This window comes from Leptonotus elevatus, chromosome 1 (genome assembly GCF_054856555.1).
Source record: "Leptonotus elevatus isolate MCC_2025b chromosome 1, RoL_Lele_1.0, whole genome shotgun sequence".
Lineage (NCBI taxonomy): Eukaryota > Metazoa > Chordata > Actinopteri > Syngnathiformes > Syngnathidae > Leptonotus > Leptonotus elevatus.
The window spans coordinates 38,651,649-38,795,827 of record NC_141239.1 but is presented as its reverse complement, the minus strand read 5'-3'; the positions used below and the strand labels follow the sequence as shown (position 1 = coordinate 38,795,827).

The 144,179-nt window shown below is 40.2% G+C and overlaps 3 protein-coding genes across 10 annotated transcripts; all 3 read right to left on the bottom strand.

Moving 5' to 3' along the window:
• Positions 1-49,207: 49,207 nt before the first annotated feature.
• Positions 49,208-106,413, bottom strand: LOC147182003 (activated CDC42 kinase 1-like). Of its 8 annotated transcripts, none has more exons than XM_086098110.1 (19): positions 106,200-106,413; positions 97,185-97,356; positions 68,961-69,138; positions 68,544-68,614; positions 64,507-64,776; positions 64,267-64,419; positions 63,687-63,850; positions 62,988-63,107; positions 62,750-62,876; positions 62,438-62,584; positions 61,664-61,758; positions 61,189-61,383; positions 60,870-60,961; positions 59,301-59,423; positions 58,668-59,101; positions 56,177-57,301; positions 55,062-55,157; positions 53,732-53,862; positions 49,208-53,097 (listed from the first exon to the last, which is right to left on the bottom strand). In XM_086098110.1, the coding sequence occupies exons 3-19, from the start codon at positions 69,121-69,123 to the stop codon at positions 53,091-53,093; spliced, it is 3,513 nt and encodes a 1,170-aa protein (XP_085954236.1). In that variant the 5' UTR covers positions 69,124-69,138; positions 97,185-97,356; positions 106,200-106,413; the 3' UTR covers positions 49,208-53,090. The 8 variants fall into 8 exon arrangements, with proteins under 8 accessions (XP_085954236.1, XP_085954252.1, XP_085954246.1 ...); XM_086098126.1 differs by lacking the exon at positions 106,200-106,413 and adding an exon at positions 98,012-98,037; XM_086098120.1 differs by lacking the exon at positions 106,200-106,413 and adding an exon at positions 97,440-97,806.
• An 895-nt stretch (positions 106,414-107,308) lies between these two features.
• LOC147182002 (transferrin receptor protein 1-like) lies at positions 107,309-129,366 on the bottom strand. The gene is made up of 18 exons (XM_086098048.1): positions 129,225-129,366; positions 123,778-123,827; positions 119,467-119,704; positions 117,814-117,997; positions 117,341-117,566; positions 117,076-117,198; positions 116,875-116,970; positions 114,852-114,991; positions 113,211-113,362; positions 112,975-113,094; positions 112,801-112,886; positions 112,634-112,697; positions 112,462-112,529; positions 112,311-112,372; positions 112,108-112,201; positions 111,775-111,996; positions 109,600-109,752; positions 107,309-109,516 (listed from the first exon to the last, which is right to left on the bottom strand). The coding sequence occupies exons 2-18, from the start codon at positions 123,808-123,810 to the stop codon at positions 109,274-109,276; spliced, it is 2,304 nt and encodes a 767-aa protein (XP_085954174.1). The 5' UTR covers positions 123,811-123,827; positions 129,225-129,366; the 3' UTR covers positions 107,309-109,273.
• Positions 129,367-136,580: 7,214 nt separating this feature from the next.
• Positions 136,581-143,700, bottom strand: ints15 (integrator complex subunit 15). The gene is made up of 8 exons (XM_086081801.1): positions 143,618-143,700; positions 142,936-143,136; positions 142,636-142,857; positions 141,010-141,175; positions 140,458-140,735; positions 140,117-140,354; positions 139,884-139,923; positions 136,581-137,008 (listed from the first exon to the last, which is right to left on the bottom strand). The coding sequence occupies exons 2-8, from the start codon at positions 143,128-143,130 to the stop codon at positions 136,771-136,773; spliced, it is 1,377 nt and encodes a 458-aa protein (XP_085937927.1). The 5' UTR covers positions 143,131-143,136; positions 143,618-143,700; the 3' UTR covers positions 136,581-136,770.
• Between the last annotated feature and the right edge of the window lie 479 nt (positions 143,701-144,179).

Here is a 144,179-nt window from a genome sequence, read left to right as displayed (position 1 = left end):
ATTACCCACACGCAGGACAAATTTTCAGCCCTGGAGTTTCAGGGCTCAGACCTTTAGTTCACGTTTTCATGAACATACACAATTTTACAGTTAGTGTATCAATGTAAAATAGATGAGCATTCCCTCCAATGATATTCATATTGCATTTGATCAAAAATGCAATTTACAATTGAATGCTCTTACAAGCACACAATTTGTGTTTATTTAATATAAAATTGGCACACAAGAAAAGGCAAAAAGGAACCAATAAGCAAATGTACATTAAATGGGATAAGACATTTTACATTAAAAAGGGGTTTTCCTGGCTCAAATTGAGGCAGAGGTGGTATCATCCTGACTATGATGGGTGACTACCGATACCAGATATCGGTATCAGTGCCAATACCCCTCTTATTTTAAGGTATCGGTGCTAACGGCGGTAAACGGTGATCGGTCGCCCTCCTGCAGCCGTTTTATGATCAGGGACAAGAAATTAGAAATTATATGAATACAAAGTTGCCATTGACTTCATGCAATTTTAAGGAAAGATAATATATTGGGATGAATAAGTATTTCTTTAAAATCATCTGTCCTTTATATTGGTGGTTACTTTTATTTACTAATAGCATCAGTATTTGGTATTGTGACTACTCGAGAGTTGAGTATTGGTCAGGAAAAAAGTGGTATCGAACATCCCTAATCCTGGCCCTGCACCATGACGTGCATGTATTTTGTAAATTCAACTGACTTGCTTTAATTTTTTACAGGCAACATATAATAATTCCATATGTCCATATGTGCACTTGGCACCAGGACACCCTAGGCCGCAGTTCGATGATCGACTTTGTAGTCGTGTCATCGGATTTGCGGCCGTATGTGTTGGACACTCGGGTTAAGAGAGGGGCGGAGCTGTCAACTGATCACCACCTGGTGGTGTGTTGGCTCCGATGGCGGGGTAAGATGCTCTCCGACCAGGCAGGCCCAAACGTATTGTGAGGGTCTGCTGGGAACGTCTGGCAGAATCCCCTGTCAGAAAGAGTTTCAACGCCCACCTCCGGCAGAGCTTCTCCATTGTCCCGGGGGAGGCGGGGGACGTTGAGTCCGAATGGACCATGTTCCGTGCTTCCATTGTTGAAGCTGCCGATCGGAGCTGTGGCCGTAAGGTGGTTGGTGCCTGTCGGGGCGGCAATCCTCAAACCCGCTGGTGTACACCAGCGGTAAGGGATGTCGTCAAGCTGAAGAAAGAGTCCTATTGGGCCTCTTTGGCCTATGGGACTCCGGAGGCTGCTGACAGGTACCGGCTGGCCAAGCGGAATGCGGCTTCGGTGGTCGCTGAGGCAAAAACTCGGACATGGGAGGAGTTCGGTGAGGCCATGGAGAACGACTTCCGGACGGCTTCGAGGAAATTCTGGTCCACCATCCGGCGTCTCAGGAGGGGAAAGCAGTGCGCCATTAACACTGTGTATAGTGGAGATGGGGTGCTGTTGACCTCGACTTGGGACGTCGTGAATCGGTGGGGAGAATACTTCGAAGACCTCCTCAATTCCACCAACACACCTTCCTTTGAGGAAGCAGGGTCTGGGGACTCTGAGGTGGGCCCCCCTATCTCTGGGGTCGAAGTCACTGAAGTGGTTGAAAAGCTTCTCGGTGGCAGGGCCTCGGGGGTGGATGAGGTTTGACCGGAGTTCCTAAAGGCTCTGGATGTAGTGGGGCTGTCGTGGTTGACACGTCTCTACAACATCGCGTGGACATCAGGGACAGTGCCTCTGGATTGGCAGACCGGGGTGGTGGTTCTTCTTTTTAAGAAGGGGGACCGGAGGGTGTGTTCCAACTTTAGAGGGATCACACTCCTCAGCCTCCCAGGTAAGGTATATTCGGGGGTGCTGCAGAGGAGGATCCGTCGGGAAGTTGAATCTCGGATTCAGCAGGAGCAGTGTAGTTTTCGTCCCGGCCGTGGAACAGTGGACCAGCTCTACACCCTCAGCAGGATCCTTGAGGGTGCATGGGAGTTCGCCCAACCAGTCCACATGTGCTTTGTGGACTTGGAGAAGGCGTTTGACCGTGTCCCTCGGGGAGTCCTGTGGGGGGTGCTTCGGGAGTATGGGGTACCGGGCCCCCTGATACGGGCTATTCGGTCCCTGTACGACCGATGTCAGAGTTTGGTCCGCATTGCCGGCAGTAAGTCGAATTTGTTTCCTGTGAGGGTCGGACTCCGCCAAGGTTGCCCTTTGTCACCGATTCTGTTCGTAACTTTTATGGACAGAATTTCTAGGCGCAGCCGGAGTGTCGAGGGGGTCCGGTTTGGTGGCCTCAACATTGCATCTCTGCTTTTTGCAGATGATGTGGTGCTGTTGGCTTCTTCAAGCCGTGATCTCCAGCTCTCGCTGGAGCGGTTCGCAGCCGAGTGTGAAGCGGTTGGGATGAGGATCAGCACCTCCAAATCCGAGACCATGGTCCTCAGTCGGAAAAGGGTGGAGTGCCCTCTGCGGGTCGGGGATGAGGTCCTGCCCCAAGTGGAGGAGTTCAAGTATCTTGGGGTCTTGTTCACGAGTGAGGGTAGGTTAGAGCGGGAGATCGACAGACGGATCGGTGCAGCGTCTGCAGTGATGCGGACGCTGTATCGGTCCGTTGTGGTGAAGAAGGAGCTGAGCCGAAAGGCAAAGCTCTCGATTTACCGGTCGATCTACGTTCCTGCCCTCACCTATGGTCACGAGCTGTGGGTCGTGACCGAAAGAACAAGATCCCGGATACAAGCGGCCAAAATGAGTTTCCTCCGCAGGGTAGCCAGGCTCTCCCTTAGAGATAGGGTGAGAAGCTCGGTCATTCGGGAGGGACTCAGCGTCGAGCCGCTACTCCTCCACGTTGAGAGGAACCAGTTGAGGTGGCTCGGGCATCTGGTTCGGATGCCTCCTGGGCGCCTCCCTGGGGAGGTGTTCCGGGCATGTCCTACCGGCAGGAGGCCCCGGGGACGACCCAGGACACGCTGGAGACACTACGTCTCACGGCTGGCTTGGGAACGCCTTGGGATCCCATCGGAGGAGCTGGCTGAAGTGGCTGGGGAGAGGGAAGTCTGGGCTTCCCTGCTAAAGCTGCTGCCCCCGCGACCCGACCCTGGATAAGCGGAATTGAAGACGGAACGGAACGGAATATAATAATTCCATGTTCCAATAATAAGAATAATAGTTCCAATAAGAATATGACTTATCATGTTAAAGCATTCATTCATTATCAGTCAGTCAGGCTGGAGTTGAGTAAATAAGGTGGAGGTGGCCGCCTCAGAATTTTGTACACAGGAAAAACCCTGAACAAGACACACTTGCCAAATGAAGTTAAATCAGCAAGAGCAGCTAACACTGTACTTCCTCTTAGTACTCGTATTTTGAAACATTTTCTCACCACTTCTCACCACTGAGCTCACTGACACTAATTTGAAGAGAGCAACGGTAATCATAGGAGGCTTTCCCATCATGCTTTGTTGCTGTTACTAGTAACACTTGATGTGTTTTGCCTGTTGTATGTGTTATTTTTGTACAGACAAGGTTTGATATAGTTACAGTGTTATTGTTTTTTTATTCCTGGATTAAAAGTTTTGCTACTTTTGGTATTAAATTATTGTAACTTGGTGACATCCTTAGTAACAAAGGCAGGCAGTCAGTCAGTACTATATATAATATAATGGCCTATGTAAGGAGAGCTGGAATTACAGTTGATTTACAATAAGACATTAAGTTGACATGGATGTTTTTTATTTGCGGGCTGATTTCAAAACAATTGATACGTGATTTTGAAACCCGCGGCCCACCAGGAATTGTCCCGACCCTCCAGATGACCCACACGCCCTGCAAAATGTCATGAACGGTAACATGTCTATACATGTCGTACGGCACTATGCAATACATTTCTTTTTAGTATGGCCCATTTGATTAATATTGCACTCAAATGTCTTTACTAATAAAAAAAAACAGGGTTAAACATTTTGAACGATAAATTGAGGCTATGAAGCTGTTGACAGAGGTTAGCAGTCCAAATGGGCCACTTGATTAGTTGAACATCCTACGGGGGAGGACTTCGAAATGTTGATGGCCCCGCTGTACCTGACCTGCACGTTGCGGTGTGGCAGAGAAGAACATTTCTGAGTTGACGCGTACATGATAAAGACCTCTCTCACCCTGCATGCAAAGTTCCACCCACGATACAACTTTGTTGAGTCTATTGGCATTCACTACTTCCAAAACCCAGCACACAACAGCAAACAACGACGCAGCTGGTCAAGGACCTAAGCCGCTTCAGATATCATGCCATTCCCAGGTGAGCACAGATCAGCTCAATGTCCTTCAAACAAAAACAAAACAGGCCATGAGGACTTTGGATCTTTGCAAAAGATCACCAAGTCATTTGTGTTTCCTCCGATAAGCTGCATACTAGTTTTCTTGTGTTTTGTATGCATGTCTCATGTGAAAAAGGGAGAACAAACCGAAACTGGGGTTTTTGCGATTAAGGTATGGCAATTGCACATGCTTTGAAGCAGGAGACACAAAGTGCTGTTTGAGTGTCCGGATGTGTTGGTACTGTTGGTATCCTACATTTGTAAATGGCAAGCAAACTGAGCTAAAGATAAACAGGGAAAAATGTGAATGTAGTCATGACCATCACAATTATTTTACGCATGAACAAGAAGCTGAACGAATGTCTACCCATCTTACATTAGAAAATCAATAAAGCATTTTAGAATAACAAGAAGAGATGTCACATGGCCAAAAAGAGCTTTATCATTTGACTTGAATGTTAATCAATGCGTGTGTGCGTGTGTGTATCTGTGCTTGTTTATGTCGGTGCTGCTAAGTATCTATCCACAGCATATTGATATTAATCACAGCCAGCAATTTACTATAACAAACCATTTGAAGAACTAATCTGTGAAAGAGATTGACCATAAAGAAAGTACAATTCTACTCTGGGGGGGAGATCACATTTGAGAACATTTGTGTCCAGATGGAGGTGAGGTGATGTCAGTCGGCCAGGATAGTTATTGAGGTGTTGGGGCAGCACCTTAAGCAAGGGAAGCGCAGACTTCCCTCTCCCCAGCCACTTGATCCAGTTCTTCCGGGTGGATCCCCAAGCATTCCCAGGCCAATATAGAGACATAGATTCTCCAGCATGTCCTGGGTCATCCTGGCGGGACGTGTCACCTGGGAATCTTCCAGGTGGCCTCCTGGTCAAATGCCAGTGCCACCTCAATGTGAAGGAGCAGTGGTTCTACTCTGAGCCACTCCGAGATGCAGTCGCTGTGCCATTCCCTGTCAATCTCCTGCTCATTTTTCTTTCACTTGTAAACAAGACCCCACGATATTTAAACTCCTGCACTTGGGGCTAGATCTCATGCCCTAATTGGAGAGGACACTCATCCCTTTTCCGACTGAGGACTATGGTCTCCGATTTGGAGGTGTTGATTCTCATCCCAACAGCTTCCACTGCTGCAAATCACAGTGAAAGATCATATTTCGATGAAGCCAACAGAACCACAACATCTGCAAAAAAACAAATTTAATACTGAGGTCACCAAAGCAGACACAATGCCTTGACTGCGCCGGGAAATTATGTCCATAAAAGTCCCAAACAAAATGAATGATAAAGGTCCCTTACTGTGCTTCCGTAGTGGAACAAACTCTGACATCAGTAATGCATGGACCCAACAGCTCATACGAGGGCGTCTGGTACCCCATGATCCTGGAAGAAACCCCACAGGATCCCCCATTGGAGAAAACAAACGTCATCTGTCACAAATGAACTAGAAATCCTCAGATAGCATGGCATTTACAGGTTGGATGGAAGCTCGGAAGTTCAGTGTCGTGGTAAGGCATACGGCACTCCGACCAATGTTCATTTTGCGAGTAGGTTCGAGCCTCGTTTTTGACAAAATCCATTCTGGCACTTAATATGATTAATTTTATTTTAATTTAATATTTGTACGAAAAATAATAATTTGTAAAACTAAGAGTTGTTTTAAAATTTGTGGAAAAGGTAAATAAAAAGAGAGCATTTGAATGCCAAAAGCGAGGCTCGAACTTGCAAAATGAACATTGCTCGGGAATCTGTATGGTTTACTACTGCACTGGACTTCCGCTGTCCAGCCACCCTATAAAAGCTATACCTTCTTATGATTTCTAATACATCTGCTATATTTGTTTTCTCCCCAACTATATCACTAAATTAAATGGCTAATGCTACTACAAAACTGTAATATCTATTATTTCTAAATATTTAAGCACATTTAAACTGTGCTTAACTGTGCTGTTAGTAGGTGGTACTTTCGTCCAATCACATTCCTCGGATTCCCCCCTGCCCTCCCTCCACGTGAACACCACTTCCGTTAGCGAAATGTTGTGTTTCATCATTTGTTAATGTGTTTCGGGGTTTTCTGTTTGCGTGTTTACCTTTACGTTTTTTTGTTTCATATTTTGTTTGTGTTTTTTGATTTATGTTTGCGATTACTTTCTGTTGTTTCGTTTCGTATTTTTAATTTTTTTTTATTTGTGTTTGTGATTACCTTTTCGTTGATTGTTTCATCTTTTGTGTTTGTTTTTTGATTTGTGTTTACGATTACATTTTAATTTTTTGTTTCGTTTGTTGTGTTTGTGTTTTTTGAATTTGTGTTTGCCATTACGTTTGTGTGATCGCCTTTTCGTTTTTGTGATTTTTTTTTAAATTTGCTGTCGTGTTTTGTTTTGGGTGTGTTGTATTTGGTTTGTGGTTTTTGGTTTGCAGTCGTGTTCACTTTTTTGTTTTTGTGTTTTGCACTTCAGGGCCACCGTAGTTTTCCAACCCATGCCCCTATTTTGCAAAATCTTCCATTTTAACCGGTATCTAACTTCAACGACAAAATGATCTCGGCTCTGACCAGCAAATGATATGCAGAGGTGAGTGGAGCTCATTACTCACTGTCATAGGCTGAATGACAGCAACATGAGCTGTTAAAACAGACACAGAGGACTATTTATAAATAACAGTGTAAGGAGCTTTAGCTTGACATCCCATTTCATGTCTTTCCCACCTCTCCCTCCCACTACAATTGTGTGCCTTTCCCTAAACAGCTGGCACAAATGTAGCAAAAAGATCCCGAGTGTGCACATACAAAAATATTACCTTAACCCTAATAGCTTTCATGCATAAAAATGGAACAAACATGTATGAACTACTGTACCTGTCAGGGGCTGGCGTGCATGCTCCTTCCAGGGAGCTACACATTTCAGATTTATTTTAATTGGTCACAGCTTTCCCCAGGGTGTCTGCTGTTTGGGAACAGCAGACACAGTAATGGTTTGCCTTGGGAGCTGTGCATTAAACACACAATGTTCACCCGAGAACACCTCATAAAGAATTGTCCCTTTTTGATGCACAATGTATTCATCAGCAAGGAATTACGTAGCACTCTCAGTCTGATATGTCATTAATTGTATGAATTGCATAGAGGTGACGTTCAAGAGAATGTAAACAAACTAACGAGGTGATCTAATGTTACCCTCCTGAGATCACAAGTTACAAGTTTGTATCATTAAAACGTTTTGGAGGCTGTATAACCATGCAAAGAGCTAGTGAATTTGGGTTTTTTCTTTGATTCAGGGACAATTCTCTTGTAAGCACACAACAGAAATGTATCTTGCTTTGGTTTATTCAGATGTTTGACTTTATTATTTTAATTATTAACAACAAAAGTTATAAAACGTAAAATGAAAGGTCACACTAAAATACTCAACTGATTTTGTTTTGACAAGGTTATCACTAAGCCAACAGTGAACATGTTTGTTCACTGAGGTATATGCTTCACAATGCTAATTGCTCTAAGACTGCAAGGGAAGCTCAGCTTCCCCTTAAAGCCCCTCCCCCTGAAAAATATAAAGTGAGGAAATATGCACTAAGATACCTTCATCTTTTGTTCAGAATCATCTACTTCACAAATCACAAATAAATCACCCAACTTCTTTCTAATTCAGGTGTATCCAGTTGGTGCAGAACTGCCCTACACTTTGTGAATGGTACAGTGACAAGCCCATACTACCTGAATAACATCATAAATCCAGTGATTGTGCCCCTACATGAACAACACGGCTGTTGGAGACTGGTCTACCTCAAATAAAATGGCCTTCACTTTCTCCAGACCTGAATCTTATTGAGAAGCTGTGGGATCAGCTGAGTCGCCATGTGGAGGCTCGAAACTCTGCACCCTAGAACCTCAATGACCTGAGGGCTCCCCTTCAAGAAATGTGGGATGCCATGCCTCAGCAGACAATGTGTCGACTTGTGAACAGCAAGGAGGCGTCGTTGTCAAGCTGTAATTGATGCTCGTCTCTTATTGAGACGTTGGATTTTTTTGTTGTGGTGTACACACCATTGTTGTTAACTTTTATTTCAATTCATTGTTTGAGATGAAGAAATCACCAGTGCATCCATCTACCTAAATGTCCTACTTTTATGATATGATATCACTGTAGGATCAACTTTTTGACATTTTCCATAAATTTCACCAGAAAGCCAAATATCCCTAACTTTTTGTGAGTAGTGTATATACACATGATTGAAGAGTGCCAAAATCGATTGTTCTCACAGAATAGAGAATTGCCATATAAATGAATAGTACCAGAAAAGTACAATTACTACTTGTGTAAAAGTAAAAGTAAAAGTACTAACTCAAATAATTACTCAAGTAAAAAATATTTTTTAAATGTACCGGCTCTGAAATGTACTTGCTGAGTAGAAGTAAAAAGTATTTTTACCGGATGTTTCCTCTTACGTCAACTTGAAAGATATTAGCTTAATGGAGCAAAAATGGGTATACATCGTCCAGTTGACTCTCTGACTTTCCCTTGCGTCGAGGCGACAGCGTTGGGTATCATTCGCTCATGTTGCTGGTCCATTCTTCGCTAACATGACTGAACCTGCTTTCATATTGTTGACGTGACTGGCAGCCTGCAGCGTTCTTCTTATCAAATGCAAATTCTGCAGTGGCGGACGCGCATTGGCCTCATATTTACGGGTTGTTCTAATCTAGACAATTGCACGTCATGTGATAGCGTGTCGTAGAGCCAATCACAAGCTCGGATATAGAGGACCGTGTGTAACGCTTCATATGATTGGCAGAGCCAGGAGACATTGACAGCTGATTTTTCTTCCAGGTCAAGTATGACGACCTTGTTTCGAAAATGTATCGAGTAAAAAGTACAGACAGACACTCGTGTTAAAATGCAACAGATACAAATAAAAAGTAGACTAAAAAAATTAATACTCAAAAAAGTACAAATTACTGGGAAAAAAACACTCAAGAACAAAACAATAACGAAATATTTTGTTACTTCCCATCTCTGAATAGTGCACCATACAAAAGATGTTTCTGGCTGCAAAGCAAAAATGAGTCTGTAATCAATGCCTAGAAATGACATTGCATACAAACGTGGGCATTTAAAGCAAAATAGAACTGCACACAAATTCAAGAGCACATAACTTGTCATTCTGAGATTGCATTAATGCGGAACATGGCCCTGAATATGAGGCGCTCGTCAGAATCCATAGCAAACCTTTTATTTCTCAGCCTTTTATTGTTTCTGGTCTCATGTAGAATTGGAGACAAACAAGTAAATAAATGATAGCTCGGCTGCTCTTCAAACTAGGTTTAATTATCCTCAGGCAGCTTAATGGGACAGAGGGATGTTTTTTTCTGTGCCATGAACCTTGCAGACGCACACACACGCGCATCGACAAGCACAGCAAGAACACAGTCATTCATCATGATGTCAGTGTGGAGCTGGCTAAAGGAGGAAAAAAAACTCAAATCCCCAGGTTAAGTGTTTGTGTGAGCAAGCGTGCGTGCGTGTGTAATGGATAAGCTATTCTTTGTACTGGTGGGTAAGATTGCGTTTTGAACCAATGTCGGTTCGTTACTTAAATATTTGATATATTGTAATATTATTATAACTATATAAATAATTTGTTGGTCATCACTACAATCAGAATCAAATCCAAAATAATTTAGCTTGTCCTTTTCTTAGTTTTTGCAACATGCAAATCCTAAAAAATTGGGTTTTGTCTTTCTTTGTAGCAAAACCAAAACAGACTGTGATGGATGAAGACAGAACTAATTCAATGACTGTCAATTCATTGACTGTTTAACAGCTTCTGCGGCAGGTTGTGCCACCTCAGCACTTTAGGGCCTAAAGGACTGTAATTCCAAGGAACCTGAGGGTTTCGACCTTTTCCATAGGGCACTCGGACAGCTTGAGGGGCAAGAATGTTTCTTGAAGTACCCGTTCATCTTGAGCATGTTCAGTTCCAATTTGTATTGACTGCATCGGTACACCAGTTGGATGGTAGATTAGCTGTTTTTTACAAGCGACATTCTATCCATTGGTTGTTGGGATCGACCAAACGTATGGCCCGGGGTCCGGATCATGTCCGCAAAAGGATTTAATCTGGCCCTTGAATTGATCTTGTAAAGTAAAAAAATGAGTCAAGTCGGCCCAGTTAAGATGATGGCCAAAATCAAGCAATCATCAGATGAGCAACTTGTACATGGAATTGACCTGGATGTCATTATTTTACACACAACCTAAAGTTATGGTTTGTTAAAAATAAAATTAAAAAATAACATAAACGTGCTGAATAAGACACACATGCTACTGGTAATACAAACACATGGATTAACGTCCTATAATTTAAACCTATAACACAAAGCATTCTGGGAACAATATATACAGTACAGGCCAAAAGTTTGGACACACCTCCTCATGCAAAGCATTTTCTTTATTTTCATGACTAGTTACAATGTAGATTCTAAGTGAAGGCATCAAAACTATGAATGAACACATTTGGAGTTATGTACTCTGTATTCAGACCAGAAAAGTCCTTGAGTTCGCTTGTTTGGTCCGGACCAAAAGCGGACTTTATTATTTTTTTGTTTGGTGCGGTTCATATTCACACTGTGCTTTTTGCAAGTGGACTATCTTGCGTAATCACGTCAACCCGCATGACGATCTGTGCTCCCATTGGACAAAAATGACGAGGGCTGATCGCATCACGAAACCCGGGAATAGAGGAAAACATGAAATTCCGACTTGCTGCAATACTGCTTTTGTGGCGTTATTAGCTGCAAGCTATTTGCGAGCGTCAAGAGCAGCTCATTCCGTTCCGTGACGCTGTTTCTAATTTTAGAACAGCGTTGTCGATTGCATGCAGTAACCTGAAAGAGCTGTTGCACTCCGCGGGCCCCGCCCTCGCCCCCACCACCACATGCTTAGTGTGGCTATACAGATTATGGATGATTATGAATGAATTTAGCACAATATTCACTACTAGGCAATATTCATATACAATATAGCATGGGACTTTCTGCTGTTTGCTGGGTCTTGGCCATGGCTAACTAATTGTTACTACCAGCAGACAGTGATGAAGACTTACTTTCTTCTTCCGAAACTTCCTTCCTTATATCCATCATGACTCCCTTTCTCGGCCGTGATAGACAATGGACGCTAATACCGGCAGGTTAGGAGCAAGCAAACAAGCAGGCAAACGTGGAATGGATTATCACTAATAAGGAAGTTCAAGTGGAATGGATTAGAATTGGATAACAAAACATGACAAGGGCTCTCGCTATCTACAGTAGTATTGAAGTGAAGGAAATCAATTAATTTCTGATCATATAAGTAATTAATTACAGTCCATCTATTGTTTTAAAGTTATAAACCATGATTTACTGGTGCGGCCCCTGAGCTAATATGAGTTTGACACCCCTGGTGTAGACAGACAAGAGCAGGGGAGAGAGGACACATCCTTGGGGGCCACATCACTGATGGTGTGTGTGGATGAAATGGCTTCCCCGAGCCTCACTCGAGCTGAAGCCCACAAACAGGATCATGTAGGTCCCTACGCCATCAAGGTCCAGTCCCATGTTGAATGCATAATCAACAACCTGTTTGTACCTGCTCAGTAGGCAAACTGCAGGGCGTCCTACAAAAACTGTTGATGCTCTTTGTGTGCTCCACCAAGGGGCATTCAAAAGACTTCATGACCACAGATGTCAGTCCTGAAGTTGCCGTTTTCTTGGGGACTGTGAGTTCCACAGATCTGTCGAATATCTGAGTAAAGAGTGGAGCCATCTGATCAGTGCAGACTTTCTAACAGGAGGGCGAGATGACATCCGAGCCCAGAACCTTCTTGTTGAAGAGATGATTAACAGCCTGTTCATGAATGGTTAAGGGAGTAGGGTTAGTAAGATGTGGGATGTTGGTGGCGGAGATGAGTGTGTGTGTGTGGGGTGTAAAAACGTCTTTAATTTTTTTCTTCTTCTTTTTCCTGAGAGAGCTCAGTATTGTTTTCGACAATCTTACCGATTCAACATGACATCATCATTGCTCTTTCTCTTTTTTTTTGTGAGCGTGAGTATGTGCGTGCGTGTGTGTGCATGTGTGCATATGTGCGTGTGAATTTGTACTCATTAATTCACCTGAAACCTATTAAAAATCCCATACCCTTCACCTGAACCGAATATTTCAGAATCCCGAGTCGTGAAGTTGTCAGGAGACCCGAGGAGTGATCAAAGAGAAGAGAAAAAAGTGAAATCCAGCACCGACCAGACACCACCTACTACAAACAGAGTTACAAACCAGAATCTTTCACCAACCCCAGAAGCATATTAATTCCAACAAATTAGGGAGACCTCAAGAGACCAAAGGAAAGACTAAAGAAAGGAAGGAAGGATAGATGAAGCTGAGTGAGATCCACAGACATCAATGAGCCTTCACCGATTCAGCGACCAGAGGAAGAAGCAGATTGTGTTTGAATTTCGGTAGATGCTGGTGTGGTGGCTCCGGCGTGCATGAAAAACCTCCACCAAAGAGGGGAGCCGTCGACCCCAGCCAGGACAGGGCAAGCACAACCCCCCAGGGTTCCCCAGGCCTCGGCAGCGCCAGGGCACAATCCCGGAGGCTACCAGCCGGAGAGCAAACCCAGGAGCCCAGAGCACCCACCACCCCAAGTTGCCCCCCCACACACACACACACCACCCACCGCAGCCCAGCCCCCGGCCCCCAAACCCCCAGACACCCCCACACCCAGCAACCCGTACCATTATACCCCCCCGAACCTCCAAATCATGGGGACCCCACGTACCCAGGAATTGGTGCCGGAGAGGGGCCGGACTGCGGAGTAGCGGAGGCACCCGTGCCCACCCCACCTCCAGCCGCGTGGTGGGACGGAAGGCTGGAAGGGAGCACCGGGAGACAGAAGGCGCCCCCGAACTCCAAGCCCGGCAGGGAAAGGTCCCGGTTGTCATGCCGGCGTGCCTAGTGAAAACTAACCCTGTTACTGAGTTCGCCAACTCGCTGATTGGCAAACTCTACCCCTACACCGTGGATGTGACCCCACCCAGTGTGTGCGTGTGGTGCATTAAAATTGGGAGCAGGTGAGATGGAGCAGAGGGAAATTCTATCACCCCGCTCCGATCCACCTGCTTCCCAGAGATGTGTCGGTGAGTGTATGTGGTGCATTAAAAAAAAAATAGGGGGCCCTGGTGGCGAGGCGGGGGAACAAATGGGCGACCGCAGCACTGCTTAATACTCCCCACCCCGACTCACCCGCCCCGCCTAGTTGTGGAGTGCATTAAAATTGGAGGGGTGAAAACGGTGTCTCCCCCCACAAGGAGTGTGTTATGTGCCCTATGTGTCTGTACAAAGTGTATTGTGCAAAACTAGTGGAGTGAGTAAAAAAGAGCGACCTCTCCTCTCCTAACCCGGCAGGGGCAGGAGGTGCACCCGCCCCCAGCTTTTTCAGAATGAGCATTGGTTTTCAATTATGCCTCATATGATAAGATACTGAGCCAAGTATCCGCTATACAAGTGTTAGCTAAGGAAATGTGATTCTATCATCTAGTTTCAAAGCTCTATTTTTCTTTTCTGACTAATATGTCTCAGAGAACAAGCTTCCTATTATTATTTTCTGGTCTTTCAGAAAGTCACATGCAAAATATGGCTAAAGATTCATAATTTATACTTTACCCAGAAATAGGTTCTTTCAGAGGGACTGATACATGGGAGGGGGATCTGAGAAAATAATTTCTAAACCTATTTTTGAATATCAAATAAAATGCTGGAGAATCTGAATTAGTCTAAGGCTACAAAGATTTCTGACAGGGCTGTGCCCCATTCACCCCAGGCCTGGTGAAACACCATCACTGACCACTGAGTTATGATTTTTGAAGAAGGAGAAGGAGAAGAAGAAGCTGTTCTCACAACAGCTGGTTTACATTTATACAGTGTGGTGTGGTTCTATAATTTTTACAACCATAAACGTATTCTAATAGCCCATAAACCACTCTACAACACTTTCAAAATCTACCTGAGAAGGTTGGGAATACTTAAAAAGGTAGAGAAAGGGTTGTGGTGATATTTTCCACCACGCGAGACTGCTCCATTGAGAATAAAAGTAAGTAAAGTTGTGTTTTTTATTCAGAACACCACACTTGAGCAGTGGTTTGTACAACAGCTTCACAGTTCTGAGGTAACAGATTAAAATTTGGCTCCGGCCTTCCTGTGTGGAGTTTGCTTGTTGGCTTGATTCTGAAGTTTTCGGTTTAGGTTAACGGTATGGGATTTTTTTAATAGGTTTTAGGTGAACTAATGAATACACACTCACACGCACGCACATGCACATACATATCCACATACAAAATAAAAATTAATAAAAATAAATCAATAATAAATAAAAATAAAATAATAAAAAAATAAAAAAAAGAGAGCAATGTTAATGACATGTCAAATCGGTAAAATTACCGAATGAACTGAGCTATCCAGAATTTTTTTTTATTTTTATTTTTTTTAAGAAATCAGACGAGGAGTTTGTCTCCATGACTCAAGTAAATGAACTAATGCAGCAGCAAAAATACTTGTTCATAGCCTTACTACAACAACAACAGGATAATTTAAAAATAATAATTGTGGATTCAACAAACAAAAGATTAGGTGCACTCTCACGGGAGATACAGGAGGTAAAGATAAGCTTACAATACATTCAAAAAGAAGTGGACGAGTTAAAAATGGAGATGGATAAACAGATGGAGCACAACAAAGCTACACAGTCGGATGTTTTCAATCTAAGTAGGCTGGTTGTCTCTGACAAAATTGATTATTTGGAAGGACAGTCCAAGAGAAACTATTTAATCATTGATGGAATTCCAGAGTCACCAGGAGAGTCATGGACTGAGACGGAGGGAAAGGTTATGAAAGTGATAACTGAAAACCTAAAAACAGTTGATATAGAAAGGGCACAGGAAATTTAGTGAGGACAGACAAGGAAGACCAAGGCTGGTGGTAGTGAAGCTGCAAAGATTTAAGGAAAAATCTATTATTCTACAAAAAGCTAAGAATCTTAAGGGAACCAAAAATGTCATAAATGAGGACTATACAGATGCTGTTATAAGGGAAGAAAAGAACTGCTACCTGAACTGAGAGCTGCAAGAGAGAGCGGAGAAATTGCATACTTACAACATGACAAGTTGATTACTCATGCTCGCACCAGTACACCAAAACTCAGTAAAGGCAAATAATCAACAAAAAAAGCAAGAGAAATATCCAATCTCCAGGGCATTCAATACAATAAACTCACTGTAGATGATGACAAAAATACACCACAAGTACATATCAACAGCAGCACAGTAACACAAGTAAAGCTGAACATGATGAACACAAATAATATGGACTTGAAAACATTTGAATACGCAGACTACAAAATATTTGACACTCAGAATAATTTGAACCCAGACAATCACTTCTACAAAAATGGTTACTGCAGTTTCACTTGCAACTATCATATGAGCGATCAATTCAACAAAAATATAAAAATGGAAAATGCACTTTCAAATATACATTTCAATAGTAGAAGTCTCTACAGACATTTTACAAAAAGAAAAGAATACCTGAATAAATTTAATAAATTCTAAATAATTGCCATATCAGAAACATGGCTTGACAATGAAAAAATGAGTGACATGAGACTGGAAGGATATGAATTGTTTGCAACAAATAGGGAAAATAGAAGGGAAGGGGTGTCTAACTAACGGACATTCTCAGATACACAAATGATAAAAAAAAAATTTTTTAAACGCAAATAATGTGTGGTGATTTTAACATTGATTTGTTAAATCCGAATGGGCATCAGAAAACAACTGATTTTATAAATACAATGTATAGTAATAATTTATTCCCTGTAATTATGAAAGCTGGCAGAATAACAATTGTAACAGCTACACTAATAGATATTAGATTACATATATATAAATAAAATTGACCATAAAATAGTAAGTGGACTTCTTATTAATGATATAAGTGATCATCTTCCGGTCTTTGCAATCTTCAAAGGCTATTTTGATTTAAAAAAAAAACAAAAAGAAAAAAACAACAATAACTTACACATCAGAAACAAGACTAAGAACACAACGCTCAATTGCTGCCTTTAAGTTGGATTTAGAAAAACATAATTGGTCTGAGGTTTGTTCAAACCATGATCCCAATATCGCATAAAGTGCATTTCAGTCTACCATTATTTCTCTATACAATAAACATTGTCCATTAATAAAAGTCACAAGAAAATATAAAGGTCTAAATAAGGCATGGATGACGAAGGGGATAGAGAATGCATGTAAAAAGAAAAACAAAATCAAAAGATTTATTAAATTGAGAACTATGGAAGCTGAAATAAAGTACAAGATTTGCAAAAATAAACTATTGAATATCATACGAACAAGTAAAAAAGATGAATACCCTGCATTATTAGAGCAGAATAAAAGAAACAAACAAGAAATTTGGAAAATACTAAATCATGTAATTAAAAATAGCTTTAAAAAATTAAAATTAACCAGAATATTTTATAAAAGATAAAAAATATTGTGACTGAAAAATGTTCAGACATAACTAATGATTTTAATGAGTATTTTGTTAATGTTGTCAGTAAGAAATCCCTGAGCCAAGAAACAAACATGAAATAGATAAGCACATAAAAAAATGCATCCACTATGTGGCTTAATGCTGTTAATGATACAGAAGTATTAAATGTTGTTAAAATATTAAAAAATAAAAAGTCCACTGACTGCTTCAACATTCATATGACATTAGTAAAAAGTATTATAGAATATGTTGTGCAACCTTTCACATATATAACTCAATGGCAGTCATGGAACTTGTAGAAGCGATATCTACTAACATAGATAATAAAAAAATAACTCTTGGAATTTTTATAGATAAAAAAAAAAGCATTTGATACTATAGATCATTCTATACTAATGAATAAATTAGAAAGATATTATATAAGAGGTTTTGGCATATAAATGGATGAAAAGTTATTTGGATAATAGATATAAGTACTTACAGTTTAACAATATATAATCAAAACACTTGAAGATTACTCATGGAGTCCCCCAAGGGTCTGTGCTAAGCCCCAAATTATTTATAATGTATATAAATAATATCTGTTGTGTCTCAAAGATATTCAAAAGTGTCTTATTCGCCGATGACACAACTCCATACTGTTCAGGAGAGAACCCGAAGCAGCTTCTGACTACCGTGGAGAATGAATTGAATACATTAAAAAACTGGTTTGACTTAAACAAATTATCATTAAACTTAAACAAAACTATTTTTTTTGTTTTTGGTACTAGACAAACCACACAACAGGTCAAAATTATAGTAAATTCAATTGAAATAGAAAGAGTGTATAAATATAAATTTCTTGGAGTAGTTATTGATGAAAAATTATGTTGGAAGTCACACATAGATAATGTCAAAAGGAAAATGTAAAAAATGATAGGGATACTCTCTAAAACTAAGGATGTCCTGAATAAGAAATCATTATACACATGATATTGTTCATTATTATTACCATATCTGACCTATTGTGTGGAAATCTGGGGAAACGCATATAAAACAAATACGGATACTGTTTTCAAACTGCAAAAAAGAGCCAAAAGAATTATAAATTGATCAAAATATACAGAACCAACTCATTCTCTATTTAATAAATCAAATACAATTAAATTCTACGACTTAGCTGAATATAAAACAGCACAGCACAAATAATGTATGAAGTACACAACAATCTACTCTGCCACAGTACTCAGAAGCTGTTTGAAATTAGAGAGAGTCCTTATAACATAAGGGGTGCAAGTGTCTACACAAAAAATTTAAACAAGAACAAATATTAAGCAAAGGTATGTTTCTGTAAAAGGTGTTAATTTGTGAAATGATTTTGGAACTGACCTGAAAAGATGTCAGTCACTTGCTGAATTTAAAAAAATGTTTAAAAGCAAAGTTTTAAAAAATCACTTACATCAGTCATGAGCTGTTAAAAATTTATATATGCTGTAATTTCTTTGGATGTATCGTTATGAGTATAATGAAAATTGTATATAAATGTATTATGGTATACGTCTATGAATTCCATGTGCATATGTCGCTGGCAAATGTGCGTATGATAAAGTGCATATATGATTAGGTTTATACACTTCCTTTTGTTGAAATACATTACCTTATTATTTTATTAACATAAAACGAATAAGGGGTAGGACTTCCTCCTGGGGGCTGAGAAGATAATCTTGAAAAAATAATCACATATTAAATTGCATTGACAATATTGAGGGGGGAAAATTGCAATTAGATTATTTTTCAAAATCGTTCTGGCCTAGCACTCGCTGACCTTCCCCTTAAAACTCTTCAAATAGGGCAAGTCAATTAGCTTTAGGTCATAACTATAAGTCACTCTAATTGTATCAATACTGTCATAATGTAATATTTGATTCTGTTTATCTAACTTTGCGGTAGAATAAGGGAATACTATTGGTCGAGTTAAAAAGTAGAACCAATGTTAAACTCTTGCCGCTCACGGGAATACATCCACCAAGAGAAGATATTTGTCTTCCACTTTATCTGTCCCTTTTTTTTTCTTTTGCTCCGCGGTTGCTTTTTATATTTTTCTGTCTTCCCCACAGACCCGATTGCGTCAGCATAATCGCACCTCTCTGTCACAAGGACAAATGCACTGGCGCTCCCTGTGTGGTTCAGCACATGCGCGGCTTCATAATGTGTCCCGCAACTCCTTTTTAAACCACGGGCACCCCACCCCACACAAGCTCTCCATGCAGGTGCGCATATGGGAACAGTGCTTGTGCTTGTGCTTGTGAAGGTGTGTGCTTTACTTTTAAAAGATCTATTCTGTAATTTCTGCTTCATTATTAAACACGAGAAATGCACGGAAATGATTAAATAACAGTAGATTTTTATTACTTTTGAAGTGTGACTTTTAAACAATTACAAAACGTGCATGAATTCCGATTGTTTGCCACATGACAACTTGAGGTTGTCTTCACACCCAAAGGTCAGGTTACCTGAAAGAACCATTGCTATCGTGACATTTCAAAGTTTCCCATTGGAGCAATCTGCGTTCATAAAGGCCAGATTAGGAAAGTCAAGAATTTAAAGGTTGTGCAGATAAAAGTGTTGCTTTATATGTGGGTCAGACAATGAGGACCCACAGCAGCTGACAGGTACCGGCTGGCCAAGCGGAATGCAGCTTTAGCAGTCGCTGAGGCAAAAACTCGGACAAGGGAGGAGTTCGGTGAGGCCATGGAAAACGACTTCCGGACGGCTTGGGAGGAAATTCTGGTCCACCATCCGGCGTCTCAGGAGAGGAAAGCAGTGCACCATTAACACTGTGTATAGTGGAGATGGGGTGCTGCTGACATCGACTTGGGTCGTTGTGAATCGGTGGGGAAAATACTTCGAAGACCTCCTCAATTCCACCGACACGTCTCGCTTTAAGGAAGCAGACTCTGGGGACTCTGAGGCGGGCTCTCCTAACTCTGGGGATGAAGTCACTGAGGTGGTTGGAAAGCTCCAATCCACCGGGGGTGGATGCGATCTGGCCGGAGTTCCTAAAGGCTTTGGATGTTGTGGGGCTGTCGTGGTTGACACGCCTCTACAACATCACGCGTACATTGGGGACAGTGCCCCTGGATTGGAAGACCGGGATGGTGGTCCCCTTTTTAAGAAGGGGGACCGGAGGGTTTGCTCCAACTATAGAAGGATCACACTCCTCAGCCTCTTTGGTAAGGTCTATTCAGGCATGCTGGAGAGGAGGGTCCGTCGGGATGTCGAATCTCGGATTCAGGAGGAGCAGTGTGGTTTTAGTCCCGGCCGTGGAACAGTGGACCAGCTCTACACCCTCGGCAGGGTCCTCGAGGGTGCGTGGGAGTTCGCCCAACCAGTCCACATGTGCTTTGTGGACTTGGAGAAGGCGTTTGACCGTGTCCCTCCGGGAGTCCTGTGGGGGGTGCTGGGAACGGGTCAGACTTACTGCTGACCATGCAGACCAAACTCTGACATTGTTCGTACAGGGACCGAACAGCCCGTATCAGGCTAGATGGGGGCTCTCGAGGACCGGACTTGGGCACCCCTGTTAAAACATTAAGGTCGGGAGCGAATTACTGCATTTCTACCACTAGAGCCGGGAGCGCTCGAGCGCGCTTCTACCTTTAAAGCCGGGAAAGTGGATATGCCATTTTGCAGATGAAATGCATCAGAAAATACCCGTGCATGTCTTGGAATTTCATTTGAGCATTTATGGCTGATGCAGATTTGCGGGAGTTATTAAATAAATGACGGCGCAGCAGAAGGACTTTGAATTAGTGTAACCAGTCGACAGTGACATATTGTTAAGAAATATGTTTGTAGACTAAGGATGTTTGTAACGGAATGGACGACGAATAATTACCACTCGATTTCCCGAGGTTATTACAACCGTGTTCCAGTGTTGAGGGTAAATATACCCGCAGATGCGACACTTGTTTTGATGATATTTTTTTTTTTTTAAGAAATATATTGAAGGTTTATAATAATAATCATATGTTTGTGTGAACGCCACAGGTGTAAGCTGAGATTTCAATTATTTAGTAGGCATTGACAATATTGTTGAATTTCCAGGAAAACTTTTCGGGGATGATTCTAAAGTCATCCATAGGTTTTAGAGGCCATGCGCTTTAGGCCTTAATGCGTTAAAGGAAACACCCTCATTACGTTAGAACACCCAGTGTGCTGCAAATCTCGATGGACCAAATTCTCAAACTAGTGCATCCAGGTTTGCATCCATTGTGTTTACAGTATATAATCATTATTTACATTCCTTTTATATTCAATTTGTTTTGCGTATTATTTAATGTATATATTGTAATAATATTTTCCTAACCCTTTGACTATAATTATTAAGGGCAGTCACACAATCTCTTCACAGGCAGGAAATAAATAATACATCGTTAAAAATATTATCTACAGTAAGTTCACTTCTTGGTTAGATATTACAATGTATTCCATTAGTGCAAACAGTTCAACTCATTACTTCCTAGATAGTTGTCAAAGGTGCTTCCTACAGTCCTCTTTGATGGGAAAGGTTAGCTGCCTGCACTGCATATTATGCCGTCTATGGAAAATAAGTAAAGCTATCTCTATCAAATAGCTGATCTTTCATGGGTGAAATGAAAGTCTTTCATGTAGCAAAGACGCAAAAGGCCCAACAAGACCTGTCAGACTTCATTCCCAGATAGGCTTTTTTAATGAGTTACCTTTTGCATATCTTTATCCCACCTTAAAAGTCAGTCAGACCTAAAAACCACATTTGCATTTGAATCAATATCAGTTCAAAAAAAAAAATGCAAAGGTGCAAAAGTTTGTACTGGGTGGTCCACACATCAAACATCGCTTATTAACATATGTGCACACAGAGGTGTTAATATTACGCTCTATGATCTTTTTGACTCAAAAGGATTTGGCCGCTATTGCAGACAGACAATATGCTGCAGCTCAGTTCTTCCGGAACTCACATCGGTTTTCTCCGAGCCCAAAGTCAATGTGTCAATGGTTAGCAACTAGTCTAGGGTGTACCCAACCTCGCTCAATAGCAAATCTATACAGCGGATAAGATAGAATCAAATGTGGTCTGTACATGAAGTGATTATTGACACTAAGCTGTCACAAAATGGCTACTTTCATCTAAATAATGCTCCCCAACTCACTTCAACATAGCTCCTCTATATAGCACCTCAAGATAAAGCCAAAGCAGTGCAATTATTGTTTCGACTGGAGCACACAAAAAATATGCTGAGTTTTTCTGTCAATAACGGAGGATTTACCGCCCCTATTTGTCTGGTAGAGGCAACAGCATCAGAATACGCCGGGCAGACAACACAGCATGTTTGCAAAACAAACGTGATCCAATAATGCTTCCATACACAAGCCTGCTTCGGTGCTTTAGTTCTCATCATGTGATTGAATCACCTGAGAAGGCGTGCGTTAATCAGGGCTGTGTAAAGTGAGGAAGCTTTCTTGGTCTCCTGATCAATCTGCATTCTGGTTGTCTACTCACTTTTTAATGAGCATAGCGTTTAATTTGTTCGTCTTATCATTGGCCAATAGGTCTTTATGCATCTATGTCCAAACATAAAGACAGAATATGCTCTGCTCTTGTACTTCAACACACGTAGAGAATGTGAAAATGGATATATTGTAGTATAGTATTTTATTGCCGTATTTCACTTTACAACTGTACTTGCTTCAAGTGGAAATTATAATGCTTGTTTTGCCATGCTCTGCATGTTTTGTTCCTTGTTAGCTCTTTGACTGCCAAGCATTTTCAGAAAAGAGAACATGTGGGTGCCAGCTGATTTAAGCATTTTGACTGATCTTTCAAGGTCCACAGAAAATTTTGTGTTTGGACTATGGAAACACAGATACTACCAAATGAAAGATTGAACTCTCATCTTTCATCAGAAAAAAAAGTTAGTTTCTACCTTATTCCGTTTTTCCGTAATCAACAATAGAAAATAGGTTAGTTTCACCCAAATGCTCTGTTTTGGACCAAAATACGGAGAAATTAAGCTTTTTGTGAAACGATATTATTTCATGCACTCTAGTGAATTTGACACCTTTTTTTCCATGAATGATGCCACAAACACCTAAACACTACCACCAACAATGAAAAAGTGTTTTTTGATAGCAAAATACGTTTATTTACATTCAACAGTGTAACCATTTGACAAAACAATTTGGCAAACTATTTACAAATGTGTGCAACTGTGGTACTATTTACAATTGTGTGGATGTTTCAACTACACAGTTTTTCTTTTTGTGTGGTTTATTGTGTAAAAATCCCCTGCGTGCAAGGGGACGCAGCAGGATTTGCACCACAGATTAGTTTCACTGCGATTGCCCCTTCACGGGCAGACCTTTTTTTCCGGGGAGTAGCAGGTATATACTGCAGTGTGTGTTTGGCCATGTTGTCATCAAGTCTACTCTCAGGATCATGATACGGTGACCTGGTGTTACGTCTGGCTTCCTCATGTCCTTCAGTTCCTATACCGGGTGGTAAGAGATGTTCTGATCCATCTTATCCACTCCATTCATGGTGGCATCGTAGTCCAAAACCAGTGTCTTCTCCGTGATCAGACTGTACGCACTCCTCCGATGAATATGCATTGGACTCGGGGTACTCTTCATCGTCCGATTGAACGTCCGCCTGTGCAGAAGTGCTCGGTTGTGCACCACGTTTTCCGCCGTTAGCATCGCTAGCCGGTGAGGCTTTACGAGGTGATCGAAGCCGCCGCGTCAACGCTTCCAACTTCGGCGTCAACCTCGGAGTCACCATCATCATCATCAATGTGCTCTTTAGCATTGCTCGATGCTTTTGGTCTTTGAAGAAAATGCTCAAGCGTGAGCTGCTTGCAACCGGTCGCCATTTTCGCTTCCTCAGCCATTCTCCCCTCAACACTCTAGCTCCGCCTCACGTCTTCTACTGACGCCTCCCCGATCTTGTCCAAAGAGAGTCATCGCTGCCATCTAGTGCCCAAAAATAGTCATTATACTAACTCGATCTGCTTGATACTTTCAGCACAGCTGACGAAGCCCCCCCCCCCCCAAAAAAAAACATAGTGAACGTCTTTTAACGTCTTTGGCGGCACTCATTTGGATTTTACTAAACGTTATTAAACATTGTTGGTGGTCAAAGAGTTAGGAAACTCATTGTTATCGCCTGCTCCACAAAACCAGGCTTGGGGAGTAACACATGTGCCGCTGTTACGTAATCAGATTGCAAAAAAAAAGTAACTTTATCCCATTACAGTTACAGGAATAAACATGTAATCAGATTAGTGTTGTCGATTAATTGTGTCCTGCACATGCGGGCAGTTTGAAAAAGCTCCACGGACGGGAGGAGGAAATGGCGACCGGTATTCACTGGAACTTACTTCAGTTGGAGCTGAGAATCCAGCAGCATGCTCCGCGCTGTAGCTTCTTGCTAGCTAACCCGCTAGCCTACAACCATAATGTGAGTTACACCTTCCAAACAAATCTTCCTCCCCACCAATTCACTATTTAAACATCATGCACAACATATACATGGCTAAACTTGTGACTGGGATAAAAGTTCATTTTGCAGTTGATGTCACGCATCGTCATCCTCATCGGATGACTATCTATCTATTGAAATGAATTAATTAATTATAACTGTTTGATTTATAATATTACTATTTAGAAGTGGACAAAATTGCTTTAATTTACTCAGTATGTCTCTGTGGAGGAATTTAAGGTGATGTGTTAAATAGATTCCTTTGTCTTTACAAAACCAGTTGAGCAAGAGGGGGTTTTTCTCTTCACAGTACTGAGAGCAGAGCAAATGTGTTAATTATATTTCTTTGTTTAAACTAGGCGTCACAGGTCTGCTTTGAAAAACAAACTCAAATTCTTATCTGATCTTTGCAAAACATTATTGTGGTCAGGGGGAAGGGACATCTAGGTCTGCTCTGAAAACAACATCATTGTAGGAGGGGGAAGTTTGGTGAGTGTATTGATGTATCATGTGACTGTCTGGGAAGGAGAAGAACGGCTGAGGATTGGACGAAGAAGACGGGGAGGGGTTTGAAGAATCAGGGGAGGACACTAGTGATTTGCTCGGAGGAGGAACGACACACATGCGGGGAAACGATGGCGGCGTTTGGCTGCAACTCCATGTTTCCATAAGCTTATGTAAAATAAATCCTGATTTCACCGATCTCATTGTCTGAGTTTGCTAATCGACATTGTGAACACGGGAAAACAAGAATCGTTTTCTATACCTATATATCTACAGCATATGGCCTTCAATCAATCAATCAATAGCCTACATGTTTTTTAATTACACAAGGATTTTTGCTATTTGTAGACTGCTCGGGTCCCTATCACCCGTAAATAGCAGGGGCACATTGTATAGAATATATATTGTGGTGATATTTATTTTGATTTTGTCTTCATGAGCATATTCAATATTGGAGTAATCCAAAAGTAATCCAGTTACATTACTTTAATATTATGGTACTTGGATTAAGTTACTAACTACATTTTTTAGCAGGTAATTTGTAACTGTAATGGATTACATTTTAAAAGTAACCCTCCCAACCCTGCACATAACCAGCTCATCACCACCTCAGTGCCAGGGAAATCTTAAAGTATATACAGAAGCTAGGAGAACTTATAAAAGACAAGCTACTGAGCAGTGGGAAATTGTTGCTCATGTGTAAGAACAAGGAACATAAAAAAAAAAAAAAGCAATAATAGTGCCGTCAAAGTTAAAGTGTTAACTCATTGATTTTCATCTTTAATCATGTATTAATGCAGATTAATCACACTATTAATTGTGACCGCAGATGATCCTTTAGTTTGACAGCAGATAGCTGCGTTAAAGGTAGTGCAGTAAACATACATACAAGTAAATACTACATGCAAGTAAAGCATTTAATCAATGTTTGTGTATGACGTTCAGAATATTTGTTCTAGTCAAAACATTGGGATTTTTTTTTTCATTTTAAATTATGCAAGTAATTAACTGATTAGAAAAAGAAGAGGATAAGAAAAAATGTGGAAGACATCCTCATAATATTAAATGTAGAAATAATTAACACATTATAGGTGCTCTTCAAATTTGGCGGGCACAAAATGTTGATTAAAAAAAGCCTTTTTAATTAAGTGTTTAATCATGATTAATCAAAATTCTAAGATGTGATTAATCTGATTTAAAAAATGTAATCATTTGACAGCTCTTATAAATATACACTACTCACATTAAGTTAGGGATATTTGTCTTTCTGGTAAAATGTATGGAAAATGTCAAAAGTTGACGCTACAGTGATATCATATCATGAAAGTAGGACATTTAGGTTGTGCATATTTCCGCACTTTATATTTTTCAGGGGGAGGGGCTTTAAGGGGAAGCTGAGCTTCCCTTGCAGTCTTAGAGCAATTAGTATTGTGAAGCATATACCTCAGTGAACAAACATGTTCACTGTTGGCTTAGTGATAACCTTGTCAAAACAAAATCAGTTTAGTATTTTAGTGCGACCTTTCCTTTTACGTTTTACAACTTTTGTTGTTAATAATTAAAATAATAAAGTCAAACTTCTGAATAAACCAAAGCAAGACAAATGGCTGTTGTGTGCTTACAAGAGAATTGTCCCTGAATCAAAGAAGAAACCCAAATTCACTAGCTCTTTGCATGGTTATACAGCCTCCAGAACGTTTTAATATTACAAACAGGACCTTGAATACATACATATTTCTTTCTGCCTTTTTGCCACTGATTTTGCCTGACTCATTATAAAAGTAATTGCAATACACTGCAAAAAAGATATCAGGAGTAACTTGTGATCTCAGGAGGGTAACATTAGATCGCCTCGTTTACATTCTCTTGAACGTCACCTCTATGCAATTCATACCAACCATTCATTAAAATTAATGACATATCAGACTGAGAGTGCTACGTAATTCCTTGCTGATGCCCACCGTGTGCATGAAAAAGGGACAATTCTTTATGAGGTGTTGTTGGGTGAACATTTTGTGTTTAATGCACAGCTCCCAAGGCAAACCATTACTGTGTTTTACCTTTACTGTGAAATTTGCTGTTAAACTCGTTAGAAAACAGCAACTTGTGCAAAAAGTACTAAAACATATAACAGTTGGTAATGTGCATTCAAACGCTTAGAGGAAGGTCACATTAAGTTCACCTGTAAAGGTTTGAATGCATTTTAGGCTCGTCCTGAAAGTTCACCCAAAAGCCAAATATCCTTAACTTTTTGTGAGTAGTGTGTGTGTGGGGGGGTGGGGGGGGGCGTCTGTGTGTGTGTGTGTGTGTGTGTGTGTGTGTGTGTGTGTGTGTGTGTGTGTGTGTGTGTGTGTGTGTGTGTGTGTGTACTTCTGCATACTACATTGTGAAGACCAAAATATGTCTTTAACAAACAGATTGAGGACATTTTTGTGAAGTGAGGACATTTTGGCCGGTCCTCAAGTCCTCATTTTGAGGGTCAAGACTTGGTTTTAGAGTTTAGGCTTGAATTGGGTTATGGTTGAGGTTAGGGTAAGGAATAGGGGTAGGGGTAGGCAATCCTTTTTGATGGTTGGGTTTAGGGGAAGGGGCTAGGAAATGCATTATGTCAATGAGATGTCCCCACAAACATGGTAAACCAAAGGTGTGTGTGTGTGTGTATGTATGTATGTATATGTATATATATATACCCGTATGTGTATTTATATATATATATATACTACTATATACATACTTCAAATGTGAATATATAATCACCTGAAGTGATTGAAGTAAGAAAAATTAAAGAAGTGATATATGGAATAGTTAAATGTGACAAACTTAAAAATGATTACATTTTTATGTGAGCTTGAGGCGGTCTGAGTAAAAACAGCGTTGTGCGTCTATTTTAATTGAATTGATGAAGTTTTTTTTTTTACTAGTTCTATGCATGAATTAAAATGTTAGAGAATATACTGCATACCCCCCACTACTTAGGTGCTATAATTGTCAAAAATGTGGTTACATAGCAGCTTATTGTAAAGGAAGAAAGACTTGAGGTCCGCTTAAATATGGCATTTGTACATATAAAGACAAGGTCAAATGTGCAAAGTGGGGAGGGCAACATAATGTCTGTCATCGAGAGTGTGAAGTGAAGAAAGAGTATAAGTGAAGACACAATTTAAAGTGACCAAGAGTGCAGTAATTATTTTGGACATTCCTTAACCTGCAGTCACGTCAAACTCATTTGTTCTGTCCTCCACTTGGGTCCCACTACCTAAACCTTTGTGTAAAATATATTTTTTAGAACTTCTATGCTTTTGCTCAGTCATGCTTTTGGGTCCATAATGTTATTCGGACCGCTTTGGACAAATCTGTGCTTCCAATAGCCTAAACCTTTATCGCGGTGTGTCAGGCGTAGGCTACACTAACCGTTAGTTTGAGGCAGTAGATGTACTTGCTAGCTGTAGCAAACACACCTGTTCAAGCATGATTACAAAATACACTTAGCAGACACAACGCTAGGTGCACTCGCCCATGTGATACCATTAAGAACCACATCAAATGTATCAGTTATTATTTTGGTTTACATATGCCGACCATAATAAGAAAAACATAAAAGTCCATTTATTTCCTCTTAAACAAAGAATCATAGATTAATGTCCTTCGTCCTAAATTCTTGTATTTGCTCTCAATAGATTATCCCTGTCCGATGTTTTTAAAAATAAAAAGTTGGCGTCCCTATAATATAACAATCTCGTCACAATATAATGTGACACGCATCAGTCCTCATGACTTGTGTGTGCGTGTGCGCGTGCGCGTGTGTACACACCACTTGGAGAGTTGTAATCGCCACCAACAGCCGTTTGAATCACACACATGGAAAAGGCTTTTACTCATCTGTATTGACTGATGCAGTGTATAAGCACTACATTTGGCCTGATTCCATTAAAAAAACATGTTACACAAGACTTTTGGTAAATAAATCCAATTCATATGAGTTCATCAAGTGATATTTCATATTTCCATCCCAGTTTTGATCAATTTCATTACCCAGCATCCTTTCATTGTAGAAAAACCTGTTCCTTCCTATACATTTTATTTTTGTATCCTATCTCTGAAGGGATTTTTTTTTAATTCACTCCACTATATTGGTTTATGCAACCGCATGCATGCAAAGGTGTCATGTCAACTTAATGCCGATGTGCCCCTGAGCCTTTGCTCAAGGGCAATTCAACAATGTAATAAATTAAGCAAATAATTCCAGATGCAAACATTTAAAATAAAAAAAAACACCTTCTCAGGTGTGCAACTTTAATGTAATGTTGTCCACATTAATTATTCTAATTACGCTGATTGAAGCGGGCGCGCTATGGACTATTGATTCCGGTCAGAGAATCAGGATACCAGAATGTCTTGAATGCTTTAATGGCAGCAGGTGGTATATTATTTACATGAGCATTGTGCGCGTGTGCGCGTGTGCGTGTGAAACAGAAGAAACAATATGCAGAAATTGGATACATAAAACCGCAGGAAACGCAAAAAGCCACATTACAAAATAGAATGTTATATTTATAAAGGCTACAATTAGCGTCTGTGAAGGCCACAAGCGGCACATTCTATTTTTAGCACCAAAGCTCGTGACATTAACGAGGCAATTGTGCCACGCAGTGACGCCAACGAGCCAATTAAATGCGGTGAAGTTATGTGAGTTACAAACATATATATAACACACATTGAACAGCAGATATAGGTGATGTTTATCACAGCTTTAGTACTTACTTATTTTCAGTAACGCACACTGAAATAACGCTGCCGGAAGTAATACAACGAACAAGTGCGGCATCATAAAGAGACACACGTGAAACAAAACGGAACAAAACTTTTGTTCCCCCCAGTCTTTCTGACAGCAACAATGTTTGCGCAGCATAACTTAATTCTCCCTCGCAAAAAGAATTAAGCATTGAAAACAATTATTTAGAATTACTAGATGTGAACGGTTGACTGTCTCTCACCATTTTTCGTAAGCACATACCGTCTCGGGTAACTATTATCAGGTGGCGAGAATCACACATGCAGGAGAATAAACATTGAAGGCCTTGGACGTATGTTACAACTGTGCCGGCGTGTGCACTGGCCAGTAAATGTCTTTATTACCAATGTTTTGCTTTCATTCTGTTTTGTTGGCTTTGATACATTTCACATGAAATCTTAAGTCAGCTCGAGGGAAAGATGTGACGCGAGGAGAGCAAGTCACAGGTTTGACAAAATGCCATTGCTAACTAATCATGGAAAAGGATGGGAGCCTACGCTATTAATTGTGCATTTAACATCAGGTTTCTACAAAATGGTCGCATCCGAGCAGCACCGTAATAGTTGAATGTAGCCAGAATTGCCAAATGTTAGAAATGAAATAAAGAAAATCAGATGTGTGCCGTCGTCTGCTCAAGTCAAACAAAAAAGGTTTCCAACACAAAAGGTCAGGTACTCGCGACTGGTATCGGCCCCCGCTCTTGTGGCCGTTTTTCAGTCAGGAACTAAAGGCTGGAATGATTCATTTGCATTTATTGAGCGCCACAAGGGGCTACGGTAAGAGAGCACATAAGTCTTCAGTTGTACTCAACAATTTCATTAGCTCTGAAATGCAGACAGATCTTTGTATATTCTATAGTATATCGTCATTGACTACTGCACTGCTATGAGATGAATGACGAACGGAGAACGTGAAACAAGGAACGGAAATACAGAGCAGCCTTCCAAATTAAAAGCATGGATTTCAAAATAAGATATAATTAAACATCACACACTAAACAGCTGGAGGAATTCTTAACATGGAAGATATTACTAAATTACTTGAAGCATTATTGTATGGAATGGAATTCTTTGCACTTCACTGTATTTCTTAAAAATAAGTTGTACAACCACATATTTTGATTGGGACGCGTTTTTTTTCCTGGCCACTGGATTATTTGTTCCATTTTATTCATGTTTTTTATTATTTTATATTCATGTTATTGTGTGCAATTTTAAGGAAATTTGCTATAATTGGCATATATAGGTATTTTTTTAATTTATCTGTCATTGTTGTTTTATGGAAATTTTATGTATCATAAGTACTAATGGTATTGGCACTTAGTATCGGTATCGGTGATTACTGAAGATTTGAGTATCGGTATTAAAAAAGTGGTATCAAACATCCCTAATATATTATCTATATTATTATTATTATTATTATTATTATTATTATTATTATTAAATGTGTAAAAGGGATGCAGGAAAAGAAACCTCAAAGGAAAAATAAATAAATGAATAATTTGTTTTCTGTAGTACAGTTCGGTGAAGTTCAGCAAAAAAGTCTTCCTACAATTCCTTACATGATATATTTTATCCACTAATGCTATTGGTTCAATTCCAGCCAATAAAAGGAGTCATTGTGCTGTTGCGTAATCCTACTTCCCATCGCAAATCACGGCATGCTTTTTAACTGTGGCGTCAACAGCAAGGAGCAATGCACTAAATCAAGGGCATCACTCACTTGGTCTCACGCCTGTTTGTGATTTATCAAACCTACAACATCCATGCTGTGAAGGCAGATTTATTACACAAAAAATGTGTCAAAAAAGGTGTCGCTTGAAACTTTTTCCATGAGGAGTAATTATAAAGACTGCATGGTAGGACCATAATGACACCTGCAGACAATTTAAATGTTTTTCCTCATGCAATTTTATATGCAAATGGCCGAAATGGCAATTAGAGTGCAATTGTTTTAACAAGCAGGGGAATCGTTAAATCGCTGTAAATTGTATCCTGATGGTTTACAAACATATCAATCTCACCCCTCCATTTATTTTCCGTGTGTGTCCTAATTACACGGTGACGAGCGGGTTGGAGCATACCTTTGCTAAAGTTGGGCACAAAATCGGTGTCGTCAGTCAGAGTGCACCATATCAAATTAAAGAGTGACTTGTACAAGAAATTTTCTAGGCACATGCAAGCTGACAGATTCCCTGGAAAATCTTATCTTTACCCGAGCAGCATACTTTTGTTTGTCCTGATTTATTCTTTCCAAACTTCCAAGATTCTCACTGAGAAAGGAGTTGGCCTAACTCCTCGCATGCTTCTCATCATTCTGCAAAATTTCGCTTCCTGCTCTCCGTTACCTCTCTGCTGTCAGCTGCGTTCAGTGTTGTAACCAGCAGCCCCCGGCATCCCTGACAGCTGTTCACAGGACTAATGGGGCAGGGAGACAGAGAGAGAAAGACAGCGCGCATGCAGGACAGACTGCGAGGGTTAACATGCTTGGAAAACGAAGCGCTGATCGATAGTAGACACCGAGCAGGTGGTATGTGTTAGAATTTCTTCCTGAGAGCGTGTCAAGCTCCCTGATTGACCTGCTTGTTCTTGTTGCGTCCAGCAAGATTGCAATGAAACATTTAATTCCACACATTGATCTGGTTTAAGACAGAGTGGCGAGAAGCAAATTATCCCAAACACTTGTCAGTGTTGCCCCCCCCACCCCCCCACCCCCCAAAAAAAAGATGCAAAGAAAAGCCTACTAGAACAGCTGAACTTTATTTCAGTTTAATGAGAGGCCCTTTAAATGGTGGCAGGTGTGTCCTAAATCATGTTCAAGCTGAGTTAGGATGTGAATGGCTGATTCTAAACAAAACAACAGCTCTTCTTATAAGAGGGTGTGCGCACTTATGCAACCACATAATTGTACTGTTTGAGTTGCGGCCTCTTATTTGAATGCTAGTTATTTAAACTGTTGCTAAAACTCTTAATCATTACTGTGTTTTTATCTATGATGTGTTTCTGTCCGTACTGCACGAAATAATCTTAGCCTGAGACTACCAAATTTCACAGGAAGCTCAACAAACAGCATTTCCAAACTGTTCACAGAAAGGCAATACTTGAGGGGGTACTACAAAGTATTAGGCAAAGGTCACGTGATTCCTGAATGTCTGAAATTATTCAGCGAAATGGGAGCCATTGAGCGTTGTGGGCCAAAATGAATCATCAGCATTCACTCCCTGTATAGTGCACTTTGGCAGGCATAAAGAGAGGCTGGCCAAAACGGATCGTTAAGCTTATTTGAGTGTGCTTGGATGACAGTTGTGCTCACCCAACATGTTTTTTCTTACTGTTTTGTCAATTGAACCTCACATTGCATTTGTCACAATGACAGATTTGAATAGCTTTTCAGATTTGAATAGCTTTTTTTTTGCTATTTCAGCCGCAGAGTGAAGGAGAATTGCACTGCTGTCGTTACAGCACATCCATACAATACTTTTACTTCAATAACAATAAAAAAAAGAAAAATGGAAACAATGCCCTGTGATCATACAAGTCATTTTCTACCATTGCAGATGGAACAACAGATTATTTGACTGCAGAGATGAAACATTTTTAATTAGCTTCGGGCTCATGTTGAGATTTTCCATTAGCACGATCCAATATCCAAATAAGTCATGTGGCTCTGGTGTTGTGGCATCACTTCCAGAACATATTTACCAAGAACTATTCACCACTCTTGTCAGTGTCCAAGAAAACATGACAACATGAATTACTTCAAGAATGTTGCATATACTAGTGATGGGAAAATTAAGATCTGTGAACCACTTACAATATTTTTTACTCCTCTAGACCAGTGTTTCTAAACCCCCAATCCTCAAGTAGTATCCAGCCTGTTTTCCATGTCTCCCACAGCCAACACGGGTGTTTCAAGCGATCACCTAATCAGCAAGCTCTGCACGAAGCCTGATAACGATCTTCAGCTGTGTTGGCTGAAGGGACACTCAAGGACCGGGGTTGAGAAACACTGCTCTTGACCACTGGTTCTCAACCCTGGTCCTAGAGTACCCCTATCCAGCCTGTTTTCCATGTCTCCTATAGCCAACACAGCTGAGGATCGTTATCAGGTAGGGAAGGAGAAACCCAGGCTTTCCGAAACAATGAACCACTTTCGAGACAATTGCCCTAAAACATAGGTGTCAAACTCCGGTCCTGGAGGGCCGGAGTCCTGCAGGTTTAGGATGTTTTCCTTTTCCAACACAGCTGATATATGATCAGCTCATCAGCGAGCTCTGCATAAGCCTGATAAAGATTTTACCAATTCGTCATGTCATCATCATTGCTCTCTCTCTCTGTTTTTAGATATATTTTTATTTTTATTTTGTATGTGCGTGAGTATGTGCGTGTGTGTGCATGTGTGTGAGTGTGTACTCATTAGTTCGCCTAAAACCTATTTAAAAATCCTCATGAGTCATGAGGTTGTCAGGAGACCCGAGGAAGGATCAAAGAAAACGATAACGATGATAACGAGCCTGCTGATTGGAATCAGCTTGTGTTGGAAGAGGGAAACCTCCAAAACCTGCAGGACTGCGGCCCTCCAGAACTGGAGTTTGACACCTATGCCCTAAAATGATGCACTGCTTCGAGGCAAAAGAGCTCCATCTGCTGGTCAAGCCTGCGCAGAGTCACTGTTTGCAAAGGTTCATTCCATGCTATCATATATGAGCCTCAGCAGTTCATAAATTCAATAAAGTTTCAGTGGATGTTGTCTATGTTTTCCAACTGTGGGATTGTGTCATCCTTTTAAATGTCTGAAAATCCCGCTGTTTCTTCCTTCCCCTATTTTGTCATGACTCACTTCCGTGGCTTCCATGAGAAAAATGAAATTAGTGTAATGACAGTACTTTCTCTGTAAGGCGCGAGGGCTTAGCTTTCAGACACCATTGGAATATTTTTAAGATATCACAAACGGTGCCAGAGTTACGGTAATCTAAAGTGCACCTACAGAAATGTGTCTTGGTAACAAAGCGTTCCACAGTAGCACAGGGGACATTTTCAAACTACAGAATTTAGGAAATCTAATTAGCTTTTAGCATTCTTCTTAAAAATAAAAAAGGGACAAATTGTGTTCTGGGAGAGATTTTTATTTTCCCAGGACAGCTGGTAAAACTGGCAACTCTTTTATCATATGAATCACTATGACAACTGTAAAATTGACATAAACATGGCAAAATACGGAATGCCGGGACAGGACCTGCGTAATATTAGGGCAAAACTAGGAAGTTGGCAAAATTCGCCGGGATGCGGGACACAAGGCTCAAAAAGAGGACTGTGCTGGCGAAAACGGGTCGTCTGGTAACCCTAACCCCAGCGATAAATTGTTTCTTGTGAGTTCAAGCAGAATAAACAAATACAATTTTGACCCTCTGAATCATTTTTTTATTAAACAAGATACCGCACACATGATGATGGAGTGTGTGATTACGACTCTTAAGTGTGGAAGTGAACTTGAGACGGTCAACAGAGCGCTCACACAAATTTGTAACTCCGACAACAATAAGTTTCCTCCCACAAACCAGATGTCTGTTGTAGTACCGAGACTGACCTGTGAGAGGAACCATATGGCACCACATGTAACAGACTGCCTAAAAATGAATAAACGAAATAAAATACACAAGGCTAACTGTTAGCTTGTCTGCTAGCTATATTGCCGACTTCTGTCATTGAAAGTGTGGAGAATGACTTGAATTGGTGTCTCTCACCTTCCCTTTTGGCAATAGGCTACCGTATTTTATTGGTATCAGGTCTGATGAGTTTGATAGTCAATCAATTAAACAGTTGTATCATGTTTATTGAGCCAGCTTTCGTTTTGGAACATGGGGCAGGTAAAAAAGTTAGCTGCTGCATGAAAACAACATCCCCATAAAGCTTGTCAGCAGAAGGAAACATAAAGTGCTCTAATTTTACTGGTAAGCAGCCATGTTGACTTTGGATTTTAGAAAACACAATAATAGCACCCAACCGTCACTGACTTCAAGCAATTTGGATTGTGTGACTCTCTACTCTTCCAGGTCCCTATTGAGTCTTTTTCACACTGCACTTGCTCAGTGTGCAACACAAAATGACCGGTTGCCAGTGTGCCCTCATTCAAAAGTGCTGATGTTGCAGCCTACCATGAAGAAACGGTGTTTTTGCCACCTTGACAAGTTGTATTTTTGCTCCAAAACAAAGCCCTGACTTTTAAGAAGGAGGAGAAGGACACGAGAAGCAGAGGAAAACTAATGGCTCAGCGGGAATTTAGCGCCACCGCTCTCTAAAATTCAACATTTTCCATTTTGCCGTCACGGCAGAAGTCCTCTTGCCGTGCCGCACGGCATACCCAGCAGTGCTCCATTCCGTGGTGCCGGCCCCTCACCACATAGACAATGAATGGGTTTGACGACGGCGTGGTGCACTCTGGTAAATGGTTTTAACGATGGAGGCCACTGGGCCAGACTTGACGGACAGACCATTTAAAAGGTGCGTTTCAAGTAAATGGCTGATTAGAGTGTGACTCCATGCTAATTGAACTTTTTCACAAATTCTAATTTTATGATACTGAATTTGGGGTTTTCATTAGCTTTAAACCATTAATGTATGTAATTAATTGCTTGAAATATTTCCCTATTTTTAATAACTCTCATTAACATTTTTTTAATTAAACTACTAAAATAAATTGCTGCATGTTGTGAAGTCATAACTGGTTAATCTGATGATTATTTGCTCAAATAAGTCATTTGTTTAGGCAATAATATTCAAAGTGTGAGTCACTGTATTTGTTGACTACCCAATGAACACAACCTCTCGCTAATTCGCAATAAGAAATGATAAAGATTGATTGCAATATGTAAGATTCATGCTTTGAAAGATCATGTGAAACATTGTTCAATGCTCATATTTGCTTTACTTGTAAAGGTGACTACTGTAACTATGTTGATCTTAAAAGGTTTAATATTTTGAGAGTTTGTGGAGGAGTTTAGAGTCAACCGGTAAGAAGACAGGCCAAACATTTCAGTATTTGCGCTTGATTTTAATTTAATAATTTTTTTGATAGATGAAAACTATGAAAAATTGAAGCGTGTGTTAATTTGTGAAATTAGGGAAGGTTATTATTGTTATTATTTATCTCCATGTATCTTCACATACTACTCACCTTCCAAGCTTTCCTAAACACACAAAGCCAATCATAAAGTACATTCATTACATTTCAGAGGCTGAAATGAGAGTATTAAAAAATAAAACAATTACAATACAAAATTATACCAAACATTTTTGGCTTCTTTCCAATTTATGTGTAGTAAGCTTTCTAGCATGAACCATGTTTTACTGAATGTTTGTATTCAGTATTTCCATTGTGTGTTTTATTATCTAGTTGAAGAATATGCGCCACTTACAAGTGACAGTTGAACTTTGCTGTCGGAAACACTCCGTCAAACCTAAAAGTAAGCAGTGAACTTTGTTGGGCTAACATATTAGCTTTAGCTCTTAGCTTCGGATTACCGGCACACTCTCAAATGTTCGGCATAGTTGCAGGCGTCAGTAAGTATTTTGTGTTTGACGGTGTGCGTGTCTGAATGCTGCTGATTGCTTTTTTTTTTTGTTGATGTTGACGGCACGTTTTAAAATAGACCTGAGGTCAAACTGCAAGTCAATAGCGCTTTTTGTTAAAATGTTGCCCTTAAAGAGCGAACAAGAAATGTGCGGTATTAAAGGAGGATCATAGGGATTGGGGATGTTGTAATTCCATTTTAGTGGAGTGAAGTAAAGTTTGTAGCAACACACCTCAGAGTAAATGAAACCATTTTAGCATTTAATGCCGTTTAATTTGGCAGCTCAAGCTGCTGTTTGAGAGATGCAGTTTCATTAGTGCAGGATCAGGTTTAATTACAGGACATCGTTTGAGGGCTCTTAAACGCCCTGAAGCCAATGGAAGGCACCGTGTTGATGAGGAAATAAACAACTTCCTCTATTATGTCAATAAAACGGGTGGATTTAAAGTAAGTTTTGGTAATTACGAAGTATAATTGGGAAGCTGCCACTGAGCAATCACTTTGTTAGTTTAGCAGCACTGAGGTTGTTGTTGGCTGTGGTTGCAAAATCCGGCTATCAGCAACGGTCCAGAACTCCTGGAAGTCACAGCTTCCATCCAAGAATGCTGCACGGAACCTTCTTTTAAACCTCAATATGGTACTGTTGGAGAAAAAACTAAACGGGTATTCTCCTTGTGTCAACGTGTCCAGGGGGAGGAATGATGGCGGCAGTAATACACAGCGCCTTTTGCATACTGTAGTTAAATATAAAAGTGTCAGGGCCCCTCCTTCCTCCCCATGAACCCCGCCCATTTCTTTCCCGTGTGTGTGTGTGTGTGATTGTGTACGTGTGTTCGCACCGCTGGGCCAGGTGCAGGAGACACAGCTGGAGCAGCAGCCAGGTGCAAACAATTACAATCACCTGTCTACTGGAGCCCATCCCGGACTGCACTTCAGCGCCAGATCAACTAACTGTCACACAGTCCGTTGCAGCCAGCTCATTGCCTGCCTTTGAGTCAGAACTTTATTCTAATCAGCATTCTTTACCTAGATTTCCTGCACCTGCCCAAGTCGTACCCTTGCCAGCCTGCCAAAGCCAACTCGCCTGTGGATTGCCTGCTCCCTACCTGGACTCGACCCAAACCCCCTCCCGCCCTTTTTTGGTTCATCCCCTCACATCTGTCCACTGATTAAAAGATTCACATTTGACTCTGTTTGCCTCCCGTGTCCGCACCCGGGTTCTCATCCCACGCCTTCGAAACCCTAACAAAAAGTGAGAGTCCAACAAAAGCAAATGTTTAGATCTGGGATTATTTTGTCAATACTCGTGAATCACTCGTCATAAGATTGCCAACTGTTCTCTCCTCTTTCTGACAATTTAGCTTTTTAATTTCATCTGCCATCTTCATTCGTCCCCTGGCTGAAAATAATGAAATGCATGCTGAAAAGAGGGGCTTGTAAGAACGGACAACACACTGACTGCTGCCCAAATGAATCTTTTCAGTGGCTAAAGGATTTTTCTTTACAAATTTCAAGGGTCATTTTTTTTTCTTCTTTGATCTATTATTTGAAGAAATAAAAACTCTTAATGTTTGTTGTTATCGTTATCTAGCCGCATCATGTGCCTCTAAGAAGGATTTGACAATTGACTAAATGACAAACATAATTCAGCAAAGAGGAAAAATACAATCCATGCGGTTTTACCTTGCAGCTTGCTTTTTCAGACTCCAGGCTCAACATGAAGCTACACTGAGCTCAACCCCCAGTCGTCATGGTAATGAAATTTTGATCCTTGGGCTATTTTTTTTTCTTTTCCGAAAAGCATGATTACATGTTAAGATACCGGGAGACTGATTTTAAATTGTGGAGAAATAAAATGCGCAGGTTGAACAGGTTCTGCTGCTGCTTTTGGTTAGATTCTAATTTGCGCCATGCCATTGTTATGGGAGTAACATTGAAATAGCAGTTGATAGCGAACAAAGTCTTTTGATAAGAAACACTTAAAATGAACACAAAAAAAAAGAAGAAAAAAAAAAAGAGTGCAAATCAATACTGCCCACAATATTTGGGACAGGGACCCAGCACAACAAGTACTGAGTTCCTGATGTCTACACGTGCCATTATGGTTAATAAGTTTGCAGTTAAGCAGTTCAGCGGTACAAAGCGAGAGGCATGTTTATATGAAATCACAGCCAGCCAGCTCGACAAGCAAAATACTCCCTTTTAAACCTAGTGGTAATAATTAGTGCAGCTGGTGACATTCCTCAGGCCTCTTTCCTTGGCACCGATTGGTGGGCCGAGTCAGGGACGAGGGCCGCCGGTCAGGGAGGAGCTGTGGAAATACAGGCCAGGGAATGCAATGGGGCGTAGCAGCCAACTTGAGGCTGATGTGGCCTCATTCCGCTTGCCAGAATGCACAGCAGCATGGAAGTGACGGTCTGGTCGGGTATGAATGTCACACCAGCTTCTGTGCGTCTGACAGGAACTTCTTAATGAATCCACAGTTGGAATGGTCTTCCTTTCGCTGTCATTCCATATATTTTTGAGAATGGGCTCCCAAATTAAATCGAAGACGCAACCTGTCGAATTCTATGAATATCTGTCAAACCATTCTCATGTTATTTGGAGAGACCAACACACACACTTGCACACACACATGGATAGAAATAGTCTCCTCTGCAGGGTAAAATAAGCAAACAATGTGATTAAGATAAGAATACGTGGGAGGGGGGGGGTGCTGGGGGGGGTGCGGATGGGGTGTGTCTGGGGGCGGCTGGGTTGAGGGTGGGTGGGGGCGGGGGGGTTGTGGTGGGAGCGGAGGCTGTGGACCAGTGGGGTGCCTGGCGGGCCTGCAGTGCCCCGTCCTGCTGCGTTGGGTTGGGGGCGCGGGCCGTGTGGGGGTGGGGGGCGCTCCTGCTCCTGGGTTTGCTCTCCGGCCGGTGGCCCCTGTGGGGCCCGAGGGTTGTCCCTTGGCGCTGCGGGGGGCCCCTGAGGTGTTGCGCTTGCTCTGTCCTGGCGGGAGTCGACGGCTCCCCTCTTTGGTGGAGATTTTCATGCATGCCGGATCCACCACACCAGCATCTATCGAAACTCAAACACAATCTGATTCTTCCTCAGGTCGTTGAATCGGTGGAGGCTGATGTCTGTGGATCTCACTCTGCTTCATCTGTCCTTCCTTCCTTTCCTCAGTCTCTCCTTTGGTCTCTTGAGGTCTCCCTGATTTGGTGGAATTTAGATGTTTCTGGGGTTGGTGAAGGACTCTGGTTGGGGGCCCGGTGGGTGGTGGGTGGTGTCTGGCCGGTGATGGATTTCACTTTCCTTTCTTTGGTCCTTCCTCGGGTCTCCTGACGGCCTCACGACTCTGACTGGATTCTGAAGTGTTCGGTTTAGGTGAACGGTATGGGATTTTTTAATAGGTTTTAGGTGAACTAATACATACACACTCACACGCACGCACAAACGCACATGCACATACACACCCACATACAAAATAAAAATGTATAAAAAATATATATAAATAATAAAAAAATAAAAATAAAAAAAGAGAGCAATGATGATGACATGTCAAATCGGTAAAATTACCGAATGAACTGAGCTCTCCGGGGGAAAAAAAGAAAAAAGAAAAAAAGATAAGATTATGTTTGTTTCGAAATGGAACAGCAGAGCCACTGGGGGTCTGTCTGTCGTCCTGTGCACAAGTTACTGCTAAGCCATGTAAGCAAAAATCAAAGTTCGGTATGGGAGAGTTGATTCATGCAGGTTCTTAATTACACAACACTACCGATGACTCCCCGAAGCCGCGAGAGATCATCAGGGATGCCGTGGGAAATTATCCAGTATCTGCAAATTATTATTTGTTCATTCCACTATGCCGAACGCCAAATTGTTTGGCGGAACGTTTGGATAGTGTTAGAGTAGACAATATTAAGTATTGTACTCTTTGCGTGTTCAATTAACTGAATGGTGAGATTCTGTTGAAGGAGTTCCTTTGCAAAGGTTTTAATTACCAGAAGCTTCTGGTCCACATAAGACAGACCATCCAAGCGATGTCTCTGTTCAAAATGTGGCTCTTTCTCTCCAGCTCACATCGTTATTTATTCACAAAAAGGGTTCAAAAAAAGGTCAGCCCACAACACACCTGGTTACAACTGAATACAAGAGAATCCGTTCCCATGGGTATAAATCAGATTAAAAGAATACAATAATAATAAGCCTGACTCCCTTGGTGACACAGCAAAATCCCCGGAACCTCCCTTTAGATTACGAAATGAATAGACAGACCCGTTGCTCTTTCTCATGAAAGTAACACAGATAAGAATATAGGTCTATTCATACAGCCATACTGAGTTAACATAATTATAAACGGCTAAAATATAATTTAAAACTGAAAAACAATGTTAATAACTTAACAATAGGAAGTAGTTGTGTGTGTACGGGAATATTTGCCCGGCTAACGTCATCCTAGCAATAAACAAAAGGTAGTTTGCAAACTTGGACGCTAGCCGGACCTGAGATACAAACTACAGTACTTAGTTTGTATCTTGGCGTTAGCTAGAACGAGGCTAAGCTAGTACAAATTACTTGTAACTTAGCACTAGTTAGAACGAGGCTACGCTAGTACGAACTACTTGTAACTGCATGCTAGCTAGAATGAGGCTAGGCTGCGTGTGAATTAGATATAGCATTAATAATACACTGTCATGTTGAACATTTCATCAATTTGTCCTGTCACAGCTGTAAATTTGATACGTTTATAAATGTATTACTTCTGCTTTAGTCTCTTCATCACTTCTCATGTAAAGTCACACGTTGTTTTGCCATTTTGATATTAATTTATGCCAAAACAATTTCCCCCGATTTATTTCTGCGGCAGCTTTGTACTGCGTTGATGATGTCGCTCTAAGATGTGCCATTATAAATGTTTGTTATGGATTAGCATGCTGACATCTGACAGCAGGATGTGAGGCTCCAGTTTCTGGAAATGTTTAGTCTCACGCTAGCTATCTGTTTACAAAGAAAAGACAAATGATAGATATTTGTCAATTTAACATTTGTTTACATTGATTGCTGAAGTTTAATCTGTTGTTCAAATGAGTAAACCTTTATTAAACCCCTAAGTGGAAAGCTTAAAAGTTGAAGGTGCTGGCCTGGCCCTGAAATGTGGTTTGTCATCACAACACGGGAACTGAGGCCATCTCAATTAATAAAAAAAGAAGAAGAAGAAGTACGAATTAAATTAAAGATCAAATTAAATTTAAAAATGAAGTAAAAATCTCTACATGACCCTGAATGAAGCCCTCAACATAAACGTGTTTGTTATCAGTAATCTTTTTCATAAGCAGAGAAAAGCTGTTTATTAAATCATTATTATTATTATTAAATAAATCTTCATGTAGTGGTTTTAAAGGTGTTGTTCACAAGGTTGGCAATTTCTTGGATTTTTCTTTTGGATCTTTTGACTGAGAAGTCAGACTCACTGATGGTGCGTGAAGTCCTTAAAGAGCGTTTCATTTACATTTCATTTTCCCACCAGCTGGCTGGTCCAAATGGAACTCAGTATGTGTAATCATATATAATAGTATCTCGTGGGGGATCTATTTTGACGGTGGCAGAATATGTGAAGAAGTGGGAGTTACATGAATATCAAAATGTGACTCCAGTCTTTCATTCAATATACAATTAAAGGGAAATACTGGGAGGACTTTGTGATGAGAAAAAGTGTGTACCACTTTGCACACGCTAACCTACCCTGCGTTAAGACCTGCAATGCACATGGAATGTGGAGTTACGTATCTCGGGAGAATTAGTTACATAAAGCTACAGCGCGACGATGAATTGATGTTTTCAGCGTGGGGGGTTAATTTGTGTTTCAGCCCTCTTAATGACAAAATGGACGCAGGCACCTTCCTCCCATCACACTCAGAAACTTAAGTGGTCTTGTGCTGATGGTGATGCATCATTCCCCTACACATCATTGATCTATAGATCTCTCCCGCTGATGCCGTGTAAAGCACTACACTGTCATAGGCTAAAGTCTTTGAAAGTTTCCAATATTGGAAGGAGGCTCACGAAGAAGAAGTAGCACATGAAAAGGAGTCCAAATATAATGTTCTATACCATTTGTTGTAATCAGGCTTGGGGAGTAACGGAATACACCACCGTTACGTAATCAGATTACAATTTTTTTTTAAACTGTATTCCATTACAGTTACAGGAAAAAAACATGTCGATTACAGGTACATTTATTAAAAATGGGGATTACTTCAAAGGGTTGACAGGGTGAGTGAGAGAGAGAGAGAGAGAGAGAGAGAGAGAGAGAGAGAGAGAGAGAGAGAGAGAGAGAGAGAGAGAGAGAGAGAGAGAGAGAGAGAGAGAGAGAGAGAGAATGGGACCGTTGCTACATGTCGGGGGAGGTGGGAACGAACGAACTGTCTAGTCGTGTCCTCCACACGCGGGCAGTTTGAAAAAGCTTCACGGACGGGAGGAGGAAATAGCGGCCGATATTCACTGGAATTTACTCGGAGCGAAAGTTTGAGCTGAGAGTCCAGCAGCATGCTACGTGCTGTAGCTTCTTGCTAGCTAGCCCGCTAGCTTACAACCATAATGTGAGTTACACCTTCCAAACAAATCTTCCTCCCACCAATTCACTATTTAAACATCATACACAACATATACACGGATAAACTTGTGACTGGGATAAAAGTTCATTTTGCAGTTGACGCATCATCATCTTCATTGGATCCATCCATCTATCTATCTATCTATCAAACTGTGAGGTGTGGTTGTATTCAGTGACAGTTCAAAAACAGCATATGGCCTTCAATCAATCAATCAATAGCCTACATGCTTTTTAATCACACAAGGATTTTTGCTATTTGTAGGCTGCCCGGGTCCCTCTCACCCGCAAATAGCAGGGGCACAATGTATAGAATATATATTGTGGTGATATTTATTTGTATTTTGTCTTCATGAGCATACTCAATATTGGAGTAATCCAAAAGTAATCCAGTTACATTACTTTCATATTATGGTACTTGGATTACGTTACTAACTACATTTTTTAGCAGGTAACTTGTAAGTGTAACAGATTACATTTTAAAAGTAACCCTCCCAACCCTGGGTGTAATTAGGGTCATGGTTGAGCTTGGTCCTGTTCAAACAATTAAGAGGGTCAAAAGTACCGGTATTAGGACAACTGCAATTCAAATCTTCATGGAGAGTCTGCATTTAAGTTGAATGCTGAACTGGGTCACGTTTCCTAGTAAGCAGAAAGCTGCTGAGTGGGATTTTAAAGTTAAAGTACCACTGATTGTCACACCCACCTAAGTGGGGCGAAATTTGCTCTCCGCATTTGACCCATCCTCTAAGGGAGCGGTGAGCAGCAGCAGGGGCCGTGCTCGGGAATCATTTGGTGATCTAACCCCCCAATTCCAACCCTTAATGCTGAGTGTCAAGCAGGATGAGCTACGTTGAATTTATCGGACCCAAACACAGTAACCTCAAATTCAAGTGAACGGAAGAAACTGCGGGGGACTCCTGCTTCAAAGGGGCGGCTAAAGTCTGCACAACATTCATGCTACATTCGCACCAACTGCGTGGTAGGCGTTTCAGGCGGCGCGTTTGCATTGTGGTCAACAAAACAAACCTTATAAGCTACCCATCACTAACTGTCATTGTCACAAAGGAACAACAAAACTTCGTTTGGAGCATCCATACAGCAGATTTAGTAAAGTGCAAAATCCCACAAAATAAATACTATAGCTAAAGCTATTTAGCGCTACCACCGGCCGCCAGATTAAGTGGAAGTAAACACGTACCTAAAAAAAAAAAAAAAAATAATAAAAAAAAAGGCGCTGCTGGAGGAAATAGTGCCCCGGCTGTATAGTGCCAGGAAAGAAATAGAAGTACTATAGTAGTTGTTCACCTCTCCGGTGTTCCAAAAAACTCTCAAAATGCTAGCAAAGGAACTGTTAGAAAACAATTCACTGTTTTCTTGCGTGCTGAAATAAAACTCAAAGTTGAGATCTAGTGAAGAGGTTTCTTGCAAGCTTTATTATTTAGAAATTTCTAAAGTCACTTTGGACCCTTGCTGAATCAGAAGTGGTCGCAAAATGTGCCCTTCTCTCTCCACTCCTCCTCACTTATACAAAAGCAGTGTTTACAAAAAAATACTCTCCCCCTTTTACATCCTGTCCTGTTGGCAGAGTGAAATACACAAACAGATAATAAAACTTCAGTTCCTATCTTAGTCCACTACAGATGTGGGTAAACAATTGGTCCCGGCACCTCCTGGACCAGGTAATTTATGGACAGACCTCTGCGTGCACTTCCAGACATTATTCATTCAGATAACTCAGAAACCTTACTAGACATTCCTTTAGATTGAATAACATATGAATTAACTGTCTTCTTATTATTACACAGCTCTAACTAAAATCAAAACGGTTAAAATATAAATCGAAACAGTAAAACAATGTTAATAATGTTAACAGAACCCTTTCAGAACGCATCCCACGCTTTTGGTGTGAATGTAGCATAGCTCTCTCTCGTGGTAGTGTACGCACGCCTATGGGCTTCTTCTACGCATTTGCCATTGGAGCACAGCACTGCCACATGCTGGTAGTGGCAAGGTATTTTCTTGACTCCATCGTGCCTTCCGTCGCTTTTCCGGACCATCAGAAAGATGAAACATGTAATGACACACTTTTCGTCACAATTCATCAGCGGGAGAGGCAAATAGGTTTTCCATTTTGACAGCTGCAATGAGACCAATTAGAGTGAGCGGTAAACTATTCCTAATGTTTCAATAAATATTGCAAAAAGAGATGAGTAGAGGGGGCATCCTTGTCTTGGCCACGGATGGAGTCTAAAACTTGGTCCCTTTTGTAATAACAAAATCTTTGGGTGAGGTGCATGGTGTTTTAAGCGAGAAGATAAAATTCCAAATAATATCCATCTGGTCCGGGTAACTTTTTGCTTAGCTCATTGCTGCTTCATGGGGGTTATGTCATCGTCAGGGTCCTGACATTTTTTCACACCAAACACAGCCAAGCATGCCTTTCTGGACCTTTCTTTGTGCGCTGGGACACAGCTGGGATATAAATAGACCTCATTCAGCCTGTCCTCACACAATCGGAAGCATACAATTGAGATAAATAATTAAGACTCAGAGGGAAACAAAGGTCCAAGTTGCCCAATCCATCCATTTTCTCTACACACTCATTAGGGTCGCAGGTGAGTTGGAGCCGATCCCAGCTGAGTTTGGGCGAGAGGCGGGATACTACTTGGACTGGTGACCAGCCGATCTCATTTGAGAATCAACCATTCACATTTCTGCGACATTCAAAGTCTTCTAACTAACATGACATGCAGAGTGTTGGAGTTCCCAGAGAAAATGAATGCAAGGACAGGGAAAATATGTAAACCTTGAAGACCAGAGACAAGATTCAGACCCCAAATGTCAGATCTGTGAGACATGCGAACTACTCGGTCACTCGGTTGCCTCAATTTACATCCTCATCCTCCCTGAATACATATCGTTCGTAGTGTATTCTGATTACTTTGGATTGAGTGTAACAGACTAGAAGTCCAAATTTAAGGGATACTGGAACATCTTTGTGAATAAAAAGTAACTGAAACTACATTTTAGATTTTACTGTTATAAAACTGAAACTAACTATACAGTATAGAGAAAATGTCCCTCATTTCCGTTTTTGGCAATTAATATCATGCTTGAGTTTTCAGGGTTCATTTTAAATGTATTTATTTCTGTATTATTTTTTTTGTCCATACAGAAGAAGGAAGGTTGAACAATCATTCGGGAAATTCTTTATTAGACAATACATTTTAGACCTTTTTTTTCAACAAATACGCCATACATTTAATAAAATAAATAAATACAAATACTAAAATTAAAAAAATTAAAACTTTTTTTTAAATAAAAAAACTACCATTAGTTATTATTATTTCAAAGGCAACAAAAATAGATCCACTTATCTGCTTACATCATTTGTTACATTCTGATCTTACTATTTTTTTCCATTCTTTAAAAAAAATAAAAATAATAATAATGAAAGCAATCTATCATTAATTACCCTGCAGGTGCCCCACTGCTCCAAAATTTCTAACAGCAGCAACAACAACATTAGCAATTTGCTCAGGGACTTTGTAATGAATGATACTGTACACACACATTCACGCATGCATCTTGATCATCGCGATGAATTGAGATTTTCCCGCATGTCTAATTATTAAAGAATTATGTACTGAGTGTTGGGCTGTGGTGTTTCCTCACCTCCGCCATCCTTTAAATGTTCTTGGATCATTTGGAATAAGATTGTGAAGCTCCAGCTTTAAATCAAAAATTAAAGCTCGCTTACAAATAAACCCAGTCCATCCTCGCATAAATTGTCTAAGCAAGCAATGCAATTGCGCAGTTTGAAGGTCAATTGATATTGAGTTGTCTGAATCAATCCAAAAATAATGCATGTGAGATCCGGGGGAAGTCTTCCAACAGCATCTGCATGTTGCAGAAACATCGATGGCCAGTACAAATACCAACGCACGCTACAGATTGGTGGACTGGTGGACTGGTTTCGCGGACGTGTTAGGAGTTCGATTCATGTGTCTTGTCTGCACACATTTTGCAAATGCACTGTATAAATGCCCGCGCTCCTGGTTGGTGGGCTGTTTTCACGCTCGCTCCTGGTTGGCTGCTGTCCTCGGCTTCCTCGTGCGTCAGTTTTGAACGTGCCGTTTACAAACAGCAACAGAAATCCGTCTGACTTCTTTTTTCATCTCATGTCGCCAGAGTAGCGAGGTTGGAAGGGGTAGTAGAAATATTTGGGGGAAATGAGGGGGCACTCCTCAACCTTTATTGAGAAGTTTATCGAAGATGACATCGCGTCATCGCGGTTCATCTGCAGGGCTGAATTTCTACTATCGCCACACGTCAACTTTATGCTTCATGTTTCAAGTGTGATTTAATTAAAGACAAATAAAAATGTAACACTGTTACTCAAAACAGCTTTGTATATATTCACTGACGTGTCAGTAGTCTCCCTTCCAAGTACTCTTTCCCGCCCGCGCAGAGCGCATTTCAGGCTTTTGATGACGTATGAATTAGATGCATCGCATACATATCCGATTTATATCCACATACGAAAGAGACCCAGGTCGGATGTGAAAAAAATCGGAATTGCACCGTTCACACTGCATGAAAAAATAAGATACTTGTGAAAAAATCGGAATTGAGCTGCAGTGTGAACGCAACCTTAGTGGTTAGCATGTTTGCATCACAGTTCTGAGGTTTTGGGATTTAGTCGAGTGTTGCATGATTTTCTCTGTGTACTCCGGCTTCTTTTCACATTACATGTATGATGTATAGACATGGACTTGAAATTGGCCGGAGTTAATAATGTGAGCATGAATGTTTGTCTATTAGACGTCTCGTCTTAGTTTAGACCAAAATTAGCCAGTCTATAATTGGTCTATATTTTAGCTCGAATCTAGACAATACAATGAATCAAGTAAACATTAACTATTAAATAAATAAATAAATAACAGTAGGTTGTATAAATGATGGTAAAATCTTGGATTATTACGATTTAAAGAGTGATTGATCAATGTACAGTGTAGTTCATATTTAGACTTGATTTAGACGTCTAAATCAAGTTCCCATTTCAATTCACTTTAGACCAAATCTGGACGATTGAATTAAATACACTGAATAATGTGTATTGACACAACAAGTGAATAGATCATCAGTGTGAAACATAATGCCAGATCGCACGATTCCCGAATAAAGCAGCCAAATACTATACGCATAACATGAGTGATGACTGAATGAAACTGAATGGGATTTACTAAAATCATAATCCAGGCAGCATGATATCCCAATTAAGCAGTAAATTCATGTTCCACAAAGATGACTCAGAGAAAAAAAGATTCATAAACTGGGAAAAGAGAGTTGGAAAATAATTTATTCTTTAGTAAAAAATACATATAAATTCGACAGCATTAACTTCCCATGAACATTTCCAACAGCCCAGAAGAAGGAAAAAACTAAAACATCTGTTTAGTCGGCATGAAGGGAAAACATTGGGGAGCAAATACATACAGGTACAAATGAGGCAGAAATGACAAGTGTGAGGGGACAGAAAAACAGCAAAAACAATATAAAACACATGACAAATATGCATAACATTTACAGAAGAGTTGTCAAACATCAGTGTGACTTTGAGTTGATCATCAAACCACAAGGTTCATCGCAGTCCTTCAAACAGCAGCTCAAAACAAAATTGACGCCAAACAATCACGCAGGTGAGAAACTTGCTTCTTTACAAAAAGGCAAAATTCCAATCCAAACGCTTGACACTGAAAATGGTATCTAACATTTTTTTTCTTTCTCTCCCTGCATCCCAAAGAGCTATGACGCGAGCCGCCTTATTGCACATGAAAGAATGTCTTTACTGACTCTTGTCATCCAAAATAAGCACATCATGAAATATATTTTCAACTTATCTTGAAGATTGGTCGCTATTGAAAGCTCCTTGGGCTCAAAAGTCAACATCTGACTGACAGTTAACACTCAGGATTATTTTTGAGAGACGGCAAGCCATCATCGGGGGTCTGTTTGGGAAAGGAGGACGCAGGCATATTGTTTGTGTTTTGCCGACCACATGAAAGCGAATTTTAGAAGCTGCGAGTACTCGAGAAAGTCTTTAATTTCCTTTTCTCTTTGAACAAAAGGCCCAAATACTTACCATGTGGATTGAGTTTCATGACATATTGACAGCTCATTGTTGAGGGATTTGATTGAAAAATAAATCAGAGGTTTTCATCATAATATAGAAACAAATGCTCAGACTATAGAGTGCAGGGTTTTTCCTGTGTACAAAATTCAGAGGCGGCCACCTCCACCGAATTTGCTCGCTACCTCCAGCCTGAGCCAGTAGTCAGGTTTCCATCCAAATGTTTCGAAATGTTTATGCAAATTTTGTGAAACTGCGCAAAACGGACATGCGACTTATGCCCGTTTCCATCCGCTCTTCTTTTGCGAATATGCGCCGCGAGATGACGTTGTAGTGACGGAACTTTGTGACAATGGGGAGTTCCAGGTGGGAATGTTGGTTTTGACGGACTGAACGCAAGTAGTTTGTCTTATTAGCTTGTAAGTGAAGTGTGTCGTTACATTGAGACCTGATTTTAATAAAGCCATCTAAAATTGCATAAATGTTTTTTTTCTTTAATTAATTATAAAAAGAATCGTGTTTCTTCGTCTCCCCAAACATATCTTACTTTATCATCCGCCATTTATTGCGACTACAAACGTGCGTGTGACGTAGTATCGGTCAAAACGTGCGACGTATATCCGGTCTTGTCGTCGCAAAACTTTTTTCCATCGCCAAAAAGCGCATTTTCCTTTTTTTGCAAATTTTGGGCCTTTTTCCCCCCGAATTTCTGCCGTTTCCATCCAGTTTCTTTGTCGCAATTCTTGAAAATTCGAATAAAAATAGGTGGATGGAAACCCACCTACTGATATCGCTCAACACAGCTGAAGCTCGGCAGCAACGCATTTTAACTGCAGTTGAAGTGTTGGGCCATTATGGAGGCGCTATATCAACAGCAGTGCACCGAAAAGACCTGAAGCAACAACCAAAGAAGAAGCATTTTTTTTCTACTTTAATGTACCGAAGAAGAAACAGATCATGGAGCAACATTTGCACACGCCCATTTCCTGGTTGTGAGGCCAAAGTCGTGGATGAATTTTTAATGATTGTTGTTAAAAAAATGACAAAAATTAACTTTGTATTCATATAATTTCTCATTTCTAATCCCTGATCGTAAAATGGCTGCAGGAGGGCGGCCGATAATGGTATAGGTCACCGCCGCGAGATACCTTAAAAAAAGACTGGTATTGGCACCGATACTGATACCTGGTATCGGTAGTCACCCATCATAGTCAGGATGATACCACCTTTGCCTCATTTTGAGCCAGGAAAAACCCTGATTGAGTGGACATAAAAAGTCTACACACCCCTGGTTCAAATGCCAAAATTCAAAACTTCTTCCATCAGTAATGTGACCTGTACAACTCAACTGAAAACCTTTCAAGTCAAAAATAAACAATGTAGGTAATGGGGTTGCACAAGTGTGCACACCCTCTTATAACTTGGGAAGTGGAGTGTTCATAATTAACCAAATCACATGCTACATGTCACATGTTGAAAAACTCTTTCCAAAAATGCTGATAAACCTCCAATATGCGTTTTCCAAGGGAAAAAGGGGGTTGGAAGTGTTATTTTAGTGATGAGTGGTATTGTGTTTGCGCCATAGAGGAAATATTGGCCCGTATGTGTTTGAGAGAGGGATTTACAGTATTATAATTTTTTTTAGACAAATGTAGCTTTTTATGAGGAGGGGCGAGACGGCCAGTTCTTGGTAATGTCACTGATGTGCCATATTTTCTCCACTTGACTGCCTTCAATGTGCTCCATCATAAATTTAACACCTTGAAAATACTTTTGTACCCTTCTGATATGGTTGAACAATGACATCCCTCTAATTCTGTGAAAGCTCTCTGGCGCTATAAGATGCGACTACATATTGCTTTTATTCAAGAAAGGCGGACCTGACTGAGGACAGACATGAGAGCACAGAAGAGTCAACTTGGTGGCGAGTTCTCCAAACCTATGTAGGCAGTCAATTGAAACGTTTTGCCTTCAATTGAGACTAAACAAATGACATTTTTTGATGACCTTTTGGCAAAGTTGGCCGGTGTGAAAAAAGTTATTCTATCCATGCTGTCCAATTTATTATCACCTTCCACATTCGCTTCCAACAGGACTTTGTAACGACTTGAAGAAAAGACCAGGATATGCCTCACCCGTAATTGTAGCACTCATTTTTCAGAGTCTGACAAAAAAGTTTGACATACAAACCTAACAGTGTCAGAAAAGTAGGATTGTTGCCATGTCTGCTTTGGGAAACTCATACAAATTCTTAAGTGGAGCAATTTCTTCTTTCAGTCCAAATATGAGAAACTTTTTTCAGGAGGTGCTGACATTTTGTTCTACAAACGTCAATTCCAATGAAGCTGGGCATTGTATAAAAAGTAAATAAAAACTAAATGCAATGATTTGCAAATCCTTTTCAACTTCTATTCTATCTAACACTGGAAATACAATGTATTTGATGTTCAAACTGATTATTGCCCCCCCCCCCCATTTTTTTTAAAATCTCATTTTGAATGTAATGCCTGAGACTCAATGATGTGATGTGGTCTGACGAGTCCACATTTCAAACTGTTTTTGGAAACCAGAGAGGAGAGGACGTCAGAGAGGAAGAAGGATGACCCAGATTGTTGACAACGCAAAGTTCAAAAGCCAGCATCTGTGAGGGTATGTTAGTGCCTATGACATGGCTAACTTGCGCATCTGGGTCGGCAACATTAACGGTGGAAGAAACATACAAGTTTTGGAGCATTCAGGGATGTCTTAATTCAACAACATATTCACCAAGCGACATCTTGTACGCGTTACAACAGTATGGCTTTGTAGTAAAAGAGTGCAAATACTAGACTGGCCTGCCTGCAGTCCAGACCTGCCTCCCACTATAAATGTATGGAACTTTATGAAGCGCAAAAACACTAGACTGTTGAACAACTCAGGTTGTACATCAAGCAAGAATGGAAAATAATTCCACCTACAACGCTTCAACAAATTGTGTCCTCAGTTTTCAAACACTTATTGAGTGTTCTTAAAAGGAAAGATGCAACACAGTGGTAAAGGTGACCCCTTTCCCAGCTTTTTCTTGTTGAAGTTATCAATTCAAAATGAGTTTCCTTTACAGCCTGCAAAAATGAGGAAGATTCGAATTAGATTAGGGGAAAAACCTTGAAAATAAATATACAATCAAAACTCAATAGGAGTCATATCACTTTTGATACAGCACAAACACTTTAAGATTACAATGGAACCCTTGCCGTATATTTTTAACTATGTGTTCTCCCAAAAACGTATTTGATACAACAAAATACATAACCAACACCAATGACACTCTATCAAAGACAAACTATACTTAACATGCACCCATTTTTTATTTATTTATGAAATTATTTTTACAATTCTACTCCAGTTCTGTAGGTGGTGGTAATGTGGGCAGGGGTTAGGCCACAAAATGTAAAAAGAAGAAAAAAAGAGTGGCAAGGATTTTTTATTTTTGCAATATAGCACTCGATATCAGTTTACCAATATTTTCCTGGGACAATTTATTTTTTTACCCCATGTCTATCCCAAACCACCAGGTTTGTTCGCTAGCTAGCTAAAATATCTCAGGTTTTTTTGGGGGGGGGGGGGGGGGTTGTTTTTTGTCCTTCTATGGCGGAAGTTTACAAGATGTGTGTATGTAAAGAACAATTTGAGCAACAAAGGGGATACTGTATGCGCATAATTGAGTCAACTTGCAATGACCAAAGTGAGCGGTACCTCTGTTGTGTTGTGGATCCATAGTCATCCAACATCTGAGTGCCGGCCACCTCCAGGTTCCAGTCACACATCTCCAGCAGCTTTAGACACTCGGGCCTGCTCCTCAGACCCAAACAAAACAACTGCTCCACCTATGGGCAAACAAAGCACTGATTAAAACTCCAAGCTTGAAGAACTTGGAGGAGGGAGAGAGGATGATTTTTATTGTCGGACATAACATAACAATGGAAGCATTCTTGTGCTTGAAGCAGTCACAAAGCCCATTTGAAAACTGCTTAGTCCAAATGCGCCACCATTGTTTGGATTGAAAGCAAAACCTCTTGATGGCCTTTTTCTTTATCTTCTAAACTTTTTGCTGGTTATTAAGAAACATTGAATTGCTCCCTCGAGTCCTTTACTATCCACACATACCTTTCAGTTAGAGTAAGTAAGCTGCACAGCAGTGGCAGACACAACAAGGGAGGGAGCGGCAGAAATATTTACAACCTGTTCATCACAGCTGCAATGGCCTAATTTTCCCGCAAGGATCAACAAAGCGCGTTATAGCCTTAGAGGAATCCACGTAGGGGGGAAAAAAAAGGCAAACATCAACTTTCAATGACTACCTGTTTGCAGTTACAGTATGCTGTACATAAAATATTATTACTCAGAATGGTGCAAGGGTTGACCTGGAATGCAGCAAACAGGATCTCTGTGGAGCAGCAAAACATTTTACCACCGACGACTGCACTTCCCTCAGTGCACCACAAATGTTGCCTCTATTACAATGGGCCTTTATTTTGATGGATTATAATGATTCGACAATAGACTTGGGGCTGTTAAAACAGTTTTAAATCTTTTGTCTTTGATGTGGGGATTTTTACTTTATACATAAAGCAATAATTTACGTCTGAAATGTTAATGATTTTTCCCTTGGTTTTCGGAAAATATAACAATGATGTGAAGTGATGGAAAGAAAACAGACTGAATGATGGCAAGCAGGCTCTTGATGAAAAAATATATTGATAGAAGCATGAATCAGTGACTGTCAAGGACATATCAGGACACACCCCTCATATTATGACACAAAATAATGAAGATGATAGATTAGTAATGTTGCCTGGTCAATGTAGAAGACAGGTAGTGATGGAATATGGAGGTATGGGCAATTTCATAAAAAAAAAAAAAAGGGGAAAAAAGTGTCCTCGGATTGTCCTGTTTTTCATATACATGCCATAAGGAAATTGTAGAAGAATTTAGAGTTCTAATTGGAGAATTCAAATGTTGTGATTCAGGTTTTTCATAAACAAAAACATCTGTAATGCATGTTACTAATGACAAATGTTCTTACCTTGAGGTAATGCACAGCTTTCTGAATATTCCAGTTGTGGTTGTGGAGGGCAGTTTGGCATTCTTCTAACGTTACACCGTGAACTGCCTCCTGCACCTGTGTGACACAATAAGACAGTCAAATCAAGAAGGAGAATGTCAATTTACATCAAGACACTTTTTACACCAAAGATTAATACAATAATCTGCTAGCAAAAAAACCCTTTGTTCCCAGACTAAAACCAGTATGAGAACTCAACGTTTGAGTAATCACTGATACTAATACCAAGATCCGACACCACACACTACTTTGTTTTTATACAACACTACCTTCCCTCCCCCCAAAAACAACATAGTTTTAAAGGGACAGTGTGTAAAATGTTGTGCCATCTAGTGTTGAACTAATAGAATGCAACAGTTTGGAAGTACACACACGCCGGTGCCTCGAAAGGCCACTCTTCGCAAGCCTACTACCAATTATTATATTTGGAGTGAGCGGGCAGTGCAGCGAGCAGGAGCTAGTGGGAGCAGCTAACAAGAGTAGCTAGCAAGGACTTGCTGGAGCGGCTAACAACAGCTGCTAGCAAGAACCAGATGGAGTAGCTAGTGGGAGAAACTAGCAGGGGGAGCCCGAAACACGGGACTCAGCGACGGCCACCTGTAGGTGCCAGCTGTGGAAGGTAAGCGGCGGTCGACCCATTGGGTCCGACATTAGCTGCAAGCACCACCAGAGTTATTATTAGTTCACCAATAGGTGACACTAAATCCTACACACACTATCCCTTTAAAAAAAAAGTCCTATACATCTCAATTTGTCCTTAAAATTGCATGAAATTAATGACAATTTTCTATAGCTCTAATTTCAAATTTCTAGTTCCTGATCGTAAAACTAGAAGTACCAATACATTGAAATAAGGTCTAGTATCTGCCCAATACTGATACCTGGTATAGGTAATACCCCATCCATGCACTATAATGCATTGAACTTGCACATTATGAGATACAATACTGCACTAACACTGTATAATTTGCCTTTACCTTTGCCTATTAAGATAATATTGCGGTTTGATAGTCAGAGAGGTATTCATTACTAATATGGTCATTATTAGCAAGCAAATAAATATTTAACAACATTACCACTTTGACTTTGTCAGCTGAGTTTTCCAATCCGTCTGTCCTGGGACAGTAAGCGCTGCCTGCTGGTGTTGTCAAACCTTCTGCACAAATACCAGAGAGACTAACTGATGTCTTCATTCCTGTCCATGGTCCAAGATTGCCGGAGGAGAAATTAGTCTTCAGATCACCCAGTGGGACAACCCCCTGTCCCTGCCCCTGCAAAGTGCTGAGCACCATGGGTCGGACCGTAGCAGTGTTAGCTTGCCGTACGTGTCTGCCCTCCGCAGTGCTGCCAGTCAGGCTCTCGGCCTCCCTGAAGAAGCGGTCGTATTTGTCAAGGTAGGGCGGCCTCTCCGGCAGAAGGTAATAGTGAGTGTTACTGACTTTCCGCCCATCACGGACAATGGGGAGGATGCAGGGCCCCTTGTTTGCAAAGTCCTTCTCCTGTGCCTGGATCACTTTGGGTGCAGCATATTTGGGGTCTGAGGCAAAGCTGTGCGTAGTAGGCATGAATTTACCTGGAGAGGTGGAGAGGTAGGAGCTGTAGGTGTGTGTTGTTGAGGGGCAGGTGGTAAAGGCAACTGGCATGGTGGTGGGACTGACAGAGTAGACTCTCTGCTGCGGGGAGCCCACTTCCAGGCCTTTGGGGCTGGGCGTCCTGGAGCCAGGCTGCGACAAAGGCTCCCTCGGAGGGATTTGCGGCGGCCGGTCCTGCTCTGAGCTTGAAATGTCTTCGGTGGTGTTGGGCGGGGTTGGGGACAGCGACAGGTCCCTTGACCAACGAGCAGAGGAGTAGTCGCCTCTTTTAATTGGGCGAGGGGGAATAGGGACACGAGGAGGGATCTGGGGTTTGTCTTCAGGGGAGGACGGGTGCGCCTGCAGACATAATGTCGGGACATTGAGCCTCCTCATGCACTCTTGCTGGAGTTCCTGGAATATTTCTGCTGACTGGGAGAATGAGGTAGTTGGGCCCTGGCTGTGCTTGCTGGGGAGAAAGAGGTTATCTTCGAGGCCTGCTTTGTCTGTAGCTCTGGAGACACGGATCACACCCTCCACTTCCTGTCCAGACGAGAAGTCCTCCTGTGGGATATGGACATTCTTCTGCTCCTCACTGTGCTGTTGCTCCATGCTATTGATGGAACTCACCTAAGATGATAAAGAAAATGGATGGATGTGTGTTGAAAACTGTTAATAAATATAGCATTCCTCTCATAAAAATTCAAATGACACACATTTGTACAGACATGGGAGACTTGAGTCACATGACTTGACTCAAAGACATTTTTAGGGCTTGCGAGTTGCTTGCCAAAAACTTGGGAATGACTTGACTTGGACTTGAACTACATGACTTGACAAGTCATCTTGTTTATAGTTAAGAAATCATCATTTAAACACAGTTTGCCTAAGGGAGGGAAAAAAAGCAGACTGCTATTCTTTAACAACAAGTATGGACTGGGCATCAAGCGACCAAGAAACTCGAACTACCGACGCACAGTTCTAAGTGCCAATAGGCCCTTTTTAAAGCTACACCTAATTTGACCTTCTCTTAATACTTGGGTAGCCAACAGAACTGTTAAATTTCATTACTTGTGCACAGTTTCCGAACAGGAGCCGAACAGCAACATTTTCAACATGTTTGATCCATGAATCGACCAATAAATGTGCAAGTACGTACACTTTTATGACTTTCTGTGACTCTTCCAGTATCTGTCTCTCTGTTGCAATTAGCTGATGACACTCTAAACTCACTTCCCTCTGAGAACATTCTGTTTGAAACGTTGCAATTACAGAGTTTTGTTGTTTATTAAAATAAAATAAAAACGAAAATGCTTTTAAAAAAAACAAAAACTAACTTAAACTACATTTTACGTTTACGAAACTACAAAAAAATTAAAAGAAAATTGTCCTTGGTAATTAATTTAATACATGAGCCTTTTGGGTTGATTTTAAATGTGATTTTAAGTATATTATTGCGATATTAACCGGAATGAGGACGTCTGAAAAAGTGTCACACAGAAGTGACATCATCTAACAGCAGCCAATAGAAAAGCACCTTCAGACGATGTCGCTCCTGGGCGACAATTTTGTGTGCTTGACTTTTGGCTCCAATGGCTCGTCTCACCTGCTTTTCATTTAACTTAGACAAAATGCAACGCTAGTTACTTTAAGCGTTAAAAAAAACAACTAATACTAATAAGAACAGAACCACCCTGAAAACTAATTAAAAACTAACTCAATTTAAAAAAAATAAAACTCAAAAAACGAAATAAAAACTAACTAAAATGAAAATTCCAAAGCTATAACCCTTGATCAATAGTTAGGTGTCGCCCTGGTCACAAAAAGTGAACAGCATGATGAAGAGGTCTGTTTAAAAAAAAACATTTATAATTGAATCAGCAAATGCTGATTGATTGTTGCGTATTTCCACATTTTGTATAGTGACTCCATCATTTGTAAGATAAAAGCCTATATGCACTTCGATGAAACTCATATGGATTGTGTCCTACCCCACCTCCATATCGTCTTCATCCTGGGCTACATCGTCATACGCCGGGGGTGGGGGTAAGGGCCGTGCATCCCAGTCCACCACCGGGGTGGGGTGAAGAGGGCGGGGCAACGATTTGGAGGGACTCTGAGGAGGTGTCCGGTCCAAGAGGTTTTCTGCTTCCAAAGCCAGCTTTGCGAGACAGGGGATTGGGATTTCCACCACAGGTGACGGGGAGGGTGTGGGCGAGGCAAACTCTTCCCCAAAGTCAATGAGGGACACTTCTCTCCAGGGACAGTGGCTTGACTCAAAAGTCTTGTCCGTCCACTGTTTGGAAGAAGACACCCATGCCGTTGGTCTAAGTTTGAGACCTTTGACAGAGCTCGTTTTCTGAAGCGACGGTCTCCTCAGTCCTGCGGATGTCAGGTCCTCATCCTGATGCACTGCATCGTAACAAGGCTCTAGGAAGAAACGTGCAAAATAATTCATTACTTTTGTGAGACTGGAGGATGAGTTCACAGCACATAAATGCATAGTGCACAGCAAGGGCGCCTGATAGCGGGAAAATAGAGAAACAATGATGTGTTGGAATGGAAAATAAAAGTAATGGTAGAGTCACTGCACAACAAGCAAACAAGAGGAAAAATGCATGAGGTGTACCTTTGAAGAGCGGAGCTAGAAGGGAACAGAGAGGACAGGCGCAATGGGTGAGGAGCTGCTGAGAGAAAGCAGACTTACTCTTGATTACCACTGCTGGCTGAGGAGGGCGAGGAGGAGGCTCTTCTGGAAACAAAATACAGCCACCGCAGTGCAAAGAATGAAAAGGGAAAAGGACAGCAAGTAGGTGAAAAAAGATGCTATTCAAGCAAGTCGAGAAGATTTTTCAAGGGCATTTCAAAGTCAAGCAAAAGGATATTCGTGACTCAAATGAAAAACAGCAAATTTGACAGGACTCCTGGACATATATAACAATAATGAGAATATCAATATAGATGCTTACACAGGAGAATATGAGTCTTGCAGGAAAGTAGCAGAACAAAACGGTACTACAAGTTGTAGTGTACACAGCCAGCAGTAAACCTCATAAATGATCTAGTTGTTAAATTTACCCTTTCGAAGTCGCGCGCTTTGTTTACTTAAAATAAAGCCGTTTACATTTTATTATTTATTTTATTTTGATTTATTTAGTAGCGGTGTGCATCTCTCCAGAAAAGACAATTTAATACTGTTTTCAATATGTGGGGTGTGAAACCATTCAAGGAAGGTTTGTTTTGAAAGTGGAACGATTCCATTCTACTCAATGGGAAGAGGATTCGATTTGATTTGATATGGAACGGCCTAGTTTGACAGGGTATGACGCTATGACTTTTTTTGTGATAATTTTACCAGAGATGGGCACTCACATCTCTCGTCTCTTCCCGTTGTTGACAAATGCCCACATTTATGGCGGGGGCCCACATATTCAGCAAATGCGTTATGGTGCGAAACGGACTAAGCACCAAATGAAGCAGGTTTTCATCAGTTTATATGGATCAGTACCGGACAGTCTTTATCAGTCCGTGTATTTTTTCGAGGAGAACAGATGGGCGACACAAGTGCCCACCCTCTGCATTTTACATACATTGAAATAAAACTCTCTGTAGTACTGGACAAGTGCAATTTGCTTTTTAGATATATCTCTACAATAAAAGACAAGTTGATATGTATCTTGATATATTTCAAAGTGGAACGATTCAATTCGGTTCGGTTCAATGCACATGCATCTTTAAAATACAAAATAGATTTTCCGGTTCAAACCAAATTTGTTAGATCCATATTTATGGCTCTACACAATGGCGGCAGCTACCTAACTGAGTGTTGAGGATGGCCTAGAATATTGGTAGTAATAGTACAAGTGTAATTTATCAGATTGATAAAGCACAATCAAATATCCATACATACATTTTCTATACCACTTACTCTCATTAGGTTCCCATTCACACCTTTAGACAATTTAGAATCAATTAAGCTATCAATAAACCTACCGTGCATAATTTTGGAATGTGGGAGGAAGTCAGATTACTCAACTATGACCTCACCGTGCTGTCATATCCTAAAATCATGTTTAGTACAAAAACTAAGATGTTGTCAGGAACTAATCTATCACCTAACACTAAGTCCGATCAAAAAAGGGGCAAAAAATGATCATCAGAAAGTAACCTTTACGACTACGTTATGTTATCTACTCACTTTTAGCTCGCCCTGGTAGCTGAGTGGGCCGAGCTGCACTCAGGTCCAAACCCAGAACATCAGGAGGATTCATAGGATTCCCAAGATACAAACTGGTAGGGAGAGGGGGGCATACAGCAAGGCCATCACCATCATGATCATCAAAAACCTTCTACTATAATGAGCTACTGCCATCTACTGGTTCAAGTGTGAATTATAGTCATTTTCCTGTTATTACAGTATGCAAAAAGGGTATTGTTTGAACATTGCATTAAACATCTTTGACCTAATTCAAGTAATTTGTTATCCAAACTACAATAAAGCAATTAGAGGTCTTTACTCGTCAATCCTGCCAGGGAATCCCCAGCAATGATGAGGGTTGGCATCTCCATGGCCCGTGTGGATGAAGCTGTTCTTAAGTGGTCGGCTGATGTCACGAGCTGACAAACCCGCCACTGATGTCACCACGTGCCTGGGAAACTGTCCCACTTTGAGTGTACGTTTATTTTGACCTCGCCACCAATAATTCTCGGCTCTGAAATACGAAAAAAAAAAGATAAATTATAATGAAAATAAAAAGATCCATAGTCAAGCCATTTGTGTTTCAAACTTACTTTGCACAATTGCAAGGTTTCCCCCCAAAATACAATCTTTGATTACTGAATTTACCAGTAATGATGAAGAAAAAAAAAATATTCCAGCTGCATGATAAGCAATGACAACCAGATTCCACCTCTGATTAAATTAACACTGAACACTTTTGACTGCCTATTTACATGTATTCAACAAGTGAAATAACAAAAAATGACTCTCACCTGCCCTCGATGATTGTGATGACATCATCAGTCTGAATCAGGAGCTTATCTTGCTCATCAAAGTCCTGCAGCGCACACATGTCCGTCGGCATGGTCTGAAACACATGATATGCGTGTCAGAAACAAATGCAAACAAGCAACACTCTATATTGAGGCATCACCTAACGGGAACATTACTCTGTCAAATGTTCGTCATGGTAGTTATGCATCGCCACTCAACAGAAGTTTTATTTGTGTGGGTTTATCCGTTCGCTTTTTTCCCTCCTTTTCCAAATGGGCTTTTCGAGCGGCTACATTTTGGTGAGAGTCAAAACTCTGATGAGTTATATAAAACATAAATACTGATAACATCTTATTTCATGAAATCAAATCTTTAAAACAGACACAAATGACAAATTCTCAAAGTCTGATCCAAAATGCACAATTGGTAGTTAATTCTAATTCCTATCAGACATTTTGTAAAGACATTTCATTTTTTCAGAGATTTATTTTAATATGTTAGCATGGTATTGAGTGTTTCCACTTTTTTATTAGACGCCTTTTTGGAGCCATTCACTGTTTTCTTTCCTGTGAAAATGTTGGCAGAAGTCTGCCCGCTGCACTTTCTGCAAACATTTGAACAGCTACTTTAAGAAATGTCCACTAGGTGTCATTAAAGGTAATTTTATGTATTGGGACTCATCCAAGACTGAAATTCATGCTACTTTTCTTCTGTATTGTTGAGTGTATAGATCCCCCAAAAATATAGTTGCTCAAAAACAGTTGCCACTTTACCTCAAGTAAGAACTCCCGCAGGGCTAGAAAAGTTGGTCTGTCATCTGATTTCTGCGCCCAGCACTGCAGCATGACGTTGTAAATATCCTGTGGACAGTCCTCTGGCGTAGGAAGGCGTTCACTTTCTTTATCAATTTTATGCAGGATCTGCAGAAAAACAAAACACAACAACAACAAAACTTTGTTGATTAAATATGCAATTGTCGGTATTGGGTACTTTTGATCCACACTTTAATTTCTATTATAAATACTATTTAGACAATATTTATTCCCTAATCATATTTACTACTTAACTGAAATGTATGTATCTACCTGGCTCCCATTGAGGCCTACCCAAGGCTCCTGGCCATGCGTGAACATCTCCCATAGAGTCACGCCAAACATCCACGTGTCAGTAGCATGAGAGAATGTTCTGGTCTTCAGACTCTCAGGGGCGCACCTGTGGTACAGAAAATGACTTATTTTAATTATTAGATTCTAATACATCAGATGTCCCAATTTCAAAGGTCATGAGCTCAAATGTATTGCTTTCTCACATTGGTTCACTCACCACGCAAAGGGAACCTTCCGGTGTTCCTGCATGACATAATGCTCATGATTGTTCGGTAGCGCCCTCATGAGGCCAAAATCACCAATTTTCACTCTGTGAGCTGATGCCAGCAAGATATTCCTGAAGAGTCACATTTTAACCACAACGTTGCATATTTAATAACAACAAATGTGCTACATAAGTTCTACAGTAACTGTATTTTAAAAGTTGCATGCTGCATCATCTAACAATATTTCAGTAGGTACTAGTAGTGTGTTTATGTTCTTCATAACATAGTCCTGAGAATGTATTGCACATGCAAGAAATGGAAGTTTTAACCATGGCATGTCAGCCTGCTATTACACATGTTACACAATTAACTCTGACAAAATACAAAATGTGTAACATCATCATCTGTATGTATAAATTAACTGTGAAAATTTGTGGTGCCTATTGAGGTTTTATAATTGACTACATTTGGGCAAGACCAGCCAGGAAGTGACTCATTTAGCCTGTGGGCCAAGTCACCCTGTAATAGTCTACAAATGTCTGGGTGGAGAAGTGAGAAGCAGTCTATATTCATGCAATAACGTCAGATGCCACGAAAACATTTCAAAGGGAAAATACTAGCAATTAAATACAGAGTCGACGAACACCACCCCAAAAAGATTTTCAGCCTGTTAAAAGCTCAAAATCGAATCCTGCTTGGCTCTACTGTACCTGGCCGCCAGATCCCTGTGGATAAACCGCCTCTGCTCTAGATAGGCCATACCACAGGCCACCTGCACAGCATACTGACACAGAGTGTGGATCAACACGGGGCCCTGAGGATGGACGCACCGCAAGCGCTCCAGCAGAGAGCCAAGTGGCGCCAGCTCGGTCACCTACAGCACATGCAGAGAAAGACAAAGCGGGGAATGAATGGCTGAAAAGTCAGTTAAAGAAACAACAACCGAAAAATCTGAGAAAGAGCATGTTATGTTGACAAAGTAACGTGACAAAAACAGGAAGGCTAAAAGTAATGACGTAGCTCACAAACTATTTGGCACTCAAAGGTAGCACTGTGTTAAAAAGGCGACTATTTTTGCCCCGAGTACACTTGCTCTCCTCCCTTCCTGTTTCTCCCTGCTTTCCTCCATCCTCTCATCACTCTCACACAAAGGCCCGGTGATGCCAAAGCAGATTAGAATTGACTAAGGTCATGCGCATGTTAGCGGAATGAGTTTAACATGTATGCGCACATGTGTCTATATGTTTGCATCGTCCTCCCTCTGTGGGTGTTGTTCTGTGTGTGCACTACCATCTTCATTGGGTGTGTGAGCACCACACCGTAGAGGCGAATGAGGTTCTGGTGATCCAGCGAGTGCATGGCGTTGACCTCACAGGTGAAATCTTCCAAAGCATCGGGCTGAGTGAGCACATCTGTCTTCAAGCACTTCACAGCTACGTTAATCTGAAAAGTAGGGCAACGATGTACGCCGATACAGCTTTCTCAACAAACATATTTTAGCGCATATGCGGAAACTGAACGGCTCCTCACTATCTTCCCTGCAGGAGTCAGCCACTCTCCTCTCTTCACAACACCGAAAGATCCGTCTCCCAGCTTTTCAAGGAGAGTCAGGTCCTTCTCTGGGATGAGGCAGGTCAGAGCCTGCTGGTGGCCGTCAAGAGGGACATCGCCAGCTGGATGTGTGGTCAGGACTCCCTCCACCAGGCCCAGGGGAGGTGTGGGAGACAGCTTACGGAAGGAGGAGGTGGGCTGGCCCTGCTGGGGAAAGTCCCCCCCATCTGGACGCTTACCACTGAACACCTAACACAGGAATTAAGGGCGAGAACAACAAAGTCAATCTGGAAGTCAAAAAAGTACATAGAAACAAGCAAATGGATTCAGTAACAATCACTTTGTCTTCTAAGGAACAGCATGACTTTAGCTATGGGAAGTTTAGTTACATCCGCAGTCGATACCTGTACGAGTACTCAAGTCTTGAGTAGTCACCGATACCAAGTACTGATAGTACTTAGTACATAAAACAAAAAACTGACACAAATGTAAAGAAAGACCAATATATTCAAATATAGCATTTAAAATTGCATGAAATTAATGGAAATTTTTATTTGTTCATAAAATACATATTTTGTAAAACAAAAAACACAAAAAAAAAACACACATTATACATAAATTGTATAAAAAAATGCATCAATGAAATGAAACTAATAATCCAGTCAGACACATATGCCTTTAGTTCTTAATTGTAAAACGGCCAAAAAATACTGGTATCGACAGCCATCGTGAGTACCAATACCTTGCAATAAGGCCGGGTATCGGCCTGATACCGATACCTGGTATCAGTACTCGCCTGCCCCTAATCTGCAGTATGAGGAAATATATGCAGGCTGCATTATTTTGCTCAATAAAACGCTAGCTTTAAAACCCAAGTTGGGAAAATGTAGAGAGAGTCTCCCATTTCATTAAAAAGGTTTTGTTTTTAAACAATAAAACCATAACTGGCTATTAATTATCTCCATATTCATTCAATTAATTCAGTCAACTGTCCCTAATTATTGACATTATTGAGAACTATTGATTTAAGTGGCAGCAAAAACTGAAATTGAACATTAACAATAAAAAAAAATGAGCATAAAGAGCAAAACGTCAACCAGAAGCCTACAGCACAATATTGCTTCAGATCAGATTTTTAGGAAAGTAAAAATAAACTTTAGAGGCCATATTGAGTCACATAGAGCAACTTCAGAAATTAAACAATGAACCCTCAGGAATGTTTGAGCAGATTCTAAAGCCCTCCTTCACACTGAGCTGACCCTGTTTCCTTTTCTTACCAGCACACATTCACTGAATGTCTCAAATCAGCAAATCATCGTTACAGCATCGCACGATTATTGCCTAATAGATAACAAAGGCAGAACTTGTGGCACAGTTTATACATATTGCTAAAGTTGTTGTTTTTTTTGCACTCTCTAACACTGAAAAAAGGAGTGTGAAAAAAATTGAATCAAAGTCTGGCACAGCTTTATTTTTGTGGTTGCAAAAAAATATATAAAGTTCTGGATACAATTTTGTCTATATATGCAAAAAAAAAAAGGACTTTATACAAGCACACGTGCTGAGTAATGAATACACAAGTGACCTGTTGTTGCCTTGTTTTTGACCAAATGTGATGATGTCTATGCAGTCACTGAGCAACTATGCAAATGCACAGACATGCACCTATCATTAAGGACGCAACGGGAAATAACTTCTCTGCAAGGAAGTGCTTTCAGGCCAAGCACTATTAGATTAAGTAAGCTGAATGTGAGCATGTGTGAGGAGGGTTTTTAGTTCCCCTTGCTCGTACAATGTGCCAGCTGACTGAGCAGACACTCTCAATTTAGAAGCTCAAAGAGAGGAGAAAGCTACCATAGTATTTTGTCCCCAAAAACATATTTAATATATAATTTAGCCAGCACTCACATTGACAGCAAATCCCACAGCTATGCCATAATGTTGATGTTTCCCTCAAGAATGTTGTAAACCTCATTCCAGACACAAATTTGGAATCATAATGAGGCGCCCAACAAAAGTCAGTACACAGAAATTGGATAATTACAAAGATGTATCAATGAATCGTCGGTTCCAAGCATGACTGACCAAATATAAACAGTAGCAGGCGGTGTATGGTGTCACATTCAAACCGTACCAGACATGACATACTGCTGTATCCGTTTTCAAAAACACCGTGTGAGGCACTGTGTAATTTCTAATAGGAGGCTCAACATTCAAAATATCCTGACGATGACTGGGCAGAAGTTGAAATAAGTCAAAGAAGAAAAAAGGGGAGCTATTCAAATCATGCGTTCATCAGATAATCACACACTGTAGGACATGCGGACAAGTTAGAGTTAGGTTTGAAATGATATTAAAGCATTTTGGACTCATTGGGGTATATATACGATTTCAACTATTATCATAAACGTTTACATGTTAGGAGGGTCATCTATTATTTGCACATTTTTGTTATTTGCGTCATGGCTGCCAATGGTGAGGGTTCAGCGTAAACATGTTTCTTACAGCAAAAAGTCTCGTTGACGCTTCATGCACCGTGTTCCCCATGATTGACTGTTTGCCTCTCACATGCTAATGTACATGTGAAAGGCAAAATGTTTTACTTCAAATGTGCAAAAATAGCTCTTAGAATGATGCAAAAGAAACAAAATAATGACCACGAGTCACCATGAATTAGAATGAAGATTTCGCTCGCATTGATAAGCGCTTATATAAGGAGATCTACCAGTATTTCATCAAACGGTCCAACAACCAATACAGGTGCTGCTTGCTTTTAGTTTGTTGTGTTTTTCCCCACCATTGGATTATAAACACGCATGTATGCATCATGTTCATCGACGGGGCCGTTTGGAGCAATGTGCATGTTTGGAACGCTTAACCTTCGCTTGGAAATATTTATGAATAGAAAAACATGCACACCGACTTATGTATAATGCAGAAACTACAAAAGGCTAAAGAAGGTGACTGAAACACAATCTCAAATGTTGTGCCAGTGTTGGTGGAACCATTAAAACATATGCACTTGCACTAGCATGACGAGATGAAATTGTTACTCGCACACACTGAAAAACTAATACCACCAATTTAGTTGCATAAATGAGCCCTGTTGAGGTCTAGCCCATTCTCCCTACTAAAAGCTACAAACTAGGGGTGTGGCAAAAAATCGATTCTCATAAGAATCGCGATTCTCATTTAGTATGATTCCGAATCGATTTTAAATGTCCCAAAATCAATTTTATTTAAATGATTTTATACTGTCTTGCCTTTGTCTGTGTGTGCCTTTATTTGGAGTGCTGTTCATGTTGTACCCGATTTGGCCACTTAGGGGCAGTGTGGTTCCACGCGGTCTAATACGCTGTTAAGTTGTAGCCACATTAGAGAGGAGAAAGAAAAAGTCACGATCAAGTTATTCCAATAGAAGTTGTTTTTTTGCAGTGTGGAGCCGTTCTTTTGAGTGATAAAAGTGCCGTGAGTAGCGCACTAGTTAGCATTAGCGAGTCAGACTGGAGTAAATCATTACAATTCCTTGCACATCTATAGATTGAAGCAAAAATCATTGTCAATCAAATCATTTTGAATCAAAAATCGTTCTTAATCGATTCTGAATCGAATCACAGACCCAAAAATCGGAATCAAATCGAATCGTGAGACATTCAAAGATTGCCACTCCTACTACAAACTACATACACTAAAGTACTCCACTGACTCATTTTTTTCTTCTTATTGTTTTAGAACTATGTTTCCAAGCTATAATAGTCATGTGAACCAAAGCAAAATATCTTTACGCCACAAGCAATGGCAAACCTACAAGTGTACCTAACTTGTATTCCGTTGTGCGCTTTACATTTTGAGGTTAAATGGTTTGTGCCCACAAGCAAGACAAATGGCATGTTAACGTAAAAGATTTCCGTACTGTGTCCGACAGACAGATGCCGTCATGCAAAGTTGTCACACATGCCATTCATCCTCAATAATATGTGTGTGTGTGTGTGTTTGTGTAGGTGATTTGTGTCCACCTTGCTCATCCAGGACTTGCGCTTGCACATTGCTTTCTTCCTTTTTACAGCCTCCCACAGTCGTCTCTGCCCTTTTTAATCAAGAAAATAATAGATATCATGCCAATGCAGAAATACAGCAATAAACTAGTACTAAACACTACAGTTAGTGCAGAACAAATTAGATTAGATTAAAAACAACAACAACATTGGTTTATGAAAATCTGGTACGAGATATAGCATTGCATATTACTTGAACAACTTTTAATTAGTTCACAAGATTTAGGACTACTCCATGCACGCACGCACGCACACACACACACACACACACACACACACACACACACACACACACACACACACACACACACACACACACACACACACACACACACACACACACACACACACACAAGGAGAGAGTGTCCAGTTTCTCACCAGGTCGACCCATGCCAATCTTCTCCAGGTCTTCATTCTTGACATAGTCGAAATGGGAGAGCCGTGTGACATTTAGGTCATCTCTGATTCGCAGGAAGTACTGCTGCAACTGTACTTCTATCAGCAGCTCCAGCAGCCATTCTGTGCCTTCCTCACACTGCATATTATTGCCCAGTTTCTGCAAGGACACAAACACAACACAGGAAACTACTCATTAGATTTGTTTTTGATTTGTTTTTACATTGTTGAGCAGGACATTGTTTCAAACAAAAATGCAACCAACAATCAAAACACAGGTGCATTTTCTGGCATGACGGTGAAGCCCGAACCGTCTTCTGGGAAATCAAAAGGTGCTATTAATGCTAGTTCTTGCACCGTCTAGAAGCAATGGACTTAAACCACCGGTCCGCCAACCTGCACACATACGGTAGCAGATACAAACGACAACCTTTTTTGTATACGTATACGTATCCACAACTATACTACCATGAATCTGTCCATGGCGGAAAAAAGGTTGGTAGCCACTGGTCTAACAGTATAATCTAATAGAGTCGACATAGAATAGTGCAGGTGTACCTAATATTGTGAGAACTGAGTGGATCATGACATAAAGCTGGTCGCGAGAAAAGGATAAAGAAATAAACAACAGCAACTAGCATGCTCTTCATACGTACACTAAGTGAAACCCTCATAGTTCGACAAGGCAGCACAATCTGCAGACAACGGCAAGGAGAACATTAGAGTGAAGTCTCTGGGTCATAAGGATCATTCGGCTATGTAGCAATTAAGACTATGTGAATAGGGAACTTTCTGTGTGGGGTTACGAGGTTCAAAGGTCATGGCTTTCCCTCTGTCGTTTAACTATATTGTTGAGTGTGGTGAAATATCACTTCCTATTGCTGAACCTCTTTGTGACCTAAAACTATAAAAAAAAAAAAAAAAAATCTGTGTTAACAACTCATGTACGGAAGACATGCATCTATAATTCAGCATGAGCATATTCTTCAATCCTCTTTTTAATGATTTCAAATGAGGCCACTAAGAATTTGTACGATTGCGGATATTTTAGAAATGTTGCTACTCTGGCAAGGCTATACACCTTTAACTAAACATGGCAAATGAAAATGAATACTTTATGCTGAGTGCTTTGTTTGCCTCATCTATGGCACTGTTGAGCAGTGCCAGTATTTTAGATTGAAATAGTCGAAGGTCTGACATTAAGATTTTAAAGCCTTGGGTTTTCCCAGGAATCCCTTTGTATTGTCGTCCCTGCCATGTAGCTTATGTTTTGAATAGAATAGGTGGTTTGTTTCTTTATTAGTTAAGATAGTTTGTGATGTATGTACAGTGAGGGTCAAAAAGATGCCAGTAGAGCATTGTAATGGTGACCTCAGTATATAGTCTAAAATAAAGAGATAAATAAAAGTATATAGACTGTAAATACTTTATTGTTTATTACTTGAATAAAGTATTTCAGGTTGCTGATACTATATATATACACAATACATGCATAATATATTACTCTGAGAAGCATCCCCAAAAATCATTCATATTATGAGTTATTGGCCTTCACATCCACAAGGCAAGCCGGATCGTCCTACGCAGTCAACACATCGGTGTTAGTTCACCACACAGTGAAGAAGATGCAACTCTGCTTCCTGTCTGGCCTCTTTGCACAGCAGTGTCAAGTCTGAGCTATAAGGGGTTGGACTAAAATAACTGTCTAATAGCTGTTATATCATGATGCCACTAGGGCTGCAAAAAAAACGCTTATTGTAACAACTGTCGATTATTTTGTCGATTAATCAATGAATACGATTTTAAAAAACGATTGAATAACTTCGGCTCCTTTATTCAAAAACAGGACATGGATTCAAATTGACAGTGCAGAAAATGCACAACCAAATTATGATACAGTTCCTGATTTGGTCCGTAACATGTCAGAAAATTTAAAATTTTGAATTGTTTTAAAAGTGAATCACTGCTGTCAAAAATGTCAAACAAAAAAAATTGCTAAAGGTTTGAGTTATTATTATAGTTATATTGGTTATTATAGTTAATTCAATCAAATCCTAATGACTAATTACTTAATTGCTGATTATGCCGATCACAACCTCCCAGAAATCATACTCTAGAAACCGTTACAGTAACCCAAATTGGGCCAAAACGGGACCGACACAACGTTTGCGTTTATTTATTTAAACCAAAAAGTTGGTTCAAATGAATAACCCACCAAACAATCCACAAAACAACATACTTTTTTGGGTTGTGCATGAGAAACAAAAATTTGGGTATCAAAATAACCCAAATAGGTTCAAAAAGGGACCGAGCCAATGTTTTGGTCTATGTATTCAAACCAAAATGTTGGGTCAAATGAATAATCCAGAAAACAACCCATTTTGGGAGGGATCGACCCAATGCTTTGGGTTATTAAACCAAAAAGTTGGTTGAATTAGTATCCTTTTTTGGGGTCAAAAGAATAACCCAAAACCCAATTGGGAGGGTTTTTTTTGGTCTGTTATTCATTTGACCCAACTTTAATTTGGGCCGGCCCCTTTTTGACAATGTTTGGGTTATTTTTGACCCAACTGTTTCTAGAGTGTAGATAAATCAAGCTCTGTTTTGGGCAACTTCACCAATTTGCTAACAGGCTCCATCATTCCATTATATATGCCGATTATTCTGTTCAGGGTCATGGGGAGCTGTAGCCTATCCCAGTTGACTTTGAGCAAAAGGTGGACTACATCCTGGGCTTTTTGTTGCTAGCAGTCGCAAGGAATATATTGTACACAGGTAGAGATGAACAACCATTCCTCTCGTACATTCACATCGTCACTGAGAGGGAACAGATTTGCTGTCTGCATCCAAATCAGGCCAATACGTGCTTCAAAGTCACTTGACCACAGATATATCTTTAGATTTACACTTACAAAACCACAAATTAATTACTTTCTAAGAATTGAGACTTGTAAAATAAACACATGACAGAATAGCAAATCTCCTTCCTCATGCTGGTGGAGAAATGTACACATTCACACACGGACATTCACAGAAGCATGAAAGGCCAAAGTCATGACCCGTATCATGACCCCCACTTCCCACCCGCCTGGGTCCATCTTGCACCCAACACACAAGCCTTTTTGACCAGTGAAGTCAAACAAACTTACTCGATATACACGAAAGTGTGCCAGAAAAGGGAACGACTTTCTCAGCTTGTCAAAGCGCCGCATCCTGAATTCCTCAGTCCTTATGAGCAGAGGAGCCAAACAATGTGCTCTGTGATACCGGCCTGTCCTCCAAACCACTAGAAGAACCCCTCTGCTCCCATTCTGAGCTTCCCAGTGTCTGAAGGAATGGGTACACCAACTCCCTGGATCCAGATCTGGAGCTTTGAAACCAGATGTGGGGCAAACGGCGTCTCACAAAACTGTGTCTAAATCTACAACATTCCATGGCAGGCCAATTCCTCTGAAAGTCCGTTCTTTAGCTTTGACTCACTCACATGGGCAGAGAGGCACTTCCATGTGCAAAAAGAGTCCGGTAAACTAAACAGCCAGTCCTACCATCAAGTGTTCTCCCCACAAAGTAATGAGGCGGTGATCCGAACTTGTGAATCACTCCTCCCTCTCCCCTCCCTCTCCCTAAATCTCCCTCTCACTCGCCGTCTCACTCGCAGTTTGACTCTGCATGCGGCGCTACTGTCTGTTTGCTTTTTCATTCTTCCATCCAGCGTGGGGCTAAAAATAGGAGTTCCTTCTCCCTCGGTCAATCCCCCTCCAGTAAGCCAGACAGACTGAAGATATGCAGCCAGTCAGAGGCTCTGGTTTCATCTTTTTTTTTTTTTTTTTTTTTTTTTTTAACAGCGCAACGAAATCAGTATCTGGACGGTGTCAAAGAGAGCACTCCGCAATGTGTGATGCAATGTCTCCTCTTATTTGACCCTTCTTGTGTGGCTTGTACACACATCACCAATATATCTCCACAAATCCCGTTCTCCTACTTCCTCATCTTAAAATAGAACATGGAGCAGATTTCTTTGCACTCAGACCTATTGACTTCCACTTTATGGAGCTTTTGAAAGGGCCTCCCACTAGTTCTGCCTGTCTGAACATCAATTATGACGATCGGTTTACTCCCTAAATCACTCGATCCAATACAATGTTGAATGCCTTGCGCCACCTCTTCAAAACTTTTCTCAGAGCTTGTCGCCCAGTTGTTTCCGCCCACCCTCATCCTCTGCAGTCAGTCAGCCAGTGTCGTGCAGAGCAGCACCCGGTGCAGAAGACAGAGGCGTCACGGTATTCAGGCCCAGAGGAGCATTTGATCCGGGGGCAAAAGGTCACATTCAACTGCAGGATGGAGCGCTTGCTTCCTGTGATACAATTACCCCCGCCCCCCTCTCAAAACACATGCAAACATTTTCTGGAAATTAAACATGGCGCAGATTGATAAATGTTCAAACATACCTGTACACTGGACTTTGCTTATTATTGTATATCTTTGGAAGAGTAAGAAGTCCAATTATTACAAATGAACAGAAGAGAGTTCAATATATTATTATGCTGTACAATAATCAGGAGTGGGCAATTCCGGTCCTCGGGGGCCAGATTGCTGCATGTTTTAGAAGTTATCCTCCAGCACACCTGATTATAATGAACAGGATTGTTATCAGGCTTATGAAGAGCTTGCTAATGAGCTGATCATATGACTCAGGTGTGTTGGAGAAGGTAAACCTGCACCCTTGCATCATGAAGATTTTGCCGTGCATACCAGAATGCAAGTGGAAAAAATGTGGATAGCTGTACTATCCTGACATACTTGCCTTGATGCTACATTATTTGGTTTTACTGCTGCAGTGCATCGAGTGATTGGTTGGGATCGGTATCTACCCCGATTTCCTTAAATTTGGGGCAATCAGTGATCGGCAGATCCCTTAAAGTAAAACCAATCTTGTCCACCGATCTCCTCCTCTTCTGCTCTGAGATGACTAATCAGCTTTTCATTTTCTTTTGAGGCAACTGCTTCATTGCACTTCAAACAATCTGTTAATATTGTTTCACAGGTCCTGTTTAACATTTTTCAATAAAACTAAATTGGAACAATGAAAGTGTATGCTGTTGGTTATGGAGAAATAAATCCGGATTGGTAAAAATTGGGATCGACAGGTCAGACTTGTTGAAAGGGATTGGTGATCAGCCAGAAAAATTGTGATTGCTGCACCCCTAATTTACTGTTATATCAGCTTTAAGATATCCATTGTGTCTTATCTGATATTTTATTTAAAGTACTTATACCGTATTATATGTATTTATACACACACAGTATAAAATAAGGTTCATCAAAATTATTTCATCTATATTATAGGAGAGCAGTATGTTCAAGTTCAAATGCACAAACGCTCCAAAACCTATATAATTATTCACTCACTTTTCTGGTAATTAAAGGACTTTAAGTTTTTCTGTCTGTTCATTTTGAATGGCGTAAGAAGCTAACACAAATTTACCAATTACTGGCGAGACCAGAAGTGCACAGAGTCCATTTAATAAAGCTTTCATCTATTATTTAGGTAAACTGATGTTGTTAGACACTATCTGAATTTGGGTATGCAGTATATTTTATGCAGTAGAGTTGTAGAGTGGATTGTCCAGAGTCCAACTGTCCGCTGTCAAAGTGTCAATGAGAAACTGTTCACAATGAATTACCTTACTTGGTTAAACAAAGAATATTATATTTTGTGTATAATATCCATGTACTAATTAGAAAACAAATCAGAAGTTAGTTACCAGTTAATCAGTACTTGAGTATTTTTTTCATTGAGAACTTATTCTTGCTCTATTCTTAAGAGGACTTATTTGAGTCCGTGTACACATTTTGGCTACTCTACTCACCTTTGTCAATTTTTTTCCACCCCACTCCCATGTTATGTTCCTCTCTCTCCCCAGAGTCTAACTGACCCATGGCATTTGCTTCTTTATTTGGCGCAGCTCTTTATTTCCTGCAACTAATCCTCCAAAAATGTTATCTCTCTCCAACTTGGCGGACTAAAAACAAACCCTTACCAGCTGCTTTTTTAACAGCAAAGCTTCCTTCAAATCACTTTTCTAAATACACCTTCATGCATGGCTTTTAAATTGCACAGCTTAATCTCTCTGCTCATTACATGTCTGCATTTTCATATTTCTTTGTATGCTCTCATTCATATGTAAGTGTTGATCAAATGGGTAAGTGGCTCCTTGATTCACTGCATCAAGTTTAAGTGTCAACCACATCTTGCTCTCATTAGACTACACACTGAGGTCATTAGAACGTGTTAATTACACAGGATGTGACAGGACAACAACAAAATAGTAAACACACTTCCCATCTGCAGCTTCCTTCACTTCCTTATGTGGGCAATTTCATTAAGTTGGCTCATTAGGATGGAATGTATCACAGTAAAGAAACCTCCATGCCTATGACAAAGAGGAACATTTAGGACCTATTATATCAAAGAACCTGGTGTCATGGTCAGATGTCGTATTAATACTAAAACGTGCTATTTTAAACCTATGTTGAGGGTATTTTTCTGATGCCATCACACGACAGTTCACTCAGCGACACTAATGAGCGCTAACTTGCATGCTCGAGAAAAAGAGATGCCATACTAAATGTCGCTATTGAAATACCAGTAAAAAGAAACATACTGTAGGCTAGCTTATTGTTTCATAACCTTTTCAATGCAAATATTTCAAGAAAAATTCTCAGATGTAGTGGTATGTATGTGTGCTAAGTTTTGCCAAGACAACACAACAAGCCACACAAAACAACATGTAGTGCTGTGGTGAAAAGTATGCATGTGTGGATCATGACTGATTTACATCCACGGGTTGCAGCTTAAAAATCAGTGCAAGGAATGCATCACAATGGTACCAGATGCCTCATCACTAAGGAGATTGGACCAATAGGATTACAGCAGTATGTCAACCTGCTGCTGCAAACTAATGGCACTAGGTGGCACCAAATCTAATGCAACTGGGGCGAGGAGCTTGCATTACCACGTTTTTACTTCATTCTGACTTAAGCGCTACGAGCCATACACTTATCTTGATATTTGAATGAAGCTGTATAATTCTAGAACCAGTGTCTTATTAGTGTGGCCTTAAATGCACAGACATTATTTCTGAAAATGCTACAAAACATTATAAACGTACACTATGTTGTAAAGCTATATTATCAAATATTTGAATTTGTTTTGTATTCTGTGATGGTGCTCACACCACCGACCGTCATGTCAGGTTATTTTGTGGTGCGTTCATTCACATATTTTGTACAATTATTCAATTAACATATTAAATAGTTAGAAAACAAATGGAAATTAAAGGCCATACCCATATTTTTATATAATCATAGGTCTAGTAATCACTCGGGTGGCGGTGGTCCTTACAGGAGGCCAACATGTTTTGCCGCCGTCTTCCTGCTACGGATACCTGAAAGACAATTTTACGAATGTAGTTAGCCTTGGTGGTGTTTGTAGCTTGTGCCGGACCGATGGGTTGAACGCCGCTTACAATCCACAGCTGGGGCTTGCAGGTGGTCGTCACTGAGTCCCGTGATTTGGGCTCCCGTTGCTTGTCCCCTTCTGAATTGCTCTCCCAAGCTTTTACTAGGCATATTTTATTAGCTTCTCCTGCTAGCCACTCTTGTTAGCCCCTCCACCATATGGCTCAAACTAACTCCCACTAGCCACTCTTGTTAGATGCTCCGGCTAAATCTGGCTCACTCGGTCTTTCGGCGTCGTTCGCCGGGGTTTACATCGCTTGCCGAGATGCTCGTTTGCTCACGCAAAATAAGAATTGGTGGTAGGCTTACAAAGTGTGGTCTCCCTGAGTCACCGTAGTGTGCGTGCTTTAAAATACACGCAGTTTGGCTGCATTCTATTAAATAGCGACATCTAGTGGTGAACTTTTACACACTGTCTCTTTAATTACAAACAATAGTCTGTCTGGCTGCTAATGTTACAATACCCAGGGTTTTCAAAAATCAGTGGTGGCCACCTCCACCTTATTTGCTCGCCAACTCTGGCCTGAGTGACTGATAATGAATGAATGCTTTAACATGATAATAGTCATATTCTTATTATTGATAGATGGAATTATTATATGTTGCCTGTAAAAAATGAAAGCGAGTCAGTTGAATTTACAGAATACATGCACATCATAGCGCATGGTCAGGATTAGGGCTGTTCGATACAACCACTTTTTTTCACGCCGATACTCAACTCTTGAGTAGGCACCAATACTGATACCAAATACTGATACCACAAGTAAATAAAATTACGTTCCGTTCCGTTCCGTCTTCAATTCCGCTTATCCGGGGTTGGGTCGCGGGGGCAGCAGCTTTAGCAGGGAAGCCCAGACTTCCCTCTCCCTAGCCACTTCAGCCAGCTCCTCCGATGGGATCCCAAGGCGTTCCCAGGCCAGCCGTGAGACGTAGTCTCTCCAGCGTGTTCTGGGTCGTCCCCGGGGCCTCCTGCCGGTAGGACATGCCCGGAACACCTCCCCAGGGAGGCGCCCAGGAGGCATCCGAACCAGATGCCCCAGCCACCTCAACTGGTTCCTCTCAACGTGGAGGAGTAGCGGCTCGACGCTGAGTCCCTCCCGAATGACCGAGCTTCTCACCCTATCTCTAAGGGAGAGCCCGGCTACCCTGAGGAAACTCATTTCGGCCGCTTGTATCCGGGATCTCGTTCTTTCGGTCACGACCCACAGCTCGTGACCATAGGTGAGGACAGGAACGTAGATCGACCGGTAAATCGAGAGCTTTGCCTTTCGGCTCAGCTCCTTCTTCACCACAACGGACCGATACAGCGTCCGCATCACTGCAGACGCTGCACCGATCCGTCTGTCGATCTCCCGCTCTAACCTACCCTCACTCGTGAACAAGACCCCAAGATACTTGAACTCCTCCACTTGGGGCAGGACCTCATCCCCGACCCGCAGAGAGCACTCCACCCTTTTCCGACTGAGGACCATAGTCTCGGATTTGGAGGTGCTGATCCTCATCCCAACCGCTTCACACTCGGCTGCAAACCGCTCCAGTGAGAGCTGGAGATCACGGCTTGAAGAAGCCAGCAGCACCACATCATCTGCAAAAAGCAGAGATGCAATGTTGAGGCCACCAAACCGGACCCCCTCGACACTCCGGCTGCGCCTAGAAATTCTGTCCATAAAAATTACGAACAGAATCGGTGACAAAGGGCAACCTTGACGGAGTCCGACCCTCACAGGAAACGAATTCGACTTACTGCCGGCAATGCGGACCAAACTCTGACATCGGTCGTACAGGGACCGAATAGCCCGTATCAGGGGGCCCGGTACCCCATACTCCCGAAGCACCCCCCACAGGACTCCCCGAGGGACACGGTCAAACGCCTTCTCCAAGTCCACAAAACACATGTGGACTGGTTGGGCGAACTCCCACGCACCCTCAAGGATCCTGCTGAGGGTGTAGAGCTGGTCCACTGTTCCACGGCCGGGACGAAAACCACACTGCTCCTCCTGAATCCGAGATTCAACTTCCCGACGGATCCTCCTCTGCAGCACCCCCGAATAGACCTTACCTGGGAGGCTGAGGAGTGTGATCCCTCTAAAGTTGGAACACACCCTCCGGTTCCCCTTCTTAAAAAGAGGAACCACCACCCCGGTCTGCCAATCCAGAGGCACTGTCCCTGATGTCCACGCGATGTTGTAGAGACGTGTCAACCACGACAGCCCCACTACATCCAGAGCCTTTAGGAACTCCGGTCAAACCTCATCCACCCCCGAGGCCCTGCCACCGAGAAGCTTTCCAACCACTTCAGTGACTTCGACCCCAGAGATAGGGGGGCCCACCTCAGAGTCCCCAGACCCTGCTTCCTCAAAGGAAGGCGTGTTGGTGGAATTGAGGAGGTCTTCGAAGTATTCTCCCCACCGATTCACGACGTCCCAAGTCGAGGTCAACAGCACCCCATCTCCACTATACACAGTGTTAATGGCGCACTGCTTTCCCCTCCTGAGACGCCGGATGGTGGACCAGAATTTCCTCGAAGCCGTCCGGAAGTCGTTCTCCATGGCCTCACCGAACTCCTCCCATGTCCGAGTTTTTGCCTCAGCGACCACCGAAGCCGCATTCCGCTTGGCCAGCCGGTACCTGTCAGCAGCCTACGGAGTCCCACAGGCCAAAAAGGCCCAATAGGACTCCTTCTTCAGCTTGACGGCATCCCTTACCGCTGGTGTCCACCAGCGGGTTCGAGGATTGCCGCCCCGACAGGCACCAACCACCTTACGGCCACAGCTCCGATCGGCCGCTTCAACAATGGAAGCACGGAACATGGTCCATTCGGACTCAACGTCCCCCGCCTCCCCCGGGACAACGGAGAAGCTCTGCCGGAGGTGGGCGTTGAAACTCTTTCTGACAGGGGATTCTGCCAGACGTTCCCAGCAGACCCTCACAATACGTTTGGGCCTGCCTGGTCAGACCAGCATCTTACCCCGCCATCGGAGCCAACACACCACCAGGTGGTGATCAGTTGACAGCTCCGCCCCTCTCTTAACCCGAGTGTCCAACACATACGGCCGCAAATCCGATGACACGACTACAAAGTCGATCATCGAACTGCGGCCTAGGGTGTCCTGGTGCCAAGTGCACATGTGGACACCCTTGTGCTTGAACATGGTGTTCGTTATGGTCAGTCCGTGACGAGCACAGAAGTCCAACAACAAAACACCGCTCGGGTTTCGATCGGGGAGGCCGTTCCTCCCAATCACGCCCCTCCAGGTCTCACTGTCATTACCCACGTGAGCGTTGAAGTCCCCCAGCAGAACGAGGGAGTCCCCGGGGGGAGCGCTCTCCAGCACACCCTCCAAGGATTCCAGAAAGGGTGGGTACTCTGAGCTGTTGTTCGGTGCATAAGCACAAACAACAGTCAGGACCCGTCCCCCCACCCGTAGGCGGAGTGAGGCTACCCTCTCGTTCACCGGGGTAAACCCCAACGCACAGGCGCCCAGCCGGGGGGCAATGAGTATGCCCACACCTGCTCTGCGCCTCTCACCGTGGGCAACTCCAGAGTGGAAGAGGGTCCAGCCCCTCTCGAGAGGATTGGTACCAGAACCCAAGCCGTGTGTGGAGGTGAGTCCGACTATATCTAGTCGGAACTTCTCAGCCTCGCACATCAGCTCGGGCTCCTTCCCTGTCAGAGAGGTGACATTCCATGTCCCCAGAACTAGCTTCAGTAGCCGAGGGTCGGACCGCCAAGGCCCCCGCCTTTGGCTGCCACCCAGCTCACTGCGCACCCGACCCCTTTGGCCCCTTCCACCGGTGGTGAGCCCATGGGAGGGGGGACCCACGTTGCCTTTTCGGGCTGTGCCCGGCTGGGCCCCATGGGTGTAGGCCCGGCCACCAGACGCTTGTCTTCGAGCCGCACCTCCAGGCCTAGCTCCAGAGGGGGGCCCCGGTGACCCGCGTCCGGGCAAGGGAAACGAAAATCCAAAGTTTGTATTCATCATTGGGGTCCTTCGAGCCATGCTTTGTCTGGTCCCTCACCTAGGACCTGTTTGCCATGGGTGGCCCTACCAGGGGCATGAAGCCCCGGACAACATAGCTCCCAGGTTCATTGGGACACGCAAACCCCTCCACCATGATAAGGTGATGACTCACGGAGGAGTAAATAAAATTCCCCAACCATAAATGACAGATGATTTAAAAAAAAGACATATATCTCAATGTATAATTTTTCCTTAAAATTGCATGAAGTTAATGGCAACTTTGTATTCATATCATTTCAAATTTCTTGTCCCTGATCATAAAAAGGCCGCAAGAAGGCGGTCGATTATGGTATCGGTCACCGCCGTGAGTAATGATACCTTAAAATAAGACACCGATACGTCACCCATCATAGTCAGGATGATACCACTTCTGCCTCAATTTGAGCCAGGAAAAACCCTGAATACTTCACTAAAACACGAGGCCTCGTGTCAAACATTAAATATTCAAGATTTAATACTGTCTGTAGTCTTAAATAACAAACCTAAGATAGCACTGAATATATATGTAAAATTACTGGTTGTGTTTAAAAATGTAAAAAAAATTCTTCAATTGTTCAAAAGTGTGATAAAAATGTTTTTGTTTTTTTAAATCAAAAGTATTTTAATTCAAATCCTTACAGTAACTGTTTGAATGAATACAAACACAAATAATTGAAGTTGTTCATGTATTATCCACTTTATGTATTTTTAACTTGTGTTTAAGATTTTGCCATGGTCACTTTTCACGGTAACGGTATAGAGGTCAGGCATGGAGCCAGAACTTTTTTCTCTCTTAGGGCTGAGGAGCGATTTTCATCACTTGATTTTTCTTATTCACAGGGTCTCGCTTTTTCAATGAAAGGCTGATAACCAACACAAGCATGCTTGATATAAAAGTACTTTAAATGAATTTGGGCTAAGAACATTCAACAAAACAATTAAGCCGGAAACAAGTGACCACAAAGCAATCGCAAAATCTTCAATTCAAAAAGCAAGTAAATGAAAGAAACCCCCCCACCCTTCCCTTCCCTTCCGCTGACAAACAAAAATGTGGGTCAGTGGGTGCAACACAAACATGGAAGAATGGCTAAATGAATACAACTATTTTAAAATGTAAAATAAAATGCTTGAGGTACTTTAGCGGGACTTTATTCTACGATGATCGTAAGCACACAGTTGTCTGTCAATGGACAGAACAATCTGGCAATGGAACTTCCCTTTGTGTCGCTGCCCTTGTTCGTTGTAGCAATCTGTTACTGCTAGTGGTGATCTGGGTTAGTTGTTATCTTTAGCTTTTGACTGATGTCAGACTCATTTTCTAGCATGCACTTTGCATGTGTGAGCACAACTTTATTGTAACGGATCGGCGGAGGTACGCTGCATTTGCAATGAGTGTGTCGTTAAAAATACCGCAAATATCTATGATGTACTTTTGCCCGTCTTCAACCTGTTTGAGCAATATGAGTATGACCCATGTTTTTATTTTTTTATTTTTTTTTAACATATGCAATCTGTGTTACGGGCATAACAGCTAGTGTTCAAATGATTACCGTTACTAAAAATGGACAATCTTTAACAGTTAGGAGCTCTGCATCTGTGACAGTGCACCACCACGTGTTGGCAATTCAAATCTGAAATCACAGTAAAAACAGTGGCCTACTGTCAGCCACTCCTGAAAAGTAATTGCTATACACCGTACAATGTGCAACAGCATGTTTCCCAGTGCATCGGAAGTAGGACATTTCCGTCTTCTCAAATCCAGCAAAAATTAACTGCACAAGTGATCAAATTAAAAGAAAAAATTTAATTAAATGCTTAAACACGTAATTAAAGCCAACATTCTTCACAATGTTGACTTTGTTATAAACTGACATAAAACTTGCTGATAGGTAAATAAGATTAAGCAGAATCAAATGAGCATCAGGTCTGCATTATGTCAGGGAAAAGCATCACACGCTTATCCTCAAAACACACACATCACGTCAGTTCAATCTTACAAAATGGGAAGCAACATAAAGCTTCTGGGGGATGCATCACTCACATGTAGTAAACTCAGGGGCAAAGTCTGGCTTTCACGTTCCATCTGAATCTCGTTCCAATAACTCCCACCTTCATATTTGCTCTCTGCTCTCTCATCTTTGAATGATCAAGTGTCGTGGATAAGGAGAAGGTTAAAGGAAGCACGGTTGTGGGAATCAAGGGTTTATATAGAAAGCAAAGTTGCAAACCTTTCAAAGTCAAGCAAACACAGAACCCTTTGTCAATGGAAGGTATTTAGGATTAGTATACATACAACAGCTGACCATACGACCACCGAGTACATCCTAATGTCAACTCCATCATGAAATCACAAATCCTACCACCTGTCTTTGAACATTTAAACCCTCACAGGAGCAATTCAATTTTTAACAGCTCAGTCTAAAAGTAACACTAAGTGCTTACCTTTTACATTATATTTATGTATGTCATATTTAAATTTCCTTGAGATTACATGCAGAACACAGTAATAGCCACAAATAACATGTTTGACACTTCTACTTTTTTATCATCTCAAGCTGACACTTTTTTATTTGTTTAATCACTAGCTTTGTATCATCTATTACAGTATTTCTCAATCCTGGTCCTCAGCGGGGCACACTATCCAGCTTGTTTTCCATGTCTCCCTATTCCAACGCACCTGATAACGATTCCCACCTGTGTTGGAATAGGGGGACATGGAAAACAGGCTGGATAGTGTGCCACGAGGACCAGGGTGGAGAAACACGGATCTATTATATGGTTTTCAAATGCAACGCAATGGGGTACATCTGCTTGCAGTGTATCGGGAGTAGTGTGAAAACCAAAAACATATTTAATAGACTCTCTGAAATGAGACACCATTTTACTATTTCTGATGAAACCCCAGAGAGGCACCATAAACAGATCCACACAAAAATCCGTACTGATGTCATCAAAATGTTGAACAGATCTACACATCTTTCGTTTCTCTGCAACCGCTCATCCAATGCAATCAGTGTGACCACAGAATTAAGTGGGGCATTACTATAAGCACATATTTATTAAGGGCAGCTTGATGGTTGTTGTTGTTTATAAGTTGTAGAGCACTTAAAACCATTGGTTTGTTGACAAATGCGAAACAAAATAAATAATTAATTAATTAAACAAAAATATTATCAATTCAGTATAAAATAAGGCTGTGCATGCATCCATGGTGATTCCAATGGGGTATATGCCACGGAGGAAGTGGGACTTCCTGCTTTTCACACATCAGCTTTGTTTCCGTTTCCTGTTTGCGACATGTGGGCCGCGTCCCAGTTCTTGCGCTTCCGCCTTTGTGCCCCTCGGTTGCGCGTTCCCGTCGACGGGTGCGAGTGTGTAGTGTGTCTGTCTCAATTGTCCGAAGCATTTCAGAGAGTTGAGACCGGGGTGGGGTGCGAGTGTTGGAACGCGGCCATCAGTGGCCAGAAACAACGCTGATGTGTGGAACCCGGAAGTCCGTGGCATCTACCCCATAGAGATACGAGTAGGAATGGAAAGGCGATCAGCTAATCTGAATTTCTGTTCTCTAACCAGAACAAATCTTGGAATATTGTGGGTATTGTCAGACTTAAATGGGAAGCTCATGAATGTACAGTGCCGCTTAAGAGCGGATATGGAAATAGTTTGCCAGCTAATTAATGAGCATGACATGAAACAAGCACTATTGTCAATAAAGCCCTTCTCGGCAGCATATCATCGCCTCTTTTGTCACTTTGCTGAAAACCAAGGGAGTGAACCTCGGAGGACAACTTCCCAACAAGCTAGCTAAGATAGAAAGGATTCAGGTCAGTCTTAGCCAACGAAGACGGATTTACGACAAGCGCAAAAAAACAACAACGCCCAGGTTCAACCTTTGGCCACAGTACAGCGACAGATCCACGTTAAAGTAAGACATTTCACGGCATGTTATAGATCAAGGGTGGGCAAAATCGGTCCACGAGGGCCGAAGACTTGCAGGTTTTGGAGGTTTCCCTCTTCCAACCAACAGGATCGTTATCAGGCAGCACCGAGTTTGCCCACCACTGGTGTAGATAAAGCATTCAATGTACCATTTTGATCGAATTGGAGTTTTCCATTAGCCCTGATGAAAACTGAGTTGAAACGGGTTGGCAATAAAATTTCAGCAGCAAAGTGCCTCGACTATGCCTTTTCATTTTATTTTTTGCCCACTGAGTTTGAAGAGCACCTGCTGTTAGCAGCTCCTTATACTGTCACTACTACCTACACGCTTTTTTGATCCAAGGTTCCTTCCCCCTTTTTGCTGGATTTTTCATTTGTTGGACTATGACAGTTGTCAGCAACCTTTCCTGTCAAAAGAGATATTTTAGGCCAAATAAATAAAAAAATGTGTCTGGAGCCGCAGAACATTTGAAAATTATGATGAAGGAAAAAAATGTGTTAATGATAGTCTAATGTACTGAGGGCCCAAGAGATAAATCATAACGAAAAAATACGGAGCATCCAAATACATAGAGATTGATTTTCTTGTACCTTACATCTTCTGTTTTTGGTTGTCGATTTCTGTAATTTTTCAGACTTTGTTTTTCATACATTTTTAGACTTTTTAGCCTATTAAATTTCTGACATTTATGGCAATTTTGTGGATATATTATGGTCATTTTCTGCATCCCTTCTTCCCTTTTTTGACATTGTATGGCTACTGGTATTTTTGGTCATTTTATGGTACTTTTTGGAATTTCTTCTTTTGTTTCTGGACATTTCATAGTTACTTTTTAGGGTTGAGCTGAGATTCAAACCGCGAACCTCACAATTTGTGAGGCAGAGGTGCTAACCAGTAGGTCACCGTGTTGCTCATTTTGTTCTTATGTTTTTCTACATGCAGAAAATTACAAGAAATATTAAAAGTATGTAGTGATGACGTATAACTTAACTTAATAAGCAGTAACAAATATTACTATGAACACATTTCTACATCAATATTAAAAACCCTTTGACAATAAGCTGACTTTTTTCATGACGTTCCTACCTTTGTATAATCTCTAAACCACTGAACATGGATTTGTTGGAACTCATAACAGCAGTGAAAATAACGACAAAATGAAATGACAAGATCTACCTCTTCATCATCACTGTTTACGCAGTGGTAGTCAGATTCTGAAGTCTCCTGCAGTCTCTGGTATTCTGCTGTCTCCCCCATGGCAGCACTTCCACATCTAATTAACATTTGCTTCCAAGTCCAGTAGTCAGTCAAGAGGCTCAGTCAGCTTGCTTCACAGTTTACACTTTCCTTAGGAAGACGGCTCGAGCATTCTGCTTGGCATCCATCAACATTGACTGGTTTGGCATAGCTTTGAGTTCATTTATATGCCATACTGCAATACTCCCACCTTCATTGTAGTCCTCATTTTGGTTGAGTCAGCTTAGACAAAGAGTTCACGGTTCAGTGGTAACGGCCGTGCTCACTGCCCAGGTGCTGGTCTTTGCAATAATTGATTTGATGGTGCATTCTGGTGAGTTCTGGAAATGTAATCCTCTACAAATACACAATTTGGCCACAAATATTGAGTTGTCCAAGCTACAGAATATCTGAAGAATAGAAGGTAAGCTCCCAGTACAGTCTGCCGTTGGTGACATGAACTTCTGGGTTCAAAACATATCACTTCACATTCATCGTTGTCAGTCCTGACACGGAAATCACTTACTCGGGTCCTTAGCAGAGCTTTCGCAGCAGGGATGGAGAGCAGAATTGAGGAGGCAATGTGTGGCACTGAAAGTTAGGGATCCTTTTCCATTGTTCCATTGTTCCTTCTGACCACTACCAAAATTGCCTCACCTCCTCGGTCACCGCCTCTCTGATTCCTCCTTTGCACTGTTTTAGTGCTGACGCATGCGCTCTGTTTCTATCTCTGTGCTCCAGTCATTAGTATTGCCAGTTCGTCTTCTCTCACTCAAACATCATTGCGACAAATGGGCTTTTTCTTTTTTCTTTTTTACCTTCTTTCATCCTGCTCGCCTTTCAGGAGCAGATGTCCGATGCTCCAAAAAGACACAAATACATCTTCCTGATTGCTCGGTTGATGCCTAATCCCATGTTGTTGTTGTTATTGTCAGCTCCTCCCTTCCTCCTCTGAATCTGAACCCCGTTAACCTGCTTAACACTTCATCCCAGCACCAGATTTGGTGAGTGGTCGCCTCCTCTCCTACAGTGATGGCACCCACCCCTCTTCTTCCTCACTGTCCCGTGTCCCGAAGTCAGCATTATCCAGTTTATTGTGGTCCTGTTGGAGGCAGCCAATGGCGGCAAGGCAAGTCACGCGTGTGGAAGAAGTAGGCGGGACAAGGGTAACAGGAGGGGGAGCCTTCATGAAGAGAGTTTATCTTACATTTGAGAGGGATAAAAAATAAAATAAAATAAAATAAAAGCCATGATGCTTTGTGTGTGCATGTGCGTGTGTCAAAAGCACCTTTCGCACTACTGGGAAGGTATCCAGACCATCTGGGTCCACACTAAATGGACATCTGGATGTGGAGGAAAATACAATAAAATAACAATATGTGTTTGGACATGACCGTGCCTCCTGGTCTTTCCCAAGTTGTAGTTGAAACTACACTTATTTTAAAACACAGTCACCATTTAATTTCTCCTATCCCAATCTTGTTTCCTTGCCCTCCACCATTTGTGGCCTGACTCTCCTCCCACTCTCGTGCCATTCCAGTTTTGTTGATGTCCTCTGGCCGGTTATTTGCAGCTCGATGAGCAGCCTGAGCTTTTTGCTCTCATTTCCTCTCCTAGCTCTGCCTCTCGACAAGCCGGTAATGTCATGTGAGCACCACACAAAATGTATGAAATGAGAATTTGCAAGACACAAAAATATTAACAGGACCAACCAAATGTACATAAAGTCATTGTTTTTGTCATAACCTGTCATAGAAGATTAGTTTTATTATTACACATAATGTATCAACAGCATAGCCAATCTGCTGCTGCCCAGAATACGTCTTTGTTTTCTGGTTGTAACTGCATGCTCCTGAAAACCTACATGGGCAATTCTTATTGGTCAAGCTTGCAACTGTGGAGCAGCCAATCAGATTTGGGGCCAAAGGCTTACAACCTCGCTCAGCCTGCATCAGCTACTAATTCAACATCTATGATCCCCATCTGCATCGCTGCATTGTTTTGTATCATACAATTTCAATTTATTTCTTCAACATGTACTTCCTCATGCTTTGAACATATAATGAAACAATATTTTGATGAAAACAGCAGGTTATTTAAATAATCTGTCACGTGAGGTGCGGAATTAGGACCCAAACGCAGACAGTGCTTGATTTGGATGGCCTCAAAGAAGACACTTGACGGAAAAACCTTGAATAAGAACTTTGAGCTGGCTGGGTGTGAAGAAACTTTGATGGCGAGAGCACGGGTGGATGCGTGCAAGCAACCTCGAACACATGGCAGTACAGCTTGCCTTGCTAGTGCAATGCACAATTCTATATAACAGAATAAAGGCCAATATGACAAAATAAGAGTAGAAAAACTAAGAGCGACTAATATAGGCACATAGCAACTGACCACATTATCAAATTATCATCACAAGGGGCATAGTAACTTCATAAGACTCGACAAGACTAGGAGTGGCTAATGCATCATCATTATGCATTATCATGAACAGTAAAAGCAAACAAATCATATTCGCTGCTGGAAAAAATGAGAATCAATTGTCTTTGTGAAACCTGGAAAACCTCTTGAACAAAAAATGCCTGGGTCTTAACCAATGACCCCAACAGCTTTATTTGTCAGGCAACTTGAGTCAGAGGAAAGGAAAGCTGAGCCTGTTAAAACATAAACGCCTCCTCTTTCCATATGATGGAGCATCAGGAGAGGTAGATCAGACAGGCTGTGGGTGTAAAGGTATGGAACTCTCAGACCAAACACCTCCTCTAAGAGACCACTGAGAGTCCATAGCGACATGAAGGACCATGCCCCCACAGGCCTGCCTGCCTCTTTACGATCGCTGGGGAAGACCACAGCCTTTCGGGGACAGGAATAAGCTGTTGAACAGGAGTAGGATGAAATCCCTGGTGTCTCCTTTGAGTGAGGTGGTTGCAGGGTGGAAATAGAATCAAAGATGTAACTGCAAAGAATGGCTGATGTAGCATTAGCATCTATTGTAATGTGTTGTTGATAACAGTGTTGTTTTCAATCAAAAGGTTTTGCATCGAAAGATTCTTGGGACGCCACAACCGTGCTCTTGGATACAGTTTATATATACAGTGGTACCTCGGAGTTTGAACATAATTCATTCCTGCAAAGTGTTCAAAGTCCGAATTGTTCAACCTCCGAAACATTTTTTTCCCATAGGATATAATGTAAATGCAATTAATCCATTCCCAAGCTCCAAAAACAGAAAATTCCTATTTTCATATATATTTTTTACATTTACATTTACAGTACAGTACAGTATTTAAACAATAAAAAAAGACTCAACCTTTTTTGTTGTGTTGTGTGGCATCAGTGGTTGATAAATGCTATGTTAATACTCGCTTTAGTTCAGTGCGGAGTTTGTGTATTTTACATTGGGCATATTGTTAGATTACTACGCGGTCCTTGCGTGTGTTGTTTAACGTCAGGCAAGTTGTTGAACAGCTAAGGGGGTCCTCGTGCCAGTATTTACAGAAGTAGTCACGGTAGATACAACTGCGAGATAATCTCCTTCCTAATTCCACTGATTCGTAGTTTTGTCATGTTTTTCTTTGCTGCCACTGGCACTGTTGTCTTTCTTTGGGCCCATGGTGAAGAAAATTGTCATGGAAAGATCAAAACGCAAAAAATAAAAATTCGTCTCAACTACCGCAACGAGAGCATTCGGCTTTGCTCGGCATTTTTTACTCAGATTTTTTAGTTGAAGTCCGATTTGTACGAGTTCCAAGACGTTCAAACTCCGAGGTTCCACAAAAAAAAAAAGATAATAATAATAATAATTCCATCAGGCTTCTTCATCACTTTGTGCCACTAGCCTAGGGTAACTAGACGTCCCGGTTTAGTCCCATTTTTGAGCCTTGTGTCCCGACTTGAGTACCGGCGGATTTTTACGCAGGTCCCGTCCCGAGTTTTGGATCATGTGTATGTCAATCCCACAGTTGTCAAAATGAATGATGATGATGATGAAAAGGATTGATACGACAAACCAATTAAAAAAGAATTTAACTGTTAAGTTCTTTCTTATGAACTTTCACATTCACGTTTGCGTTCTCCTGTCATCCGCATATATCTGAACTATAACTACTTCCTGCTTCCGTGTCATGGGAAATGTTCTATTTATATAATGCTCGTGGTCGCTAGTCATACCGAATGCAAGCTGTGCTTTCCTGGTGGCATATTTCCAATGTTACAATGCGGGGCCGGAGCGAAATAAACAGCACAACCAGCTTCCAATTGCTGCCAAGACTGAGAAAATATGTTTGTATAATGGCGAGTGTGTCGCATTGTTTATCACTATTGAACTGTCGACCAATATAGCATTTAGCATCAGCTAAAGTAATAATAATACAACCAACGGTAACCAGATTGACTAGCGATTCAATTTGTCATAAATAATTCCTGGTGAGAATTGATTGTATATTTGATTTTCAGCTAAATTGCAGTGTCCCGGGTTTTAATTTTGAAAACTTGTGTTAGCCTGATGCTTCACCACCTTCACATGAGCTATTGCTCCCTCACTCTCTCGCTTACACCTTAACGGTGCACACTGTAAAACACAGAAGTAAGGGCACAAAAACTATGTCCAAATCCTCTCACTGACATCTCACTCATAACTCAATCATGGGTGCTACTATTTGGAAACTAGCCATACTGAGGTAAGTGAGTTAATGAGGAATCATGTTTTGCTAAGGTGCATGGCAGCAGTGTGAAAAAGACCATGTACATTAATGGAAAACGCATTGATGAAGGACTAGCATACCCACCCCCCACCCCTACCCCACCCCACCACCCCCAGCCCCACCTACACAGCATGCTCAGTTTAAATCAGTCAAGCATAGGCAAATTCAGTATCTTAACTCATTCGCCTGCCATTGACGGCTATAGACGTCAAAAATTCATTTGAACTATTTCTATTAGTTTAACTTTTTTTTCCCACTTTTGTTAACAAGAGTATGAAAACCTAGAAAAAATGTATTGTAAATTTTGAACAGATATAAAATTTGGGATTAATCGTGAGTTAACTATTGAAGTCATGCAATTAATTACAATAAAAAAATGTAATCGCCTGACGCAATTTAAAAAAAGAAAAGATTATTAAAAATTAGGGGCGTCAGAGGATGAATTTTTTTAAGCGTAATTGAATCGCATGACTTCACTAGTTAACTCACAATGAATCACAAATTTTATATCTGTTCTAAATGTACAATTAAAAAAATCTAGGTTTTCATCCTCTTGTTAACAAAAGTGGAAAAAAATGTTAAACTAATAGAAATATTTCAAATTAAGTTTTGACATCTATAGCCGCCAATGGCAGTAAATGAGTTAATGACTTCCATTTACAATGCAGAACACAATATGAGTTGCTGGGAGACATATTATCCTCCATTGCTACATAATTCTCAGCTCTCACGCTGTCTTTCTAGGAAACGTTGAAGGCACGCACGAGTGTGGGAGGTGTTGGCTTTCTCGTGTCCCTTCAGGCTAAACAGGTGGGATTTAAGAGGAGAGCTAAAAGCCTGCGGACCAGTGCAGGGCAGGATTAGGGGGACACAAGTATGACAGGAGGGCCCCAAAGCCTCAGCTATGTGTGTTTATGCCAAGGTCGCAGGTGATGAGCTTTGCAAGTCATCAGGAGATAAAGCTCTCAGCGTTTCACTGCCATCTGGGTGCCTGGTCATCTATGTCATGCTGGGGGGTTAAAGTCCCTGTGTGTTAATAGTATCACTAATATTGCTTTCAGCGTTCAAATCACAATCTAGAGCAGAATGTCTTTCATTGACCTGCTTGTATTGTATGTCATCATTACTATTATTTTTTATAATTATTATTTATTATTTTGTCCATCTATAATTGTTGTCCAAAACATATACCTCGAAAAGTAGTTTGAGAAAAATAACAACAAAATGAAAAGACATGTGACTCCATCCATGTGAGGTCTGATGATATGTGACCACCCGGTGTAACTTTGCTATCCTTTTTTTTTTTTTTTTTTTTTTTTTTAAAGTAACTTTGCTATCCTAATGTGTTGTAAAATGAGAATTTAAACTTACAGGTCAATTTCCTAAGCATCTTGTACAGACGACCCTGGGCTAAGAGTCACAGGGGCTAAAGGACTGGACTGGTCTGCAAATAGCAAAAAATAATAATAAATTGCCAGCCACTTTAAATGCATTGGAAATATTTTGAATTTTTTTTACCCAAAAAATTCCTGAAAAAATAAAATGTGGATAAACTGCCAATAGGCACTTTCCATGAAAAATGGGCGTTAGCTCCCACCCCAAAAGAAAAAGAAAAATGACCCCAAAAAAAGGAAGAAATATTGGTTGAAAATATATATATTAAGCAGAGAGTTACTTCTTGACTACTGATTTGTGCAAAGGGCTCCAATTTTGATACAAACTTCTGAAATAACAAATTTGCTCAAATTACCTTTAATCATTTTATTAGTATGAAATGCTATTATTTTGGATTGAAAGAAAATCAGCAAAATGGACCACAAAAAAATGTGTTGACCCAAAAAATTCTGCCTTATAATGGGTAATCATTGAAATAATCATTGAGATAATCAATTCTAAAAATGAAAAAAAAATTGGGGTGTGTGACTGCCCTAGAAGCTATTAAAAATTTTAATAATTTCACTCAATATTTAAGAAACAGACAAATACTGATAAGCAACACTTTCTTTCTATTAGGGATGCACGATAATATCGGTGGCCGATAATTATCGGCAATTATCAACCACTTTGACGTCACACAGATAAACCAGATAATAAAGACATCTTATAAGATATTAATAGACATGACACGTTGGTCCATCTGTTGCGGTTGTGGCTCAAGTTGTGCCCAACTCCTCCCCTCTCCTATTTTAGCGTTGCATATTTGTGAGGTCATAATGCGCGCGACCTCGTGTTCACAGAAGATGCATCATGGCAACATGGCAAAAGGCAGTGTGGGCATTCTTTACTGTGTCTCCCCAAAATATTACCCTTGCAGTTTTTTGTTGCATTTTAAAACATGACTGTATTGTAAACTCAAAATGAGTTACTGGATGCCTTTGAAGCAGAGATATCAATAAAATTCAGCTTCATGGTGCTTTACACAATGTTTCAAAGTATTTGTGCATGTTAGACTTATAGTAGGGCTCAAAAGTATATTTGTATTAATTAGTTTAAAAAAAAATTGTAGTTAATTTTGCAAACAATTATTGGCTTACTTATTGGCACTTTCTAAATTATTGGTTTAAAGGTATCGGTTGAAAATAGCATTATCGTGCATCCCTAATTTCTATAAATCTCTTCCATTGTTTAAAATTTCAACTAAGCATTTATACAACATTCCTAAAAAAATCTCAATGCCTGGTAAACTATTTTTTGGAACAGGCCCGCGGGCTACTCATGTGGTCCTTGGGGGCTTCCTGGTGCCCGCGGTCACCACTTTGGTGACCCTTGAATTGTACAGCATTGAAATGGTTCTCTTTGGCCACAAGAGGGCAGAGATAAGCAACCTTAAGAAAGTGGCACCTTTAGTGAATCCGTCATTTGCACTTCTAAAGTGGCTAAAACTTTTATTATTATTATTATTAATTTATTTTTATTGTTATTATTATAAAATTGACTTATGTAATTTGAAAGGTTGATTCCTGGCTCAAACACTTTCTCGTAGTGTGCAAGTGTGTGTGCGTGTGTATGAAGGTATTTGGTCCCATTCACAGCCACTGCATAATTGCATCATCGCTCTACTATGCGTGTGCGCGCGTGCAGTCAATCTGCACTTCTGTGGCTTGCTACCGTGAGTACCTGAGCACAGTATTAAATAAGAAAGACAACAACAAGTTGTGCTCTGTGACTTTGAGAGTGCACTTGTCAATGAGCGAACGGGGGATTTGAAATAAAAATAGAGTGACAATGGAGATGAGTAGAAAGGTGTAAAAAGAAACAAAATGGTGCACACATTTAGTAGGCTACAGAAAGAGATGACGAGTGTAGCGTTGGGTGGTATGGTGTGACAGCCGGAACTATGTTCAGGGTTAAAATAACACTGTCCTGCCTCTTACATGCCCCGCACACACACACACACACACACATGCGCACACACACTTGGAGTCAGGGAGACTCCCTTTCCTCCTCTGTCTACTCTTGTCAGTCTGAGCCCCCCAAGGCCCTCCAAGCATTCAGAGACACTCTCCACAAAAAGCTCACTCAATGGTACTGCTATTTTGGGTTTCAGTCTACGCTATAATGTCCACATCCTTCCATATTCCTCTTTTCCCCATTAGCAGACTGCTTTTGTACCTGTCCACCCTTCTTTTTTTTGCATAACCTCTGTCAGCTGATTAACAATTGAAGGGGACTTAACAGGGCACAAGTTAGGGTTCAAGGTTATTTTTCCACAATTGTGGACCTTTAACAGCTCGTTGTGGGACACTGCTCAGCTCACAGATTGTGAAACATTGTTTTAATTTAACTGTACAAGAGTTCTTTCAAAACGTTTTTGATTGCAATTAAGTTAAATGGCAGACGAAAGCATCCTGACCTAAAACAGGTAAGCGTAGGACAACAGATAAGCATGTGTGACAAGAGCCCCCACTCACTTGCCCTCAATGCTATTAAATGCCCGGAGACATTTTGAGACATAGTGATGCATGATTTCGCTTCTAATAGCAGACATGTAGCCTGGCAAGTATGTTCCGCCGTCTGTATGTCATTTGAGAAAAGCAAATTGATTCAGACATTTACACAAAAGCGTGCTGGCACAGATATTTACGACGGCGTATTAGGGCCACCGTATAAATATATATATATTTTAGAGGGCGGCGGCAATATTCAGAGAGAAAAAAATCGCAAATTTGCCACTTTATAAAATCGCAAATTTATGAGTTTTTTTCTCGCAAATTTGCCACTTTATACAGTGGCAGATTTGCGAGAGAAAAAAACTCAAAAACCTACGAGAAATACATCGGTCGGGTTTCCAAATAAGGAGATAGTAATTGCTATAGCAGAGATTAACCATATCATGTTAAGCATTTGTTCTTTGAACCGTTGTTTAAGGCCAATGGCCAGCAACAAAGACGCCTCACTTTGCGATCAAGGATTTAAGTTATTTGTTAAAATGTATATTTACTTGTACATTTATGTTTTCAGAATTATTATTTACACATTCATACATTTTGGTATTTTTTGTACCAGTATCTAAATTGATGTGTCAAATCTGCTGATCTTCGTCATTCACTTGCATTTACCTAAAGTATGCTAGCATCTGATTGGATAGTGTCAGTCAGCTGATAGGGGATCAGGAAGTGTTGTGCTCTGGCTGCCGTGAATGACGAGTAAAGTTTTAATTTTAGAATGAATCCGTCTCCATCCTGCCTTTTCATTTTATAAACAGTGTCCAAATAACCACAAACAAATCCTCACATGATTAGACTATAGCTACGCTACGTGTTTTTCTCGCAAATCTGCCACTATATAAAGTGGCAAATTTGCCACTTTATAAAAAAAACTTGTAAATTTGCCACTTTATAAAGTGGCAAATTTGCGAGTTTTTTTCTCGGAATATTGCCCCCGCCCTCTGAAAAAATACATTTATACGTGGCCTTAATACGCCGCAGTAGATATTGTAAAATACACCAAGTCTGTAAAGTTATTTTTTTCCAGACAGACCCTCTTAGCCTTCCTCTTTGTACTTGCAGACACCTGCCTCAGAGTGTCTGGCTGGCCAGCATCCTGTGTGAGGGTCTGTTATGGCACGGAGGTTTCTAAAGCCACCATGACTCATACTTCCTTCCACGATTTTTGTGCTGTGTGACCATGACAACCAATGTGGTAACAATCAAAAAGCTTTTTCATACACAATACACACGTCTGATCAAACAGAACACAGTGAACCACACAAACGGAGCCGGCGGCATGGGCGGGCATTGAGGGGCCCGGCCCGCCCATGCAGTCAGCTGTGCCTGCCCTGGGTTGGAAGCTGTTTTGAGAGGCCTCGCCAATCTGTTCTTCAGATCAGTCACATAAAGTTGCGTTGCCCCATTATAATTTTAAATAATAACTATAAACTGCTAAAATGCCTATGCACTTAAAAACTAATTTGATACTATTATTAGTGAATCACAATCAGGCTTTGTAAACAAAAGATCAATACATAACAACATCAGATTCGTAGAAGACGAAATAGAAGGCCAGGGATTCATTCTTTTTCCTTGACTTCCAAAAGGCTTTTGATAAATTGGAACACAAATTGATTTTTTGAAGTGCTGCGTGTATATGGTTTTGGACCAAAATTTTGTAGGATAATTGAAACTTTTTATACAGATACTACAAGCACACCACGTTTTTCTGTAAATAGGGGTGTGGAACAAGGATGCAATATTTCATCTTTCCTATTTGTAATGGCGGTTAAAATTTTGGCCATTATGTTCAAAAATGGAAAAATTACCAATTTTTAATGTACAACTTGTGATTAGTCAACTCGCAGACAACACAACAATTTTCCTTAAGAATATGGAACAAAATCCAGAAGTACTAAATCTAGTTGACACCTCTGAAGCATCTGGTTTGACACTTAATCACACTAAATGTAAACTTATGGCAATACATGATTGCAACCTCACAGAAGCATATAGTATCCCGATTAAATCTTGTGTGAAATACCTGGGTATGAACCTAACTAAACATACTGCTGCAAGTGAATCATTAAATATCCAAACAAAAATTAATCAATGTCAACTCAAATTGAATTCTCGGCTACAACGAGATATATCCATTTTTGGAAGAACATATCTGACTAAAATTGAATCTATAGCAAAGTGCATTTATCCAGCATATTCTATGGCTATACCAGTCAAATCAATAAAAGCAATATACCAAATAATTTTTTATTTTATTTGGAAAAATAGAGTCCACTATATGAAATAAAAATAGAGAAGAATATAAAGAAGGTGGGCTTCAAGCAATTGATTTTGAATTTTTAAATGCTGTACTTAATGTTAAATGGTTAAGATCTTTCCTAATAGAAAATAATAGCATCTGGTTCTGTATGTCCAAAGGTGTTTTTGAAAAAATGGGAGGTGTTGAATTTGTACTTAGGTGTGAGTTTAACGATAAAATGCCAGTTAAATTATCGTCTTTTGATAAGCAAGTCCTGCTCAGCTGGAAACTTTTGTACAACCACAATTTTACACCACATCAATCCCCAATATGGAATACCAGATGTTTTCTTTGCAATAGAAAATCAATCTTCTTGCAGAACTGGATGGATAAGCGAGTGTGGTCAATACGCCACCTAACGGATGAGCAGGGCAACTGGCTTTTGTTTGAATTTTTTTGTGCTCTCTACAATGTTAATGTCAAAGATCAGAATTTAAAAATATTTTTCAAGCAATTCCTCAAGCTGTTAAGCAACAGATTGAGAACATGGATATGGACAAGTGATGTTCTGTTTGCACTGACAGAGACATTGTGATGAACAAATGTTTCCTACCTGTGTGTGATGTTAAGGCCCGAGAAATCTTCCAAAGATGCTGTTCTCAGGTTGATGACAGAAGGTCAGACAACCTTAGACAAGGCCCCCAGTCTGTTTGTCCAGCTGCAAGACCGTGACATTGTGATTTCATCTTCATTCATTGGTTAAAACTAATCCAGGTGTGTATTTCCTGAAAATAAAAATAACACGGATTAGTCATGCAAATCTAGAGATATATCTCAATAATATACACAATTATAATTAGGGCCCAACCGATTAATCAGCCGCAAATGGTAATCGGACGATTATTGCCCCTTCAAACATTTGTCAAAACAATCGGTCAATTATATTCCCCTTAAACGTTATAATCAAAGATAACCGAAGTTTCCGACGCTGTGAAAATACCCCTAGTGCACCATTTTGCTTTCGTAGCATTAGCAACTAGCAAATGTGTAGTGTATGTTATTCTGGTTATTGTTGTCCCCCAAGCGTCCTTTAAGCTGTTTAATGACATCCCAGTTGGAGTTAACTGTAAAACTAAACACACAACAATAAGAAGAATAACGTCCACTGTATATTTAAATATAAAACATGCTTCGTTTTTAAAACATCGCTAGCCTAGCGCTAATGCTAAAAACGAAGGGAGCATCTCATTCAAATGCTAACCGGAAGTTAGCATCGACTTCGGGGATGTTTTTCCTTCAAATAACGAATATTCACACACAAATATTATGGGAACACATACACACAGGTAAGATAACACTATGCAAAGGCACAAAATCTTCCAATGTGTGAAAAACGAGTTATTTTAATATAATTCTATAGTAACTTTCTTCTGTACTTACTTTAAGTGTGTACACCATCGATGCACGGCACCACACTGCCCCCAATAGGCCAAAACGCACAGGAACAGTCAATATAAGTTCTTAGTTTTTTCAGTTGCTATTATTATTATTGCTAGTATATTCTATTTTTATTTCATTTTATTCTTTTTATTTTGTCATTTGTCCTTTCAAGTTATATTTAAAGTTGGTATTTCAAGGATTCAAAGAATTTCTTTACTCAAAATTCGAGGATGCAAACATCCAAGGATTTTGTTGTTGTTGTTTAAAAGTAGCACTAAGGAACTTTTCAACCTTAATAAAATATTTGTATAACTCTTCTGATGAAACATTGGCTTAAAATTAGTTGGATCGTACCTGAGGGGGTCTATATCATTTTTACTGATACTGAGCAACTTTGAGGAGGATGGTAGGAACATTGCCACACAAAAAAAACTAAAAATGTGCTGACTACTTAATGGCATACGTCAAAAGCTACCCCGGATAAAAGGACAGACAAGGATCAACATTGGCCCGGATTTCACTCGCTGGTGTGAGCTAAAAAAAAAAACATTACGCAATGTGCTCCTCCTCATAGGAAATGTGGTCTTCCTTCAGAAATAACAATACCGCTTTTGTCCATGTGGTGTCGCCATAATCAACGTAAATTGATAGTTCCTTAGTGTTGCTTTAACACACATTTCCACATGACATGGCATTTAATAAAAAAATTATATATAAAAGAAAAGGTTAAGGCGTAAAATAAAAATGAGTAATAAAAATGTAAGAGGCTTGAATTTCACATAATATTTACAACATAATTTGAAAAACAAAGTGCAGGTATGAATGGGCATGACGCTTCGATAACACTTTTAAGTAGTTAAGCAGCTTTAGTAAAAGTAGTAGAAATCACAAATTGTTTTAATCATGATTTCAATTTTAATCAAATAATCATAAATGCTATTTTTCCAGCCCAATTATGTACTCTAACCACATACATACAGTACAGCACTTGTAAACAAGAATGGTTTTATTATTGACACATAAATCTATCATATAACCTTGTATACTTCATGAAATTTGTTGATAAGGTCATACTATGGATTTGTTGTTCAAAGCAGAGTAAATCTTAAGCGAAAGTTAGTGACAACCATTGAAAAAGAATGGGGGGGGGTAATTTTATGCATTATATATATATATATATATATATATATATATATATATATATATATATATATATATATTTATTTATTAATTAATTAATTTATTTATTTAAATAATAGGCCGATTAATCAGTAATCTGTATTTTTTTCTGCCAAAAATCGGTATCAGCCTAAAAAAATGCACATCAGTCCTCCACAATATGTACATTTATATTTTTATTAGTGCTGGCAAAGTGAAAGCAATAATTGATTAATTAATCTCCAAAAAATATTGCATTAATCATGAATTAACGCAGATAAATCGCACTATTAATTTTAACCATAGATTAGCCTTTAGCGTGACAGCGGATGGCTACGTTTAAGGTAGCAACAAACATAATTTCATGCATTAAAGTAAAGCATTTAATGAATGTTTGCGTATCACATTTAGAATATTTGTTCATGTCAAAATATCGGGGTCATTTTTTTTCATTTTAAATGATGCAAGTAATTAACCGATTACAAAAGGATGAGCGTGTGCAGTGGATCCAAAAATGTTGAAGACGCCCTCAAAACATTAAATGTCAAAAGAAATAACACATAACCGGTGCTCTTCAAATTTGGCGGGGGGGAAAATTTAGATTTACTATTAAGCGATTAATCGTGATTAATCAAAATTCTAAGATGTGATTAATCTGATTTTAAAAAATAGTTTGACAGCAGTAATTTATATATTTTTTTTTTATTTTTTTTTTACTTTTAGTTGACTGTGCACATAGGACAGACAAGGACAGACAACAAAACCAGACATCTCAAATGTAGCAGAAAACGACAACAACACCAAGATCCTACGAGATAGTGACAATGTGATACTTTTATTTCATTGGCCTTAGCACAAAAAGAGGTAACAGGTGAGTCTTGACGAGGAAGAACGGAAGCTAAGTGCCCCTAAAAGTCCTTGAATAGGCAAATTTACAAATGCCAAACCACGAAGAGGAGGGTGTTCAACGTATGCCATAACCATCACCAAATTAATTCGATTAATCGTCATTTTGAAAATGGAATCGTTGAAAATTTGCTAAATGGTGAAAATGAATTTTGTCTTCTGGATTATAAAAAGCTCTTGTTCTTATGTTCTGTTACATCCAGATGTTATTGTGAGTTGTAATTTTTGCACAAGTGGCAGAATGTTGCTTACAATAGCTACCAACTACTAAATTGTGGCAATGAGGCACAAACTATGAATGTTAAGTTTATGTTAAAACTGTTCTAGAATCAATATAAATTATTGTTGTCCGAGTTGACTCATGTCACTGTTGAACATTTTTGCTAATTTCTCGGTGGGTGCGCACACAGAAACTAAAGTGCCAAGTCGCCGACATCCACCCACTTACACTGTATGCACATAGTGACATCAGCGTTGACAACAATTTGCTCAGCATGACCACTAGGGGTGTGCCAAAAAATCAATTCTCATAAGAATCGCGATTCTCATTTAGTATGATTCAGAATTGCTTTTAAATGCCCCAAAATTGATTTTATTTAAAGTATTTTATATTGTCCTCACTTTGTCTGTGTGTGCGCCTTTATTTGGAGCGCTGTTCATGTTGTACCCGATTTGGCCACTGAGGGGCAGTGTGGTTCCACGCGGTCTAATACGCTGTTAAGTTGTAGCCACATCACGATCAAGTTATTCCAATAAAAGTTGTTTTTTTGCAGTGCGGTGCCGTTCTTTTGAGTGATAAAAGTGCCGCGAGTAGCACGCTAATTAGCATTAGCGAGTCGGACTGGAGTAGATCATTACCATTCCTTGAACATCTATAAATTGAAGCAAAATCATTGCCAAGCAAATCATTTTGAATAGAAAATCCTTCTGAATGGAAAATCGATTCTGAATCGAATCGCAGGCCCAAAAAAAATCGGAATCGAATCGTGACACATTCAAAGATTCCCACCCCTAATGACCACATCGGTGCCGATAACACACACTGGTGGGAGCAACTTCCGGTGCTGGATATGACTCGAGTTGACATTGTCCCAAGTCAGGTCTGTGGGCTGGGGTAGAAATCGCAGAGGGTTGGTGAATGAATGAATCCATCTGACACGTTCAAACGCCACCAAATCAAGCGGATGACTCAAGAATCCCAAGAGCCAGCTTCGCTATGTTTGCTCCACAAACGAAGTCTTTGTGTGCAGGAAAACACATACCCAATTGGGTATGATGAATTGAGAAAAGTCCACACACGTTGTGGTTGTACTTCATGAATAAATACAGATATTCAATCTGGTATTCATGAAGTGAAAAAGCCTTCAAGCTCCGAGTCCAAAGCAGTCAGCGGCAATGATGTCACATAACAGAGCTCTTCTATGCTACTACTTGTACGTCAGCAGGCTGGACAGGAAGGAGGTCGTTTATGGGTTCAGTCCCGAGCCTGACACATAATCGCATACAAATACAGGAGTTCCACAACCAAAACAACAAAAACAAGTGAACACAAACCCAGAAATGAACAAAAACGGTTACGGTGCTGACTTGAGTTATTACAGTGAAACACTTTCAACGACACAATTCAGAGTTCGGAGTTGAACCCGAAATCCAAGCTCACACTGCCGTCTTCAATGACGCAAGAATCCCTGCTAACGGTTATCCTGGTAAGTCACTGGCAAACTCATATAAGCATACAATCCGCCTTTAAAGTACCTCAGTCAATTTGAAGAACAACCTCGAGAGCAGGAAAAGCCGGCATTGACGGCTCGGTTCATATCGGAGAAAATGAAAGCCAAAGCTGAAGATGATACATTGTGGGAGAGGCGAACGTTATCCCGCAGGGAGTCCTGCCGTCTCTATTACTGTTATATACACCGACGAGGCAAGCATGTTATCATATACGGTAGCATACAGTAAGTGCTTTAACGGGTGGGGATCAAATATCCTCATGAGAATTTTATTTTTGGAATGGCATAAACATTTTACAAAGTAAATGTGTGTATATATATATATATATATATACATATATATATATATATATATATATTAGGGGTGATTCGGCAATATATCGCAATATTGCAGTGCGCAATTCTCGAATCGATTCGATATGTGGCCGAATCGATTTTTAAACATCAACTTTTTATGGACGTCTTACTTAGGGTTAGGATTCACACATTAAGCATGGAAGAATGTTATATTAATGGAACATTAAGCCTTAATATTTGATTCAAACATGAAACAGACTCAGTTATAAAACCTGAATTTTCAGATAAATAAATACATTTTCATACAAATCTTACAATGTACATGTACAAGTTTACTGATGAGTATTTTCGAAATTTGAGTAAAAAAAAATGTATTGCAATAATGGATTTATAGATTTGTATCGGGATTAATCGTTATCGAATCGAATCACCTATGAATCGTGATACAAATTGAATCGCCAGGTACTAGGCAATTCACAACCCCATAATTATATATAAATATATAAACATTAGAATGATTACAAAACCTCTTTAAAATGAATGTTCAGAATGGAATTTTTCTGACAAAATATAGCATCTTCAGGGCATAAGAAAAAAAAAAATTATAAATCAGCCTACGGTATATGGTTGTTGTTGTTTCACTTTCATCTTAGCCCCCTGATTATCATAGCGAAACACCTTCAAATACAAACTACTAGGGGTGTGCCAAAAAAATCGATTCTCATAAGAATCGCGATTCTCATTTAGTACAAAATCGATTTTATTTAAATTATTTTATACTGTCTTGCGTTTGTCTGTGTGTGCTTTTATTTGGAACGCTGTTCATGTTGTACCCGCTTTGGCCACTGAGGGGCAGTGTGGTGCCACACGGTCTAATACACTGTTAAGTTGTAGCCACATTAGAGAGTAGAAGGAAAAGTCACGATCGAGTTATTCCTATAAAAAAAATAAAAATTCCAGCGTGAAGCCGCTCTTTTGAGTGATAAAAGTGCCGCGAGTAGCGCGCTAATTAGCATTAGCAAGTCAGACTGGAGTAGATCATTACAATTCCTTGCACATCTATAGATTGAAGCAAAAATCGTTGTCAATCAAACCATTTTGAATCGAAAATCGTTCTTAATCGAAAATCAATTCTGAATCGTAGCGCACACCCAAAAATCTAATCGAATCGTGAGACATTCAAAGATTTCCACCACTACAAACTAGAGCTGTCAAAATTCATCGATAAGTAACCGATTATCACATCAATCTATTAATCGAGTAATTGTTTGGAGCCATTTTTTTTGGATGGTCCAAATCCTCTGATTTCAGCACATCGACAGTAATAGCTCACTGATTTCTGTAGTCCTTCATGAAAGAAGACTGATTATCTTCTGTGTTTAATCAAATGAAGACATTTGCAAACATCTGTTTTTACTTTGGAAAACAATGACCAATCCGGTATCATCAAACATCAACCCTACTTTATTTAAATCACACACAAGTACAAAGTACGAAATGACCAATGATTGGTTAATAAACAGTAATCAGAGGGGGGGATGTTTTTGTAATACACTTGAATGCAAAATTAAAACGAATCCAATGAGTCGATTAATCGATAGATGAATCGATTCTAAATATATTTGATAGTGACAGCACTACAACAAACCTTATACCATCAAGTGATACGGTCGAGAGGGGTGTCGATTAAATTGGACGGCACTCAATCAGTGACTTATTTAGCAGTCTTCTTCGTACACCGAAAAATTGAAACAAGACACGGGTTCATTTGGTGACCCCGCCCTGTGACAACCACATGAACGCGGATGCTATCTGTCCCTAATTAAATAACCTTCATGGAGGAAATTGAGGAAAATGACTGACTCTGTGCTACTGATTGTGTTTAACTACATTTACGTCCCATGATGGTCAGTCTCGCCTAACTCGTCTCAGTAAGTCATGAAATGTCAAGAAAAAGAAGAAGAAGAAGAAGCTAAGTCAGCCCAAGCCATGAAACATTTACACTGAAGGTGAAAAGTATCAAGTCAAACGTAAGTAAAGTGGAATTTGCCCCGTCAGGAGACACGAACAATCTTTAAGGTTTCATGACGCCAATAAAAAATAACCATTACGCGCAAATGGATTGCAAACTGCAAGCTAACGATGATTAAAAAAAATGATATTCCTGCGTTTACTGATAACGAGTGCCGTCACGTCAACTTTGTGATATGCATGATACTGACAACTGACTGTGTGTGTGTGAGTGTGTGTGCGTGCGTGCGTTCGTTCGTTTTACAGCACAGTGGTTAGGTTGAGCTCAGGCGAACTTAAGCGGGAAGGAAGTAGAGAGTTTGGTTCTATTGCCCTCGTTTATTTTAGTTAAGAAAAAGTCATGGAAAAACGAAAATTCACAAAAACTATTTTGTTAATGAAATCAAATAAAAACGAAAATGCTTCTTTTTTTTTTTAAACGACAAATAAATGACATTTTATGTTCAATGTGATTTTAAGTTTATTTATTTCGATATTAACCGGAATAAGGACATTTGAAACTGTGTCGCACAGAAGTGATGTCATCTAAAAGCAGCCAATAGGAAAGCACGCTCAGATGACGACGACACATTTGCCTGCTTGACTTTTGGCTCGCCTGCTTTTTCATTTAACTCAGCTGAAATGCAGCGAAGAAGAAAAGAAAAGTGTTACTTTTTTCATTTTGCCATGGTGTTTATTAAATATTGTGCACAAGTAATACACATTAAAAAACACACACAAACTAATACTGAAACTAACTCAAACTAAACTAAAACTAAGAATGAACAGAATCAGTCTGAAAACTAATTAAAACTAACTAAAAAAATTAAAAATCAACTAAAAACAAAATAAAAACTAACTAAAATGAAAATTCCCAAACTATAATATCCGTAATATAGACATATTATAATTAGACATAAGAAAACATCCCCAAGGCTGAAAATGAAAAAATCGATTCGGCAATATATCGCCATATTACAGCGCGCAATTCTCGAATCGATTCGATATGCGGCCGAATCGATTTTTAAACATCAATTTTTGATGACTGCCATTGACGGCTATAGACGTCAAAAATTCATTTAAAATATTTCTATTAATTTCACACTTTTTTCCACTTTTGTTCATAAGAGTATGAAAACCTAAAAAAAAAAAAGTCTTTAATTGTACATTTAGAACAGATATCAAATTTGTGATTAATCGTGAGTTAATTATTGAAGTCGTGATTAATTACAATTGAAAATTGTAATCGCCTGACGCGATTTAAAAAGAAAAGAAAAGATCATTAAAAATTAGGGCCGGCAGGCGATAATTATTATTATTATTTTATTAATCGCATGACTTCACTAGTTAACTCACGATTAATCACAAATGTTATATCTGTTCTAAATGTACAATTAAAAAAATTATAGTTTTCATACTCTTGTTAACATAAGTGGGAAAAAAATGTCAACTAATAGAGATAGTTCAAATGAATTTTTTATGTCTATAGCCGTCAATGGCAGTGAATTTTGAGTTAAGAGGTTAAAATAAAAAAATAAAAAGTTACACCTTAAAAATAGATCCATAAATAAAAATCTGAGGAATGAAGGGAGAATTCTTGGGATGATTTTACTTGGAAGGAATGTCCCGTGCCAACTTTCTCTAAGGGATCAGCAACATTTTACAAATAAGTTTTATTTGTTAAATACCTACATGTGCCGTGCGTACCTCGCCTATATGTTCCATAATGCACATTGCATAACCATGTTACAGTCAATTTGCCTCTGTTGGTCTCTCTTGCAACTCTTAGATTCGTACAGTTTCTTAATATATAATGGAATAAATAAATAATATATGCATAGAGTGAAATGGCTGAGTGATTGCAGATGTCACGTGTGACAAAGTGCTGCCGTGTGTTTCACAATACCGCAGTGACAGCACCACTCACCCACCTGTTGGCTAATCCTGCCATAAAATCTACACAAGTGGGGTTCTTACAGAGAAAAGCACGTTTACGAAAAGTTGCAGTGCATTACAACACTGCTCAAAATTGCACATTATGTCAACATGTGTTAAAGCCTGTTGGTGTTTTGGGCGCGTGCACGTACCTGTCAATCTCGGCTCGTGTCACCCCCAGTTCCGGTGTGCCTGACAGCCCAGCACGCCTGCTCCAAACTACCGAGGACTGACGCATTTGACGGTTCCAGCAGCTAGAGCCAGACAATGCCTGAATATATTGGCTGCTCAATATATAGAATTGTTCGGCACTACGTGCCCTAAAAGACAGCTTTGAAGCCGCTACCGTCCGTACTGTGGCGTCTTTGTACCGTTCAAAGATCGTCGATTAGCATGTGATATATCACGCTGTGAACAATTCGTGGCCCAGTATTCGGAGCACAGTCCACAGTGTAACATTTCAATATTTTATTTTAACCATACCTGTTATGTCAAATATGCCATAGCGACTTCAAATTCGATTTTCATGTTGGAGTCGTCTTGTTTTATTGTCTTTTACTATTTAGGTGATGTTTGCAATCGGCACGAAGTGGGATATCAAGCCTGTAAACATCATCTTTGAAATGTATTCACGCTTTCGTCCCACTCTTAAAGGGACATGCCGGCTGCATTCAGTGCAGTAATATGAATTATATTGAGTTTGTATTGCATAATATTTTAACTTCTTTTATGTATTATTTACATGTCTTAAAAAAAACATGCATGTTCAGTTAATGGCAAGTTCTGAACTACCCATATATGTGAGTGAACGTGCTGGGCTCAGCTCACACGCGACCGGGGAACTCATAATACAGTATAGTTGACTTTGTCGCCATCATCTGGCTAAATACGATATTTTTTTCACTGACGCGTGCATTTTTCTCCTCAGTAGTCCATTGGGGCTTTTAATGATCATTTATGTGCATACTAAACCATAACAAGCGAGTGTAGTGTATTTCAATAAGTCACCTCACCAAAAAAACGCTTTTATACACTGCCAAAATGGATTTGAAATGTCAACTTTCAGATTTAAGAAACATTTGAAGTTACCATATAAGGATTACAGCAACTGTATGCAGAGGATACTTCCTTTTCATGGAGTCAGAAGTAGGCTACCGTATATAATTGACTAGACCACAAAAGGCTCATCGTGCAGATACAAACCTGTACATTCCTAAGACCACTTATTAAAGGAGAACAAACTCGCTAAAAGCCTGCCGACAGCGATGTGATTGTTTATTGCAGAAGAGAAACGTAAAATGACAAAAACTTGCATACATTTGAAAGCTGTGAACAGATATTTTCAAAACACATTACTTTGTTTTTCAAATGATCACTTGATCCATTTAATCAGCACGTTATTAGCTATTTGGCAACTTTTGAATACTTAAGCACTGAACACCAGATCATTTTAGGATTAGTGAACTAAAACATTGACACAATTTGGCTCTACTTAAATGTTGTGTATATAAACCACTATCATTCAGTTAGTTCTCTTTTGATGAACACCAAAACGATTACCGTCTGTAAAAATGTGTGATAACATTTTGCGTCTGTAACTTTGATTTTAGCAGAACAGGTATGAATGTGCCTAAATGTAAAACTGAATAAAGCAACATTGTGCACCCTTGGAAATCCACAAGTAGAAGAAGCTGCGATGCATTTGTGAAACAAAATGCACAAGTGACATTCGTTAACAAAATCAAAGGCACCAAAAACTGCAGCAAACAGATCTGAGACATTTGTCTTCGTCAAGGGCGCTGGGGAGGAAAAATCACATCACTACCATATACATATAGATGAGAAAACAGCATACTGTCAGTTCGATTTGAAATGAGGGGAAAAGGCTGCCAGAGTGCAGCTTAGCCATTCAGATTCCTCACCTTAATACAAAAGTTAAGAAAAACTGTGAGCAGAAACACAATATCAGGCACATTGGAAGAAAATACATACACAGGGAAACATAAAAAAGATCCAAAGTTGAGCAAGAGGATGTATTGTGCTGTTGATGTAATTGATTTCATATATACAAAAATTATGGGAAACACTGCCCCCGATAATACAAACATCCACCCCTACAGTGAAATATGGAGGGCACTGCCTCCGATACAGACAGACACACACTGGTAGGCAAAAACTACCTTCTTGGTTTCCACATTATGGAAGACGCTGCTTCCGATAATGGCGCCAGGATGAGAAGTGCACACGTGAGCACGCATTTCGATTCAGCGTCAATCGAGGACTCGTGTGTGCGTGTGTGTGCGCTCACTGCTTGGCTGTTGGTGTGTGTGTGTGTACACTTCTTTTAGCAGATGCTGCTTTTGTCATTTCGACAGTATAACTGTCATAATTATGGAAGGCACTGCTCCCGATAATTATACATTTTCTATAAAAGGCAATTAAAAAAATAATAATTATAGTGAACCCTGTCACTGATGAATAAATAACACAATGAATAGACTCCAGTTTCAGTGCCACCTGGTAAAATGCCCTCTCCCTGGTTCAAAAATAATAATAATTCAAAGTTCATTTTTCTGACTTTTCAGAATTGTTTCATTTTTTTTAGGCTTAGTATTAATGATCCGTGTGTCAAATCTATCAATAGATGCCATTCACAATATGCTCGCTTTGATCTACAAGCCTACCATATGACCTCTCAAGAAAGCCTGCTATTATGTATAGGAGAATATTTCCGCACAGTAAGGAATAGAGTCGCTAATAGGTTTGAACACTGTGTTTTTGAGTTGTGCTACTAAAAGAAATGGAAAACAATTACTAGCATAGATTGAAAAGAATGCCCATATTTGTTTTGCAAGTCTGAGTCCGGATACTGGTGTTATGACTCAGATTGAATTGAGCAACTTTTGGTAATACCACCAAGTAATTCATTCACATTTGAAGGTGGTTACAATAGCACCAAATCGATAAAGCACCACAAATTTGAAATGTTCTTTCAACAGAACAAAACCTATCCCAAAAAAAATATATACACTATACCGTGACAATGTACTGTGTTGTGAAAAGTTTGTGACTTTAAAAAGAAGACTAAGGGAGATGAGGTGGCTTTTACCTGGTATGGATTATTAAATACTGTATTATTATGATCAATATCAATATTATTGCTATTATTTATTTACCTATGATTATTATTATTATGATCATCATTATTACATTACTTAGGAAAAGATTAGATCTCATTCTCAAGTGACCACATGTCCCCTGCTAATGCAGTGGCGCAACCCTGAATTGTCCATGTTGCCAAGGCAAACTGGTTGCGGAACAGGTCGACGTCAGCTTTTGGGCTTTCTGACCTCAGGGCATCAAGATGGTTGGACAGTCCTTTGAGTGTGTGCGGACCGGAGCCGAGAAGGATGTGGCGGAAAGGGCTTTCTCGAGCAGACACGTACGCTGACAGCAAGTTCCTCTCCACCTGGAGATACGCAGGATAAATGTGTTTTCTTTTTCATGCGTTGACTTCCACAAGCGAGACGTCAGGAAGGAGCTGAAACTTACCGACATGATGCGGTCATTGTAGATGCGGCACATCTCAATTTGACTCAAGTCACTGTTTTGGATGTCTTTCATCAGGTTACGAGAGGCTCGACTGTAAGAGCCAGAGGCTGACATCAACCATTGCACTGAGGTGGGAACCAGATTTGGCTGCATCTGGACACATGGGATGCATGGCCCTCGGTTAGGTTTAGAAATGGTGCTCAGGATGTCACTCTGCATTTATTTTTTATTGACAGACATGTTTCAAATATACTGTAGATCGCAAATGAATGGTCAACAAAGAGTATTTCTTAAAATCAAAATTTCGATCTTAAAAGAATTCATTTGCTCTAATGGAGTGCATTAAACACCTCTATTGGCAACTAAAGATATTACATGAAATTGCCCCCCTTGCTCAAAAAATTTGGGATGTTTGAAACCACTTTTTTTTAACTTTTTCTTGTCACAATACTGATACCAAGTACCAATACCACTTGTACTTTCGATAGCTAAAATTTACCAGCAAAAAACAATGACAGACAAATTTAAAGAAAGACCTACATTTGTGATCAAAAGTTAACATACACTGCAAAAAGGACTAGAACATTTAAGAAAAAAATATATAGTATAATAAAAAAATTATTACTTTAAATAAGCAAAATAATCTGCCAACAGAACAACATTTTTTTACTTAAATTTACCTGTAAGATTTTGAAAAATAAGAAAATAATACTACCACTGCGGTCTTGAAAATAGTATTTTCAGACTAAAAACAAGTAATGTCGACTTTTTTCAAGCTGTAATAAAAAGAACTACATTCTTTTTTTTAACGCTTGGATAACTTAGCCTGAGTGTCAAGCAGGGAGGTAACAGCTCCCATTATCTTTGTCATGACCTAGCCAGGAATTGAACCCACAACCTTCAAGTCTAAGGGTAGGCACCACTAGACCACTGAGCTGGTAGTGACAGAAGGAAAAATGAGCTTAGTAAATTAACCATATTGCACTCCTTTGTTTTCATACTTGTATTTTTTCCCATTGATCTTATTACTAGATTATGCAAAATATTAAAATAAGAAAACTCATGAAACCCCAATTAAGGGTCTTTGATGTTAGTTAGTTGTCGTCTTAAAATGTGGGAAATGCTTGTTTTAAGCCTCACAGTACTTAAAACTGGCTGTTAACACTCAAGGCCAAGACTGCTTGATCAAATAAGAAAATTAAGTGATAACTATCTTAAAATAAGAACAATGATCTTGCCTGACATTTTCGTTTTAAGTAAAAATAAGAGTTATAGAAATAACTGGAAGCTCGGGAGAGCCATGACATGAAGTTCTTTAAAAGTGTATGTTAACTTTTGATTACGACTGTATGTATCCCAATATCGCATTTTTCCTTAAAACTGCATGAAATTAAGGATCATTTACTATTCTCCTAATTTCTAGTTCCTTATCATAAAACTGAGGGCAGCCGACATTGGTATTGGCCACCGCCGTGAGACCGATACCTTGAAAAAGGGCCAGATACTAATAGCTGTTATTGGTACTCACCCATCCTTACCTAAAATTGATTAATGACATATTTTGACAGAAAAATATTTGTTATTCAAGTGTTTAGTCTAGAATTAATCAAATTTTCCCCAAAATGTATGATTTCATCCAGTAAACCATTAAAAAAAAAAAGTAGTTTTCATTGGTTTCAATTGGCCAAAAGTGATTTCATATTTACCCCCCAATTTTTTTCTATATTCTTGTAATATTTTGTTTATTGCTTTTTTGTGTGGTTATTTCTCACTAAGGAACTTTTCAACCTAAATAAAATATTTTCATAACTCTTCTGATGAAACATCAACTTCAAACTAGTTGAATGGTACCTTTTCCATGACCTGAGGGGGTCTCTATCATTTTTACTGGCACTAAGCAACTTTGAAGAGGATGGTAGGAACACTGCCACACATAAATCTACAAATGTGTTAACTGCCAATTTGAATGTCGACGCACGAAAAAAACGGCACAATGCTCTTGTCCTTATGGGAAATGTGGTCTTCTTTCAGGCATAACATTACGGCTTTTGTCTATATGGCGGCGCCATACTCAACATAAACTAAACTAAAATAAAAGTTCCTTAAAAGGTCGATTGTATTGATATGCTGAGTCAGCTCCACTCAAATTAGAAAACTGATCAAATGGACACCTACCCTCTGTACAATGTTGACTTTCCTGTTAATCTGCGCCACATGAATACGAATAATCTTGTCATACTTGAACAGGTCCATCTGCAGCAAATGGTCGTGGACCAACCTCAGCACTATGTGACCTGCAAATTTGGCAGCTGCTTCCGCCAGCTGCAGATGCTGGTTGGACGTGACAGTGATCAACTTTTCCTGGGTATCCAGCAATGTGCCAAAATAAGGATTGTCCTAGGGAAGGAGCACAATTGAGATACAGCCAATAAATAATACATATTTGCACTAGAGGAACTGTAGTCGAGCATATATGGTTATTTACTGTACGTTAAGGAGCTGACTTACTAAATTGCCAGAAGTGAATCGAAACGACAGGGACGGAATGCCACTAAAGGCAATGAAAGGATAAGCAGCATTGTCCAGCTTCAGAGGTTCCAACCTACATAGACATAAAGATTTGTCAATGTGGAGGTCAAGACAGCAAGCCAACACATTGCAAGCAACAGTGTGATACCACACAGATGTACTGCACATATAACTCAACATACACGTTCGATTCCCAGTTGCCGTTTCCAAATTGAGAAAAGAGGGACTTATCCTGGAGGAACACCTGAGGCGTAAACATTGCATGTATTGTTATATGTAAAATGTTACAATCATCTTGTGAACTCCTAAAATATCTTACTCGTCCAGATTTACCTCTTTGAGAGTGCGTTCAATCAAGCTGTACATCATAGGACTTGCTGCTACTTTAAAATTCTTGTGACCTGGAAAGGAGTTTATTTATTCATATTATTATTATACATATGACATATTATTATATTCACTTAGAAAAAATTTACAAATGAGGATTTGCAATGCTGATACATACCAGCTACAATGCCATCGAGGTTGATGTAAGAGAAGGCTTTCGTGCTAAGAGACGAAAGATAGCCCTGAAAACAAGAAACAGATCAGATTTAATATCACTGTACAATTGTATCATTAACTTGACAGAGATGATGCTTGAGAAGCGCACAAAAAAAATGTCATTCCCACCTCCAGCCACTCGGTGGCACCAACGCTTCCATATTCTCCAGCACTCCAACTTGCGAACACAATGCTCCGCCTTGGCTTGAACCCGTCTATTTAAAGGATAAAAACAGGGTTCGTCGTTGTCAGGGTTCCAGCAATAGCACACTAACTAAACAGCAGAAGTCAAAAACATTTTACCCTTCTTTAGCATGTCTGAGAATGAACGAGCCATTTCCAACAGAACACCGGTGCCAACAGTCGACGAAGCAAAACCTGGACCCCAGGCATCCCTCTGGGCACCAATAACCATATATCGATCTATAGTCAACACACAGGCATTTGATATGGATTAGTATTAGTATACACATTATTATTATTATTATTAGGATAATTATGTTCAGTATCTCTCTTGGAGAATACAATTTCACAAACACCTGCATCCACAAAGCCTTCGATGACTCCAAAGACATTGTTGATCTTTTTCTCAGTAAGAACGTTGTTCACCTCCACAGTAATGAGATCACTTTCACTACCAAGATTGTAGAGAACTCCCCACGCATCTGGTGCCCTCGAACCCCCCAACTGGCTGTGGGAGAGCATAAAGTACATTTGTTTGTGGCTGTCCAGTTTTTAGTGGCCCATGGGACAATTTGCTAAAGATAACATTTGACACAGTTTCACAACGCTGTTCCCCAAAAACAAAAACTAAAAGGGAGGGGGTTGTGTATGAATAGTATGTGTATAGAAAAAGAGGAACATACTACTATGACTGCTACTACAAACAATATTTCATATACAGCTATTCTAGATATGCAAAGGTGCGAAGAAAATAACTAAAAACTTTCATCATAATGCCCTGGTGGAAAAAAATAATAAAGTAAAAAAAAAAAGTTTGCTCTGCCTTTAGACGCGTCATGGTCCAACTCTGCTGCAAAGACGTCTGGGTTATGATATAATAATGTATTACTTTACTGATTAAAAAAAATATTAAAATATCTGTCAGTATTTTATAAATTACATTATTGGTTAAATTATTATATTATTGGGTCTTATATTACATTTTACGATGCTACAATCAAAAGGACACTATATTGTAAAAAAAATTTGCTCATACTAAAAAAACACAAAATTACAGCAATGCATATAAACCTCTACAATGTCTAATAACACTTAATATTGAGGCACTTACTTGCTAATGCACGCACATATTTGAGTTTCTCCACATATTGACTCGGTTCACAAGCATATTACGTTCATCTGACTATTAGCGTGTTTTTTTAACATAGAAGGGCCAAAACATGCCTTTTGAAAATTAAACTGTGCTAAAAATCTAGCCACCAGAGGGTGCTAGAACTGCACAAATGCAACTCAACCTGACTTCTGATGTGCTGCTTTTAATATCGTGACATGACGACGACGATATTGTGGCAGTTTTAATATCGCGATATCACAATATTGCAATCCTTACATCCCATGCAAGGACGGATCAATTCTAGTGGGATAGATGGCCACAGGTCACCCCAAAATCCAGAAAAATCCTCAACTATTTGCCTTGTCACCTCTCTGATGAGGCAGGTTTTTAGAATAACTATAAATAAAACCATATGCAGTATAATTGATTGATGGATAAGTTTTAGCATTTATAATAAAGTGAAGTTGAAGAATTCCAAAGGGACTGTTGCGGCCTTCAATTTTTCTGTATGTGGAGAAAGAAGTGTGGACACTCCTGTTGTATGCATTTATCATTCCTCGAGCTGTTTGAAAGGATACTTGACTCATTTAGTCATTTTCAGCAGTAAGATCATATTTTGTCTAGAATTAGAGATAATGACCAATCATGGTTCAGTTTGCTAACCACACATGACCATACCCAGAAAACATTTTGGCCATGAATGGTCATTACCTGTTTCCTGAACACCTGTGATGCCATTTTCAATCGACAGCATGGGGCAAAATGTGTTTTTAAAGGTATTAATTGTGGATAAAACAAAAATATTAACTTTTTACTGCTGAAAATGGCAAATGTTAAAGTATCCCTTTAACTTGAACTGTTTTAACTGCTTTGTAAGCCTTACCTAAGAATGTTGCTGGCTGTTTTTAAAGTGATAGTTTGAGCCAAGATACTTGGCAGACCTGATGACACAGCAGGTGGAAATTGGGTATGGTTAAATGAGGGGAAGCCAGGGGTATAGGGATCCCCTGAACCCAAATGGACCTGAGAGAGGAAACAAGCGACATAGAGAGAAAGAGACACAGCAAGGTTAGGACATAACCTTTTCAGATACATCTCGTTGTCTTGTCTTTTTTTTTTTTTTTTGCAAGAACCGCATTTCACATACAAGGACTATTTGTATGCATGTGAATGGGGAGAGATCTGTCTCAAAAAAAATCACACAAATACATTTTTGATTTTCATGTTTTTCAGATCCACAAAAAAAATTGCGATTTTCACGTTTTTCAGATCCACAAACTTTTTCTCGATTTTCACGTCTTTTTCAGATCCACAAATATATCCGCGATTTTCTCATGTATTCTTTTAATTTTGTGCGTGCATTTTCCATGACTTTTGCTTGCGAGTTGTTGAAAGTGCGTTTGTGGATCGTCACGCACGGCGCACGTGCGTTTATTTTTGAGACAAACATCAAGACAGTGGATGTGTCTGTATGTCCACCCTTGTCCCCTAACCCCTCATTCACTACATAGCCCTTTACTATATAGTGGCTTAACATGTAGTGCCCTCATTCTGTTTGGCGATTCGGTCAGCCAGCTCACTACTTTCTCCTGGTCGCATATCACGTGACCTCTGTAACTCTTACGACGCACCGGCGCATAAATCACTGACTGTTTATTGTGAATGAAAATGTTTTAAAACTGTACTTTATTTCCTTTGTTGTACATATTTTCAACTAAAATTAATTAATTATTTTCGTAGTATATATTAATGCATCGGATTTGATTCCAGCGCTTGCGCTGTCGCTCGCGCCATGTTGTTTTTTCATACTCGCAATGCATTGCGGTCTATATCAACCCGGTTGAGTTTAACATCGATGTTCACTACTTTTCAGAGTGTATTGTGGGTGATTTTGAGTGCCCTAAAAACAAATGGTAGCATGTATGCTAAAATACGGTAGCAAGCATTCTACCATGTGTTTTAAAATGGCAACTGGAGTAAAAAAGTGAGTTGTACTTTATAATTAAACTATTTAACTCACGGTACTTATGATATTCGTTGCCGTGCACTTTAACAGGAGTTCACAATCCATTCACACACACCGCGGCGCGGCCTTCTAGTTAGTTTTGGTGGATCGCTCAAATGCTTCTCCAGCGGTTGAATCCTCCCAGAATGATGGCAAGCCCCGACGTTTTCTTGCTTCCTCACTTTCCGAACCATTGATTCATTGATGTGGAATTATCTCGCGGCTGCTCTATTCCCATGTACAACCGCGTAACTGATAGACTGCAGTTTCAATTGTGCCTTGTAAGCATGTCTCGACTTTAAGTTGATGCCATTTACGGAGTCGTCTCCGCGGATAGCGCCCGGTTGCTAAACATCGCCAAATGTGTGGGGTCCAAACGGGGTAAACGAAATGAACTACACTACTCTTCTGCCTTCGCCGCCCCCCCGCAGTCCCAACACAGGCCAGCAGCCAACCAAAAACGAGCGTGAACAAGACCACCAATCAGAAACGCGCGTTGCTGCAGCAACATTTGCCCCGAAGCTTGGCTGGAAGGAAAACGTCTCCGGAACTCGGTGCACAGATAAGACAAATTTAAGTGCGCCTTAGTTTTAAAATACGTAACATTTTCTTTAAAACTTCTTGGGCGGCAGCCAGTTTATTTGGGCGGCCCGCCCAAGTTTTAACATGGTGTGGGAATGGCTGCATGGAAATCAAGAAACTGTTTGTAGATCTTAAAAACACGTGAAAAATCAAGAATTTATTTGTGTGAATATTTTTGAGACAAATCTCTCCCCATACATGTGATGGTGTAGCACAGTTGCAGTGATTATTAAGCTTAACGTTTGTAATATGTTAACCGTACACCCTGTAGTTGCAATTAGCACAAATATGTTCTCAACTGTCCACTGTCTAGACTCACATGTCCAAAGAGCTCAGCGGTTGCTTCAAAAGGATAATCAGTAGGGTCTTGGTAGATCAGTACAGCAGCGGCCTTCATTTTGGCAGCATTTGCTACCTGGAAACACAAATGAAAGCAGTTATTTGCATAGTGCAGGTTGATTGTCAATTATAAAACACAATTGCAGTTTGGGCGATAGGTTAACAACTAGTACCAGCCCACCTTTTCCGCAAAGCTGATCTTTCCAGCTTGGATCAACATAACTCTTCCACTCATGTTGATGCTTCTGTCCCGCAGCAATCTAAAGTCACTTTCCTGTCCATAGTAGGCGTACAGGACAGCTCCCTGGATGAGACAAAAATACATTCATCTCTTACTATTGCTGTGGCATCACATGCAGTAATTGTAGTTTGTTTTGCACCACAGACATAACATTTACTTTCAATAAAGGAAAAGGAAAAAAATGAAGTGGCCCGAGATTAATTACCGTTACATTTCCATTAGCACTGTAGGACAGAAAACCTTCTGGATACTCTTTTGTGCTATTCTTGTAAATAACTTTGTTTGAGCCAGAAAGTGGTCGATCCTGAGCTTTAATGAAGTGCTCGTCGGTCCAGGTCTTCATGCCGTACCCTTGAAACTTCTTGATCACCTTGTCTGCCAAAGCATCATCACCTGAGGAACCAGCCCGATGGCTGGCACTTGACACTTCACTAGGAAATAAAAAAAAATTAAAAAAAATAAAGAAAAAGGTTTGGAAACTGAGTATGTGTTTGAGTATATATTAAAAAAAAATAAAAAATAAAGAATTTTGACCATAACCCTAATATTGAAAATGTGTTATGGTCTGAATATGTACAGTATGTATGTGTGTGTGTTTTCTGATACAAATTTCTCTAATTTTGTGAACTGTTTCACAGCAACTCTCATGAGTAAGGTATGGGCGGTCTTTACATTCACCTGAATGCAGTTTGGAAGTTAGAGGCACTCAATTTCTGAGCAAATGCATTCTTGACGTCACTCCAGGCCATGAGGGGAGCAGCTCCCATCTCGTGCACGACGGGCTCATCGGGCTTTTCCACAGAGGTTGCACAGCTGTCAGGCAAATCGCTTTTGCGATGGACCAAGTAGCCAATCAAGTACCCTGAAAGAAGCAGTATTGTAGTTTAAAATTAAATAAAAATCTATCTGAGCACTGAATTACACCCCAACCTTGAGTCAGTGGAGTATTTTGTCATTTTGCTGCATCACCAACTAGCTAACAGGCTGTTCGGTCCCTGTACGACCGGTGTCAGAGTTTGGTCCGCATTGCCGGCAGTAAATCCGATTTGTTTCCAGTAAAGGTTGGACTCCGCCAAGGCTGCCCTTTGTCTCCGATTATGTTCATAACTTTTATGGACAGAATTTCTAGACGCAGGGGGTCCGGTTTGGTAGCCTCAGCATTGCATCTCTAGTTTTTGCAGATGATGTGGTGCTGTTGGCTTCATCAAGCCGTGATCTCTAACTCTCACTGGAGAGGTTCGCAGCCGAGTGTGAAGCAGTTGCGATGAATATAAGGACCTCCAAATTCGAGACCATGGTCCTCAGTCAGAAAAGGGTGGTGTGCCCTCTCCGGATCGGGGATGAGATCCTGTCTCAAGTGGAGGAGTTCAAGTATCTTGTTCACGAGTGAGGGCATGATGGAGCGGGAGATCGACAGGCGGAACGGTGCAGCGTCTGCAGTGATGCGGACTCTGCATCGGTCCGTTGTGGTGAAGCAAGAGCTGAGTCAATCTACGAGCTGTGCAAGATCCTGGATACAAGCGGCTGAAATTAGTTTCCTCCGCAGAGTGTCCGGGCTCTCCCTTAGAGATAGGGTGAGAAGCTCGGTCATTCAGGAAGGACTCAGAGTCGAGCCGCTGCTCCTCCGCGTTTAGAGGAGCCAGCTGAGGTGGCTTGGGCATCTGGTTTGTATGCCTCCTAGACTCCTCCCTGGAGAGGTGTTCCGGGCATGTCCCACCGGCGGGAGGCCCCGGGGACCACCCAGAATATGCTGGAGAGACCTTGGAACACCTTGGGATCCCGCCGAGCTGGTTGAAGTCGCTGGGGAGAGGGAAGTCTGGGCTTCCCTCCTAAAAGCTCCTGCCCCTACGACCCGACCTCGGATAAGCGGTAGTAGTAGATGGATGAATGGATGGACCAACTAGCCATACTGTGCAGATCACATAACTAGCCGTTTATATTTTAGACAATAAGCCAAATATCTCATTGTAAAGACAGGTTCAATAACTAATTGAGTTTTTCTTAATTCTGATTACAACCCTACTAATGGCTGGGGCAGAGGCATGTTTACCACTGTGTTACATCACTTTTCCTTTGATCAACACTCAGTAAGTGAAAAAGAAGACGTGCACGTGTGCCTGTCAATTGTATCGTATTCAATTGAATATAAATTGAAATGGATTTGCAAATAATTGTATTCTGTTTTTATAGTTTTACACAACATCCCAAACTCATCGGAATTGAAAAATCATTACTAATCTATGAGGATCGAGCGCCAAAACGGGTTTAAATCCAAATTTAACATAGGAAACAAAATAATGCCATCTACTCCATTCACCAATCCCGACTTACCAATAATAAATATGAGGAGGATAGTAGCAATCATAAAGCAAAGATTCTTTGGTGTGCGTCCAAATTTTGAAGTCATGTAGGATTTGTGGTTGGAGTTATGATTGAGGTGGGCCCCCACTCCATTTCCACCAACTTCTTCATCCATGTCAGACGAAAGCTTCATCTCCACGTGACTGTTGTCACCTTCCATGTTCTGGGTCAAGTTGAAACGTGTGTACGAATGCGGTTCGCCATTCAACTACAGCAGAAGGAGAAGAACATAAATTAGACAACTGGTACATTTAGTGATTAAGGCTTATGATTTCAGAAGATTCTTTGAAGTCTGACATCAATTGAGATGGGACATGATTGCCAACATAACACCAGCCGTCTCGATTATCCTGTTGTTCTGAGTCACAGGCAAATGAGTATTCTTGTGCTACTTTACCTAATTACTGGAACACTGCATCATACGTAGATTTGTATTTGACATCAATTCAATCTATAGATTACAGATTATTTTCCATTTCATTTGATTACATCCATCTAAATTGAACAGATGAACAGAAATATATTTAAAGACAAAATGAATCATAATTTGGCCAAATTTTTAGTTAAAGTGATCATTTACTTGTTTGATGGATATTGTGGAGCAGTAAAAAACAAACAAACAAAACAAAAGCCCGCCCTTATCATTCATTTATATGGCAACTACTTAGATAAGCAATATAAGTATTCTGGTGCATACACTTATAAAATTATAATATTTAAAATAAATTATTATTATTATTATTATTATATCCTCGCTGGTGTAATGTAATTCAATCAATTATTAACAGTTTCTGACTTTTCTGATTTTTTCTTTTTATTAAAAACGATAGTTATGACTCTCTGATGGTGGTAGTGGGCGGTGGGGTGCATTGTGAATAAAACATTTATGGCCCTTATGATCATCAAAATTCATCCCTCACCTAGATCATACATATAGAGCAAGTGCAGTTTAAGACGTCATTCAATAACAAGGAGTAGTATTTATATGAAAATATGATACCAAAAAAGCATAAATGAAATGTTTCTACTCACTGATAAATCAGATACAAAACATTTCAATACAAAGTTGAACAAAGTGATAAATCCAACAAAGTTCCAGATGTAAAATGTGTTTACAATTATAATTGATCAAAAAGGGTAAAAAGACTGTACATACAAGTTCCTTCTTGGTGGAACGGTCGACTGATGAAATCGCCTAATCCACTAAGGCAAAATTCAAACTGAGACCGTTTTGGAGTTTGAGATGCTAAATTGGCTCCTCTTATCCCAACAAATGTCTGTCTTCAGAACGTTTCTAAATTTTAAACTTTTCCAATAGAACTTAGACAGTCCAGTAAGTTTTGCGTCTCACACAAAAGGTTTAAAACGGAAAAATCTGAACTTCAGGCATAGCATCCACACAGCTTGAGCAACAGAGAAAAGGAGAACCAAATGAGCCTCTCGAGGACTGCTTATATAGAATAGTTGGGTTACTGGGAATTCAACACTGATGTAAATTCCAGTAAAGACAAAAAAAATTGGCTACATTCACACTACAGGCAAATGCGACCCAGATCGGGGGGGGGGGGGGGGGGTTGCCCAAATGCGACCTGTATCTGTCTTTTTTATGTCAGTCTGATCGGCTCAATTCCGATGTTTTCACATCCGACTTGGGTCACTTTCATAAGTGGTCTTAGATCGGATACGTATCGGAATTTTTGCAAAGCGACCACAGTTGGAACAACCAGGTCGCATATATCCGACCTCGACCTCATCAAAAAGCCAATATGCGCTCCACGCGGGCGGGGGATTAAGCATGATTTGTGCTTGACGCATCCGCGAGGTCTGCACGGCTCGGGAGACCTACGTGAATTGCCAAAGTTGTTTCGAGTAACATGTTGTGACTTTATATTTGACTTTAATTTAATCCCACTTGAAATATGAAGTATAAAGATGACATCTGTGGTGGTGATATTAGTCATTTAGCCACGCAGACGGCTCATTTATTACGCGTGGCAATGACGTGACGTCATCGTTAGGGAGAGAGAAAAAAGGAGAGGTCTCCGTGAGATGAGGCGCTGAACAGGCTCGCCTCATTTTCACAAAATATTATTTCTACCTCTTCCTGCATCACTCCTCTGTAGATAAGAGATGGTAAAAATATGAGCCCCGACGACGGCAAACAGCGTTGTGAGTGACGTATCCTCTTCTGCGCATGCGGGTCACTTTGGGGGCGCATTACGTCCACACAGCAGACAGACTGAGGTCGCAATTAATAAGTAATGTGAACGCTTACTCAAAAAAATCTAATTTCACCCAAAAATCGGAATTGAGCATTAAGACCTGCAGTATGAAGGTAGCCTAAGGTCGTCCTGCACATTTTCTGAAATTGACGTCAATGGGCCGGCGTCTTTTGGGGCTGATGTGGTGCTATTTAATTATTATTTTCTTTGTTTTTTAACCCAAAAGACTGGTCCACAATTTAGAGGGAGCAGCCCATTAATCCATTTACAATATAGACAGCAAACTGAAGCAATAACATCAGTGGCAGAACTACTATGGGGTAGATGCCATGGACTTCCGACTTCCGGGTTTCACACATCAGCGTTTCCGGCCACTGATGGCCGCGTTCCAACACTGGCGCCCACACCCCTGCGCAACCCAACCGCATGCTCCCGCCAATGCGTCTGAACTCTCTGAAATGCTTCGGAAAACTGAAACAGACACACTACACACTCGCACCTGTCGACGGGAACGCACAACCGATGGCCACAAAGGCGGAAGCGCAAGACTGGGACGCAGCCCACGGAAACGGAACCAAAGCTGATGTGTGACAACCAGGAAGTCAGAAGTCCCGCCTCCTCCGTGGCATATACCCCATAGCCTGGAAACCCAGACTCACTCGCGAGTAAGTTGTATTTCTGCAGTGGGGCAAATCTGAGCTAACAGACAGTGGAATGAACCAATTAGCGAAGAGCGGATGTGACGTCAGAAAAGCGACTCGTAGAACTCTTCTTTTTTTTGGGGGGCGGAAACCGAGTAAATATCCAGCATGGCTACTAACTGAAGAGAGAAAGTAGTGAATGACTTATGTCGTTGCGGGGAAAAGTTGAAGAGTGACGTTGCTCACGAGGACGACTTCACGCAAATAGACGAATTTGATTGGCCGGCCTGTTTTCAGCCGGTGCCGAATTGCTGTCTATGGACGTTTGTTCAGAAAAAGAAAGTGTGTGTGGCTTGCCAGGCTAGAAATACAAGGGTGGGCAGGAGTTGGACCGGCCCTGCATAGACACTTGATTTTTATATATTATATATATTGATAATACTGATTTGCTTGCACGTGAGGAAGTGCATCTTTGGGGAAGTGCCACTTTATTGCCAACCTCTTGTGAAATGTGTTTGAGAAAACTGTTTAATTCACATTCACACGTTATTTTGTTTGTTTTATTGGCTTTCATTGTGTAAAGTTTTTGTTTTGTTTGTGTTTTTTATATGGAAGGTTTGTAATAATGGGTAGTGTGGTTCATGTGGAAGCCACAGGTGTAATCTCTCAAATTATTTTGGAATTACTGTATGTTTTGTCTGCTACATGGGGTTGAGATATCAATTATTTAGTAAGTGTATGTTATAGGGGGTGTTTCTAAAGCACATTTTGCCAGGTGCTTTAGGCCAAAATGGTATAATATACTTACATGCTGTTACAGGACCTAACTTCTTCCATCCTAACACTGGAACCATACAGTTTGATAATGGTCACAGCCTCAGGCAGTGTTACTTTCTAGACAACACATATGTGAAGCTGTTACTGAGTATATATATGTGGCCCCAATCAGCAATTAGTTATGTTTGCCAACAAGCAGACAGTATTGGAAAGTTATGATTGTGTGAAACTATGTGTAAAATATTTTTGGCTAAATCAGATATGGCGAACTCTAGTGACCAAATATGGTATAACACTTTGTCAAAATATCTTTTGTGCTGGGACATTTATTTTCTTTTGAATGGCAATTGAATGTTGTCACCACATTAACTGTAAAATTGCACCTTCACAACACTTGACAATTGAGATCTCTGCAAAATTGTAATGCAACAAAATTTGTGAAGATTTTTTAAAATTAATATCCCAAGACTATGTCTTATTCATCCCCCCAAAAATTACATTCAACTGCAAATTTGGCTTCACTGAAAGCTGCATCCGTTTATTTATTGGGATGTTTCATTTAGTAAAGCATCAAAGAAAACACCAGATATGCTGTATAATCATCAAGACAACTCTGTAACAATAAATGTAAAAATACTCACAATTTTAGTTATTGTTGACCTTGCCTGGTCCATTGTTGCTTGACGGAACACTAAAAAAAAAGAAAGAAAAGAAAAAAGTAAAACAAACAATTCATGTCCCACAGCAGACTTGGATTAGACAACCAAAAAATGATCACATGAAACAGATGAGTTAGTATAATAATAATAATAAGATGAAGAAGATTTGATTTTGATTTTGAAAAAATACATTTATTTGCCGCTCTTATTTACATTATTTTCCTAAGAAGAAGAAGAACAACAACAATGTCGCATCCCACTTCCCCAAACAAATCTTCCAGTTTCCTCTGCAACTTACTAAAAAGGCACAGTTGTTTCAGCACACAAAAGACTAAACTTGTTTAGAACATTGTTCACCACAGGCTCCATGGGAACTCCAACGGCAGAATGATACAATAACGCAATAACTGGCTTGAGGCGACGCAAAGAAAGGGTCAAATTTAACAAAACAGTGGGACCTGAAATGCAACTCTTATGTATATTTATACTTCTCTATTCAAAACCAGTGATCGCCTGAGAGGAGTGTATCCTAGGGTCAAGTCAAGTGAAAGATTTTCTAAGGACAGTCTTATGAAAGCAATGATGAATTTCGGATAAACAACAAATCAAGTAAGATACCTATTAAATACAAACCGCAGACCTATAGAGGTAAAAGTAGTTACTGTGGTAGATCGACCAGAATCTGCTCTATGGAGTTAGTCGGACTTAGATTTGGTCATCTTTTGAAACAACATTCCCCAACGAGATCAATTATATTTGAAATAATTCATTCCAAAGCTCAAAATGATCCCAATAAGCTACAACATCTTCACTGTGTGAACTGTACAGGCAATGTTCAAAGTAATATTTGAACATAATTAATGGGCCTAAAAGTAAAGCCATATGTTCACAATTCCATCAAAAACACACTTCAAGCACTCTTTTGACATGATGAAGCGATAATAAACGTTGCGTTGCTGACGGACTGTCTTTCAACTCATTCTTTAACATTATAGCTGTCTCACAAATATAAAATAAAAACCATGCATGTAAGTAAACACATAAAACACTGCACACACAAAACACTTCATCTTTTGGATGATTGGCAGCTAATCAATCAGTAGCTATTGCTAGACGCTAGCGGGAGAAGCTAATATAGCAACGTAGATCTTTAAAGTTAGCATAGAGCATAGAGCGTAGAGCTCTTTGAAAAGATTATTGTTTAACTCTCTCACTGTGACACTATGCCCAGGAGATACTAACTCTTTCAAAGCATTTAAAAACAGATCCGCTAACAAAAATAAGCTTGTTTCTCACCTATTTGTAATACTCCCTTAAGTCAGTACTGGTAAACCAACCACTGAACTTTGACCTTGACTTCTAGTGAGGGCAAATAGAGAGTAGAATAGACATTAGCCTGAACACCCCGGTCTGGAAAATTGAAACCAAGCCAACAGGTTTTTTTAACATATCTCAATAATCATTGAACGTGAGAATCATAGTGCGTGACCTTTGTTCGAAACAAAGCACTTCAAATACAACATTCGTGAATTCAAGCCTGGAGAAGTGTGTGTGCTCCACAGCAAAATGGCAGACAGACTTAATGACCTCTACAGACCAATTTATGAGCTCCACTGAAAGCTGGGCATTGCGTGAGGAGAGCTTGTGTGGGCAAATGCCAAGGGGCCGCAAATGACCGCGCAAACAGCAGGTCTGGCCTAATTTACTGAACCAAAGTCTTGCCAACTGCAACAGTGTGTTTCCAGGACTGAACATTTACATGTGCATTACTCAACTATAATAAACCAAGTCTAAGATGCACACAATCTACCTATATTTATGATGTCACACATCATTTTGACCTGCTATGACTCGGTTGGTTACATTTATTGCCTAACATAGCCACAGTAGTCCCTTGACTGTAACCTTGACTTGTTGTGATACAATGTAAATACACCCCAGGGAAGACATTTTCCCTATTCAGAGCAATGGTTGCTGTATACAGTTGGAAGCTATGCACTTTACACAAAAATGACCTGCTTTAGCTAAAGCTAATTGGTCACTGGTAGAGAAATGTCTTTAATCTTACGTGCCAAACATACCGCGCTTTAACCAAGCTAATACTTTAATCAGATTATCAGGGGTTTTTTCACTCTCAATTGACAGGCATGCTGCCATTGCCAATAAACACTATAAACAGAACAAAGACATTTTTTAAATTGCCAAAAACTACTTTTAATACTGCGTATGAGTTGACCACCTATCCATAAGGAGATCATCTGGCTGCTTTAGTTTGGTGAGACATGTGCTGTATCTAAGTTCAGTGAACTTTCAACTGGCGTGTGTCAATCAAAGATAATAAGCCAAGTTGTGTCACACCCTTGTGGGACCAATGCTTGATGGGCAGTTCAGAAGGATCACTTGAGCCATAAAATCTTGGCTATTTGGCAAGCAAAGCTAGTAAAAAAAAAACTGGGACCAAGTACAGTAAGCACACATTACAGTAGTGCTTGAAATTTATGAGCACGGTAAAAGTAAAAAAAAGCTAACATCGCTTAATGACACAAAAATGCTATGAATCGTCACCAGGATTCACGTCATGTCAACTTCAACCTCTGAAAACCTCAAAACACTTTATTAATTAACTAACAAACTAAGACAAGTTAAAAAAAATATATATATATATATATATATATATATATATATATATATATATATATATATATATATATATATATATATATATATATATATATATATATATATATATATATAATAATAAGAGGAAGGGGGGGGGGGTAAAATCAAGAAGACTGCTTAACAGACAACAACTGACAGACCCAACAAAATCTCTTTTCCCACAAAAAAATTACAAATAAAACGGTGACCAGGCAAAGTGCATGAGAGGTTTATCGTGACCTATCCAGAGGTTGCCCAGGATTTAAAAAAATAAAATAAAAAGCCCAATGGACTCCTCTGGACTGAGCAGTCATGGGGGAAGCTGGGATGCATGGAAAAAGGATCTTCCCCTTGTGCAAGTGCATCTCATGTTGATTGAGCGAGCAAGACAGAGAGAGAGAGAGAGAGAGAGAGAGAGAGAGAGAGAGAGAGAGAGAGAGAGAGAGAGAGAGAGAGAGAGAGAGAGAGAGAGAGAGAGAGAGAGAGTGTCATGGCGATGCTGCTCGGTGTGAATGTGGCAGAAAGAGGAACTACACTCCAGTACCGTCAAGTCATCATAATGTATGATGTGGTGCTCACTTAAAAATATGAACTTGTGAGTGCAAAATGGCATTTATGGACCGGTCAGCCTTTGTTTGTATCTGTGAATGTTCGTAACTAGAGGACTAAGTAAGAACAGGGAGTCCTCAAGTTACGGCTGAGTTCCGTTCCTACACCCAAATTTCGACTTAAGTCGGATTTCACTGTTAAAGTTGATATTAAAATACTTTGTACAATAATTTTAAAGAATATATTTGCGCGACCCGGAAGACGCCGGAACCAATATTTTGAGTTTACGCACGGACATTCATTGTTGACGGACGGCAGAACTGAGCTAATTCAAACTTTAACACGGAAATTTGACGTGCCTGATGGCGAGCCGACCTGCTGATGTAACAACACAACTTTATATAACTTTAAAATGGCGTGATTACTGTGTGAAATTAACGAAAAATAAGCTGCTACGGATAGGAACGGGCGCCATAAAGTCGAAACAACGTAGGTCGCATACGACAAAACTCGAGGACTCCCTGTAAATGTATGTCCATCCATCCGTTTCTGAACATCAGAAGGTTTATATTAATGCTTAATCAATACATTGCCTTGCCACTGTTGCCAGGAAGACGTTCACCTTGTTAATATTTCTTCTTCTACAATGTACCGATAAAAGGACTTCGAGGTGAAAGAAAAACAAGCTTGAGGGAAACAAATTCCGGTCACATTTTGTTTCCCACATAAAAACAAACAGATAAAAGGTACGTTTTACGTTTTTCAGTTTCCAATTTTTCAATGAGAAATGGGAGATGGCTCGTTCTATGAGGTAACATTGCCTCCTAGCGGACGGAGGAGGGATGGCGTTTCTTTCAACACATGAATGGGATCGTGTGTGCATGCGTGCGTGCGTGCGTGAATATCTTGAAACTGTGTGGCATTTGTCTTAAAAATACATTTACATGGCCGCTGATCCACAAATGCACATTCAACAGTTCACAAGCAGAATTGAAATTGATATTTACAAATGATAAATCTTGATAAATGCTCACAAAACATTAACAGACGTGTAAATCGTCACATATTTGTGGGGGGGGGGGGTGAGGGGGTGGGGTGAGGGGGGGGTGAGAGAGTGACAGAGATGGTGATGGGGAAAGAAATTAATTAAAGAAGCCAGCTGCAGAGCAGAGTGGGAGCGGGGTTAAGGGCGCACCCAAGACATTGTGCAGGGGTAAATCATGTGAGAGTCACATTGGGGGAAAAGCATGAGAAAGTATGACCAAAAAAAGTAGGACAGTGAGACAGGCAAATTCCATCTTTTGGGAATTGTCGAAGCCCAAATTAGTGGACAGAAGATTTGAACAGTGACCCGAGAGTGCCTTTTAGGGTGCCAGATAGACAACAATGATCTTGGAAAAAATAGCACAATTGGTACAATAGAAATAAATACCGATTCAATGTAATAGTCTCCGGAGCTGTGTTCTGAGCTGCTCTTTACACTCCGCATGGCATGGAGCCCAGTCTAATTACTAGTTTCAGTATTGTTTCCATTACCAACTTGTCAAGTTCACCTGCTACTTGTCCAAACAACATGACCTCCGATTAAAGCCCCCGGTCCGGTCTCCTTCTTCACTTGGCCAAGTTGAGAAAATAAACACCTGCTTTGCATTCTTGCTTGTGACCTGTAGGTACTAGTGGGAACGGAATAAAGATATCTTATCTAGCAGCAAGGTCAGAAGACATCCATGAGAAGTGTAATGTCTACCTAGTGACACAGTAACCTCGGAGCTGGAAGGTCGCGCTGAGGTAGCTAACGGGGGTGTACAGCGGCTAGCCGCCGTTGTTCATCGGGGACTAGCGGGCTTGTGGCACCTTTTTTGATTTGGCAACGCGATACGCGGACAAGTTGCCAACTGTTCAGGTTTCTTTAACAAAGTTTATGCGTTCTCGAATTTTCGCTTTCAATTTAGTTTAAATTTGAACGCTTTCATTTATCAAACACATGGCCAAAGCAGCGTTTGTTTCGATATGTTTATGGTGCGTTCATGGACAACGAAGAAACAAGACACTTGGACATAATTGAAATATATGTATTGATATATAATATATAAACACATATATGGTACACACATATAAATCCAGTATATATCGAGTCACCATTTACACCTCTCATTTGGACTCATATCGTTCGTTGCCTTATAGCACAATATACTCATACTCCAAAATGTTTCAAATCCTACCTTGTCTTTCAAACAGCTCAAATCGTCAATGGTACTTTGGACACCCACGAGGGTTCCCCTTCTTGCTGCTTTCAAGCTACGGTTGTGTGTTAGCCTTGTGTGTCCTTCAGCCCACTGGCCCCTGCTTATATCTGGTTACACTCAGCCAGTAGAGGTGGGAGGGGGACAAAGAGTAAAAGTGGGAGAGAGAGAGAGACCTTACTTTAGATCTTTTACAAAAACCTTTCTGGTTGCATTTTGGAAAGACAAAAAACAATATTAAGGTGTGTATTCCTGAAGTGGGTGTTTTCACATATGCAAGTCACAACTGTAAGTAGAAGTCAAGTAAAAAATTTTTTAATAATAATAATAATATTTATATTTATTTATATTTATATATATGTTTTGTGTGCCCCATTAGTTGAATACTATGTTCTGATTAATATTGCGCTGGTAGAATAAGAATTAATAAGATTAGTCCACCCATTTTCATCCATCAAAGGATACAGCCATTTTTGACATAAGGCCTACTGCACACACAGGTGTCAAACTCAAGGCCCAGGGGCCAGATCTGGCCGCCACATCCGGCCGGCGAAAGCAACCGATGGGCACCAACTTTCATGTTTCTTGCCAAAAATCTTTACCAAAATTTCAGATTGTCACATGTAATAATGATTCTTAAAGGGATGCTTGACTTGTTGAGCCATTTTCAGCAGGAAGAAGATAATATTTTGGCTATAATTATTGTGATAACATTATTTTTCATGAAGAATTGATACCTTTAAAAACTCATTGTTGTCGACTGAAGATGACATCACCCGTGCTCAGAGCAGGTAACGACCAATTATGGCCCAGTTTGCTGAGTCTGACTAAACCCAAAAAACAGGTGAGCTTTGATTTGTCGTTACCTATTTCCTCAGCACACGTGATGTCATCTTCAGTCGACATCAGTGGAAAAAAATATGTTTTTAAAGGTATTAATTGTACATGAAAAATAATGAAGTTGTCAAATTAACTCTGGACAAAATATTAACTTTTTACTGATGAAAAGGGCTCAATGAGTCAAGTATCCCTTCAACCTTAATGAAGTTAAGGAACCCCACCGAAAAGTTGTATGTATTTGTACACATCTGTACACTGCTAACTGCCGTCAAAGGGCCATTGCGAACGTCACGGCTCACCCGTTTTCTGGATTCGGTTACAAGACGGTGAAGTTGTTCACAATGGTGCCGTTTTTAAGCAAATTTTCAAATGTGAACAGACAAGTCATATCAGGTCATGTATGCAGTTCATGCCTCAAATCGAGTCTATACGTTTTGGCTAAGCAAGTCCTATGACTCAAACCAAGCCATATGACTGAAATGCTCATTCAACAATATATTTGACTGTTTTTCTATTCGAAATGTAAAAATGTGAATGAAAAATTCCAGAGCACTAAACCGGGTTTGACATCATTTTGTAGCATGAAAATAATCAACATATGATCGCATGGTTTTGAAATCGAGTTAGTCTTGTTGAGAAGTGCAAAGTTGCATTGCATCCCTCCATTTCTTATAGCGCTTGCTCGCGTTATAATAATTTCAACCTTTGAGTTATAAAGCACATAATCTACTTGAGGAAAGGGTTTGAACTGAAATAGGTCAGGTAAGTCTCACATTAACCATGTTAAAAATTTATCAGCATCGTGTTAATCATCATTACAAGATATTGTGTGACGACATTGTTTGCTCAGAGGTTACTTGTAGTCATTTATTTGCATCATCCTGTGTAGAAAGATCAGACTTAAAGCATTGTTTGATTTTGCATTGTTAGAACTGGGCCGCAAATAGTGAATATCTACGAATAAATTACGCCCTTTCAATTTAATTGAAAAAAAAATATATATATATATATATATATTCATTTTTATTTTTAAACAAATAGTATACTGCAGTTGTCACCAACCACCAATTTTTATTTTTTTAAATTTCTGAATTATATTTTCTATATCCGTTTTTATTTTGACTTTTAGTCATTTGTTTATTTATTTAGTAATTTATTTATTTAGAATTTTGGCAGTTTTGATCCTCCATATGCACTGACCAAGGCTGATTGGTTGGTCATTTTGGGGGGTGGGGGGTGGGGGGTTTACATCGGCTGGGCTCATCAAACTCATACATCATCAAAATCATTTGAATTAATTACCGAGAACTAAGACGCTGCGGAAACACAAATGATAAATTCCCTGCGGAACTTTTACAACCAAGAACTCCCTTTACCCAGAACTGAAAGATCCTGGGCTTGTTGGTGGAAAAGCTGCTCATTACTCACAAAAAAAAACTCTGCAGCTGACTACTTAAAATGTCACTTTCTCCAACAATTCACTGCCACTGTCAGTGTATCGCAGGTTCTAAAGATCTTGGGAAGTATGGGGCATTGAGTGTGAACAGCTAGCGGCTAGCCCCTTTCACAAATGTCAACTTTGTAAACCAAGACTCTACGAACGGCGCTACAACAAAAAAAAAAATAGCCATATATTTGTTTTGTGCGCTCTCACAATTTGTTTTCTTTCATCAGAAATCAGATGATAGGCCTACTTAATTTGAAAGCTTTAGTCACATTGGACGCCACATACTGTATAAAAGGCAGCAGAACTCAATGAGAAATTTCATTCATTTCATTTCCCAAAATTCTCGGGTTGATTCCAATGAATGCATTTGAAAAGGGTTAAAATTGGCAAAACAGTTCACCTTGAAACATGAACCAAAATAATACTGGGCAAGCCAGAATCCACGGAATAATTGAGTTTTGGTGCAGCTGTTAAAATATCATCTTTAGGAGAAGGAACAAGAGGAAGTATAAATATATTTAATGCGGTTTTCGGGTTGCTGACTAAGTCAGAGGTGTGGACTTTTTTTTTTTTTCCAGTGAAGTTGTCCGCTCCCTCATCTTTTCAATGATAGAAACAAAACATTGAGTGTGTTTCTTGTTCCAGTGTAACTTTTAAGAATACTGTTTGGAAATCGGCACCCTCTGTTCTGATGACCTAGTAAAATGTTTTGTTGAAGGACTGTCTGCAGAAAAACAACACAAACACACACGCAGTGGCGTCTGGCATGTGCTCCTGCAGACAGGGATGGCAAAGCAGTCACCACTATGATTGGATATGGTTGGTGGGGAGTGGCAAAGCGGACGCCAGTGATGGTAAATTATTAATTAATCTTTGTAAACACTTTTCTTACAAAATCTTGGTATTTATTTACCGTCAGCACAATTTATTATTTCACCACAACCCTTACATGGAAAGTAAAGCTTTGGGGTTTATAATTGCACTGGAGATGTATTTTGTGGAACCCAGCCGGGTGGTCTCTGGCCCAGGTTTGGAATCATTTTCCCACAGCTGCCACTTTAAATCATCACGTCTCGGCAGCGCAGTTCACCAATCAAATAAAGCTAGGTCCGAGTATTCGGACAATCAAAGACTTTTAAATGGGGAACAAATCAAATTCTGCTTAGGGCCCCTTAAAGTCTGGTCGTTCTCCAATTGGATAGAAAGTCGGCATTGATTACACCTTCCATCTGTCTGTGCTGATGTTCAAATGTATGCGGATGACACGGTTGTTTATGTTTATTTCAATAATGTTTCTCAGGTGGTTCAGGAGCTCTCTGATTCCATGGTTCATATCACAGCTTGGTTGAAAGGCTCCTGTTAAATGCATCTAAAACTGTGACAATGTTTTTCACTAAGTCCAGCAACAATGCTAATGATGAGCCTGATGTTTTTGTTTTAGGGGAAAGGCTCCAAATCGTTCCCAATTACAATTATCCGGGGGTCATAATTGATTCAGTTAACATTTAAAGCACACGTAAAAAAGGGTCTGTAATCGTCAGATGTCAACACAGGCAGCAAATATTTATATGCATGCTATGATCTTTTCACATATCACCCACTGTTTACCCATTTTGTCTCAAGCTAATGTTACATCCTTGAAACCTTTACGATTACTTTACAAGCGAACTGTAAAACTTATTGATAACAAACCTAATAGTTGACATCATTGTCCAATATTACAAAAGTTACTCACCTGGGAAAACATGGTCAAATATTCATATCTATGTCTTATCTATGAAATCATTCATGTTCCTCTCCGCCATTTTATTAACATCCGAACAACTGACCATAGGAGAACCAGAGGGGAGACTGAATTGTTCCCTTTAGGAAAAGTGCTTTCGGTCGAACTGCTTTCTCTATCCGAGCTGCTACCGAGTGGAATCTCACTCTTGTTCACATCGGAAATCTACACACATACATTACATTTAAGCTCAAACTAAAAAAATGGTTAACTGATCATCAGAAATGTCAACACTAATGCTCCCTGTATTTGTTTATCCCTGGTTGGTTTTAAGGTTTTTAGTAAATGTATGACTTTTGTTATGGAAATGACATTTTCTTAGATAATACAATGGTTTGCACTTTTTGTGTTACACTTCAATCACATCCTGTTTGTTTTATTACATATCCATTGTGGTGGTGTGGGAAAGTAAAACCCTAACAACTCTTTAATTGTCCGCATACTTTTGGACCTAAGTGTAATTTGCAACGTGTTTTAATATGCTGTTTCCCCTCAATAACTTAAGTGAAGAAAATGAATATAATAGAGATTCATTTCCGTCCTCCGCAGTTTCAGCCTCGAGATAGTGTCTTGATTTAGAACATGGAAAGTTCAGCTGCATTCTTAAATTACGCGTCGTCGTAGTTTCATACATTGAAGCCCTGGAATGTGAAGCCACCATAGAGCTGTCAGAGGCGATTTACATGTCTTGCGTGAATTCTTTACTTAGTACTCGGAGGCTGAGGCTCTTCTGCTCCAAACATAAAACGTTTTCTCCGTTGTGTAGTTTTATTGTTAATGGACAAATTGTAGAAGTTAACAGGCATAATTGGTAAACATCATGGCAGTGTGGCAATACAGTGCTAAACCTATATACACTTTAATTACGAATTATAATCAGAAACCACATTTCTTGTTTTTTTTAGTTACTGTTGCTTTGCTGGATCTGAAACAGCAAGTGAATTTTAGATTATAATGATTTAAATCAGTAGCTTTTAAGATGTACCAAGGGTGAGCATATATTAAGCACATATTCATTCGACCACTTTCTTTTTTTGCTCGACATAGTATGAAGGGATTAAAAATCGACGTAGCATCACAACAGCAACAAGTTGACTACTAATATGTATGTCTTGACTTCCGCCAAACCACTTAATTAAGAACCACTGATTTAGATGAACAACAAAACCACTCAATTTTTATCTTGCTATAGAAAAATTAGATTAAATACTGACATAGGTCTCCAACAGGTCTCCAACCAGAGTTGGCAAATCCAGGTCCAGAAAGTAAAAACCCTGCCACAGTTTGGCTTTAGCTCCAGGTGCTAGCTAGCTAGCTCCCATGCTGCTCGTTTACCTAGCATCAGGGGCTAAAGCCATACTGTGGCAGGGTTTTTACTTTCTGGACCTGGATTTGCCACCTCTGTCTACAACAGTAGCCTATTCCAATTTCACAGGTGACCTTGTTCAAAGCACAAGTTTAATTCATCAGGATCAAATTTAAGATGGCCTTATCTGGTTTAGCTGACTGTGTTGTGCAATGTCATTCTCCCTCAGGAAATGATCATTCTGCAGCTGATGATAGGGACGGCCTCACACAACTGACACACACCTGCAAAGGAGGAACTGGACCAACCACAACTAAGATGTCACACAAAAAGAAATGTTTTTATTCTTCATGTGTAGGCACAAATAGATCTGGAGAGATTTGCTATGGTTTAATGCACAAGTTACAAAGTAAAAGGTATCTATCGTGCATGATGATTTCATGTTTGGGAATATTTTGGGGGGGAAAGATAATTTTCGATTTGCCTTTAAATCACTGAGCATTTCAGGGAATATTGCCAAATGGAAACTTAAATGTCACACTCCTAAAATGAACGCACAACCTTCAAGCCTGCCTTTTTCATTTGAATAGTATCGTTTTGTGTCACCTCCCCCATGTGCATTATTATCCTACCAAACATCTCGTTATCATCCCCCCACCCTTTAGTTAGAACAAGCTACCAGTGCATGAAATGACAGTTGAGGCAAAATCCAAAAAGTGACTGTTTGAAGTTACTAATGGAAACCTGCAGAGGTTCCACATTTAGATTCAAATGGCCTTCAAATGAAGTCAAACTTAACATAATTCCACTTTCCAAATGGCAATATGTCATGACCTGAAATTCACCATCTCAAGAAATTAGAATATTACATAATAATGCAAATTAAATTGAAGTGCTAAAATAAATTAACCAGTCCACGACTTTCATCAAAATAACGCACATCAGTCAGCATACATAAAGTACGTATGTACATATAATAAAGTGCATACAGTTTCTTATGATATGCGTACATGTGTATGACTACTGATATTTATGCAACACTGACCATCCACATTGCCAGTGAGGGGGAAAGAAGTTAAAGATTCATCTCGAAACCTTTTACATTGTCATGCGTATAAGTCAGTGGCAGACCAAATTATCAGCTTTGAATAACTACAACGGCTGATGCAACTCTCACTGGGTGAGGCGGGTTGGGGTCCAGGGGTTTGGTCGTCTTTTCAGGGTGCGCTGATGGCTAATGATTAGCTATCTGTCTCAAGACAGAGGCCAAACATTTGCACATGGCATAGCTCCAAGATGCTTGTGACATCTTTGGTAAGGTAAAAACTCCCATTGATGAGGGGCCAAACTGCTTCTACTTACGACCTGCCCTAGTAAAGACGTTCTAAAAAAATACAATGAAATAATAATAAAAAATATATATTGTGAGTTAATGTACTAGTGTTTTGTGCTTGTCAACTTGTTGAAAATTACAAGAAATTACATTTTTTTTCTTACACTTTCACATTCACAATTGAAGATGAATGACATTAAATGCATCTCAAAAATCTATCAACACTTTGTATATTAGCATAATTATAGAAATAATTCATATATATGTAAATTAATGTATATATATATACATATGTGTGCGTGTGTATATATATATATATATATATGCATACATATGTGTGCGAATGTGTATATATATATATATATATATACACACACACACTATTATTACTAATCTGCATAGTACTACATGCATGGTGTCCTATTAGAGCATATTGTAAAATGATTACCATATTGTAAAATGATTACCTCTGAGAAAGTGGAAATCAAAACTATGCATTATCAATGTAAAACTTAATCCATATACAGTAATCTTATAATACTACGCAGCCATACCTAATGCACTTACCATGTCTGGTGAACAAGAGGCAGTTTTCCAGCTAGAAATAAAACAATAGTGACCACTAGTGGCTGGAGTAGGAGAAGTACAAAAATATTTATTGCAGAAACATGTTAGCCACATAGACTTTCAGAAGTCAATGTGCTTATTAACATTATGATACTTTAGACATTGTACAATCACTTACTCAAACACACATTTGATGCACACACACACACAAAAATAATGTTAACTCACAAAAGAGGATTTTTTTTTTTTTCAGTGGCTTGGTCGGAAGGGAAACGGTATCCCAGTCATGAAGGGCTGCGCAGGGTATTGGGGATGGGACGTGGGATGGGGCGAGGAATGGGAGGCCAGCGGCGTGTGGGAGCCGTGTGTTGGGTGGATGGGGTGCGAGGCAATTGGAGAGTGGGATGCATGAGGGCTGAAGGCCACAGGGGGCGTGTGGATGTTGTTGTAGTACATCACTGGGCCTGACAACACCAGCTGGAGCAAACTGTCCAAGCAAACACACAAGGGAATGAACATTGTTAGAAGAACAGGTATGTTATTAGTAAAGAAATTAGAAACATGATCAAGGTTTATATATTACAGCTATCAGTTGATTACGGTTTTTATTATTTCTATAGTTAACTCATTCACTCCCAGCCATTTTCACTGAAGCAACAGCCTTCGCACTCGGCTGTTTTACTGGATTTTGATTGAGTTTGCAAAGCCCACAGAATGTTCTGTTCTATTGCTATAAAAACATGGAATCCACCAAAAGAAAGATTAGAGTTTCTTCTTTCATCAGGAAAAAAGTATAGTTGTATCTGTTTCCGTTTTGCAGCAGTTAGCATTAGAATATATCTAAGTTCCATCATTATTCACAAACCTGTTTAAAACAGTGGGGAAAAAAGCTTTTAAGGAACATGGCCCTGGTTGATCTCTTATACTCTGCTACCACCTGCTGGCCATTGTTTGTAATAACTACCATTGCTTTAAGCGACCTTTTCAGGTCAGAGGCTGCATCAAAGCTTGCTGTATGCTCTAGCATAAAAAAAAACAAGATAAAAAACATATGAATACATTTTTGGGACCATGGCAATAATTCAAATAGAATGTTTTATACGTTTTTGGGAGCAAACGAGTTAACTCGCGATTAATCCCAAATTAATTGCACGTTATATCTGTTCTAAATGTACAATAAAATAAATTTTTCTAGTTTTTTATTCTCTTGGTAATTAACATAAAACTAAAAATATGGTTACCAAATACAAATGTGGTTGTATTTTGATAAAGTATTTTTATAGCACGTAAATCCATAAAGTCATTTGAAGTAAAAAACAAAAATCTATGCTAAACTGTTCAAATGAGTGGAAAACATTGAGTCATACTGTATGTGTTGTGTTGTGCCACTAAATGGGATTAGTGTTTCATGTTATACGTTGGTGATAGGCACAGCATGTTTTATTTTCAAATTTAAAGTAATTCTGGACTACAAACTTTTTCACTTGCATTCGACCCTGCGGCTAATACAAAAGTGCGGCTTATCCATCAGATCACAATGGGGCGCACTATAAAAGACGCGCAGGAGCATCAGGCAGAGCAAAACAAACCAAGTGAGTCTAAATACAGTCGGAGAGACAGAACGAGAGAGAGAGAGAGAGAGAGACAATTTGCGCCCTCATTATGGAAAAGAAAGTAGCGGGAACCCGGTGTGGTAACATTAAAACACCTGCGGCTTACAGTTGGTTGCGGCTTATATGTGTAAAAAACTATTCCCCAAATTTAGCTAGCGCGGCTTAGTCAAGTGCAGAAATCCAGAAATGATTGTATAGCAATTGTTTTTTGGAACATGAAGCAACTCGTGGGCTCCAGGCCATTTTGTTTATTGTAAATTACAACTAGTCACCAGTCCCCACGAATACATATATTTTTTTATCACATTTTTATTGCTAAATTGTGTTATTGTGACTCTTTCGCACAACGTTTAATGTAAATTAAATCCATTTAGAGCAGTAATTTGAGCAAAAATCAATTGAATGACTTTTAATGCTTTTTAAAGACCCACAGAAACAATAGTGTTTCCACCGCAGGACGTTCGGGTATGGGGAGGGGGGTAGGGACTTTCACAGGAACCATCCTCTCAGCCGGCCCGCTTGTGGCTGTCTCCACTGCGGAGGACGACCCATTTCGCGACGTCACGAGTTCCGATCAACACGTAAACACCGTGCGACGGTTTCTGTGACGTCACACAAGCACCGTGCGACGAAAATCACAACGAGGAAAGAGAAAAACTTGTGGCAGTTGCCGTTTTTTCCGGCTTTTTTGTAATGTACTTGCCGTGGATGGATTGTTTGAGTGAGAGGAGACGGCGCCTAGATGAAGAATTTGAAAAGGCTAACAGTAGAGTGGAACGAAAATAGGCAAAGGATTATTAAAATAATTGTTTTTGTGGAAGAGACTTGAGCCGAGAATGCATCATCGTCGCGCATGAAGGTAAGATAATTTTTTTTACTAAATAATTTTTAGCCAATCAGCACGAAAGCTCAATCGGGAGTTTATCGGGCCGGCGGAGTACCCACCCTCGAGTAGGACCTCCGCTCGTCCACGTAAGCTCCTGTAAATGTGGCCCGGTTGGAAAGGCTCCTGCAGTGGAGACGCGCACATACGGGGCTGGCCCCTTAAATTTAACCCAAAGTTCCTGCGGTGGAAACGCGGCATAAGAGCGAACTAAAAAGTACAAGAATAAAAAAGTAACCCCAAAAGTGGTACACATTGAATGTAAGGCTTGCTACTAATTCAACTGTCTTTAATTTTTACCAATAGTCACTGTATCTAATAACTAATATCTAACTTAACTTTGTTTTGATCTTCAATAGACTTAATGCGGTCCCGAGCGATTCGATATGGATCGGCCGATATTTTGCATTTTAATCAAAATCAGTCGTCGGTTGTTAATTTGCCGGATCAATGATGTCATTGATTGGCTCCGCGAAATTAAACATTGCATGTTATTTTCAGGGTGAATCTTTGTTTTTTGAAAAATCCTTTGGGTTTATCTTCAATGACAAAATTAATGACGCCACAGTACAGTATTTAAAAGTTTTGTGTTAAAATATGACTTAGTTTGAAATTCATTTTTATTGTTTCTTAGTAGAAAAATTTATTGGCAATACAGACAAATCAAAGGACGCACTGCATCCATGATCTAATTGTGTTTATGTTCCGTGCCTACGGTGTACTTGCAGTCATATTTTGTCCTCCACACGGGGGCATTATTGATGACATGAAACATTTGTAAGAACGTGAATTCATTCATTCATAGAGTTGTATATAAACATGAAATTACAGAGGACATTACGTATGAGGTGCAGATGGTTTCTTACTTGTTGTGTGGCAGGCGTGAACAGATGGCTCTCAGGTCCTCTGTGAGAACGACACAACAGCACATCATAAACACACGACAACAAGTTTGCACAATAAAGTACATGTCCATTTGATTCCTAAGAACAAAGATGCAATCTGTGGGAAATCTCAGCAGCTGGGTTTTTTTCCAATCTATTTACACCCCTAAAGTCTTTCTTTCCCCACTGTTTCCTCTGACCATGCACACACGCACCTCTCGAGCAGAGCAAGGCTCCATTGGCCATGGCGACCTGCAGGGCCTGAGCCAGCCTGTCCAGAGCCAGCTGCGTGAGCACATGCAAGTCAGCGGCCGACCTGTGAGTGTGTTTGTCGGCCTGGTCCAATTGCCGGGAAAGGTCAGAAGTCAGCGAGGCCAAAGACTCCATCTGGAGCAGCGCCAGGCGACCGAAAATGCCTTTCTCGTTGAGTATGTTTGGCAGGACCATGAAGACCTAAAAACAGAATGGACGATGACATGCATGTTGAAGATGAGTTATGTTTAGATCAAAAGTATGCATACACGTATGTGCACACAACAAATGAGGAGACACTGACCTGCAGGACACTCAAATGGAGTGCCGAGAAAAGACCTGCTACTTCCTGCTCGCTTTCTGAGCTACTATGTACAGACGTCTGCTTCTTATCCCTCCTGTAGCCCAGCGGGGCTTTGACGCACCAGCGCACTAGCCCCCCTAAAGGTGTGACATCGAGTGAGCTGATTGGCTGGCTGCCAGACAGGGGTGTGTTCAGGAAAGAGACCAGGACCAGGTGAGGGTCATCTTGGATCCAAGACACAATCATCTGGAGGAGCTCTTGAGGAGGGATGAGCTCTTCTGAAGGACAGAAAAAAAATACTAATTTAGAGGTTTAGAGATTCAATACTAGGGAGTTCATCTCTCCAATAAAAGACAATTCGATACAATAGGATTCAAGGATGTACTGCAACGATTTTCAAACGCAACTGTATTATTTTGTAATACAGTTGTAGCGTAAAGGTTTCCCTCTCAAATAAATGCCTTACTCTAATTGATGCCAAGTAATCTTGACAGTAGGAAGTCTGGTATTTTTACATGATGTTAAGCATTTTCCCATGTCCAAACCCAACACCTGAAGTGAAGTCGTAGAGGGTGGTAACAGCAGTGATGAACTGGCAGCAGAAGCGTGGACTGGCACTGTGGATATTCTGTAAGGTGGGCACTGAACCTGGCATCATGCTGCAGTAGTCGTCCACCAGGACCTGTGCCAGGCGCACGCAGTAGACGCGGTGGGTCCTCTGGCAGACAAACAGAGTCAGAGATGCAGCGGTAAGGCGAGAAAACAATCATACTGCAATTCACTGGACTTTAGATATGATCTTTTGTAGTTCATTTTCTCTGAATATTGTTTTTTTCTGGCTCTCCTTTAGTAAATAGAAAAGCATGATAGGAAATTACCATAACGTATTCCCTAAGACATCCTTCAGTTGTTTGTGATGTGTCGAGGTACCATAAAATAATATTATCCAAACAGCATTAAATTGCCTTTTTTTTGTAGATTAAAAAGTACATTCATTAAGTAGAAGGATTTAGACGTTCAATTCCCACCCTTAAATCTAATAGAACATGCATTTCACCTGTTAAAGAGGTTATTGACGGGTAGAACCCCGCCCCCAACAAACAAGAACTTAAAGTGGCTGTGGTGAAGGCTAGAAATGTGGGTTTGTTCAAATCACTGTAGACCGATTTTCAGACGGGCCGAATTATCAGTGCCGACATTCAGCATTTTGACGAATATCGGCATCTGCCTTTTAAAAATAATCTGATAATAAATCAATTTAGAACTTTGTTAACTTATAAATATTAAATATTTCTTTCAATTTTCAGTTCGCTTTATTAAAGACCCAGGAAACTCTCTGCACCTTCTGTTTTTGTTTGAAATTAAAACTAAGACAAGTGGAAATTTAACAGATTTTTTTTTTTAATTGAACTTCCTGTAGAAAACAATGGGGAGATATTGTTTCATTTTTCACTTAACCTTTAACGACATGCTGATGACCCTGGGAGCGCTCTGAACTTTTTGTTTGAAATGTAAAACAAAGATGTCTGTTGAGAAAGATTTATAAAATAAAAATAAAATTCAACATTTTTGCAGCTCCAAAAAGAAATGTCAACAAAGTTAAGAATTTGAGTTTATTTGATTGGTTTATTTATTTTTAATTTGGATGCCAATATTTTCCCTTTTGGTGAAAGTGATTAGCTATCAGCCTCCTTGACTACTTTTAACCGGTATCCGCCCTGAAAAAACCCACAACAACAGCAAGATATCAGTCTACATAAGTGATGCAGTTATTGCCAACAAAGGATCTGTTAGAAATTAGATAATTTGAGCAATGTTATTAGACCACATAAAAAAAAGTTTGGGGACACTGTATTCATATGATTTCTCAATGATTATTCGATTATATATGATGTCATATATATTATATTACATTAAAATATATTGTGTTATATTATTATGATTATTTATGTACTTATTTATTTATATTTAATTATTTATGATTTATTTGATTTAAACTGCATTTTCTTTAGATTAATTCAAAGAGTGATTATTTGTTCACTGATAAACACAAGAAGCGCCAAATTAAAATGGACCAGACACAAAATCCCTTGTCAGGAAATACAAATGATAATGTACAAATGTACAAATAAACAAGTAGAGTCTCAGCTCACTGTGTTTTGGTATTAAAATGCTCACCTGCAACCAGGTGGCAGCACATTCTAAGATGGGAACTCTGCCTACAGCAACTGCCATAGAGACCAGCTTGCCTAGCAGTCCCATGCGACTGTCATCCGCCTGGTTTCCTTGGAGGCTGAAGAGGGCGGAGAACATAAGATGACGAACAGTATCGCGGCTCTGTTCCTGGAAACAGCTGCACATTATCTCCAAAAGCTGAAGTTCCTGAAGTGCACTCATTCTCTGAGAGAAAATAACATCATTATCAGTCATCTGTTTTGAAATCAACATGGTGTATAGTATGGACGCGTCATGCCTTACCCTGGTCAGCGCGCTTCTGTCCTTAGGTGCATGCAGAATGAATTCCTCAACCAGCTCCAAGGTCTTTGTGTCCACTTGAGGCGGCTGCCTACCGGATTGCACCAAGTTACTGATGTAGATGTCCAAGTGGTACAGCAGCTCCTTAGCGGCACTCAGCACATCACGAGGCAACAAGGACTGACGTATGTCCCCCATCTTTACCTGATGGAGCCACAAATTGAATTTTACAAACATTAACTCCACACTTTAGTAGAAAGAACTAGTATGATTTATGTTTAGGTTATTTACATCATGCACAGTGGTGTCTAATCGTTGAGAATGAGCAAGATCAACATCTGCTTATCTTGGAATTTGAGTTCATGGTTATTTATTGGTGTTGACATTTCAAGTTAGGATAGTGTCTTAGATTATGTGCTTGGTGATATTGCGTTACCAGCCGTAACATCCCAGAATCCAGTACACGCACTTGGCAAGTGCATTCTTCCAAATATGATGAATGAATAAGTCACATTTATTTTGTTTGCGTTCAAGTTCCTCAAGTGAGTCCCAGAGAGTCGTTCATCTGCTTCGGCTAATGTTAGCAAGTCAAGCTAATATCAACGTTTTCTATTGCACAAAAACAACTTGCGCATTAATTTCCGCCATAGCCGTAAATAAAAACTAAGTGAATTAAAAATCTTACCTCGGGTGAAACTCGCAAAATTGGTAAAATTACTAAATGATTATGAGAGGAGTGAATGGCTTCTAACGTCGCCGGAGCAACTTCCGGGTACTACGGAAGCGTCTGTGGAACAAACGTTTTGCCGTCGCCTTGGCAGCGTATGTATAAAACAAAAAATATTCCTAATACTACATATCCAAATACGCACAGGAGCCCTGACATGACCCAAAGAATGAACAGAACAAGACTCTTGATGGTTAATGTTCTCATTTTTAACATTGGGGGGGGGGGGGGGGGGTACATTTTCTAAATGGGCTGCTGTTAGAATCCTCGCCACCCCCAACTTTGTTAGAGGCAACGGGAACCTGTACAATTGATAATCACTGCAGATATTTATAATTAATTAATCAGAAAACTTTGAATGCAAAATTGCATAGCATCTGCCCACGCTCCTACACCCTCACGTACGTGTTGATGATTCACTAAAATGCAACACAGCTGATTATTGAACATTTTATATTAATTCCTTAATTTGAGCATGTAATTCGTAGGCATTGTTTTATTTAAAACAAATGAATGAAAA

Coding starts and splice junctions, on each gene's coding strand:
- LOC147182003 (XM_086098076.1), bottom strand. CDS start 85,724: ATGTTAATTAGATGTGGAAGTGCTGCCATGGGGGAGACAGCAGAATAC. Junction 59,424..60,869: donor GCTACCAGGGCGAGCTAAAA/GTGAGTAGATAA, acceptor TTTTGTTTCCAG/AAGAGCCTCCTCCTCGCCCT. Junction 59,102..59,300: donor TCTAGCTCCGCTCTTCAAAG/GTACACCTCATG, acceptor GTTTCTTCCTAG/AGCCTTGTTACGATGCAGTG.
- LOC147182002 (XM_086098048.1), bottom strand. CDS start 123,810: ATGGACCAGGCAAGGTCAACAATAACTAAAATT. Junction 114,992..116,874: donor CCGCTGAGCTCTTTGGACAT/GTGAGTCTAGAC, acceptor TTCCTCTCTCAG/GTCCATTTGGGTTCAGGGGA. Junction 109,753..111,774: donor AAGTCAACATTGTACAGAGG/GTAGGTGTCCAT, acceptor CCATGTGTCCAG/ATGCAGCCAAATCTGGTTCC.
- ints15 (XM_086081801.1), bottom strand. CDS start 143,130: ATGGGGGACATACGTCAGTCCTTGTTGCCTCGTGATGTGCTGAGTGCC. Junction 142,858..142,935: donor ACAGAAGCGCGCTGACCAGG/GTAAGGCATGAC, acceptor ATTTTCTCTCAG/AGAATGAGTGCACTTCAGGA. Junction 139,924..140,116: donor AGCCTTGCTCTGCTCGAGAG/GTGCGTGTGTGC, acceptor TCGTTCTCACAG/AGGACCTGAGAGCCATCTGT.